General features: G+C 42.6%; 4 protein-coding genes across 4 annotated transcripts in view; 2 read left to right on the forward strand and 2 right to left on the reverse strand.

The window, feature by feature from the left end:
- Window positions 1-18,217: 18,217 nt before the first annotated feature.
- mvb12ba (multivesicular body subunit 12Ba) lies at window positions 18,218-56,003 on the reverse strand. The gene is made up of 10 exons (XM_083929827.1): window positions 55,823-56,003; window positions 39,540-39,662; window positions 35,056-35,163; window positions 34,801-34,897; window positions 34,386-34,515; window positions 33,953-34,099; window positions 33,026-33,120; window positions 25,563-25,618; window positions 24,656-24,715; window positions 18,218-23,470 (listed from the first exon to the last, which is right to left on the reverse strand). Exons 2-10 carry the CDS (start codon window positions 39,648-39,650, stop codon window positions 23,384-23,386), a joined length of 891 nt encoding a protein of 296 aa, XP_083785953.1. The 5' UTR covers window positions 39,651-39,662; window positions 55,823-56,003; the 3' UTR covers window positions 18,218-23,383.
- Window positions 56,004-63,066: 7,063 nt separating this feature from the next.
- mapkap1 (MAPK associated protein 1) lies at window positions 63,067-97,592 on the forward strand. The gene is made up of 12 exons (XM_083929586.1): window positions 63,067-63,185; window positions 68,028-68,520; window positions 75,888-75,977; window positions 76,683-76,831; window positions 78,680-78,852; window positions 78,933-79,109; window positions 79,733-79,842; window positions 84,876-84,983; window positions 85,441-85,581; window positions 87,808-87,945; window positions 91,163-91,260; window positions 92,445-97,592. The coding sequence occupies exons 2-12, from the start codon at window positions 68,238-68,240 to the stop codon at window positions 92,565-92,567; spliced, it is 1,590 nt and encodes a 529-aa protein (XP_083785712.1). The 5' UTR covers window positions 63,067-63,185; window positions 68,028-68,237; the 3' UTR covers window positions 92,568-97,592.
- A 9,584-nt stretch (window positions 97,593-107,176) lies between these two features.
- On the reverse strand, window positions 107,177-110,452 carry ajm1 (apical junction component 1 homolog; the record flags this gene model as incomplete). Its single annotated transcript, XM_083929828.1, has 1 exon — window positions 107,177-110,452. One exon carries the CDS (start codon window positions 110,450-110,452, stop codon window positions 107,177-107,179), a length of 3,276 nt encoding a protein of 1,091 aa, XP_083785954.1.
- A 33,122-nt stretch (window positions 110,453-143,574) lies between these two features.
- The window catches only part of minar2 (membrane integral NOTCH2 associated receptor 2), a gene marked incomplete at both ends in the record, with an annotated part of 9,974 nt that continues 9,369 nt past the window's right edge, over window positions 143,575-144,179 (forward strand). The window contains one exon of the mRNA XM_083929505.1: window positions 143,575-143,721. Coding sequence (XP_083785631.1) covers window positions 143,575-143,721 — 147 coding nt within the window. The remainder of the gene's footprint in view (window positions 143,722-144,179) is intronic.

Below are 144,179 nucleotides of genomic sequence, written 5' to 3' on the forward strand. Positions count from 1 at the left end.
AATCCCTGCACTACGACCTTTGGCCCTGCAGCAACCATTGGCTTTGCAGCAGCTCCTTTTTCTTCACTTTCCTCATCCCTATGTCTCTCCTTTCTTCCTGTCACTAGCCCTGTCTCATCATCCTTTCTTCCTATAAAACAGCACCTCTTTTGCTTTAGCTTTCTCTACACTTTCAAGTATCTGTCTTTTACTTTTTCTTTTTTTTTACAGCCTTCATCCAATACTCCGTATCCTCATACCCTTCTTGTTTCATTCACTTTATGGGATTCTTTTTGGTCTTTGTTTTTTTTTTAATTAATTGCATCTTGTAGTGCAGTTATTTTTCGTGTGTTCGGCCGGCCTTCAAATTTTTACTGTTTTATCCATTTATTTATTTAATTTTATCAGGATCCTGTTTTTCTATAAAATTCCAATCTTTAATTAACAGTTCATCTTTTAGTTCGATTTTGCTTCCCCCTTTTCCCATTTTTGAGATTTTGGTCCAGTCCTATTAACACATAGGGTGTTCTAAAAACTGGTTTTAGTCAGTAGGGTAGCGATTAAACTACCTTTTGTGGTAACTCTCACTTCAACTCTTTCGAGTGGAGAATTCTTGCCTTTGCATCCACAATAGGCTCGCTACTTGTAGTCCTACTGTTTTGCATGAGGTAAAATACCTAGTGGTATTTTGATCTCCAATTACACTCACAATCACACTTTCATTCACACAATTTTACCGGTTTTTTCTTCTGAACTTTTAAGACGTCTGGACCCCACTTGTCCTTTTACACAGAGCTTTCGGGTCTCTGTCTCCCAGTGGGTTTAGCATCACAGGACCCCGCCGTCCTTTACACGGAGTTTTTAATTTTCATTTATTATCATTTTTTATTTTATTTTTAGTTTTAAATATTTTTTTGCGGACCTCCGTTGCCTCTACGGGATTTAAGTGATCGCTTTTACCTGATAGTGTCTAGAATTGTCAGGGCTTTATACACGCAATGATCCTCAGTCATTCGTCATCTTTTTAAGTGAAACTTCACTCACCACTGTGGCACCACTGTTGTCTTTCCCCTTCACGGATTACCGTCAGCCGTCGGATCCCAGCGGGTGAGCTGATTTCCAGTCCTGGAAAAGGATCTTAAAAGACTCACTCTATGGAGTCTGCCGTGGCCACGGTCTTTCCTGGAGTCCCCCACACCCGCTGGAATCCTTCAGGCGTATTGGCATCCGGCTCGAAGGACCAAATAAATGTCAGGTTTAAGCAACCTAAAACACCCAAAACTTAACAAAAGAGAGAAAGACAAGAGTTATTTTACTTGCAAGGAGAACGGACAGAGATCTGCTCAGTTACAAATCTCCTACCGATCTGAGGTAATCTCTGCCGGACCCCTTCATTTTATTGGCTTTTGGTGGTTACAATGTATACAATGAATTACCATTCTTAAGGTGAGGGTCACCTACTGTAGCTGCAACTCAAGACATATCCTGTCCTTGATCAGTTGAGCAGGGTCTGTGTTTCCACAGACCCCCCTTTTGGTGACACATTAACAGTCAGGCTTATCTGATTTCCTTGACCTGCAAAGCACCTCTGCACAACTTGGCTATACACACACACCAAGTAATGTTAGTTAAAATGCAAAGGCAATTTGAGTAAATATGAGATTACTTTATGCACATTTATTCCAACAGAGGCTAAACTGCTGTCAGACGAACAGCAGATGAGTTCTGAGATTGCACTGGAAGACGTTGAATGACACCAAAGTTACCCTCAGGAGTAATCTAGTTTGGTTAACTAAAGCTACTTAGAAAAATTAACCATGTACCTGTGATACAAAAGTATAACAAAATTTAAAACGAGAGTCACATGCCAGACAAAAAAATGTCATTCAACTGTGTTTATTGCAAAAAGTGCCTACTTGTCCACAGGTCAGACCTTAACCCACAGCAACACACCAACAAAAGATCCTTCTGTCACAGGTAAATCCTGCAACAGTGACTGGATGTCTAAATAAGTTTATCAATCAATCAATCAATATGATATGAATATAAATCAAAATGTTTTTTTTAAATAAAATAAATAATACAATTTGTAAATATTGTTGTAAAGTCCATTGGGTAATGTCTGCATACTTGTTCATCAAATGAAGACTTTGGGTCTCTCTCTGTTTAGTGTTCAGCCCTTTTACTTTTTTGTTGGCCAAATAGGCTTGTCGCTGACAAGTGGCGTAAAATGAGCTTTGTTCATTGTTGAGAGGGTGAACGACACAAGCATTTAAGCATTGAAGTGCCATGGAAGCACAGAAAAAAGGGTTTATCAATTAGTCAAATGAAAAGTACAACATCTTGCTGCCATAAACTTATTTTAGCTTTCATCCTTTCTAAGGTTGGCTCGGGGCTATCTGTCTCTCTCTCACTGTGTGCGTTGTTCTCGATCTCTCCGTGCTAGATCAAATGAACGATTATATTTGATATGTTATTCGATAGCCTCATTTATATACAAGTAATATTAATAATAGTTTAGATAAACAATTTAAAAGTATTTGACATCTTTGAATTTAAAGCCTGTCCAAAAAACGAGTTCAGTGATTGAAGCCAATAAACACTGGCTATTAAATTAATTTGTATGGTACTCGCGTGAAGTAGAACAGCTGTCACTATGATTTAGAACAAGAATAATCCTAACTTGTGTACATAACATATGACAAAGTAAGGTTAAAGTTACTTCTGCTTTCTGTGGTGGTAGTCATGCAGCACCAGATGTATTGGTTGCTGTTGTTTACTCTGCTCTATAAAGCTCCTGTGGTGGCAGTGACAGGAGAAGCCACAAATTTACTGGAAAACTAATTGACTCATGTTTGTGAGTAAACCATTCAGAAAAAAAAGCACACACAGATGAAACACTACAGGCGTAATAAACCACCAACAGTGTGTTCAATTTCAAAGCAATGGAAGGCAACCGCACTGAAAGGCTTATGTTGGCTCGTATTATCTTAGGCTCACTGTGAACTGGGCTTTGAACCTAATGGAACACAGAAAAGTATGAAGACTTACTTAAGGCTCTTAAAATGCTGCAATTTTCATTACACCACCAGACAATTTTGTTGTTTTAAGACTATGTAGTAGTTTAATTTGTCCTTAGGGTGGTACTAGAGAAAAGGTCATAGGTCTTTCAACAAAAAGGTAATTAGCGATTTAAATGTGCTCAAATAGAGTACCTGATCATCAGTTTATCAGATGATAAAAATTTGATATCTTTCCCTGCAAATGGAGTATCAGAAATGGAAATGGATCCACAGGGGAACATAAAACATGAAAGCAATCCCTGATTGTATGCTAATGTTCTTGTACCACTGGATAATCACTTAGTGTAGATGTTTATGTCATAGCATAGGCATAACTTTGTGTATAGACGTGTCCCCACCAATGCCAAGGTGCTGCTTTCATGGTTTTCCTTTTGTTTGGAATTTGTTTCCTGTTTTATATTGAAAGTCACTCTCCCCATGTCTTGTTTTACTTTGTGTCCTTGTGTTACCACCTGTTTTCCAGCACGCCTGTGTTCTGTTAGTTATTTAGTTCCTTGCGTATTTAGTGTGTGTTCTCCCCTGTTCAATTTCGTATGGGCTGCGTCCTAAACAATGTATAATACCCGGAAAACTAACTCTGTTTTTATAGTCACAAGCTTTGAAGTTCATCCATCTGGTAGAATTTAAAACTGCACGCTGGCTCCTTGTTAAACACATTAGGAGTTCACTGGTGCACGGGACATACAGTATAAAGGGGCATATTTTACAGCTTGTTACATACATTCTTAAGTGTGGCCAGAGAGTGTCAATGCAACACTGATGCTTGCATTCTGTTAGGACAAGGTACGCCTATATACTGTATAAGGCCAAATGACCTTCACAATCTCAACAATTTCATCGTTTGCTATCTACTTGCTTCCTACATATATAGTATGCTGTCAAAGTTAACACCATAATAATAACTAAACACAAATTCCTCTTAACGCTGCATTTTTTTTGCACGTTCTGTGATTATGACCTTCGGCCCGCCCCGTAGTTTGGGAAATCAGGAAGCGATGCAGCAGTAACGCTGTGGAAAACAAGCAGAAACAAAGAAAGAGGCTCTTTTGAATGTCAAGCTGAGCTTCAAAGCCCTTTGGTTCTCCTGACAACACCAAAGTCCAGTGACTGTCCATGTGAAGGGGTTTACCACCGGAGCACGTCCAGCCTCAAATAGCACCTGCTGGACAACATCCAGCATATGCAGAGAGGCATTTGCATAAAGCAAACATATTTATCCACTCCCATGCTGATAAGGGAATTAAAAACTTAAAAATATCCCCTTGAGGTACATTTAGAACAGATAAAAAAAATGTGTTAACTATGGACAATCATGCGATTAATTGTGATTAAACAGATTGACGATCGATTTACAGCCCTACTATATAGGGATATTTATGTGATTTATTTATGTTATTAATTTGCATATTGTGTGCTGTTTATTTTATTAGTGATTATGTTCATTTATGTTCGAAATAAACTAAATGTTGGTGTGAAAAAGCCTTAACTTGCATTTGCAAAAAGGTCTGGCAAATCCTTTGGGTGGGAAATGAGCTCTTCAGAGGTACTACACTTCCCTCCTTCAGCGGCAGGAACACCCAGGTTATAATAAACCAGCTCAATATTCTCCTGTTAGCTTCCGCCCCCTGCTGGCGTGGACAGACATAACAGCACACAGATGGGACTTCACTCCTCTCTTCAGGTCTATAAACAGACTGAGCGCTTCATTTCAGTCAGTGGTTGAAACAACAGTCGAAGTAAAGGGCAGTGTTCAACAACAGCCGAGTCAGCGACAGCATGACCGTTTTAATGATAAAAGGTGTCGCATCTATCCAACCATAGAAATAGGTGGATTTATTTCTATGGATCAAACACAGTCATAATGTGATCAACTGTGGTGAAATCTAAAATCACTTCATATTAAATGTTTGCACTTGATGTACTTCTTCTCTCTCATCTTCATTGTGATTGTTCAAACCATGTGAGTACCAGCTTGGATTTCAACATTGATTTCTAGCTGAAAACTGGGCGATATTTGGTCTGAGCGTCCAAGGCCTCTTTTTAACGAGTAAGAGATTCGGAATTTATTACTGTGATAAACAAATAATCAGATTTTGTCAGTAATGTTATCTTTATCTTAAAGCTGTAAGTACATATTTATGTTATTTTTAAATCTTTATGCTGTCTTTTAAATTTCAGATTTTATATTTAATGGACTCATCTCATCTTCAACCGCTTATCTGGGGTCGGGTCGCGGGGGCAGCAGCTCTAGCAGGGGACCCCAAACTTCCCTTTCTCGGGCCACATTAACCAGCTCTAACTGGTGGATCCCGAGGCGTTCCTAGGCCAGTGTGGAGATATAAGCTCTCCACCTAGTCCTGGGTCTTCCCCGAGGCCTCCTCCCAGCTGGACGTGCCTGGAACACCTCCCTAGGGAGGCGCCCAGGGGGCATCCTTACTAGATGCCCGAACCACCTCAACTGGCTCCTTTCTACACAAAGGAGCAGCGGCTCTACTCCGAGTTCCTCACGAATGGCTGAACTTCTCACCCTATCTCTAAGGGAGACTCCAGCCACCCTCCTGAGAAAACCCATTTCGGCGATCCTCATTCTTTCGGACCTGACCCAGCAAAAGATTGACAGGTAGATCGAGAGCTTTGCCTTCTGGCTCAGCTCTCTTTTCGTCACAACGGTATGGTAGAGCGACTGCAACTTCCCCCCCTCGCTGTTCCGATCACAGACCGACAGTGCCATCAGGACCACGTCATCTGAAAAAAGCAGAGACGAGATCCTCAGCCCACCGAACCGCAACCCCTCCCCACCACGACTGCGCCTCGATATCCTGTCCATGAAAATCACTAACAGGATTGGTGACAAAGTGCACCCCTGGCGGAGGCCAACCCCCACCAGGAACGAATCCGACTTACTGCCGAGGATTCGGACACAGCTCTCGCTTTGGGTGTACAGAGATTGGATGGCCCACAGAAGTGACCCCCTTACCCCATACTCCCACAGCACCTCCCACAGTGTCTCCCGAGGGACCCGGTCATATGCCTTCTCCAGATCCACAAAGCACATGTAGACTGGATGGGCATACTCCCAGGCCCCCTCCAGGATCCTTACGAGAGTGAAGAGCTGGACCATTGTTCCACGTCCAGGACGGAATCCGCATTGCTCCTCTTCAATCTGAGGTTTGACTATAGGAGGAACCCTCCTTTCCAGCACCTTGGAGTAGACTTTACCGGGGAGGCTGAGTAGTGTGATACCCCTGTAATTGGCACAGACCCTCTGGTCCCCCTTTTTAAAAAGAGGAACCACCAACCCGGTCTGCCACTCCCTTGGCACCGTCCCAGACTTCCAGGCAATGTTGAAGAGACGTGTCAACCGGGAAAGCCCCTCCAAACCCAAAACTTTCAGCATTTCTGGACGAATCTCATCAATCCCTGGGGCTTTGCCACTGTGGATTTCATGGACTATAGGTTAATATTTCCTGGGTAACAAAGAAGCTATAAAGCGCTTCAATGGGGGATCAAGTCAGAGCAGACTGGTATCCCCCAGGTGAGTGTGTAAATGTTAAACCAGTAAATATTATTTTCTTTTGGTTGTGATTTCATTATATACTGGAAAGTTATTATTTATTGAGACTAGGCTTGTATCCCCCAGATTCCAAAGTGCTTATGAACAATAAATCCTCATGGATGAATCCACAGTGTCGCTGTCTGCGTGTCTTCAGTTGGAGTTAAAAGTTAACCAGGCCAGTGTCACGCAGTGAGCATTAAAGTTTCTCTTTTTGGTCTTTGGTCACGCACTCCCGCCACACACTGAAGTTTTCACACAGAAAAACAATTTATAAAATGCTGCAGCGCCCAAAATTTCTCTGGCTGGGAGAATGTCATTCTTATCTGTCACTATCATCAACACAGCGCACAGACTGTAGGCTTTCACTCGCTGATATAAACTGTGGGCATTATAAACTGTGTATTGTGTAGTGTACAGATGTTAGACTCCCATCTGTCCCATGGATGTGCAGCACCTGGCGGAACGAGAAGGGTGCAGCCTTGGACGGTTCTGTCCATAGACTTTAAAAAATGGACATAGCATACCAGTGTAATTTCTCTCAACTTGATCCAAACGTACTTGCCTACGGTAGTCGCCATCTTGTCAGACCAGTAGGCGTTCCTGGTAGCCTTTTTATAGACCAATCAGGAAAAGTACGAAGAAATACTTACCAATAACAGAAACAAATGTGCATGTGATGTTATCAGTCATACCTGACATTACATTATACAGTATAACTCCACACTACTTTTATGGTGCTGTAACAGACCGAAGGAGAGTGAGCACGGACTGAGAGATAAATTATTGATTACTCTATTTACTTCTTTCAGTAAGCACATTTTCTAGACCAATTTCCAAAAGTAAACACAGATGCTGACTGTCCAGCAGCTTTTGAAACCCAGAATTATTGGTCTTTTATATGATAGGTTGACTACTTGACTTGACCTACTTGGACTTGTAAATACTACAGCTAAATATATAAATAGTAAAATTAAAAAATGTATCCTTTAAATAAAATAGGAAATTGTAGACAATATTAAAACTGAATCTGGGTTATTTTCTGTACTTTTTACAGTATTACAAAGTATTACATCATCAATACCTTTCTGAGAACCATCACCTTATCGTGGTGGAGAGGTTTGTGTCTCCCTGTGAACCTGAGGGCTGTGTCTGGAGCCTGGTGCTCCTGGTAGGTTCTCCCATGGCAAAGTGGTCTCAGGCGAGGGGCTGGACTAAGGAGCCAGGCCCAGATGGAGGGCTCGCCGGCGGGCGCCTGGTGGTTTGCCACGGAGCCTGGCCCGGGCACAGCCCAAAACAGTGATGTGGCACCACCACACTCTCCATCCTGTGGGCCCACCACTCACAGGAGGAACCAATGGGGTCGGGTGCGGGGCCTCAACGGACCAGACACGGGCAGCAGAGGCTTGCTCTAGGGGCGTGGATCTGGCTGTTGTTTAAGCATATGCACCCAGTTCAGCTGGGAGACTTCAGTGCCCACGTGGGCAATGATGGTGACACCTGGAACGCCCCCCCCTGATCTAAATCCAAGTAGTCATCTGTTATTAGACTTCTGTGCTAGCCACAGATTGTCTTTAACAAACACCTTGTTCAAACATAAGTCTTAGGCGACTATAGATGGAACTGTGTAGTCGTCGAGAGGCTAAGCGAGGTAAACATTTGGGTTGCCGGACGCTCTGTCATGAACGGTGCACTGGCAAAAAGCTTTCCAGACCCGGGACGTGAACTGAGGACCCCGGTCCGAGACGATGTCCAGGGGGATCCCATGGAGTTGGAAAACCTGGTCCACCACGAGGGATGCCGTCTCCATGGCTGACGGCAGCTTTGGCAGGGGGACAAAAAGAGCCATCTTAGAGAAGCGGTCAACAATGGTCAAAATCATGTCGTTACCTTGTGAAACAGGTAGTCCGGTGACAAAGTCCAGTGTGATGTGAGACTATGGACGACCGGGCACAGGAAGAGGACGAAGAAAACCCGCTGGAGGACGATGAGTAGCATTGCTTCTAGTGCAGACGGTGCAGGCCTGGATAAACTCCTCGGTATTCTTAGACATGGTCCTCCACCAGAAGTAACGGTGAAGAAGAGAGAGAGTCCTGGTTACTCCGGGGTGGCAGGCAAGACGAGAGGAGTGTCCCCACTGGAGTACCTGGGAGCGAACACTGGCGGGAACACTGGCGAGTAGTAGGTGACGTCAAACTGGTCATCGGGGAAACCACCTGACTATAATTCCGGATAAACCGGTGATAGAAGTTGGCAAAACCCAAAAAACGCTGTAACTGCTTCCTGGATGAAGGCGACGGCCACTCCTTCACATCTTGTACCTTCACCGGATCTGCTCTCACTTGTCCACTCTCCACGATGTAGCCTAGGAAAGACACTGTCGAAACGTGAAACTCGCATTTCTCAGCCTTCACGAACAGCCTGTTCTCCTGTAATCGCTATAGAACTTGGCGGACGTGCTCGATGTGTTCTGACAAGTCCCTGGAAAAAATCATCACCAGAGGTCAGGTCAGCCAATGAACTGACAGTTTGGGGGTCCCTTGGAGAATTCACACCTGGGTGTGACCTGTGGGGAAGAGGCAGGCTTTTTCTGTGACCATGCACTCAGGGACAAATGCTCCCAGGCTTTCGGGCCTTGTCTTTTCCCTTTGTCTGAGCAGGCTGAGGCCTTCTCATAATCAAACTGAAAGTTCATGTTAATCCAGAAATGAACAATCATCTTTGGGATGCCGGTTGCACCCACATATCCCCCCGATGTCCTTGAGACTGCACCCGATGTGCGGTTTTAAGGGTATCTTTCACAGACCACAGAGTTCATTTGTCAGTTCATTTATTGTCTGCAACATTTTGGGCAGTTATTTCACCAACTGGGAATTGGCTAAACACTACTAATATCTAGGCTATGCAAGAATAAAAGTTACAAAACGAAATCTAAACATGACAATGGCACTATATGAAATACATAATAAACATTGTGTCTCAGCTACTCTTCAGGTTAGTGAGAACAGAAGTTTTAGTTATGTAAATGTCTTAGGGTGAGATACATATGAGATGCAGCTGTCAGTTGCATGAGGACAGGTGTATGACTGGTGTGTCAATCATGAGATGTGTCCTAAACTAGTGTTTGCTAGTTATTACAAAACACAAGGAGCTGATCCAAAAGTATTTGCAAAGTTTGTATGAGGTGTTAAGTCCAATTACAATTTGGGTCTTATTGAGTTTGCTGCGGCTGCTAACAAATCAAAGTTACCAATTTAACTGTTAGAAAGGTAAGGCTGCTGAGCTTGCATTAATCTTACTATCAGTACAGACGGACTGTTACCTACAGAACCGAGAGGAGTGGACTCTAGAGCTCTGTTGTTTGAAGTTCTTCTTCACTTGTGGCTCAGGGCTGTAACGCTGCCTGTAGCCGTGTACAGAAAGACACTCAGAGGCGCTGTCTCTGTCGGATTCTGAGCTGCGGTCAGAGATACTGTGGTCATCGTCTGAGCAGTGGTTTGGCAGGTCATTATGCTAGGCCAGAATATCAGAATATGGCCTTCTACAGCTCCTGCTGTTGGCATGACTATCCCGTGGCAGCTGGCGGACATGGCGTTTACGCTCTGTGTCCCTATGCTGTCTTTTGTCCCCTCCTTTCGATCTATTCTGAGGGTGGGGTTCTGAGACAGAAGGTCTGTGTGACTTCACGGTGTTTGAGCTGCTGGAATCAGATGTTGTTTCCCTTGCTTTGCAAGTGACAACAGTTTCCCAAGTCACCTGTGCTATTTTCCTAACCTTGTTTAGAGAGGTTATCTTTTCTTGTCTCAAGCCTAACGTGAGTACGTATACAAGGATGAAGATTCTGCAAGTACAGGGACTTAAAAGTTGGGTTCTCTTCTAAGCCTGGTGCATTCCTTCCCTGCAAGTATACGTGTCTCAAACGTCTATAATAGTCTCTGGGACTCTCTTGACGGGAATGTTTAATTTGACTAGCTGCAACCAAAGAAGTGATTTCGTCTGCAGTAGAAGAGAATTCTTCTGTCAGTGCATGACGGAGCTCATTGTAGTCATTTCTGATCCTGGCAGGTTGAGACTATAACTTTGTGGACAGCTTTTGACCTGGTTTTCCACAAGTTTAACTTTCTCTCTCTGTGTTGCATTGGGCAGGTCAATTAGATTTTGATCTAATTCCCTAAAATGGTCTTCAATGTTATGATCGCAGTTGTCTGGATCAAACACGGCCATATCTTTAGCTAGAAGCTCAAGCTCTTCAAGGCGGGGACATTGTGAGGTCACCGTTTGTGAAGGCAAGACTATGCTAGCTCTTTCATCACTCTCAAAGTGATGCAATGAAGAGGCTGAGCAGGACTGAATTTTCCTGGTCTTCTATGGAGAGGGAGTTAATCTCTCATTGAGGGAGAAATTTGAATCTGAAAAGCCAGAATCAGCGTGGCTGAATGACTTTGGTGGGACAAGAGTTTCTGATCTGAGCCCTAACAATTCCTTTTTGTTTGAGAAGAGCTCTGACTCTGCTGAGTGCAAATCTTCTAAATAACGCAAGACTTTATGATTTGCTATCTGAACTTCACTAATGAGACTAGCATTTAGAGCTTTAAGGGATTCGATCTCCTTTTCTAATGCTGTTTTGATCTGACAGACAATGTTAGTTTGCCGGTGAAAGTTCAGGAGCAAATATCTCAACACTGACCCTTTAGATGTGTCTCTGAGAAGACTGCACTCACTTAAGTTCATGTGTTAATGAACTCAGGGTAGCCAGGCTCGAGCCTCTGTGCTAGGGAAGAAATTAAATTCTCTACACGTGGGTTCTCTATTGTGTTAAAATGGGGTCCCTTGGAGAATTCACACCTGGGTGTAACCTGTGGGGGAGAGGCAGGCTTTTTCTGTGACCATGCACTCAGGGACAAAGGCTCCCAGGCTTTCGGGCCTAGTCTTTCCCCTTTGTCTGGGCAGGCTGAGGCCTTCTCATAATCAAACTGAAAGTTGATGTTGATCCAGAAATGATCATCTTTGGGATGCCGGTTGCACCTACAATACTAAAAAACAGACCGTGAAATAATCCCACAAAAATACTAAAAATCATCCAAAAACAGGGTAAATTAGCGTACAAAAGCGGTCAGCAAAATAGTCCTGTCCTGTCAGGCCTCTCCCTCTTCCATTTGTGTGAGTTTGTCTCCCTCTGTCTGTTTTTCCCTGCTTGTGTCTTTCCCATATGTTTGTCTGTCGGAGCTGGAAGGCGTGGTTTCACCCAGCTGTGGCTCAATACCTCATCAGCGCCTGCTAGATAAAAAGCTGGATGTCGCTCACATTCGGCGTGGTATTGTGTCTCTCTTGGTTGGCTCCCATTTATCTATGCTTGTTTTCTCGAACCATGTTTCTTTGTTCTTAGTTAATTGTTTCTTTGTTTCTTTTGTTTTAGTTTCCCGAGATCCTGCTTCCCTGTCTAAACCCTCGCCTGCTGGTCTACCACCCGTTGGTGTTTTTCCCCGGATCCCCGCCATGCTACTTCTTTAAATTCTTTAACAGTAACATTCTAACAAAGAGCAGTTAATGTGTTGTTGCCTTGGTTATGGAAGATGCTTTTCTTAAGCCGATTTGTTTTGATGTTTGTGCTGTCATTAAAGTGAATATAATCACATCAAGCCGACCCTCTATCATTTTACATTAAATTATCAATTTACATTGCCTCAAGGAGCGGTAACCCCCGAACACCGTGGTGGACACCGGTGGTCAGGGAACCTGTCCGACTGAAGACGGAGGCGGTTGCAAGGCACCGACATGCCAAAGGGCTGCAGCCTCTGCCATGTCAGAGGCAAAGCAGTGGGTGTGGGAGAAGTTCAGAGAAAGCATGGAGAAGGACTTGCAGGCGGCACCAAGGTGCTTCTGGAAAACTGCGTGGAAGTCTGGGACAGAAGGGGGACCAGACAGTATGTGCCAACTACAGGGGTATCACACTACTCAGCCTCCCTGGTAAAGTCTACCCCAAGGTGCTGGAAAGGATGGTTCGTCATATAGTCGAACCTCAGATTGAAGGCGAACGATGCAGATTCCGTCCTGGACGTGGAACAACGCACCAGCTCTTTACTCTCGCAAGGATCCTGGAGGGGGCCTGGGAGTAGGCCCATCTGGTCTACATATGCTTTGTGGATCTGGAGAAGGCATATGACCGGGTCCCCTGGGAGATACTGTGGGAGGTGCTGCAGGAGTAAGGGGGTCACATCTGAGGACCATCCAAGAGAGCTGTGTTCAGATCCTCTGCATTAAGTCAGAGTCGTTCCCGGTGAGGGTTGGCCTCTGCCAGGGTTGCGCTTTGTCACCAATCCTGTTTGTGATATTCATGGACAGGATATCGAGGCATAGTCATGGTGGAGAGGGATTGCAGTTCGGTGGTCATAGGATCTTATCTCTGCTTTTGTGGTCCTGATGGCATCGTCAGTCTGTGACCTTCAGCACTCACTGGATCGGTTCACACCCGAGTGTGAAGCAGCTGGGATGAGGATCAGCACCTCTAAATCTGAGGCCATGGCTCTCAGCAGGAAACCGGTGGATTGCTTACACCAGATAGGGAATGAGTTCTTACCCCAAGTGAAGGAGTCAAGTACCTCGGGATCTTGTTCATGAGTGAGGGGATGAAGGAGTGTGAGTTTGGCCAGAGAATCAGAGCAGGGGGGGCAGTATTGCAGTCGCTTAACTGCACCGACGAAAAGAGAGCTGAGCCAGAAGGCAAGCTATTAACGTATATAAACTATTAACGGAGATATCCCGGAGAGTCGCAAACAGTCTCTAACTACGGGTTGTGGCTAACATTGATTAGCTCAGGGCAGTACGGTGAAGGCATTAAAACATCTTTTTTACCCTTTAATACTGCTAAATATAACACCAAACCTCTACAGTCGCATAAGAGTTCCTACAAATAAAACGAAGCACCAGCAATGAAGTTAGTGAACCCAGAGTTTATTAAAAGAGTGTTTTAAAAGACTAACCAACTGGCCTCGGTACCAGCTGCTCTCATAGTGAAGTCCATTCAAGTCCATAATGTGTCATGACTATCACACTACGGGCAACTTAGAGTCCTCCATTAACCTAACACCTGCATATCTTTGGACTGTGGGAGGAAGCTGGAGAACCCGAGAGAACCCATGCAGACATGGGGAGAACATGAAAACAGACAGAAGGGCCAGGAACCGTCTTGCTGTGAGGCCACAGTGCTAACCACCACACCACCATTCTGCCCCATAAAATCTGTTCTTTTAGGGAAGATACATTTAATCTATTTGAATACCTTGAAAACATTTTTAATTCAGAATGATTAACAAAACAACAACTGACTCCTGCTCCAGCATCATTTAACCAAGCCCCCACCACAGCAATTTCCTGGTTGATCCAATAAGCAAGTGCCCGAAACTGCAGTTCTCTGAGTGTCCACTAGGAGTATTTTGCTCAATAGAGCAGTTTCTCATTGACTCCCATGTTAAACAGGTTGTTTTTTACAGCATAATTAAACCTATTTATGGTAGGAAATGAGGAGGAGTCAAAGTCTGACCAGAGGCGAATATGATTGGAGAAAAAGAGCCCCGGCGGAGAGGCTGTGTGCATTTTTTATACGGTCAATGGTTTTAACTGAACATATTCTACAAGATTACTGCTACTAAAAACAACTGAATATCTTTAACATTGAACAATCATCACTATGTAGCTTCTGCATTAACAGCATTATTTTGGTGGTTTTGTATCTAAACTGGCCTCAGATAATGAATACAATTATTCTATTGAGTAAAAAAAAATTTTTTAAAGCCCAATTAAGAACTAAGCTGAATCTAAATTTCCTAGGAAAAAAATACAATGCAAAGCCTAATTATTTGAATTACTGCAGGGATCCTACTAATATTTTCTTTTTTTCCCTCTTTATTTTGAGGAATCTGTGTTGATATTGTTGTATGAGGTCGATTTGTCTTGTCAATGTCACCATACTGTTATGTGGTGTGTGTGTGTGTGTGTGTGTGTGTGTGTGTATGTGTGTGTGTGTTATCTGCCGTGTACAATTAAAATAAAAAGAACAATATTACTATAGGAAGGTACTTTTAAATTAAAATACTACATTTTAATAGTAGGAGCATGTTCATACATTTTGAGTCTATCAAGGAGTTCTTACAACACTTTTCTCAACCATTTAGTATCATTGCACTAACTGAAACTTGGTTCAACATTCAAAAAGGTATACATTTCTGTCTTGAAGACTATTAACTAAAATATATGAATAGAGAAAAAAAATCAGGCGGTGGAGTAGCCTTATATATACACAAATCCCTCAAATATAATATCCTAACTAATATGACATTGGTAATTGATGGAGTAATGGAATGTTTGACCATAGAAATTTATAATGAGAGAAAGAAAAATGTTATTGTGAGTTGTGTGGTTAGAACACCTAGTTCAAGTATTTACCTTTTCAACGAATGAATGGATAATTTTTTCTCCAAGGTAAATCAAAAAAACATCTTTGTTTGTGGAGATTTTAACATAGACCTATTAAATCCCACCAAACAAAAACATATTGATGACTTTATTGATACAATGTATAGCTTGTCTCTGTTTCCAACCATAACCAAACCTAGCAGAATAACTTCACATAGCGCTACAATTATTGATAACGTCTTTACTAACATTATCGATAGCCAAATTATCAGTGGCTTATTTATCTGTGACATTACTGACCACCTACCTGTTTTTACTTTGTTTGACTGCGATATTAAGAGAACCAAAGAACACATAGAAAAAATCTATAAACGAAAAATAAATGAAAAAACAATAAATGATCTGAACAACAGTCTAGCAGACCAGGATTGGAATACAGTTTATAATGAACAAAATGTGGATGTTGCTTATAGTTACTTCCTCGACTTATTCCTCTCCTTGTACAACAAATACTGTCCTGTGGAACAACACTATATTAAGAAAAAACACAAACAAAGCCCTTGGCCTACAAAAGGAATTATAAATGCTTGTAAAAAGAAAAATAATCTCTATAAATCGTTCATCAAAGTAAAAAAAAAAGAGGCGGAACAAATATATAAGACTTACAGGAATAAATTAACTGACATCATAAGAGGTAGCAAACAGTTATATTATAAACAAAAAATATATGAAAATACAAACAATATAAGGGGGACATGGAACACACTGAATAGTTTAGTTAAACAAGGATTGTCAAAGACGTCATATCTTGATTACTTTACTGATGAAAATGGAGACAACTACAATATGAATGACATAGTTAACCAATTTAATACTTTTTTTGTTAATATAGGCCCTGAGTTAGCTGCTGGAATTCCAGATTATGGAACTGAGGAATATGTTTCAACAATTAAACAGAATCCATTGTAGCTTTTCCTATCTGCTACAAATGAGCTGGAAGTGACTAAAATTATATCAAAATGTAAAAGCAAGACATCTACTGACTGTCACAATATCAGCATGATGCTGGTTAAGAAGGTTGTTTTCAATATTGTAAAACCCCTAACTTATATCTGCAACTCATCCTTCCCGTCTGGTTGTTTTCCACAAAAAATTAAAATTGCAAAAGTAGTACCACTCTTCAAAAATGATAACAAACACAGTTACACAAAGTATAGACCAATCTCTTTAGTGCCTCAATTTTCAAAACTTCTTGAAAAACTTTTTAACTCTCGGCTTGAAAAGTTTCTTGAGAAACACCAGACAATACATGAAGGTCAATATGGTTTCAGAGCCAACAGAACCACATCAATGGCAATAATGGAAGCAATTGAAGAAATCACAAACGTATTTGATCAAAAAAAGTTTGCAGTGGGTATCTTTATAGATCTCAAAAAAGCCTTCGATACTATTTATCACTCGATTCTACTCATTAAGATGGGGAAATATGGAATTCGTGGGGTAGCTGGGGATTGGCTGAAAAGTTACTTGACTGGAAGGATACAGTATGTTCAAATGGGGCATTACATATCTGGAGAACTTGGCATTGCTTGTGGTGTGCCCCAGGGGTCCGTGCTAGGACCTAAATTATTTAATGTTTATATAAATGACATTTTCAATGTATCTCGAGTATTAAAACTTATTCTTTTTGCCGATGACACAAATATATTTTACTGTAGCAATAATTATGATGAACTGTTGAATACTGTGAACAAGGAACTAAATATAATTAAAAAATGGATGGACATGAACAAACTATCCCTCAATATAGAAAAAACAAAATCAATGATGTTCGGCAGTCTAAAATGTAATTCCGACACTCAAATTATTATCGAAGGTATCAAAATTGAAAATGTGAATGAAAATAAATTCTTGGGAATTATAATTGATAATAAATTGTCCTGGAAACCCCACGTTAGATACATAAAAACTAAAATCTCCAAAAGCCTCTTGATTTTAAATAAAGTAAAACCATACCTTGATCACAATTTACTCCGTACATTATACTGTACCTTGGTACTCCCATACTTTAACTATTGTGTTGAAGTGTGGGGAAACACGTACCAGAGTACTATTAACCCATTAGTCATATTGCAGAAACGAGCAGTGCGTATCATTCATAAGGTTGGGTTTCTAGATCACACTCATGAATTGTTTATCCAGTCCAAGTTACTAAAATGTAATGATCTTGAAAAATATAATACAACTATAAATCTATATAAAGCTTTTAACAAATTATTACCAATTCATCTCCAACACTTGTTTTCAATTCGGGAAAGAGCCCATAATCTGAAAGGATATGGAGACTTCACACTACCTAAAATTCGAACTACTCATAAAAGCTTTTGTGTATCTGTACGAGGTGTGAGGCTATGGAACAGTCTGGACGCACACCACAAGTAATGCCAAAATATTCACAGATTTAAACTTGTATACAAACATCTGGCCACAATATACAGAGAGAGGGTCCTAATTGTTCTGTACTTCTAGTGTTTATGTTATGTATTTGTCATTTCCTTACCATTGCTGGTATTGTCTCTTACCATTGCTGGTATTGTCTCTTACCATTATTGGTGTTACCATTGTTGGTACTGTTTAATCATTACCATTGTTGGTAATTGTTGTTACTGTGTAACTCTAATGTGTTACCTATGGTAACTCCAATATGTGAATACTCAAACTGTTACTATCTATGTTTAATATAGTGCACAACTTTGTATGAAGTTAGTCGAAAGTTGTTGATAGCCCTGTGTCACAGTGAAGCTGATTTTTTGTTTAATATGTATTATGGGGGTAGGATTAAATAAGTTTTCTTCTTCCTACTCCCTTTCAGGCAACTATTTTGGTTTGTTTATTTATTTTTTTCCTCTTATGAATGTTAGCAATATTTATTTATTTTTTGTTCGAAACTATGATGGACAAGAGGTGACTTGTGCCCAATGTTTAATGTGTGCCTGAAAAGAATAAATAAACAAACAAACAAACAAACAAACAGTACCCGCTTTAAAATCCCAGAACTGATCAGGCCTGAAGTTGAGTGACATCAGCAAACGAAAAATGAAGACCAACTTTAAGTCAAAGACTTGAGTTCATCATAGTTTAATAAAAGTTCCTTATAATACAAATTCAACTGATGCTGTTTTGTTTATTCTTTTGTGAATCATCTCTATTTAAGACAGAATCTGTGACTTTTGATCAATAACATACAAAAATAACTACTGAAACATGTGACACCTTTGTGTCACCATGCATGCAAACTAACAGACACATCAAAGCAGGATTGTTATTTGTTATTAATGCAGAGACCATATTTGTTAACTACTAACTGTTTTAGATAAACTGTGTGGACTCCACAGGTAAAAAATGATACAGAGCAGATACATTTAGCTCAAAAACACACATGAGCGGTTTATCTTCAAACATGTCAGCAGTTCAATTGACAATTTTAGATGTTATATTTGTGAAAACAACAGAGAGCCATGGTCACAATACTGAAATGACTAATAAATTAGACAAAAATATAAAATAAAATAAAAGGCGTTATTCCATGCATTTATAACTTGGGAATATTGCAGAGACACTTGAAACAAATGAAATAAGCAACCTAAACAGGGTGCTTCTCAAGACAATACTGCATTAACATACGGTGGTGTGAAAAAGGATTTGCCCTGTTCACTTTTTCCAAATTGTTGAATTATAGACTCAATTTAAAATCAATAAAATCCATCTTATACCTCATGAATCTGCACACAATACATCATGACAAAGCAAAAACATTCTTTAGAAAGTTTTAGCAAATGTATATAACAAAAAAAGCTGAAATATGTGTGCAATAGTTTATTAACTCTTTACTCAGTACTCTGTTGAAACACCTTTAGAAGGAATTCCTCTTGTGTATGAAGCAACAGGCTCTACACACATCACCACACCCTTTAGTTCTGATTTTCAGGGACCCTTAGAGATACTGAAACTCTCTGCATTTGAATGGATCTCTAAGAGAACTGAGGGCTGGACTAGATCCAGATGTAAATGACACTGGTACAGTATGGAGCAGGTGGTTGGATAAACAGCAGTAAGTGATCAAGGGTCTGATGTATCAAGTGAACCTCAAACCTCCACCCTGCTGCCAGATGTGCAGCAGAGGTGCATGGAGCACTTTTTCTTTTGACTAATTCTTACTTAGAGTTCAAGAGGCAGATCACTCCAGAGATTCAGCCATTAATTACTGGAATAACTTCCAAAGGTAATTCAACAGCATGCAGAGTAAAGGGTTCATGAACTTTCGCACGTGATGTTTCAGTTTCCCATCTTTTATAAATTAGCTAAATTGCTTTGTTATTATGATGTATTGTGTGTATATTCATGAGGTATAAGATGGATTTTATCAATTTTAAATTGAGTCCTTAATCCAACAAAGTTTGCACTGTGAAGGAAAAGTCATACTGAGTACACGGACTATTTTTAGAGTGAACTTAAAAGTAATGTCTTAACGAATGTAAGACCAGATTTCAAAAAAGTCTCTCACATGAAGGCCTACTAGGGATAGAAAGTGTTATGCCCTTTGAGCAACTGGTAGTCTTTTAATTTGAAACATCTGCAGGAAGTGTTGAGTCCCATTGACAACACTAACAGTGAGTAGCAAAGCAGCAGTGGTTTGACATGCAGGTAAACGTGGAAGAAGGTCTGGCATTACATTAACAAGAAATAAAAACATCTGAAAACAAATTAAGAAGGAAGACAAGAGTAAAACACGGTAAAACAAGGCCCTGGATAGCATTTTTAGCATATAGTATCAGCATGTAGGTAAAGTCAAAAGCACTCACCTGTGGATATTGGTATTAGTGTTAAAAATGCAGTACTGTTAGACTCTAATGGATCAAATCAAATCAACTCAGAGACTAAAACTGTAATTAAAGGTTGAATATGGAGAATGAGCAGAACACCGCCATCTAGTGTCTTAAGATCGTAGTCGCAACAAAAAAAATCACACCATAAAAACAAGGATTAGAGGAGTTTGACTGACAGTTAGCCATTAGCGTTAGCCGTTCCAGCTAAGTAAAGATGAAAGTGATGTTAGCGATCAAGGAGAATCGTAGCCATGTGGGCGTGCGTTTGACTGGTGTTTCTCTCCTTTCTCTCAGTCCATGGAGTGAATGCTCGGCCTATATTGACTCTGGTTTTTGCCCGTCTCTGCTCACTCAGCTGCTGGGACAAATAACGCCCCCTTCACTGAGGCTCCGAAGCAGCTGCAGGATTGGCAAACTCCATTTCACCCAGTGCCAGCCTACAGTAGCTGCACCCAACAACAGACAACCCCGGCAACCAGCAACGCTATTGGCTGCTACCATGGAAACACAACGGGACAGAAAGTCATTGTCAAACCCGTCAAAAATATTTTAAATTTTAAAATATTAATTCAGGCTTAATATATATTTTTATAGAAAAGCAATGCTTTCATTCTGTACCCCTCAAAACGCCCCGTGGGTTGTTTTTTTTTTTTTTAAATATAGCTTTTCATAAAGATTCTACATATTCAACCTTTTCAACCTAACACTAGGCCGAAATTCAAGATAAACCTTACAAGACACCATTTCATTTGTCACAAGACTTTCCACCGACGAGGAGAGTGTTGGAGCCGGATCCTGAACCAAGTCATCAGAAACAATACCCAAGTCCCATGAGACTCATTCTGAGTTGGAGTTTAAAAGGGAAGCAAGCTGAAATAAAGAGCTACCATTGTTACAGAGGGTAAATTTGCACTGTAGGCAAAATGTTTTTTCACATATAACCAGTGTACTAATAATAAAAACAAGAGCACTTTTGTTTGACACCTGTGCCTCTGTTCATGCATGATGAAAATTGGTAACATTTTCACTGTAACATCTTTCTGTTTGTTAAACATTGTACCATTTGTGTCTATGGCACAAAGTATCAAAAACTGGCAAGATAAGGATGATTGAAAAAAAAGAATCCAAACAAATCACAGCAAACAAAAAACAATAATATTGTTGTTCATTCAAAGATGTGTAACATTTCTGCATTAAAATGTCTAAAAATGACTCGTGCGTCGAGCTTTGAACACTGACTTTTCACATCAAACTGCTTCACTCAGTGTTTTGACTGTTTTTATAGCGGGTCCCTTTGTTATGGAGAGGAGACCTCTGTGGTACAAACCTCCTGAACAATGACCAATGAAGGAATCCAAACTGTGAGAAACGGAGTACTATGGTGGTGAAGACAACAGCTCCCATGATCCCACGCTATGTGGCCAAACTCTCCTCATCTTCTTTATTGTTTAGATCAGAAGACACCTAGGGCAGAAAACTAAATATTGAGCATTTAAAATGTGTGTTTGTGCTTAAACAATGTCCCATAAGCTCAAAATGGTGATAGTGTGGCCGCTTTGAAAATGAGATGGTTAATCTCAAGTAAGGGTTTCTGAATCTATTATCACTGTAGAAATACTTAACGCTGACAGTAAATGGTAAATTGTATTGTACGGTGAATGAGCCTGTGACAAACACTTATTGGGTGATAGACTGTATATAATGGACGGCTTATCCAGACTTTTTTGACTGGGGTGAAGATGTTCCTTGAAAGCTCCAGGTCTGTAGTTTGTGGTTGTAAAGTTTCATGAGGCCGTGATTATCCTAGGTCACAACAGACCATTTTATATTTAAAAAATGCTCTCACTACGATGAAATGGCTCCTATGAGGACTAACTGTAAATACTGTAAATTCCGTTGTACTGGTACAATGACAATAAAGACAATTCAATAACATCATCACACATGAAGACAACTGTGCTCAGTGAATCCAAAGCTTTTAGTCAGGCCCAGTTTATGACCTTCAGGACTTTTTATGTACTCTGGTATGGAGAAACATTCAAATACTCCATTTAAAATAGGCCAAAATAACATATTTGTACGGCAGCAGAAACACTTAATGATTTGCTCCAAACTGTCTGGATTATTACCCACAGAACTCATTTTAATTCAGGTCAGAGTTTAAGGGACACCTTTGAAAATGGAGAGGACAGTTTTTCCCTCCACAAAAATGACTGCGTTTGGAGCGTTATTTAGCCTCCTTCCCTACCAACTGACATGAGGTGGTTGGTAACAATGGATTTCATAGATCATTAAGAGTCTGCTCATACCAACATATGCACTCCAACCATAAGCTAGACCCTGCTATGGCCTCTTAAAAACGCCAACATGGGCCTCCGACTAGGTTGGCTCATCAGGCCAGGCCACCCCCTAGAAACGTCCCTGTCCTGTATCGGGATATTTTGGCTCTACTACAGTGGGAGGAGGTGGAGCTGCGTCATCCATCTTTAAAAACAGTCTATGGTCACACTGCAGCCTGAGTAACACTGCTGATAAAGAAAAAAAGGTTTCCCTTTTATAAAATTTTCATATTCATAGTAATTCCAACACACTACATTAGCGATGGTAAAAGCAAAAGTAAGAACGGCGGCTTGTGTGGTCGAACAGTGTAACCTGTGTCCTGGTTCAGTGTAAGCCAAGCTTTGGGCTCATGTACAGACAGTGGAGGAGTGGTTAACAGAAGACCTGTGGCAAACAGGAGGCACACTGAAATGCACCCAGTCACACCAGTGTATTACAGTTGTATCTAGAGAACAATGGAAATCATTCCCTCATCGAGATGAGCATTATGAGCTGGAAAACTAAATCCCATAACATTTCCTTCTTTGTCTCCAACACATGAGGATGACTTTCCCTCCTGGTGCAATGATTCCAGCCAATGACAGAGCAGCAGGTGAAATGCAAACATGAGGGCTGCTCTTAGACTCTTATTTTCTGAGAGCAAAGGCCCAACGGGTGTCCTCCATTAGAATAATCCATCCTTTAATCCCTTTATCTTGTTGTAACAAGTCCTTCAGGGTGGATGTGGTTATTTGATTACAGGCAACAACACTTCACAATTGTATTGGGAGACGAAATATATTTAAAATCCTATGAGTAGATTCCTTTCTGTTTCCTTGAGCAAGAATGGTCGGTTTGGTCCAACAATTCTGTCTCGTCTTAAAAGTCAGTTTATCAATGTTGTACGTAGTGGTTTCAGCCAGACCCAGAGTCCCTCAGTGCTCTGCTTCTGTCTCTCTCTCAGTGTTTTCACTTTCCTTTTTTACAATTCAACAGCACAACTAACACAGAGACCCATCCTCTTCCCAAGGGAGGAAATCCATCTGTTTTGTTGGTCGTTTCTTCTCAGGGACTGTTTGTGGTGGCAGGTCCTCAGTAGTTGTACAGGTCTCCGGGTGTCTGTAGGAGTGTGTTGTTGGGGAGGGGGACACTCAGGCCTCAGAGCTCAGGGAGGTCCTTGTTGGACTGGGAGGGAGGCGAGCTGCTGCACTGTGCTCTGTGCGGAAACTGTAATCATACTGACAGAGGGAGAGTCCAACTTTATTATTTATTATGAAGTGACTGAAGTTCAATTCATTTGCAAAACATCAGAGATTTACAATGAAACAGTGGATCAAACATTTCTATTTGCTGAAACTATATGTGGTAATGTGGATTCATTCATTCCAACAGCAGGCCTCACATCATCTGTGTTTGAAGTTTTTCATACTTCAAACGTTCTTCAAGGATAATTCCTGTTTATACCTACTTGGCTCTTTATAGCTACTGTACAGTATATCGTTACAACAAAGTCCAATGGGTAAAAAGGGAATCTTATCAATATTCCAAGTGGACTAAGTTTTTCAGTTTGGCCTTTAAATAAAGATGCTTAGATAATATGAATAACTGTTGGTTTGTGTCTGATCATCTGATTGCGGTGTTTCTACCAATCCCAATTGCCAGCAGTACAGACCTGTCTCCCATTGAAAATGTTTGGTGCATTATGAAGCACAAAATACAGCAATGGAGACCTAGGCATAGACGGGCAGAAATGTACGTTAAAATTTGGTAAAATGTGCGTTGCAAACGTTGGTATTCATCGAAAGATTATTTACGGAGAAGCGTGCGTATTCCTACAAATATCCACTGGTTCCAACAGAGGAATGCAGGAGAGCATCTGTGAACACACAACACCACCTACTTTCTAGCAGAGAGGGAACAGCAGCAGAAGACCACACTGACAGCACCAGGTATGCCTAATAAAGTGGCCGGTGAATATATATATATATATATATATATATATATATATATATATATATATATATATATATATATATATATAAATATATATAAAATATCTCCTCCTCCCCCGCAGGTGGTTGACCCTCTCTCTAAGCTCTGGTCCTCTACCAGAGGCCAGGGACCTTGAGGGTTCTGCGCAGTATCTTTGCTGTTCCAAGCACTGCACTTTTCTGGACCAAGATGGCCGAGGTTGTTCTTGAATCTGCTGTAACCTCCTCCAGCTTGGGGGTCACTGCCCGTAGTGCTCTGATCACCACAGGCACTACTGTCACCTTTACCTTCCAGGCTCTCTCTAGCTCCTCTCTGAGCCCTTGGTACTTTTCAAGTTTCACACACATATATATCTATCTCTCGTGGTGGTGGATTAAGGACAGAGGAATATATATATATAAGCGGAACTTTAGTTAACATTGTCTACTCACCTCTTTCTCAATCTCAGCTAGTGACTTGATTGTAATGCCCATCAGATCCACCTGCTGCAGCTGAACATGGAGAGCAGTGACAGTTAGTTCGTTAGGAGTTCCTCCACCTTTTTCAAAGTCAAGCTCAAGCACTTTTCAAGCATTTCAAAGTGCATTTTTATGTTTTTGCAGCACCTTACAGCAGTGGTAAACTACATATTTGTATACAGTACAATACTCCGTATTCAGTATAATTATTATTGTGCTTGTTCATCACATTAAATGAGCTGTTACTGTCCTATAAACAACCAATATGATCTTTTGAGACCGAAGGACGACGAATGAAAGGAAAACTAACTTGACTAACTTATGGACTGTAATATAATCACCAACTATTTTGTTCATCTGTTAATTTTTCATGCAAACATTTCAGAAAATGCTGCTTTCAATCTCTCAAATAGAGAGCTTATTTTATCTGGTTTACATTATATATGCCATTGAGTATTTCAAGCACTTTATTCAAATCCAAGCACTTTTCAAACCTTGAAAACACAACACTAAAATTAAAGTGTTTACAAGAGTTTCCGGCACCCGTACAAACACTAAAATTAGTTAGTTGGTTGTCCAGTTATAGAAGCAAGTTCTCAATAACTATTCTTTTTCTTTCCAGTTTTTTACTTCCAATCTATTACTCATATAGGTATTTCAAATGTGCTGTACTTTTACAAAATATCTACGGGTCACTCTGGAGGGCTGGCTGACAGGTCAATCCTTCTTTTACACTGGTTATATCCAACATCGGTGCAGGACTTGAGCAGAGGTGCTAAACACATGACTGGAAACCTTTGCTATAAAAGGATCAAATCTGTGAACCACTGTGACTTCAACCTGCCACAAAAGGGCTAAAGACTCAACTCAGGCAACTTACATCAGATGAGGCGCAGGCAAACTTCTCAGAAATCATGAAAGGCACTCCATCCATTGCTGAAAGAGACAGTTCAAATAAATGTGATTTTTAAAAAAGATTTTTTCGATGAACAGCAAAAAACATATATTTGATATTTGTTCATTCTTACAAAAAAACCCATAGCCTTCTAGATGTAGATTCAACTGGCTTCCGTCAGAGTGTACTTAGACCAACTCACTGTTTTAATCACACCCTCGACCTTGTTTTGGCTATCCACAGAATCATTTTTAATCAGATCATCACTTAATAACTGGCTCACTGTGAATGACACTCAACTCTTTTGCGTTAAAAAAGAAGATACTAAAACTACAAACTAAAGGCTTTATAGCAGAACTCGGGAAAACCTGCTGCTGCTTGTGCTGGTTGTTGCACCACCACAAAAATAAGGCTGTAACAGAAGTGGGGCTGGGCGATATGAGAAAAATCTTCTATCACTATATAGGTCATATCGCGCCTGGTAACAATATATATCACGATGTAGCAATTTTTTTTGTAAATCAAATTAATAAGTAGTTTATGTTAAATCACCACATAGAAAGGCTCGTTTCCTATTACATTAAGATTTATATACTTGGAAAAAAGATACTCATGTTAGATTTAGGGCTGGTCCCAATTATTCAAATATTCTTTTGTTTAAAAACGAGGCCTATCTAAATACCTGCCTATCTAAAATGAAAATCGATATATGGTTGTTGTTTTTTTGCTTAATGTATTTCTGATACAGAAATCTTATTAAAAGTATTGTTATAACATAAATGTGTTTTGTTGGTATCTTTCTTTGACAATAGCAGACGGTAAAATTAGGCACATCCGGATCTCATCTAAACAGTGACACACTGATGACAGAGGCCTTTGGGAGCCATTTGGGGTTAAGCATCTTTCCCACACTTCAGACAGTTTGACTGGAGGAGCACGAGACGAACTGTCCATCGTCTGGTTAGTGGATGACCAGTGACGGTCAATGCAGCAGGCTTAGGAGACTGAGGAATGGTGTTCCGGACCGATGTTGTTCAACATTTACACCCACGACATACCGGAGACAACATCACGGAAATATGGCTACGCTGACGACCTGGCCATTATGATGAGACGACCGACATGGGAGCAGATGCAGGCTGGCCTAAACCAGGACATGGACACCCTGGCAGCGTACCTGCATGAGTGGGGTTTACAGCTCAGCATTGGCAAGACAGTGCCGCTCACTCCCACTCCTGCTTCCAGGCTGCTGCCAGCCATGCCTCTGTAGACAGGTCCTGAGCAGCTCTCCCTTACCGCCATCATTGCTGCAACCGATTGCTACCCGATTATGCAGATAAATGTTGCACAACATCAGGAGGATATGCCCTATTCTGACCCAGAAGGCAGCACTGGTTCTGGCCCAGGCTCTTGTCATCTCACGCCTTGACTACTGAACTCCCTCCTGGCTGCTCTGCCGGCCTGTGGCATCTGACCTCTGCATCTCATCCTAATGGTTGAATGCACTTATTGGAAGTCGCTTTGGATAAAAGCAACATCTAAATTAAATGAAATCTAGAGAGACAGACTTTAAAGGGTAACATTTTCTCTGTTAATTTGTGAAAATTACAAGTAACACAAATGACAGGTGTATATTTTTGACCACGTAGGCCTTCAGTCAGTCCGCCATTGCCTAACAACCCTTTTCTGGTTGTTTGATAATGGTGGCCGTATTTCCTTTTTTAAAAATAATATGCTTCACCTCCTCATACATTTCCAGTAGGTCTTGCTGTTCTTAGTTCTTGCTGTTCAGATGCCCAGAAGAACGCTGAATGTGTCTTTTCCATGTCTGAATCAGTAAATCTTTGGTAAAAACATCTGAATAACTTACAGCTGGCTTTTCATAGCCGCCCTTCTCATCCTGGCTTGGTGTACATGCAACTAATGAAGCCAGGATCATCAGACCAGACCAGACTAAGACAAGATTTCCAGATTTCTGCTTTTGTGCAATAGCCCCCCAGTTAGAAAATTGAAACAATGCATCATCCTTGCATTGGTTTGATTCAGGAAGCGGGTCTTATGGTGGAAACCCGCCCTAAGGGCGCACTCACACTGTCCTTCTGCACCGGGCCAAAACCGTTTTTTTCTGCTCAAGCCTAGTGCGTTTGACCAGTGTGAGTGCACCCGCTCCGCGCATAACTGCGGCCAGCGGGCCGTCCACGGCCCGCCTGAGAGAGGTGGGCTTTTGTAGAGCGCGTTTGCACATGTACGAGCACGAGCATGAGGCCTACGACGGTTCTGACGTAATTTATGTGCGCCTGTTTGGACATAGGAAATAGAAGGACGGACCATGCACGGACATTTAACAACAACAACAATGGCGGCGAAAGGTTCACGTTGGTGTGATGCGGAGGTGGAGTGTTTACTGCAGATTTGGTCGATGAAAATATTAAAAAAACAGTTGGACAAGACGCACAAAAACTCTGAGGTCTATGGAAAGATTTGTAAACAAAGCGACAAATGGCGATGACGTCAATCAATGCGTGTGACGTGTTACCTAAAGCCCGGGGCGTGGTGCGGAAGGACAGTGTGAGTGCGCCCTAAGACAGACGCGTTTCGTGTTGTGGCTGATATGAGCACCATTAGTTTTGGAAGTATTGGAAACCTGAGGGGAACATGAATGTCTGTACCAAACTTCTCACCACATGGGTGAGAAATGGGGCATTTAAACATCTTCCTATCAAATGATAATACGAATAATAATGTGAGTCCTCTTTCTGGTTGGCTCTTCTCAAAATTGGCCAGCATTAAACCGTTTCCTTCACTTAAGGCCTATTTGTGTGACGTCCTGTTGTGTTCTTTAACCCCCTAATGTAGCACAAGTAGAGTTTATATTTCAGTTATTAAATTGTTTTCTGTCAGATCGTTGTTATTTCAACATTTCTGACTACACTTGAAGGCAGCTTCATTTCAAGGAGAAAAAGAAGAAAACAATCAGCTGTTAAACTCCTGGGCAGTTAGAGCCTACTCACACTGTCCTCCCGGACCGCGACACGGACTTTAGGGTACTTGTCCCCCCTCCCTCTCCCCCCCGCGCCCCAGCCCCATTTGTACTCACACTGCCAGGGCCGGCCAATGCTTCTTGCTGTCCATACGCCATCACGCCGTAACACGTCACACGCATTGATCGCGTGTGTGTGGCTTTGTTTACAAATCTTTCCATAGACCTCGTAGTTTTTGTGCGTCTTGTCGACTGTTTTTGAATATTTTCATCCGACCAAATCTGCAGTAAACACTCCACCTCCGCACCACACCAACGTGAACCTTTCACCGCCATTGTTGTTGTTGTTGTTAAATGTCCGCGCATGGTCCGTCCTTCTATTTACATGTCCGAACAGGCGGACATAACGATACTGCCGTAGGGCTCGTGCTCGTGCTCGTGCTCGTACATGTGCAAACGGCTCCGCTAAAGCCCACCTCTTTCAAGCAGGCCGTGGACGGTCCGCTGGCCGCAGTTGAGCGCGGAGCGGGTGCACTCACACTGCTTAAAGGTACTAGGCTTTAGCTGAAAAACCGGTTTTGGCCGCGGCCAAAAGGACAGTGTGAGTAGGCTCTTAGGCGATTGTGTTTAGTTTTTCTACCCTCTTTATTTTTTTTAAACATTCTTGTGTCAATGATAGAGACAGGAAGTTTACAGGTGACTGTACAGGACTCTCACATCGCCTCAAACAAGTCCAATACAAGTCTGATTGTATTGGACTTGGTAAATGGTAAATGGACTTATATAGTGCCTTTCTGGTCTTCTCCCTAGTCAAGGCACTTTCACACTACTTGTCACATTCACCTCCGCTCGTTTCAAGATGGCGGCGCGCACGGGTGCAGCGGCTCTTAGCTCTCCAACTTGGTGTTTTGTTTTATTACTTTTTTTGAATGTTCTGTTGGACTTTTGCCCTGCAGCCATCACATATAGTCGCCAGAACCTAATCGACCTGGGCCTAAGGCACACTTTGTCTGTAACTGGCGACTATCAGCAAAAACACAACTTCCCGGAGGACATCGTGAGACCACCGGGATCTCCGTGGATGGTCATCCCGCCCAGGAAGCGCAGGAGGCGGGGAAGAGAGAGGAAGCAGAAGCGAGGATGCCGGTCGGGCCCAGATGCTAGGCTACGTAAACAACCGCACAGGCCAGCATTACCAAGCCTCTTCAACTCCAACGCCAGATCCATCACCCATAAAATGGACGAACTGGAGCTACAGATGGCAACAACCAGTTTTGTGCGAAACTGCAGCGTTATTGTCATCACGGAGATGTGGCTTCACCCGCTGATTCCCGACGCTGCAGTTGAGCTAGCAGACCGCGCGCTACACCGGCAGAACAGAAACGGAGACTCGGGTAAGAGCAGAGGAGGGGGGCTTTGCGTTTACGTACATAACGAGTGGTGCTGTGACAGCAGAATCATTGACACACACTGTTCTCCTGATCTAGAGGTTCTGGCGGTCTCGTGCAGACCTTTTTATCTACCGAGGGAGTTCACTGTAGCCATTGTGATAGCTGTTTACATCCCACCGGATGCTAACGTTAGCACGGCCCTCAGCCTCCTGCTTGCTACCATAAACAAACAGCAGCTCGCCCACCCGGATGGGGTCTTTACTGTTGCCGGTGACTTCAATCAAGCGTGTTTAAGGACTGTGCTCCCAAAATTCGTACAATACGTGAATTTTGCCACCAGAGGGGAAAATACTTTGGACCATGTTTACTCCAACATCAAACATGCCTACAGAGCGACACCCCTCCCCCACATTGCTGGATCTGACCATCTCAGCATGTCCCTCACCCCCACCTACACCACCCTGCTGAGGAATACAAAGCCACTAACAAAGACAATAAAAACGTGGCCTGAGGGAGCCCTCTCTCAGCTGCAGGACTGTTTCTCAAGGACAGTATGGGATTTATTCTATAGCCATAACCTCTAGGAGCACACTGACACTGTGCTCTCCTACATCAAGAACTGTGTCGACAACGTCACCGTCGAAAAAAGGGTCAGGGTCTTTCCGAATCAGAAGCCCTGGATGAACAGTGAAGTCCAGTCCCTCCTAAAAAACCGCAACACCGCCTTCAAGTCAGGGAACATGGCCCTGTACAGTGCGGCCAGGTCAGACCTGAAAAGAGGCATCAGGGAGGCCAAGGCGGCTTTTAAGAGGAAGATTGAAGACCACTTCGCTGTGAATGACCCCAGAAAGATGTGGCAGGGAATAAATCACATAACCAATTACAGAAGCAACAACCAGGGGACTGCTAGGACTGACGCCTCGCTGCCAGAGGAGCTCAATCTCTTCTTTGCCCGCTTCGACACAGACAGGTCCTCAGCAGCCACACCACTCCCACCTCCCTCCAGCACCGCCACACTGTCATTTCAGGAACATGAAGTGGGACGAGTGCTGAGGACAGTGAACCCCAGGAAGGCGGCAGAGCGTGCGCTGACCAACTGACTGGAGTCTTCACAAGGATTTTTAACCAGTCCCTGGCACAGGCCACCATACCACCCTGCCTCAAAGCCTCCACAATCATCCCCGTCCCCAAGAAGACAGCAGTGGACAGCCCCAATGACTACAGACCCATTGCACTCACGCCTGTAGTCATGAAGTGCTTTGAAAGACTGGTCTCTCAGCACATCAGGGCCTGTCTGCCTCCCACTCTGGATCCCCATCAGTTTGCTTACAGGGCTAACAGATCCACCGAGGACGCCATCACCACAGCACTCCACACCGCGCTGAGCCACCTGGAGCACAGGGGGAGCTACATGAGGATGCTCTTCCTGGACTTCAGCTCAGCATTCAACCACATCATTCCAGAGATCCTGGTGCAGAAACTCTCTCACCTGGGCCTCTCCACCCCCATCTGCCACTGGATTAAAGATTTCCTGACAAACCGACCACAGTCTGTCAGACTTGGCCCTCACATCTCCACCGCGATCACCCTCAGCACAGGCTTTCCACAGGGATGTATTGAGTCCCCTTCTATTCACCCTATACACACACGACTGCTCCCCGACCCATCTCTCAAACACCTTCATCAAGTTTGCAGACGACACCACAGTGGTCGGGCTCATCTCAGGGGGAGACGAGTCCGACTACAGGGACGAGGTAATCAGACTGACGACGTGGTGTTCAGTAAACAACCTCCAACTGAACACCACAAAAACAAAAGAACTGGTACTGGACTTCAGAAAGGGCAGAGCGGACCCAGCCCCCCTTTACATCCACGGGGATTGTGTGGAAAGGGTCCACTCCATCAGGTTCCTGGGTGTGCAGATGGCCGATGACCTCTCCTGGACTGCAAACACCACGGCGGTGGTTAAGATAGCCCTGCAGCGTCTCCACTTCCTGAGGGTGCTAAGGAGAAATAACCTGGAGGAGAAGCTGCTGGTGATGTTCTACAGAGCCGCCATAGAGAGCATCCTGACGTACTGCATCACAGCGTGGTCTGCCCAGCCTGGAGGACATTGCCAGCTCTCGCTACCTCAGCAGAGCTGAAAACATTATCAAGGACTCCTTTCACCCCAGCAACCACCTGTTTGACCTGTTACCCTCAGGCCGACGCTACAGGTCACAAAAATCACGGACAAACAATCTCAGAGATAGCTTCTTTTCTAGAGCCAGCACTGCAGTCAATAACAAAAAATAAAACAACGAAACAAACTACCTCAATGTCACAAATATTGATCACATAGATCAGATTTAAAATTTAGAATCTAAATAACTTAACAAAGCCACTTTAAACTGAAAAAAGCCACTTTAAAAGTCTTGTGCAATAACATGCTCCACCCTAAATATACATATTTTATTTTAGTATAGTTTCTGTTCTCCACCCATCTGTTTATACTGTTCCCCATCTGTTTATACTGTTCCCCATCTGTTTATACCGTTCACATTATTATATTGTTTATACTATATTGTGTGTTTATTGCTTATATTATACTTTGCTTATTGTTTTATTATAGATTATTTTTCTAAAAATGTACCAAGAGTGGTAGCACTCCAATTTCGTTGTATGCAAATGCAATGACAATAAAGGCTATTCTATTCTATTCTATTCACACAGACATTCACACTGATGGCAGTGGACACCTACATACCATCTAATCTAACCATTCACACCACATTTACACACCCATGCGCAGCACAGGGGGCAATTCGAGGTTCAGTGTCTTGCCTAAGGACACTTCGACATGTGGACCGGGGGAGCTGGGGATCGAGCTATCGATCTCTCGAATGGAGGACGGCCCACTCTACCACTGAGTCACAGCCGCCCCTTATTGGCCACCGCAGAGTTGGGTTGCGTTGTCTCTCTCCACTTTTAACCCGCAGCTGGCTAGAATGTTTTTTTCAGAGAGTTGGATTGGCCTATTTTAAAAAGACATCTGTGATTTGGTGGAAATGATGATGAGAATAAGACAAAGTGCTGACCTGAGATAGCATACAGGTTGGAGTTCTGGTGCTCATAGTCCGGTCTGGTAGTGTTCTTCCCTCTGAAGCTGGCTGGGAGGGTCATGGAAATATGTCTTGAGACAAAAGGAGAAAAAAACAGCATCTGGTTAGTTCAATAAAGAGCCAACACTGAGTCTATGCATCTGTCCGCCCAATACTGGTGTTTAGTGATGTGTCTTCTGAAAGCCGTAATACTCAAAGAAGTAAAGTTCTTTGTTTTGCAGCTGAAAGCATAATCTTTCCTACCTTTTCTTTCCCTATCACCGTCTAAAAGGCCCCCGCCCTGCGGGGCACTGCTTCACAGAGCGAGATAAGAAGCTTTGTGACGACCATCACAGATACATTTCCATTTTATTAAGTCGAACGACTCACACCCGAGTTTTCTCCCGCTGTATATGTGTTAGAAACATATGAACCGTATCTACACTGACTGATCATATCAGTCTGTGTGTCACCTGCTGCATCACTTGCTGCACTGGGCAGAGAAATTAAGTCAATGAATCAGATAAACACTGTTAATTTCTTCCCATAGAGCCAACATGAAAACTATTTTGGTTTAGTAAATTTCTGCCGTCACTCAGGAGCTGCCGACAGACGGTCACATACGGAGGCTTCGGGTCCGTCAGATGCGACACTGAATATAAGCCTGAAGTTAAAGAAGCTGTGGGGCTCACATGTTACGGTGCTGGCGGCACCATCTTCTTACACATTGTTCCTGTCTTATCGGTCACTCTGTTGCTGTTTAGCCTCTTACACATTGATATGTGGAGATAAAAGGTCACACGGCTAGATATAAAAATAAGTCGCGCACACTCAAATTTTTGCGACCATTTGGTCGCAGTCTGGAGTCCTGAGGATAAGTGAGGATACATTGTGTGTGCAAACACATCATTAGAGTGGACATACTTGGGCATAGGAGCTGCTGGGACTGTAGCTGAGCTGGATGAGGAGTTCACATTCTGGATGTTGTTGGTGGTGGTCGGTGTATGTGTGGAGTCCTGAGCCCGAGGAACATTTCCCATGCGATACCAGATTCCCATGTTGTTGAGCTCTCTGGAAAAGTAAATAAAAATGAATAAGCAGAACCAAACGAAAAGAAAAGTTACAAGCTTAAATTAAAGCATCTCTACAAGTACTTCAGCTGCTCCAGACCCTCAAAATGTGAGTTCATGCATCTTTGTGAAAGACACTAAACTAAAGCCAGCAAACACGCTCAGTTAAAACTTAACTGAAAGTAAACTGATAATTCAAACTTATTCTAAACTTGCCTCTATGGACAGCTATTTGTCAAGTCTACAACCAAAACTGATAGTCCATCATGTGATCCCAAGCTGCTCACCCTATAAAGGTGTACTGAGGGGGGGCCTGCTTGGAGCGTCCCATGATACGGATGTCACAGATGGCTGCCTCTGTGGAGTCCCGTGGAATAAACTTGATGCAGAGACGTCTCTTCCTGAAGGCCTGCTCCTCTGTGGAACACACATTTGACAGACAGTTACTCCACTGAAAACAGTCATTAACTATACATTAATGCCAGAGAGTCTGAATCTGAATCCTTTTTAGAATTGTTTTACCTTGAATTCCTTAACATTGAATTTATGAACATTGAAAAAATAAAAAGTCAAAACATTCAGATAAATATTTTCCAATGCATAAATATTAAGTGCTAGAAATTCAATGTCTTTTAATTTCAAAGTCCGATGACACAGATTCACTTCCATATCAGTGCCTTTTAATTTGACTTGATAACTTACGCGTGTCAACAGTCTCCTGGATAGGGATGAAACCCACAGGCAGAGTATCCTTTATATCGATCAGCTTCATGTCCACGAGAACATTGCCTAAATGGCTCTTTAGAAGAAGAAACAAGAAAAATGGAAATAGAGCAGGGAGTGAATTTAACCAGATCCAAATCTTTAATGAACAAGTCATTCAAATGCTATATGTTTGACATAAAATTCTAATTTGACATATGACAAAAGACTGGTTGGTCAGGTAAGCAAACTTACATTTTCTTTAGAGAAGACCCTAGTGAAGCAGAGGTACCGGGTCACCTTGGATTTGAAAAGGCCATCTTTCCACAGGTCAGCATCCAGGCCGTCCGTTGTATTAGAGACCTGGAGGCAGATAAGTCATCAAACTTAGACAACTATTACAATATGTGGGTGTGACAAGATTCCTTTAATCTGTTCCAGACGTCAACCTTCCAAAGAAAAATGATCATTTGATTTCTTGCTACTTAACAGTAGCTTTTTATTAAGCTTAAAGTACAACATGATACTGGGGTAAAGATTTTGTTCCAAACAATTGCTCATTCTTATATGGAGCTGATCTATTCATTTTAATTCTTTATTTTAATATCATTATAGTTTCAATAATAAATTATTCACCAAATGTAAATCTATGATTTATTTTTTGTTACATACATAGACCAATGTGTGGTGCTGTGACACACAATCAACACTGGGCCCCACAAATTGATTCTGGGATTTTTGTTATTATTCAATGCACTTTTGAAATATTGTTCCATTTATTCATCTCCGCATAGCACTCTTCAACCCTGTCATTCATGTACACACACACAGATGCGCACCTCACTGCAGCCTGCTTGTGTGCTGACGGTCTGCAGTGTGTGTACGCACAGTTTCGCTCTAACTTATGGTTGGTGCTGAAATCTGAGCTAGGGATGCAACGATGCATCTTGAGACGGTTAAAATTAATTAAAATGTGTGAAATGGTTGAGATGAAAAAAGAATAGCATCGCGCTATCTACTTTTGACTTTGTTTGTGGACATGGTGCAAAGATGGGGGCGAGAGAGTGTGCGTGTGTGTGTGTGTGTGTGTGTGTGACAGAGAAAAGGAAATGTGCACTGTTTTGCAGTTCATACTTCAGAAATAGAAAAGAAAATAGAATAGCCTATATATTTGGTAGATTTTATCACTTTTTGTTTAAAACATCCTTTTGTGAACTCAGTATCGTGAATGGATAGTTGAGTTGAGTCAGTGTATTTTTCATATTCCAATTTTTTTTTTTAAAATATTCACTACTTTATTGTCATATACACTTCAGTGCACACAGCCAGGGTCTGTACCACACAGATGTCATCAGTTCTTAGATGAATATGCGCTATTCATTAAACTTCACAATAACTCTATAACAATGCAATAGATTTGGTCAGCTGGCATGAACCGGAGTCACTGCAGCATCTATGTTTCATCCTGACACTTATTCTTCTCTTACACTTTATTCTTGTTGTTAGGTTAAAATGTTTTGTATAGATGCACTGTCGTTATTTGCTGCTCTGTATGCCCTGAATTGCCCCCCGGGGACAAATAAAGTTTTTTGAATTGAATTGAATTGAATTTATGTCACACAGGACTCTATTAGCTCCAAAATCCTTTTACACACATCGCAAGGAAATAATCTCAGACTATTTAAGCATGTTATTTAACAGTTATTCACGTCCATTAGGCAAAGAATACCAGATCAAAGTAACACTCTCCATCACCATCTCCATCACCTTGCAAAAATACTATAGAAGTAGTAACTGCATGAATAGATACAGAACTACAGTGTGGGGCGGCACCATTTACTTACTTTGAGCTACAGGCAGGGTAGCCTACGTGTGACAAAATCATTTCCATAAATATTCATAGGGAATTTAAAATTCCTAATGCTCCTGGTAGGGTCTCCCATGGCAGAGTGGTCTCAGGCCAGGGGCCGGACTAAGAATGGTTCACAAAGACTCAATGGACTAACAAGGAAGAGAGACCCTGCCTGGGGGCCCCCGTCTGGAGCCAGGCCAAGATGGAGGGCTCGCCAGCGAGCGTCTGGTGGCCGGGTTTGCCACGGAGCCCGGCCGGACACAGCCCGAAAAAGTGACGTGGCACCTCCCTCCTCTCCATCCTGTGGGCCCACCACTCGCAGGAGGAACCACTTGGGTCGGGAGCGCTGCTCTGGGGACGTGGAATGTCACCTCTCTGTCGGGTAAGGAGCCGGAGCTTGTGTGGGAGGTGGAGCGCTACCAGTTAGATCTGGTGGGGCTTACCTCCACACACAGTCTCGGTTCTGGAACTGTACTCCTGGATAGGGGTTGGACCCAATACTTCACTGGAGTTGCCGAGGGTGTGAGGATACTCACAAACCCCCGGCTGAGCGCTGCAGTGTTGGAGTTCACCCCGGTGGACGAGAGGGTCGCCTCCTTACGCCTGCGGGTGGTAGGGGGGAAAACTCGAACTGTTCTTTGTGCATATGCACCGAACAGCAGTTCAGAGTATTCGGCCTTCTTGGAGACCCTGAATGGAGTCCTGCATGGGGCTCCAGTAGGGGACTCCATAGTTCTGCTGGGAAACTTCAACGCCCTACGTGGGCAATGATTGAGACACCTGGAGGGGTGTGATTGGAAGGAACGGCCTCCCTGATCTAAATCCGAGTGATCGCCAGTTATTAGACTTCTGTGCTAGTCACGGATTGTCTATAACTAACACCATGTTCGAACATAAGGATGCTCATAAGTGTACGTGGTACCAGAGCACCCTAGGCCAAAGGTCGACGATCGATTTTGTGATCGTATGTGAAGAAAGGGGCAGAGCTATCAACTGATCACCATCTGGTGATGAGTTGGGTCAGGGGATGGGGAAAGATTCTGGACAGACCAGGTAAGCCCAAACGAGTAGTGCAGGTGAACTGGGAACCTCTGGAGGAAGCCCCTGTCCGAGAGTTCTTTAACTCACACCTCCGCCGGAGCTTTCCTGGCATCCCTGTGGAGGTTGGGGACATTGAACCGGAGTGGGCAATGTTCAAAGCTTCCATTGCTGAGGCTGCAGCCCAGAGCTGTGGCCTCAAGTTCTTAGGTGCCTCAAGGGGCTGTAACCCTCGAACACCGTGGTGGACACCGGTGGTCAGGGAAGCTGTCCGACTGAAGAAGGAGGCCTTCCGGGATATGTTATCCCAGAAGACTTCGGAGGCAGTTGCAAGATACCGACAGGCCAGAATGGCTGCAGCCTCTGCTGTGTCAGAGGCAAAGCAGCGGGTGTGAGAGGAGTTCGGAGAAGTCATGGAGAAGGATTTCGGGCGGCACCAAGGTGCTTCTGGAAAACCATTCGACATCTCAGGAGGGGGAAACGGGGAACCGTCCAAGCTGTTTACAATAAGGACGGGACGCTGGTGACCTCAGCCGATGAGGTAATCGGGCGGGGGAAGGAGCACTTTGAGGAACTCCTTAATCTGACTAACACGCCCTCTTTTGGCAGAGCTGGACGCTGATGGGGAATCATTGTCAATATATCTTGCGGAAGTCACTGAGGTAGTCAAACAACTCCACAGTGGCAAAGCCCCAGGGATTGATGAGATTCGTCCAGATGCTGAAAGCTTTGTGTTTGGAGGGGCTGTCTTGGTTGACACGTCTCTTCAACAATGCATGGAAGTCTGGGACAGTGCCAAGAGAGTGGCAGACTGGGGTGGTGGTTCCTCTGTTTAAAAAGGGGGACCAGAGGGTGTGTGCCAATTACAGGGGTATCACACTACTCAGCCTCCCTGGTAAAGTCTACTCCAAGGTGCTAGAAAGGAGGGTTGTGTTTGCGTTGAAAGGAGCCAGTTGAGGTGGTTCGGGCATCTAGTAAGGATGCCCCCTGGGCGCCTCCCTAGGGGAGGTGTTCCAGGCACGTCCAGCTTGGAGGAGGCCTCGGGGAAGACCGAGGACTAGGTGGAGAGATTATATGTCCACACTGGCCTGGGAACGCCTCGGGATCCCCCAGTTAGAGCTGGTTAATGTGGCCCGGGAAAGGGAAATTTGGGGTCCACTGCTAAAGCTGCTGCCCCCGTGACCCGACCCAGGATAAGCGGTTAAAGATGAGATGAGATGAGACTACAGCTGACTAACAAGTGTTGTTATTTATGTTTGTATTGTTCTATCTTCATTTATCATATCTGCTAATTAATCTTTTTTTGTAATTTCCTCCTTGTGGTATCGGTATTGACTTTGAAATTCTAGTATCGTGACAACCCTATAACTGAGACACACATCAGGTCATCAAGGAAGAGCAATCGAGTGCAGATTCAAAGAACCCTGCCCGTAGATCATTTGACTAGCAAAGTGTTATGTATGCTTTGTCATTTTGGGCTTTCCTAACTTTGGTTCTGGATCTCACTGTAAAACATGACTAACGGGCACTTAAGACCTTTGCAGACCAAAGACCTCCTATGCAAGGTCCTAAAAATGCAGGACCAAATCCCCACTATATGCCATCCCCATCCACATCTATAAACCACCAAATCAGAATCAAACATGCAATTATCAGAATATACTGGCTGACACTGTCACAACTTAAATCAGCATAAACTTTACACATATACACAGAGATACCACCTTGTTTTTTTGAGGTTATGATTGCAGCTTCAAGAATGTTTTAAACTATATAATCAAATTTGATGATACTTTTGCACAGTCATTTTGAAATTCAGCTGTCTCTGTTTTTGTGTTGGGTAACTTACTACATCATATCCAGTGGGTGCCCTGTTCCTGGAGGCTACTACTCCGACTCCAGTGATTGGGTCCATGGGCATCTCTGGCAAAGCTTCAGAAAGTTCCCGAACCTCAGGCATCTTTGTCACAATCTGCAACAAAAGCACCATGACAGAATTACTTAAAGTAAAACAAGGGCGAATTTACCTACGTCAGAGTTCTGAAATGAAGGTGAGCTAATACCAAGCCCCCACCACAGCAACTTCCTGGTTCACTAGGAGTAGTTTGCACAATAGAGAACTTTCTCATTGACCCCCATGTTAAACAGGCCATTTTCACAGCATCATTAAACCTGTTTAAGGCCTGGCACAAAAAGCATTCTCGTCTGTACGTTTAAGTCATATCTCCATGACAACACTGAGGGGGTAGCATTTTTTTTTGTACCAGGCTAGTTTTTATTTTGATGGAGGTTAGAGTTTATGAATAATTAGGGCAGTGGTCTCTTGAGTGACAGCTAGCTGCTGGCCCTCATTTCTCCTAGAGGCTAGTTGTCAGGATTAGCATCATTAGCATGCTAACTCCGTCATCTCGACCTGGACTGCAGTCATTCGTGTGGTGGTGTTACCATAAGTGACAAAATGGTTTACTCTTTAATCAACTGTACAAACAGATGGTTTAGGAAAACAATATGTTAGCTCTGTATGCTAACTAAAAAGCACTTGAATCATGACTTGCAATACAGCCTACTATCGATGGCCCAAACACTAGATGCTAATCTGGAGCACCGGGAGGATTCTGGCCGTGTTTTACAGTCTATGAGCATGGTACCGAATATACTGAATATCAGTTTAAATCATAGATCATAAATGCTGCCTGCCCTGTTTTCCACTAGACTGACACAGGAGTGCCTCAACTTGACTCGTGCAGGCGGTGTAATCTCCGCTAGAGTGCCGTGTCAGTCTCTACCCTCTAAGAAATCCTATTCCTGTTACAAAATTTAAAAAATGACTCACGTTCCCTCCCGGTCCCAGAAAATAATCTCAACACTGACTCCCACTCCTGTTAATCTAGCAGCGTGTGCTGCTCCTGTTTTAACTCATTGTTGGATAAATAGGAACTTAAAAAAGACATTTAATTAGATGAACAATCTTACAGACTACATTTTTAAGTCCTGAGCCAACAGGTTAACATTCGCTGTTTATTTTCATGTCTCACGAGAAAGGCAAAGTGTTTCCACACCAATGACTTCAAGTAAGCAGGAGGATTTTACAGTTCTGTTCTTTCTCCGTCATCTCTGACTTCAGCAGTGGCCATGATGTATAGATGAATGCAAACCAGTAAGCTGCACCTTTAGCTGTAAGATAACGTTACACTGCGTCTTTTCTTCCGAATTTCTGCATATCATACCTTAACCTTACTTAACGTTTTTCCAGTTTTCTAAAGGGCTCCCAGTAATGACCAGTGTGACTTGACTTCACTGGGTCTAAACAGTGCGTTGCAGAGGATTCATTTCTGACTGAAAGTCGAACAATCCAGCCTTGTGGTATACTGCAACAAAGCATTTATCTTCAACCGCTTGTCCCTGTCGGGGTCGCAGGGGGCTGGAGCCCATCCCAGCTGACATCGGACGTGAGGCGGGGTACACCCTGGACAGGACGCCAGTCCATCGCAGGGCACATAGAGACGAACAGAGACAGACAACCATTCACACCTAAGGGCAATTTTAGAGGCATCAAGTAACCCAACACGTGCATGATTTTGGATGGTGGGAGGAAACCGGAGTACCCGGAGAAAACCCACGCAGACAAGGGGAGAACATGAAAACCTGGAACCTTCTCGCTGTGAGGCGACAGTGCTAACCACTACACCACCGTGTAGCCCTGCAACAAAGCAGCGGCATAATAATAAGAACTAAGCAGTGTGGGGTTTACACAGAGCAAGAAACACCCTTGAAGCTGCCTGGACAACAGTGGCCTCCTGCATAGCATCTCCTTGACTACCATAGTCATCTTTTCAGAGCTATGACACTACGAGAGAGAATAACACTCTGTAGAAAAAAAACTGACTGACTCAATATTGTTTCTTAGGTTAAAGAACAAACCCTTCAAATGACTTGTTTCGTCTAACACATCCAAAACACAAAGGTTTTTGTTTTAAGCGGATTTTCTGGCCCAGAGTTGAGCCTCTTGAGTAGCTCCCGGACCAATTGAACAGGGTAAGAATATAGCTTTTCATAGATAAATATCAAGGTTTACATACTGAACGCTTGAAAGCTGAGCGATAAGATCTGCAATCCAATATAAGGAAACAAAGTGCTGAATGACTTAGCCATGGTGGTAAAATAGCAGACTGGGTATTGTTGCATTGAGCTGCAATTTCAATTGCAATTGATAAATCACCTAGTGACTATTTTTCAGGGTTTCCCGCAGCACTTTACGGCTTAGGCGGCCGCCTACACAACACAGGCCTGCCGCCTTAACTAAACAACACCTGAACCAACGTCTTCCAAAAATATTTATACATTAAAAAAAAAAATCATATGAGCAACATTTGCCGTGTTACATGTGTCCTAATAGCACGCGAGCGTCAGCCTGTTGTGCCACATCGACGCTCTGTCCACACTTATTCAGAATGTGTGGAACAAGCTGTAAAATATGCCCCTGAAAAACAGGTGAATGTCCTGTGAACCAGCGGACTACTAGTGTGTTTAACAAGGAGCGATCCATGTCACTTCAAAGAGGCCGCCTGTCCAAACCACACACACACATACACACACTGTAGTGAGAGTTATTTCCTCCTTATTCGGCCTGTTCAAGTACAACAGCATATGCATTTAGGTTTTGTAGTGAGATGAGGACGTCTCATTTACATAATTCATAATTTGAACTTCATAATTAGCTGTTCTCTTCCAACGCAATGACAGGAATAAAATAGAAACCGGGCGTCATAACTGGCAGCATCCGCAGCATCCGCAGCATTGCTCGCTGCCAATTAGGACATACCAACAAGAAACAATGTAATCAAAGGAGATAGGTGTGATCCAGCATGGCGGCTACCGGCTGCTAGAAAAACAAACTTTCCACAATTGTTTCACAAAAATAAAACTTTGCAATCAATCTGGACTAACTCTTCTCTTCCTACTGGATTCAACTAAACTACTAAACTAAACACTAGATGATTTGCAGAACTTCATCAACGACTGCTTCATCAGACTGTGCGTCATGAGTAGGGCTGCAACTAACGACTATTTTAATAGTCGACTAGTCACCAACTATTGAAACGATTAGTCGACTAATCGGATAATTATTAATTTTTTCTTAAATTTAGCATGAGGTTGCTTTAATTATGTGGCAAATGATAATAACCACAAGAAAGGTGGGTACTTCAATGAAAAATGCATCTTTTATTCAACTTTGCTGCTGATAGGCCATAAATCCATAAATAAATAAACCTCTGTCCAAGGACAGGCAAATGTGTTTTATAAAAAATAAATAATAAATTAAAATCAAGTAAACATTTCTTTCCTGTAAACCAAGGGCACATTAGCAGCAGTAAAACAATAAATAAATTAAAATATAAAGTGCATTTTGTGAAGTGCATTCAGTTGTAAAATAACTTTACAGTTCTCAACAGTCTGAAATCTAATGGTTTTAACAACTGACATTTGTAGATACACAGCTGAAAAAGCATTCAGAGTTGTCCAAATTCAAGTTGAAAACCTGGACTGTGTGATACAATCTGGAAACAAACCTGTCATGGTGGACAGACCAGGTTTAAAATCAACATGAGGCTCAGGCTATGTCGTTCAGTTTATTCATACTAAAAAAAGTCAGCATATCCACATGGTCTCGTGTGAGGCTTGCTCTCTTTTGGGAGCAGATATTTCCTGCTGCTGAGAAGATTCGCTCTGCCGGGGTGGATGTTGCAGGAATGCACAGAAGAGATCTTGCTAGGTTTGACAGTGTGGGAAAACGCCCCTCATTTTCTCTCCACCAGCTGAGAGGGTCATTGTTTTTGGCTAGATTACTTGCAAGGTCTGCTTTGCAAACCTTGCAAGTAATCTTTTTATCTGCCGTATCCAGGTTAAAATGCTCCCAAACTTTGGAAGTTTTCGTGCGCGCCCTGCTGTGTTGGACGCTGTGTGCGTTACCGCTCGTCAGAGACGCTATTGCGCATGTGCGACTCGGCAGAGATTGTAATGAAGTGAGATGCCTCACTCTGTTGGAAAAACACGTCTAGCGACGATTGTCGACAATGGAATTCATTGTCGACAATTTCTATTATCGATTTTTGTCGACAACGTCGACGAAACGTTGCAGCCCTAGTCATGAGTCCACCACAGAAGCAACGGAGGCGAGACTGGTCCACCGAGACCGATGACAGGGGAACCACCACCGCTGAGGTCAGTGTACTCGAATCAATAGACAATGAACTATCAATCTTGGAACTTCTTCACGCAGACATAAAAGATCTCAAGGCAAGTCTTGAATACAGTCAATCGCAAATAGAATCACTTCTCCCCTCAGGTCAACAACATTTCATCAGAAAATAACCGTATGAAAGAAAACATCCTGAATATTCAGTGCCGCAGTATGCGTGAAAACCTCATATTCATGAGAATACCGGAGCCGCCACAAGAAGACACAGAAAACACAGTGAAAGATTTCATGCAATCTGCACTGAAACTAACACCTGAAACAATAAAAACATCCCTTTCCACCGAGTTCACCGTATCGGCAGGAAAAATAACACCTGCAGATCGAGAGCCATCATGGCAAAATTTGAGTATTACAAACAGAAAGATCTGGTAAAGAGCAGGGGAAAAGAACTCAAGCGAACAAATAACGGAAAAAAACGATCAAGATCCACAGGAGATTTAGGGAAGAAGGAAAAGTCTGTTACCAATCATGAAACAATACCCTGAAAAGGGGAGAAGAGTTGCACTGACAGTTGATAATCTCTATATTGATGGCCAACTCTTCTGCGACAGCAACATCACTACCTGGCTCTAATCAGCATACCAGATCATTCTCTCATGACCAACGCAGTATTAAAATGGACTAACTGAACTAACTGATATTGGACTTCCCCAAGGTAGAAAATAATTCTACTTGTACAACTGTTTGTCATCTGTGTTATCTGTTCACCTGCTGTCTGCCTGTCTGTCTGTCTAATTAACTATTTGCCTATTTATTTATTGTATCTGGCTACTTGTCTGCATGATTGTCTGTCTGCCTCTTTTCCTTTCTGTCAATGTGTCTGTTACCTGCTCGACATTCTATGGTCACTTTCTGTTCATACACAGGGCAGGGGTGTGTGGGAGTGGGTGGGCGATAGGTGGATGTGCGGGTGGGAGGATTAATGAATGTGTGTCTATATGAGTATGTATAAGTGCATGTGTATGTGGGTACGTGCATATATGTATATGTATTTACAGTATGTGTGCATATCAAACTACACTGACCGGTCACTTTATTAGGCATACCTGGTGCTTAATAAAGTGACTTTTGTGTGGTCTTTTGTTGCTGTTCCCTCTATGCTAGAAAGTAGGTGGTGGTGCATGTTCACAGATGCTCTCCTGCATTCCTCTGTTGGAACCAGAGGATATTTGAGTTACTGTTGCCTTTCTATCAGCTCGAACATGTGTGTCCATTTTCCTCTGACCTCTGGTATCAACAAGGCATTTGCACCATGCCACGTTCAAAGTCACTTCAATCACCTTTCTTCCCTGTTCTGATGCTCAGTTTGACCTGCAGCACATCCTCTTCACCCTGTCTATATGCCTGAATGCATTGAGTTGCTGCCATGTGATTGGCTGATTAGAAATTTGCGTTAACAAGCAGTTGGACAGGTGCACCTAATAAAGTGGCCGGTGAGTGTATATATTAGGGAGTGTCTTTATGCAGGATTAAAACATAGTGTAGGTGTGTGTGAGATAGAACGTGTGATCGTGTGTGCGTGTGTCTATAAGTAGGCATAATGCATGAACATGAGAACGCATGTACATCTCATTAAAACATTGCCTCGTTAAAATAGCAAACCTTCACCCAGTTGTCTGTATAATAAGACATATATTCCATTGACATGTATTTACTTTTTTGTTTGTTTTCTCTTTTCTTGTGCACAATGGCCTTGTTCCCAGGCTTTAATTGTTTTGTTATTTCTCTCTTTTCTTCTTCTTTTCTCTCTCTGTCTCTCATTTCTTCTTCTCCCTCCCTCATTTGCAACCCCAACAAACTCCATATATAGTGCAAACCCTTCCCAATTTTTAACCAAATGAACACTATGCCACCGACACTGAATATTACCTCTTGGAATATAAGAGGAATCAGCTCCCCTGCAAAAAGAACCAAAATATAACAAGAAACCCATCTCACAGAGGCAGAGTCTCAGAAATTGAGGGCCGGCTGGATTAGCCAGACTTTCCACGTGATCTGCAACTCCAAAAAACGAGGCTTAGCAAAAACAGACCATACTCCCATATTTCAATTGTAACTGACCCGGAAGGACGTTTCATCATAATTCATCAAATTCATCATAATTTCATCATAATGATAGCTAGTATCTAATTTCAAATTGAAACTACATTCACTACAACCCAATAAAATACTATCACAAATTTGTAAATTACTTTCTCACCATGACACCACCATCTCTGCACCAGCACATAAATGGACTTTAGACTTAAATAATAAATAATGAAATAGAACACAACGACATAGACTGGGAGACCCTATGCAACAATACATTCTCCATGTCACTCATTCAATAAAAATAAAAAAATAAAAAATCATACACCGGATACACATCACCACTCACACAACGCACTATATGGGTTTCACGGTTAGCAAGCCCTGCACATACTGCCCCACCACAATAAACAACCACATCCACGCATTCTGGCTCTGCCCACGTTTCAGCCGGTTTTGGTCGGAGGTCATAGGAAAGCTGTCAGAGCCCCTCAACCTCAGCATCCCTTTCTCTCCCTCCATCGCTCTTTTAGGTTCTCTCTCATCTCTCACTGTACCACAACATCCACCCGTCCCGGGGCGAAGCTAAAGGCCGAGCGAGCGGAGACTTGGAGGCGCTACAAGCCATCGATTCCCTCCGTAATCATGGGGAATGTGAACTTGCTGCCGAACAAGAGCGACGAGCTGTCCACATTGAACAACCAGCGGCTCTAACGTGAGAGCAAATTGTTAATCTTTACAGAGACATGGCTAAACCACCTCCTACTGGATGCTAACGTGGACCTGCCGGGATTTACTGAGAGCCGTCAGAGACACATCCAAGATGGCGGCGCGTGTAGACACAGAGACCTCTGGCTCTCCCTATCATGCAATGAGTTGTTCGTTTAAAGAATGTTTGTCTGAACGTTTTTCTTGTCAGTCTACGTCGGAGTACAAGTACAGTCGACAGACATCCGAAAAAGCAAGATCTGGGAAGTTTTGGAACCAACAATAGAGACGCTAAAAGAGCTAACAGAAACACTAAGAGCGTGCTCACACTGTCCTCCCGGACCGAGACCCGGACTTTAGGGTACTTGTCCCCCCTCCCTCTCCCCCCCGCGCCCCAGCCCCGTTTGTAACACGTCACACGCATTGATCGCGTGTGTATGGCTTTGTTTACAAATCTTTCCATAGACCTCGGAGTTTTTGTGCGTCTTGTCGACTGTTTTTGAATATTTTCATCCGACCAAATCTGCAGTAAACACTCCACCTCCGCACCACACCAACATGAACCTTTCACCGCCATTGTTGTTATTGTTAAATGTCCGTGCATGGTCCGTCCTTCTATTTACATGTCCGAACAGGCGGACATAACGCTACTGCCGTAGGGCTCGTGCTCGTGCTCGTACACGTGCGCACGCTCGTGCTCGTACATGTGTAAACGGCTCCGCTAAAGCCCACCTCTTTCAAGCGGGCCGTGGACGGTCCGCTGGCCGCAGTTGAGCGCGGAGCGGGTGCACTCACATGGCTTAAAGGTACTAGACTTTAGCTGAAAAACTGGTTTTGGCCGCGGCCAAAAGGACAGTGTGATCACGCTCTAAGAGCGTACTCACACTGTCCTCCTGGACCGAGACCCGGACTTTAGGGTACTTGTCCCCCCTCCCTCTCCCCCCCGCGCCCCAGCCCCGTTTGTACTCACACTGCCAGGGCCGGCCAATGCTTCTTGCTGTCCATACGCCATCACGCCGTAACACGTCACATGCATTGATCGCGTGTGTGTGGCTTTGTTTACAAATCTTTCCATAGACCTCTGAGTTTTTGTGCGTCTTGCCGACTGTTTTTGATATTTTCATCCGACCAAATCTGCAGTAAACACTCCACCTCCGCACCACACCAACGTGAACGTTTCACCGCCATTGTTGTTGTTGTTGTTAAATGTCCGCGCATGGTCCGTCCTTCTATTTACATGTCCGAACAGGCGGACATAACGATACTGCGGTAGGATTCTTGCTCGTGCTCGTACACGTGCGCACGCTCGTGCTCGTACATGTGCAAACGACTCCGCTAAGGCCCACCTCTTTCAAGCGGTCCGTGGACGGTCCGCTGGCCGCAGTTGAGCGCGGAGCGGGTGCACTCACATTGCTTAAAGGTACTAGGCTTTAGCTGAAAAAACGGTTTTGGCCGCGGCCAAAAGGACAGTGTGAGTAGGCTCTAAAAGAGCTCGGACTGCTCCGTAGGCCTGCTCTCACACTGGACTCGCCTACTACCCCTCCCCAAGAGAGGAGGCATTGAAAGCGGTGTGCAAGGAAGACAAAGAGGGGCAAGCGTGGAGGTATCAGAGTACTTGTACCCCCTCCCTCTCCCCCCGCGCCCCAGGCCAGTTTGTACTCACACTGCCTGGGCCTCGCGCAAATGCTTCTTGCTGTCCATACGTCATCACGCCGTAACACGTCACACGCATTGATTGACGTCACCGCGATGCGTCTCTTTGTTTACAAATCTTTCCATAGACCTCGGAGTTTTTGTGCGTCTTGTCCGACTGTTTTTGAATATTTTCATCTGACCAAATCTGCAGTAAACACTCCACCTCCGCATCACACCAACGTGAACCTTTCGCCGCCATTGTTGTTGTTGTAAATGTCCGCGCATGGTCCGTCCTTCTATTAACTATGTCCGAACAGGCGCACATAAATAACGTCAGAACCGCCGTAGGCTTGGTGCTCGTGCATGTGCGCGCGCTCCTGCTCGTACATGTGCGCGCGCTCGTGCATGTGCAAACGTGCTCTACAAAAGCCCACCTCTCTCAGGCAGGCCGTGGACGGCCCGCTGGCCGCAGTTATGTGCGGAGCGGGTGCACTCACACTGGTCAAACGCACTAGGCTTGAGCCGAAAAACCGGTTTTGGCCCGGTGCAGAAGGACAGTGTGAGTGCGCCCTCAGAGTGTGGCCAGAGGGAGCTTCCTCAGCTCTTCAACACTGCTTTGACACCACAGACTGGGAGATGTTCAAACAGGCAGCCACTTACACCAACAACACAGACATTGAGGAGTACACAAACACTGTGACCTCCTACATAGCCAAGTGCACTGATGATGTGACCCACACCAAGGACATCATCACTCGGGCAGACCAGAAGTCATGGTTGACAGGGGACGTCCACAGGCTGTTGAGGGCAAAAGCAAAACAGGATCACACACACAGAATAACATTCCACTTCAAAGACAAATGCACGGAGCCTATGGCAAGGCATTCAAGCTATCACAGACTATAAGCCCGCACCAAAGAGCTGCGTGAATGACACCTCTCTGCTCAACAACCTGAACAGCTTCTTTGCACGCTTCGATGCACAAAACAACACCTATTCAATTCAATTCAATTCAATTTTATTTATAGTGTCGAATCATAACAAAAGTTATCTCAGGACACTTTACAGAGTAGGTAAAGACCACACTCAATGACTTATTTATGATTTACATAGACCCAACAATTCCTCTGTAGAGTACGGTGGCAACGAAAACCTTCCCCTTAACAGGCAGGAACGTCAGACAGACCCAGCTCTGTGGAGGACGCACATCTGTCTTGACCGGTTGGGGAGGAAGAAAAGGAGAGAGAAAGAGAGAAAAGACACACAGATGGACAGAGAGAGACAGATAGACACACTTCCAGAGATGCAAGCAAAGCCTAACAGTAACTATAATAATATTTATAGTAATGTGAATATAATGTATGTGTTAAGACAGTTAATACAACAGAATAGTAGAAACAAGCACAGCTAAGGTGACAGAATATGAAAATGATAATAATTATGGTGGCAAACATGATCAATGATGAGTAGTGGCAATAGCAGCTACGATACAGCTACAAATTTTATAGTTTATTAAACTAGTGATAGTATATATGAGTAACAGTGAGAATAGCAGCAGGAATCGTCATGTAGGACCACAGCAGCAGGCACCACCACCATCAGCAGAGACCTGCGACCACCTACCCATGACCAGACTCTGTGCCTGTGTCTGCCGCCAGCGGAAAAGAGGACACTCTCTACCATCAACGCCCAGAAAGCAAAAGGTAGGAACAACAACCTCCTGCTAAATTTCAGCAAGACGAAGGTCAGAGAAGGTCACCACAGACCAGGTCAGAGGACAGCTGAGGAAGCTCCGGCCCAGGAAAGCAGAAGGCCGGAATAAAGTGTGTCCGAGACGGCTCTTCCTCAGCCCCCTCAGACGCCAAGTACAACACACCCAGGACCGCCTGCAGTTTGCGTACCAGCCAGATGTTCGTGTGGAGGATACCATCCTCTATATGCTGCAGTCTACACCCATCTGGATAAGGGAAGCGGTACAGCGGGGATTCTCTTCTTGGACTTCTCCGGTGCATTTAATACCATCCAGCCCCCAATACTTCAGGACAAACTGAACAGGATGGGAGTGGACTTTGATTTGTGATTTTGGGAGGTCCAGACCAAGACCGCGACCAGTCCTGCTAGAGGAAGCTGAGGTGGAGGCTGTGGAGTCATACAAATACCTTGGGCTGTGGCTTGACAATAAACTTGACTGGACACCACACACCAGCCACCTGTACAGGAAGACACAAAGCAAGTTGTACTTCCTGAGGAGACTGCGGCCCTTCAACTTCTGCAGCAAACTGCTGTGGATGTTCTACCAGTCTGTGGTCACCAGTGTCCTATTCTACACTGTGGTGTGCTGGGGGGGGCAGCATATCCAAGAAGGACACCTCCAGACTGGATAAACTGATCAGGCGGGCCGGCTCGGTGGTCGGCATTAAATTGGACTCGCTGGTGACGGTGGAAGAGAGGAGACACTGGACAAACTGCTGGACATTATGGACAATGGCAGCCACCCCCTGCACATCATTATCAGCAACCAGAGGAGCCTGTTCAGTGGAAGGCTGCTCCTGCCCAAGTGTAGGACCAACAGGCTCAAGAACTCCCTTGTCCCTCAGGCCATCAGACTCTACAACTCCTCACTTAGGGGGAGGAGGAAATAAAGAGGACAGAAGGGAAGGAGTGGGAGCCACTCACTGTGCAATTAACAATCTACTCTTACACCTGGACACTTATCTTCTTTTCTTTATGCAATAACTTTATCCACCACTTAAGTGCAATAATTTCATCTTACTGCTCATTTGTGTCATATACTGTCATACATATTTGATCTTATGCATTTACTCTACATTTAACTTATCTGATTTAATTTTCTGTGAATTTTATTATACCTGTATTCTATTCTTACATCTACCTCATATATATTTGACTAAGAGTTTATTGTTTACTGTTTATTGTTTTTTTTATACTTTCTGTATTTATTTAGCTAAGAGTTTATTGGTTATCCTATACTGTATTTTTTTTTTTATATCTCCCTTGTGTTTTTGAAAGCTGCTGGAAATTCAATTTCCTTGCGGGAGTTCATCCCTAAGGATCAATAAAGAGAAGTCTAAGGCCACAAGGGAACGCGGTTTTCTATAAACGCACATTTTTAATACCGGTTAGGCCGACAATCCATCTGGGCCAGCCACAAGGTCCCAGAGTGGGAATATTTGAGAACGCCCCCGTGGCGTTGCCGTCTGGACGGCGAAAACGCATACTTTGTTCACGATGCCGTCATCTCCACACCTGGGACCTCTAACCCCCACGGCGTCACATAACAGCGCTTTTGCTTGGAGAGAGACACGTACCCACAGACTGAACTGGATTCTGAGCCACATGCATGGGAATGAATTAGGCCAACCATATATTTCTCCCCGTTCCCCGGTGGTCTGAATAAGATGCTAAATTGGTCGCTAGTAGCTTTTTATAAATAAAGTTGCCAAAAAGGTCGCAAAAAGTAGCGAGACAGTGCCCGTCTGTGAGTGCTTTGGGACGGGGAAGGGTTCACAGCAGCACCCTCTGCTCGTTGAGATCAGTTACTGCAGAGTGATTCGTGCATCAGAGTCCAAAACACCACAAAATTCTTCATTAACACCAGAAACAGTGGACACACTTCTCTCCAGGATGGATGAGGATTTTGGAAGTCTCCAGATTTGGCAAGAAATTCTCCAGTGTTTGTATTATGATTCTACACAACAGCGTCTCTCCGTCTCTTCTTCTCCGTGTTGGTGTATTTTTGTGGCAGTTACAGCGCCACATCCAGGCCTGGCATGTGTATTACAACGTTTTCAGCTGGTTTCACTGGTTTCGTGTGGACGCAGACATTTCTTGAGCCCCCGGAGGCTATCTCCAAACTTTCGTTCTCATCGCTACTCACTGTAGCCAGGAAAAGCTTTTTACTCAACTGGAAAGACGGATCAAAACTCTCAAGCATTGGCTCAACCCATTAACCGACCATGCAAATCTGGAACAGCTTACATCATCAATAACAGACAATATGATGGCTTTCAATAAAACCTGGTCTCCCTTTCTGCAGTTCATCCGGAGTTGAAAGTAACTCAACTTCACTGTCAGTCCACACGAAGAAATCTGCCCGGCCTCGGTTTGCCATTGTTGTTTTTCCAGTATGATTTTTTCCAGCCTTGTGATTGGCTAAAATGGCCTTCCTGTGAGGAGTGCTATCGCCGCCTACTGCTTTGGAATGTGCATGACATTGTCTGAGGCGGATTTTGCGGTTTCATGTGGACGGAGATATTTTTTTATCACAGCGGTGGTGTGGATGGGAATTTCTTTTAACCAGGGGCCATAAAAGTTTGGTTTCAAAACTACCCGTGTTCGTGTGGACTAGGCCCTAATGGTCCACCTGTGAAAGAATTTAATTACAACAGGGCCCTTGGGTTGTTAGCCTGTAGCAATGCTACATTGCTGCTCTGCCATGAGGCTTTAAATAATTTTGTTTGGTTCCGGTTTTCGACCGACCACGTTCATTTACTGTGCCGACAGTAAAGGCAAGCCCACAGACACCACAAAGCCCCTTGACCAACAACCAATTCGGAAAAACATGTAGCTGACAGACATGTTGAAGTGTTCAAAGAATTCAGAAAGCTGCAGGTTAGAGATAGATAACATAAATATCCTCCGATGTAAAATTAAGTCAAGCGAATGTATATTTATTTAGTTTCATCTGTCCAAATCTGCTGGAAACACTCCACCTTTGCATCAAACCACCGCAAACTGTTCAGCGGCATATTTTTAAATGTCTGTCGCGGGAAACAGACAAACGTGTCATGCCTGGGCGCAGTACGGTTGTACTCACACTGGTCAAACGAACGACACTTTAGCCGTGTAGCGTGCTTGGGCACGCTACAGATGGACAGTGTGAGTGTGCCCTCACACGGACATTCATACTGATGGCAGTGGACATCTACATACCATCTAATCTAACCATTCACAGCAATTCAGTGTCTTGCTCAAGACATGCAGACCCAAGCGCCGATCTCTAGAATGGCGGACGACCCGCTCTACCTCTGAGCCACAGCCGCCCCTTCACAAGTTAAAAGATATCTGTTTTGTGGTGTCCAAAAATAACTGAATTCAAAGGGCTCGGAACAAATCGACAACAGCAATAAGCTACCAACATCCCATGAGGATGTTCAGTTCTAACATTAGCATCAGCCCTGGGTGATCAGGACATCTGTCCACACCGGGTAGCAGAACACCCTTTTCTTCTCACCACAGCGGGAGAACAGCTGTGAGTTAGATGGTAAATGATAAACCTTAGCCTCTATTGCAATGAAATTAGAATCTTTCTGGCTTAATCAATGCGTGGTTCCCTGACAGATTTCTATAATGTAAGAAAATTAAATAGGAAAACAGGGCAAAGTGACAGGTACAGAGGCTGTTCCAACCCTTCTTTCTCCCTTCACTGCTGCTGCTATTACCTGGTAACCAAGCTCTCACTGTACCAAACAACTTTCTGTCAATATGTCTAAAAGCTGTGATGCAAATGTTGGCATTTGAAAAGAGAAACAGTTTACCACTAAAAATATTGTTTGGTCTGAATTTCTTCAATTCTGACCTTCAAAGGTGGCAGTGATGTAGTGCGCACTTATTCAATCATATCAGCCACAGTAGATAGGAGATGTGGCCTGAAAATCATCAGTAAGATGTTTGTGAATCTGACAAGAGAGGCTGAGCACAGACTGTTGTCAAAGAAACACAACATAGGGAAACCAGTAGGACTATAACACTGGAACAATACTGTTCTGTCTCTCTATAGGCGCACTTCCATTGAGGTAAAATGTGTCTGCTGGGACAGTTTGAAGGCATGCCCTCTGAAATGTCCTCTCACTTGGCGTGTCTCCATTAAAGAAAAGGACCCCAGAGGGATTTACCAGACTCTGGAGGTGACGTTTCTCTCTGAATGGGTGGCATTTCTTTCTCCAAGTGAGAAAAGCAGAATATTTGCAGTTTGAATAATCTGGTTGATATTCAGACAGTTTTATGAGATCCGACCACTATTATAATGTATGACGTTCAAGAAAGACGATGAAAACAAAGAGTGTCGTCATCAATTTGACATTTAAGGCGTTTGATTCACAACATCAACTCATGCAGTTGTAAGTAACATGAAAGAAAACACTCCATCTTAAAATTTTTGGTTGCTGTCAAAAAGTGTGTGACAGTGACGTGGCGTTATAGTGTATCTCCATTCAGGAATAGCTCAGTATGTTGAGTATGTGTGTGCCGGAAAACATAGCTCTACACTACTGGATAAAAGTGTCTACTCTCTACTTCGCCGGATTTTAAAATTGGTGCATGTTGTTGTGGTTTGACATGGAGTACTACCTATGTCACATCCCACTTAAAGTTATATCCAATCAGCAACCAGGCTTTTTCAGTGGTGAAAAAAACAACAAAAGCCCTATCAAACAGCCTTGTGGCTCATATTCAAATCAGGGACTTTTTGGCGAGGGAGATCCGCATCCGTTTTTCTCTTAACATGCACTAGCATGCACACGGCTGAATCGCCACCAAAACAAACAACAGAGAAACTCCATTACAACAAACATAGAGGGAGATTGACTTTATTCTCTGCTCAGGACGCCATCACTCCACTATATCTTTACATAGAGAATATTTGTTTGCTGCTTTATTTATATTCTGAACGTTGAGTACAGCCCCTTTAAAAGGCTGCTTGCTTAAAGCTGTCTGGTTCAGTAGCAAACTAATAGCATACACTTAGCTGTATGATATATGTATTGTTTATTGAAAACACTGCTTTTATAAGCGGTCCGTGCTACTACTACTACCACTTGAATACAAAGGAGTAAAGAAAATACTGGAATAAGCGTTGCTTTGAGTGTATTGACTAGCTCACGTTATACCGAATTCACCACAACGCCCTGACCCTGATAATTTGGTAGCTAGTAAGTATCTTTGTTGAAAAAAACAATAATAATAGTGCCCTGATATCAAGTGAATGTGGCGTGTCCTCTTAATACTGGGCAAGGCACACCGCTTCTGTGGTAGAACACCAACGAGTAACGTTAAGGTTAGATAACTATGCTAAGCCAACTCACATAATTAGCATATCATTTTCAAAATAACATACTATTAAACGATACCCAGATTGCGTTGGTCACTTCTGTTATCCTAATACATCGGATACATTAACTTTAGCTATTCGACACTGCTAACAAGCTAGTCAGCTAGCGTTAGCACGCTAGTAACGTTAGTACCCAAACACTAGCTGCGACAAACGAGCAAAGCTGTCAGACGTAATGGGGGTGGGTGTTCCGGGCCTTTCCGGTGAGAAAATGTTATCGACCAGGCGACTGGAGAGTTCACCATACATATCAAAGTCTTTGTAGTAACGTTATCACCATTTAAGACAAAGGCAGCTTTACATCGAAGACACTGAATCTGCAGTGGCTGCTAATGTTAGCTAACTAACGTTAGCCGAGTAGTCCACTTACCCAGCGATGTTCACAGCGATAGTTCGACCGGTCTGCGTGTATTTTCTTCTGTGTTATCCTTTTCCCTTCTTTCGTACTTTTTCACAGTTTTGGGGAGTCTCGCATTTTTACGAAATTGTTATAATAAACGAACTAATCCAAGACACAAGCTGATTTGTATATGATTTTGGTTCTCTCCAGCAGGCGGTTTTCAGGAGGGTGCCATCGGTGGAGCTGCTAGAACCGGGGAGTGATTACTGAACCAACTGGAGCTGCCTTTTCCACACCCCGCCCCTGTGCCTACATCAGCAAATGTATGCTAATGATGCAGTAAGCTAGAGTGGAACTGTCCCTTTTTGATAATGGAATAAATATTAAAAGTCATAAATGTACCAATAAACATATACGGAATTACTTCTACACCAAAAGGAAAATCCCTCCACGGGGATAATTTGTTTGGAATTCTTATTTTTTCAATAGTCATTGGGAAAACTTATGGCTTCTATCGTATATGTTTGTTATCCCTGATAAATTGAAAGAATTGCATTACAAAATCATGCACAATATTTATCCCACTAACAAATTTGTTTCAAGATTTGCAGATGTGGACAACAAATGGGAATTTTGTAGGATTAATGAAGAAACTGTTATGCATTCAATATACTTACTAAACATCATGCTTTCCACCAACCACTTAGCTCTCATAAGTTGTGGATCGACTGTCACGACGAAGGAGTACACAGCCAAGTCCCCCGAGGATCTCTGCCACTTCTGACGTGTCTGAAGAGTAGGTAGGTAGTTGCGTGTGAAGTGGATTCAGAACTGCTCCACTAGATTCTGGCAGTGCACCACCTTCACCACCCCAGGGCTCTCGGCACATAGACAGCTTGAGGCAATGTTGCACCCCCCCCTTCATAGTTATATCCATTATATTATATCCATAGGAACAGTCTGGTTTCCCCCAAGGACTGCAACAATGGCGGCTTTGGTGAGCCAGGTGAACCCCTGGATGTTACATGTAGAACTCTGATGATGCTGACCGCTATCCCAACGCTGATTGGCTGTCGCGACACAGCTTCACGCGATGTTGCTTAAAAAGTTTTGAAATTTGTTTTGCTTCTGTTGACACACGCAATGAGGCAATGCCGCTTTCATTGCCTCCATCGCTTTTGGTGTGAATGCACGGTTAAAGTTCATAATCCCCTCCACTTTAACCAGGACCATTTGCAGGACATCTTCTGAGGCAGCCTCACAGCCTACAGCCACCTGCAGAGCGTTCTAAATCGAGCACCCTTCCCTTTCCCACATCCCACCAAAGTGGGAAGCATTAGGTGGATTGAACTTAAACTCGATTTGGTAGTCAGCCAGACTGGTCTTCAGTTTTGGCTCAAGAGCCTCAAAGGCCTCATATAGTTTTCACTCTGCACCACGAAAGTTGGTACCACAATCCGACAGTATCTCTTTCGGACGGCCTCCTCTCGCGATAAAGAGGCGTAGGGCAAGTTGGAAGACATAAGAGTCCATGGAGTTAAGGAGCTCAGTGTGGACTGCCCGGGTGGTCAAGCATTTGAATATCAAACCCCAACGCTTCTCATTCCTCCTACCAATCTTCACCAGATAAGGCCTGAAGCAGTCAACACCTGTGGAGTAGAATGGTGGGCAGAGGAGTCTGAGGCATGCTTAAGGTAGCTCTGCCATCTGGGGGACCTTCGGTTGAGCCCTCCATCACTGACATGCTGAGCAGTAAGCTGGTGATGCTTTACTACCTGGCGTCCTCGCAGAATCCAACAGTGTCTATGGATTTCTGCATACACTCATTCTGAGCCTGGGTGCAGCCAACTCTCATTAAACCTTTGAAGCTTGAAGGAACTTGATTGCTGGGTGTCGTGAGTCCGATTGGATGAATCTCTTCAGGCTTGGCATCTTGCAGTTTCCACAGCCTGCCACCAACTCAGATCAACCCTGTAGTAGGATCCCATTCTGGAGAAAGACTGGCCAAGTGACTATGAGGCGCTAACTGCCTATGTGCTTGGAGGGCAGTGACCTTGTCAGAGAAACTCTGGGCTTGGCAGGTTCTCAGCAGTATGAGCTCTGCTTCTCGAAAGTTGATCGTCTGCATGGAGAAGAGCAGCTATTGCGCTGAAGCCTCTGACAAATCGCCTGTAGAAGTTAGCAAACCCCAAGAACTGCTGAACCTTCTTGCGACTGTCAGGCGTAGGCCAATCGGCCACAGTGCTAACTTTAGCCGGGTCCATCTGTACCTTTCCAGGGGCTACAATGAAGCCCAGAAAAGATACGGTGTCGGCATGAAAAACACTTTTCTCGGCTTTGACATAAAGATGGTTATCCAGAAGTCACTTGAGTCACTTGGATAACATGGCTCTGGTGGGTGTCGTCGAGATACACGTAGACAGAGTGGTCAAGAAAGTCTCTAAGAGCGTGATCACACTGTCCTCCCGGACCACGACCCGGACTTTAGGGTACTTGTCCCCCCTCCCTCTCCCCCCCGCGCCCCAGCCCCGTTTGTACTCACACTACCAGGGCCTCGGCCAATGCTTCTTGCTGTCCATACGCCATCACGCCGTAACACGTCACACGCATTGATCGCGTGTGTGTGGCTTTATTTACAAATCTTTCCATAGACCTCGGAGTTTTTGTGCGTCTTGTCGACTGTTTTTGAATATTTTCATCCGACCAAATCTGCAGTAAACACAACGTGAACCTTTCACCGCCATTGTTGTTGTTGTTAAATATCCGCGCATGGTCCGTCCTTCTATTTACATGTCCGAACAGGCGGACATAGCGCTACTGCCGTAGGGCTCGTGCTCGTGCTCGTACACGTGCGCACGCTCGTGCTCGTACATGTGCAAACGGCTCCGCTAAAGCCCACCTATTTCAAGCGGGCCGTGGAGGGCCAGCTGGCCCCAGTTGAGCGCGGAGCGGGTGCACTCACACTACTTAAAGGTACTAGACTTTAGCTGAAAAAACAGTTTTGGCCGCGGCCAAAAGGACAGTGTGATCACGCTCTAAAGGCGTGATCACACTGTCCTCCCGGACCGAGACCCGGGCTTTAGGGTACTTGTCCCCCCTCCCTCTCCCCCCGCGCCCCAGCCCCGTTTGTACTCACACTACCTGGGCCTCGGCCAATGCTTCTTGCTGTCCATATGTCATCACGCCGTAACACGTCACACGCATTGATTGCGTGTGTGGCTTTCTTTACAAATCTTTCCATAGACCTCTGAGTTTTTGTGCGTCTTGTCGACTGTTTTTGAATATTTTCATCCGACCAAATCTGCAGTAAACACTCCACCTCCGCATCACACCAACATGAACCTTTCACCGCCATTGTTGTTGTTGTTAAATGTCCGTGCATGGTCCGTCCTTCTATTTACATGTCCGAACAGGCGGACATAACGCTACTGCCGTAGGGATCGTGCTCGTGCGCGTACACGTGCGCACGCTCGTGCTCGTACATGTGCAAACGGCTCCGCTAAAGCCCACCTATTTCAAGCGGGCCGTGGACGGTCCGCTGGCCCCAGTTGAGCGCGGAGCGGGTGCGCTCACACTACTAAGGGCGTGATCACACTATCCTTTTGGCCGCGGCCAAAACCGGTTTTTCAGCTAAAGTCTAGTACCTCTAAGTAGTGTGAGCGCACCCGCTCCGCGCTCAACTGGGGCCAGCCGGCCCTCCACGGCCCGCTTGAAATAGGTGGGCTTTAGCGGAGCCGTTTGCACATGTACGAGCACGAGCGTGCGCACGTGTACGCGCACGAGCACGAGCCCTACGGCAGTAGCGTTATGTCCGCCTGTTCGGACATGTAAATAGAAGGACGGACCATGCGCGGACATTTAACAACAACAACAATGGCGGTGAAAGGTTCATGTTGGTGTGATGCGGAGGTGGAGTGTTTACTGCAGAATTGGTCGGATGAAAATATTCAAAAACAGTAGACAAGACGCACAAAAACTCAGAGGTCTATGGAAAGATTTGTAAACAAAGCCACACACACGCGATCAATGCGTGTGACGTGTTACGGCTTGAAGGCGTATGGACAGCAAGAAGTATTGGCCGAGGCCCTGGTAGTGTGAGTACAAACGGGGCTGGGGCGCGGGGGGGAGAGGGAGGGGGGACAAGTACCCTAAAGTCCGGGTCGTGGTCCGGGAGGACAGTGTGATCACGCCCTTAAAGGTACTAGACTTTAGCTAAAAAAACGGTTTTGCCCGCGGCCAAAAGCACAGTGTGATCACGCTCCCAAATACTGTCCAGGGGAAGCCATCCTGCAACTTGCGCCCCTGGCTGGCGAGGTGGGTGCGGGGGTAGGGTTCACGGCCGGAGGAGGAGCTGTGGTCGCTGGTCGAGCAAGATGCCCCAGCAGGTCCTGTAGCTGTGAGGAAAGCTGTCCCATGTGATTAGCCGTGGCCGTCTGGAACTCCTCTTGCTGGACGAGGCGGGCCTCCTGAGTAAAATAAAAGCGCTCCACACAGGAGGAAAAAACAAAAGGTTAACAAATAAATCTCAAAATAAGAACACTCCGTACGGGAGGAATAAACAAATACAAAGTGAACAAAATAATTAATTAAACAAAGACGCTCCAACCTGGAGGAAAAAACAAAGTCACAAGTGAATTCAAAAAGGGAAAACTTACTTGGACAAAAATAAGGAATACAAAAACCTGAACGATGAAACAAAGATATCAAGAGCATTAACAAGACTGTGGAGCAAGACGCTGGATACATTCGACGCACGGTACAAAATAATCTGGCACAGAACAGGGGGGAAGACACAGACTTTATACACATGAGGGAAGGGGAGCCACCGGTGGAAAAAAATCGGGAATCAGGGAATGACGTCAGACCGGTGACACAAGAGGAAAGGCAAGTGACCTGGACCGAGAGGAGAGTTATCTTTCAAAATAAAACAGGAAATTCACAAGACAAAAACCCAAAGACAGGACAAACCTCACCGCGGCGTGACACCCTGTAGAGTACGGTGGCAACAAAAACCTTCCCTATTACAGACAGGAACGTCAGACAGACCCAGCTCTGTGGAGGACGGCCATCTGTCTTGACTGGTTGGGGAGGAAGAAAAGGAGAGAGAAAATACGGACAGATGGACAGAGAGAGACAAAGACAGACACAAAGACAGAGACAGACACACTTCCAGTAACTATAATAATATCTATAGTAATGTTAATATGACGAATATGTTATGGCAGTTAATACAGCAGAATAGTAGAAACAAGCACAGCTAAGGTGATAGATTATAATAGTAGCAGGAAGCGTCATGCAGGACCACGGCAGCAGGCACCACCACGATCAGCAGAGACCTGCGAGACGACGAAGCACAAACAACTCCGGGGAAGAAGTAATTTAGTAACATGCACTGATGAGACATGAATGATACAGACAGAGAGGAGAGAAGCTCAGAGTATCAGGAAAAGTATTATCCCCTGGCAGACTAGGCCTATAGCAGCATAATTAAGCAGAACAAAATCATTTAAAAAATAACAACATTGTTAAGGATTGTATTCCCTAGCTGTAAGCTTTATCAAAAAGGAAAGTTTTAAGTTTACTCTTAAATATGGGGACAGTGCCTGCTTCCCGAATAACACTTGGGAGTTGGTTCCACAGGAGAGGAGCTTCGTAGCTGAAGGCTCTGCCTCCCATTCTACTTTTGGAGACTCTAGGAACGACAAGTAGCCCTGCATTCTCAGAGCGCAGTGATCTAGTTGGGTGATACGGTACTATAAGCTCTTTAAGATACGACGGAGCCTGACCAATAAGAGCTTTGTAGGTAAGGAGAAGGATTTTAAATTCTATTCTAGATTTTACAGGTAGACAGTGCAAAGAGGCTAATACAGGAGAAATATGTTCTCTTCGATTTGTTTTAGTCAGTACACGAGCTGCAGCATTTTGGACCAACTGGAGACTCTTAACAGACTTATTGGAGCAGCCTGATAATAAGGAGTTGCAGTAGTGCAGCCTAGAAGTAACAAATGCATGGACTAGTTTTTCGGCATCTTTCTGAGACACAACGTTCCTAATATTCGCAATATTACGCAGGTGAAAATATGCAGTCCTTGTCGTTAGTTTTATGTGAGAATCGAAGGACATATCCTGATCAAAAATAACACCCAGATTCCTTACTGTGGTGCTGGAGGACAACACAACATCATCCAGAGTAACAATGTCTTTAGCTATTGAGGTTGGGAGGTATATAACATATAGCAATTACGTATATGGAAAACAAGCCTGTTTTTTATGACTTTGTACCCCTTTTGTTTGGCAAAAGGTTCACTTCTGGCCTCTTAAATGCCAATAGAGTACTTTTGAGGGAACATTCTTAAAAAGTGTACCTGTAAGTAAGTGTAGTAGGAAGGAGATTGTCGCTGCCAGGTGTGGGGGTGGGTTTCTTCTAGTTTAGTGGCATAGTTGGATTTGGCTCTTCTTATACCAGATCTCAGTTTGTATTTGGCAGCCATATTTTGTTCTTTGTTTCCTGCCAGCTGTGCTGAACTTGTCTCCTTTCTTATTTTTTAATGTCCTTGTTAAACCACATGTATTATTATTGTAGTCTTTGCTGATGGTAGATGGGGAGGTCTGATGACAGTTTGGTCTAGTTAAAGTCCCCAAGGACGATGACTGCTGTGTCCGGGTGTGAATTTTCCACTGAGGAAACGAGGTTGGCTAACTCGGCTATGATGGTGTTAGCGTTAGTCTCAGGTGGAATGTAAACACAGATCATAATTACTGATGCAAACTCCAGTGGGAGGAATGATGGTCTGCACTTGAATGACCTCAGTGAGGTATTCCAGGTGCGGGGAGCATACATGGGTGAGTTCAACTTGCATGGTCAGCCTGCTGCCTATGTAGCCAGCCTAATGACAGCATTTCTCTGATTAATAGAGACTTTTTATACACATGCATGATTATACAACGTTAGAAATAAGGTTAGGCTACATTTTGTTGATTTATAACTTGTTTTTTTGCAAAAGGCAGCAGGCTGACCATGCAAGTTGAACTCACCCATGTATGCTCCCCGTGCTAAATCGTATTTTATAAGTTGCGTTCTGTGGGGGAAAAAACAAATCGTATTTTATTAGTTTCTTTTTCGTGCAAAAAACTAAATGTATTTTATATGTTGCTTTTTTTGTGCAAAAACGAAATCGTATTTTATTCTGAAGAAATGGAACCGGAATTGAAACTGGGTTGTTAATATTCGGCTCAGCACAGGATTTCCAAAGAACACAACAGCAGTGTTTCCGTTGTGTCAGGACTTTGCTGTAGTGCGTTATTATTAATGGAAGGTTCGTTGTCACGACTGTGCACGGAGAACTCGAGCAATGTGGGCATTTCTTTCCCTTATCGGCTGTGACTTCTAAAGGTAGGACATACATGGTTAACAGCTGCTTCTCAGGGAGGCTAGGAGCAGCTAACCAAAATCGGCTAACCGAACTTACGAGCTACCTTGATAGAACCAATGTAATTTCTACTGACATTCGTGATAACATATGACAGTTTAAATACCAAGTATATACCTTCTAACAACTTTTTGGAGGTTCACGCTGACTTCTGTGTAACGTTGGGAGTTAAAATGTAGCGAGGTTTAGTATAGCTGGAAAACACAAGCTAACGCTACCATGAATCATCTGTAGTTAATCAGGTTTTTGGGTAGCAATGTTTAAGAGTATCTCTGGGCATTAGTACATATTTTAAAGCACTTATTATTTTAGAGTTACGGTCCATTAAACTGTCAGCGTGTACGTGAAGTGTTTGTCTCAAATGACAAAGCAAACCGGACAGATTTGACATCCGACCACAGCGTGGCTTTGCTGCAGTTAGCATCAGCTGGAGAAGCTCTTTGTAGTATCTGGCTCCTAAAAACACTAAATAAAGCGCTGCAAACAATTAAAATTGGCCTAGATATGATTGTTACAATGTGTTTCTGGACAGTCACAGTTATTTATGGGAGAGGCCATTTGTTTACTGGTCAATACAAATGTGCAGTGATGGTTTAAACCCAGTTTAAGGAGTCGTTGACAAAATGTCACTAAATGACACCATTGTTTTGACTGTTGAGTGGCTCCAAGCTAGTCCAAATAAGCAGCGTGACCCTAGCCAGTGATTATCTAGTTTGGTCTCTCAAATGGCTGATGAATTTTAAAGTAATTTAGGGCCCCGTCCACACGGAGACGTGTTTACCTGTAACACACAACTTTAGTCTGGTTTTGGCCGACCATCCACACACAGCCGGCGTTATCGGAGCCTGAAAACGGGATCTTTTGAAACAGGGTCCCAGAGTGGGAAGGTTTGAAAACGCCCCCCATGGCGTTGTGGTCTGGACGGTGAAACCGCATACTCTGTTAAACATTGGCGTCATCGCCCCACCTCCGACCTCTAACCCAGCGTCACATAACAACAGTGCTGCTACGTAAGAGGAGAGAGAGGGAGCCAAAGACTGCAGTGATACACTAATCTCACGATAAGATATATCAGGGCTCCAGACTGCGACCAAATGGTCGTGTTTTGCGTGACAAGCTCCAGAGCCGAGTGAGAGCAGAAATTTACTAAAGCAAAATAGTTTTCATGTAGGCTCCATGGGAAGAAATCAAGTGCAGCGAGTGAGGCAGCTGGCAGCAGTTGACACACAGACTGATCTGATCAGTCAGTGTAGATACGGTTCATATGTTTAAAACACATACACAGATTGATCTGATCGTTCAGTGTACGTAGATACGATTCATATGTTTAAACACATATACAGACTGATCTCCTCAGTCAGTGTACGTAGATACGATTCATATGTTTAAACACATATACACCAGGAGAAAACTCAGGTGCGAGTCAATCGACTTAATAAAGTGTAAACGTATCTGTTCTGTGAGATGAGTGAGTGACGGTCGTCACACCACTTCTTTTCTCGTTCTCTGCGGAGCAGTGCCATATGTTGACAGGCATGGGCCAGTGGACCGGGTGGAGCAGGGGGGTTATACTTTACCTCCGTGAGCACCACTACAGCTCTCTGCTAAAATCAGCCCACTATAAAGAAAATACTGACTCATTCTCGTTGACTCTCGTGGAATATGGTGTATCGTCTCATCACACCTCTTATTCTGAATGTATGGGGTTATTTTTTGATATTGTACTGTCATGACAGCGATTCTGTTTACCTTCTATTTTGCATCTTCAGAGGTGCACACTCAAAATGTGACACTGAATTTGAAACAGCACATTGTTATTTCTGCTTCTATTATTGTTTTACGGTGTGTGCGCCTAAAATTTCTGGTTGTGCTCCTAAAATTTTCAGTTGTGGGCGACAGTGCTCCTATTGAAAAAAATTAGTCTGAAGCCCTGTATATGCCACCAGCAATACGATTTGATACGATTCGTGACTTCCTTTCAGAGTAGAAAGAGACATTGATGTGGTGATTTAACCATGGATTTAACCAGACAGAAACTATTAAGAACAACAGAGCAGAGCTTAGCGAGCTGGTGCCAAGAGGATTCCGAAACCCACGATGAAGAGCGTTGTGGGAGCGTGCGTTGTGGCCGCACACCTACAGGGAGTGTGGAGCAAGTCTACCAGCGCGCCGGGATTTGACACGCTGAGACGGATACGAGAGTGAAAGCTTACGCTACGTTGCACCTCACAAACCAAACGCTAAACACGTGTCCCGAACCGTGACAAGCGTACCGAACGGGACAGATTTTTTCAATAAACCGTTCCACCCCTAATGATAACACAAAGCCCCAACTAATGATAGTTTATAATCTAGTGTAAATAAAGAAAGTCTGCTGCTCCCTTTACTGAACTTATCACAGACACACCAGAAACTCCAGGTCCTGCTCTCACTGGAGGATTTCAAGACATTTGATAATAACTAAGAGGCAGCACATATTCTGTATTATGTTTTCATGATTATGATTTGAATATATATTTGCTGTTTTAACTTGTTCTAATTTTATTGTATTATAGTCATGTATTTTGTATTGGCTGCTCATTGTTTTGTCAGAAACGCTGTCAGTCATGCTGCTGTCTGTCTCAGGACACTCTGAAAAAAGAGATGTTTAATGTCAGTAAGCTCTTCCTGTTAAATCAATACAAAATCCTGTGTAATGGTTAAAGCTAACAAGGCAGAAACATTAACGTTATGTGGTCAACAATAAACCTGTAATGTAAACTTGCCTTTAGCTGACATTCATAATTAACAAGTATTTCTTACATTTTAACGCTGTTAGCCAGTAGATGGAGGCAGCACCGGCAAGAAAACACTTTTCAAAAATATGGAATTAAATGAACGCCAATCTAAAAATGAATCTCTCACAAAGCTAACATTAGTAACAAGCTAACCTTAATAGTTTATGCAGCTGAGCTTAACACAGACGTTGCATTTTCTGATTATTTTGTTTCGGCTGTGCCTGAAGTTATTAAAGCCAAAAAATAGGAACAGGCTTTTTTTCTGGGCAAAATTTGGGCTGAGGCGGCAGGGGAGTGAAACTTTTGCAGTACATGCGTGTGCATGAGAGCCGAACTGTGCACGCTTGTAAAGTAACACGTGCATGAAGTGCCCAGCCACTGAATACTGAACTAACGTTATGTGCACAAAACCAGGTCCACCTGACCTTTCTCATTCATACAATTGTGTCACCCACAGCCCAAGAACCAACACATTTCCCTCCAAAATATCACTCACTGTTTACATATTAAACATTATTATTATTTCCACCCTTATTATTTGTGAGCAGTAAGTGTGCCAGGCTGACTGCAAAACCCAGAAGTTTGCGCTGGCCCTCCAGCCCTCCACCAGGTCTGGGTCATTTGTGTTGTACTTTATAACTAGTAGCTATTAACCTCAGCAGCCTTTACCAAAATATTTTTATTCTTACTTTTTTTTAAGTTTAAGTGTTTTAATTAATAAAAAGAAAGATCCACATGCTGTCATCTAATATTTTATTCCATTACTTTTGATGATGTTCTAGTTTTCAGCCGTGGAATCGTCGTTTCAGTACAGGTATCGAGATATTTTAGGCAGGTATCGTACCAAAGTCATAATTTTGGTATTGTGACAACACTAATGTAAAGACATACTTACAGCTGGCACCAAACTCACGCGAGGTGCTGGCCAACCATTGGAGCAAATTGGGGTACAGTTGCCCCAGTCTTGCCCAAGAACACTTGGACACATGGATAGGAAGAGTTGGGGGTCTAGCCTCTGTTATCTACATCCGTGTTTTCAAAGTGTCAAAATTTGTAGCCCCTTTAATAGAAAGGTTGTGCTCCTAACTGGTATGTAGTTTAAAGATGTGGACATTTACCATCCAAATTGTCTAACATGTTGTCTGACCAAACTGGATGGCGGATTGAAATGCTGTTCATAAAGAGGGGGGAGGTGCAGTATTGTTTAAATATGGGGTTTCTCTCCTGGAAGACATTCATATATATACACTATGCATATATTGGATTCTATTTATTTACATCTATTTACTATGTACAAAGTGTTTATTTTCTGACCCACTACTACAAAATAATTTCCCAGTCTGGGATCATTAAAGTAATTCTATTCTGTTATCCAATCAGCAACCAGTATTTTCGCCCCTTCCCAAAAGATCTCCAAACCAGAGTTCCCAGATGGATATGCTGAGCAAATGAGATTCAATCCTTCTGGCGGCGTTAGGTTACTATTTTAGTACTGTGCAGTGGATTATAGCCATTGTGATGTTATATTATGATGTGTTGTGTTGCTATGCAAGTACTGTGCGTGCCTCTGTGCTATACCATTGTGTTGTATTGTGTTGTGTTACAAGAGGATGGAGGGGTTCTTGGGATTGGCGTGTGGGTATATGAGGAAAAAAAAGTTGATGTTATATGTTGGACCCCCTTGAAAATGAGGTGCTGTTCACCTCAAGGGGCTATCCGTGATTAAATTTAAAGTGATTTAATTATTTGTTAAGAACAGCTGCTGGCCAACCATGGCATTAATGTTGGATTGTCAGAGGGTCACAGAAATGGTCTTTCCTTCAATATCAAAGTTATTGTTACATGAAAATGTCCCCACTAAATGTTTAGAACACGCCAATACACAAGTTGTGCCCCACCTTAAATGACTGAGTTTTAGACCCCATAGCCTGGGAAACGCGAAGACATTTATTAAAAAACAAACAAAAAAAGAGCTTAATTCACCATTTTCAGCTCACACCATGTTCTAACTGTTATTTCTCCAAACAGGTAGAGGCACCTTTTCTGCCTTGGAGCCGAAACAATAATCAAGGAAAGGAGATGGAAAAGACGACTGCTCTCCACTTGTCATCAGCTACTGCTACTTTAAAACTCTCAGAGCGAGACTGAAAGGAAGAGAAAGGGATCCTCTGGAATACAGGCAGGAGGGTGTGACCAAAAAACACCCAAATCCATCAGCCACTTTATAAAGCAGAGGAAATGGCTTTCTTGGACAACCCAGCCATTATTCTGGCCCACATCAGACAGTCTCATGTGACCAGTGATGATACAGGAATGTGTGAGATGGTACTAATTGACCAGGATGTGGATCTGGAGAAGTGCCAGCTGGCTATGGTGCCTGGCAGCAGCTGTGGGTCAACAGAGTCAGGCTCCCTGAGCGAGGGGGGCAACAGTGTGACAGACAACCATGCCTGTGACCTCTCCCAGTCCATGGACATCACCTCTAGCTGGGACTTTGGCATCCGTCGTCGCTCCAACACAGGTAGGCTCATGTCCAGGCTCTGGCTGGTTAGCAGGGCAGGCTTTCTGTCGGGCACACATCCCTGCTTTCATTAGGGCAGGGGCAACCAGAAAACCTGTCCTGCTGTTGTTTGGGGTTTGTGTGTCTAATCTGGGCCAGTGGTTTAGTGAGGCTCATGAGAAATTGTGTGCTATTGGAGGTTGTTGCCGCACAAGTCGAAAGCGTGGGGTTGGATTACAGTTCAGTGTGTAAATTTCCCTCTTGAATTCTAGTATACTTTGTAAATCAAGCAGTCAATATCAAGTAGATAGTCACCTAATTCATTTTAATTATATGGTTAATGATGCCAGAGCTACATACTTTTTTAACCTAGTATAAAATAGTTCAAATAGTTTACACAATCCCAAAATCTTGTTTGAGGCCATCAGAAACATTGTCACTCCTGCATAACCTGCTGTACTATACTGTATTTCTCTCTCTCTCTCTCTCTCTCGCTCTCTCTCGCTCTCTCTCTCTCTCTCTCTCTCGCTCTCTTCCTTCCAAATTTGTTGGTAAGGCAAATCAAATATGAGCAATACATCCACTACAAGAGCTCACAAATCTCTCCCTAAAGTCTAAAGTCCTTTGTACCCACTTCTTTGAAAAAATTGTCATTGGTTCTATTGGTCTTTACAATCAATAATTCTTTGACTGTTTTTAAACCACTTCTCAAAACAACTTTTTTTTATAGAGAAGGTCTTGTTTGCTAAGCAGCCTTCAGTTGTGTTAGATGAGCACAACATGTGGCAGTTTCAGGCTCTTCTGAAAGTCTCAGAAATCTCAGAAATCAGATATTCTTAAGGACATGTCATGCAATCATGCAAAAACTGAAATAATGAGGCAGCTTGCTTAGGGATTACTGTAACAATCTTAAATGAAAGTGAAGTGAGATTTTGAAACAGTAGGATACGCATTGCTGCATTTACGCGTTTATATATTTAGTTGGCAAAAAGGTAAACAGTTGTTTGCCTTCTAGGTAAGAATATAAACACTTATACATTATCAAAACTTAGAAAAAATGAAGAAAAATAGGTTTTCTTTCACTAAAATACGCACAAACAGCAATCATTGAACTGACTGAATAAAGGCTACATCAGGGTTATTCAATTATTTGGAATTGAGGCCGGTTGATGAAAATTATTCAAAATGAGGGGCCGGAAAAATATGAGCATCACATTAATGGATATTGTAAAACAATGCAGCACACAAGAGTACATACAGTATATTGTCTTTATTTAGTCCTGGGTCTTCCCGAGGCCTCCTCCCAGCTAGACGTGTCTGGAACACCGCCCTAGGGAGGCGCCCAGGGGGCATCCTTACTAGATGCCCGAGCCACCTCAACTGGCTCCTTTCAACGCAAAGGAGCAGCGGCTCTACTCCGAGATCCTCACGGATGGCTGAACCTCTCACCCTATCTCTAAGGGAGACTCCAGCCACCCTCCTGAGAAACCCATATCTGCCGCTTGTAACAGCGTCCTCGTTCTTTCGGTCATGACCCAGCTTTCATGACCATAGGTGAGGGTAGGAACGAAGATTGACTTCCGGCTCAGCTCTCTTTTCGTCACAACGGTGCGGTAGAGCGACTGCAACACCGCCCCCAAACTCATGCTCCATCGTCCCCTCACTCGTGAACATGATCCCGAGGTACTTGAACTCCTTCACTTGGGGTAAGGACTCATTCCCTACCTGGAGTAAGCAATACCTGGAGGTGCTGATCCTCATCCCAGCCATTTCACACTCAGCTGCGAACCAATCCAGTGAGTGCTGCAGGTCACTGACCGACGATGGCCTCAAAGTGCAACAAGCTTGTCAAAAACAATCCTTGTTAAATGAACAAACCTGTGAACCACAGGTTTTCACTCAATTATTGGACTAGAGTACAAGTTTGAGGCTCTTTTACTTGAGTATTTTATTGACATGCTACTTTATTCTTCTGCTCCACTACAAATCAGTGAAATATTCTACTTTTTACTCCACTACATTTATCTGATCACTTCAGTTACCAGTTACTTTAGCAGGCTGACAAACACATGTGAAACATTAGTTTATTCATCAAAAACTGGACTGACACAAATGAACGTAACATAAATGCAGAGTAGCATGATTTTTATCGACTTTTCCTCTTAACACACCGATATGGCTGCAGAGTAAACTCAGGCTTCTCAGAGACGGAAACAAAAACTTCTCTGTCCATTCTCTGGCGAGCTGGTGGTTTTCTGTGTCAACTTTTCTTTTTTTTAACCACAGATTTGACCAGACAGAAACGAACAAACAGAGCGGAGCTTAGCGAGCTGTTGCCAAGAGGATTCAAAAAACCTACGAAGAAGAGCGTAGCGGGAGCGTGCATAGCGTTGTGGCCAACCGCTGGGAGCAAGTCTCCCAGCGCCGGGATTTGATGCGCTGAGACGTAGCGCTGAGACAGTAGCGCTGAGACGTAGCGCTGAGACAGTAGCGCTGAGACGGATACGAGAGAGGACAGCGGACATGAAGGCTTGCACCTCATAAACTGAACGGTACACACGTGTCCCGAACCATGACATGCATACTGAATGGGACAGATTTTTTAAATAAACCGTTTCACCCCTAGCACTACTAGATATCATTGCTGCTTTTGATCCTGTGGACCACCGTATATTGGTTGTTAACTCAGGCTGTGGGTAGTTATCTCTGGATCAGCTTTGGAGAGGTTCTCTTCTTGCTTTTCAGATGCAACTTTCTAAGTTACTGTTCGTAACTATAGTTGTTTTCTTGTATAAACTCCAGACAATGTATGAAGAATCAGGTCCGGACATTGTCCAGATTTGCCCTTTCTCACATGTAGCAGTAGCACACAACAGCAGATTGTCCGTGTCAGATGTGTTCTCGCCATAGACCGTATGAAAAATGGACGTAGCATACCCGTCGAGGTCCGTTCTCTCAACTCAATCCAATCGTCCTCGCCTACGGGAGTCACCATGTTGTCAGACTTTGACTCCGCCTCATTTCCTCCTACCAAAAAAGGGCATGTATGTGACGTTGGGGGGAGGGAGATAATTTTCATCTGGCTGATGAGGAGAGGTGAGGGCCAGAGGCTAGCTGTCACTCAAGAGGCCACACCTCTAATTATTCATAAACTTTAACCTCCAATAAAATCCTCCCCCCCCCCCCAGTGTTGCCATGGATATATGACCCAAACATACAGACTAGAATGTTTTTTTGTACCAGGACTTAAACCGGTTTAATGATGCTGTGAAAAAGGCCTGTTTAACATTGGGATCTATGAGAAACTGCTCTGTTATGAAACATGCCCCTAGTGGACACCCAGAGAACTGCAGTTTTTGGCACTTCCTGATTGGATCAACCAGGAAGTCGCTGTGGTGGGGGCTTGGTTCTCACCTACTGAAAACACTGCTATAGGTGAGGGGCGGCAGCGGCGCCTGGGTGGGGCTTTTAGCAGGACATGACATGCAGTGTTTCCCCTACTATTATTTTAGGAACTGAGAATGGTGAATCGTAATTGAACTGTGAGGCACCCAAATAATTCCACCACTAGTTTCTATGGACCAGGCTTTTGAGCCTTGACAATTGTTTGTTTCTACCAGCTGAGGAACATTGCTAAACTCAGGCCCGTTGTGATCCTAGCTGAGATGGTGATGACTTTTCATGCTTTTTTTTCCTACCATCTTGACTACTGCAGTAGTTGAAAGTTGTACTCCGTAAGATTTTCATCTGTTTAATTGTCTGTTAAGCTCCTCTATCACAGAGTGAGGTGATAGACAACAATGGTGGTTGATCATGTGACCCACTAATGAAAGCACTTGTTGCCTCTTTGCTGAGTATTCTAATCTGTGTGTCTGTGGAGACATTCACTCTCTAAATGGAAATAATCCTCCATGTTAGTGACTCTGCTGACAGCGGTTGGTCTGTCGGCCCAGATCGCCACTAACAGTCATGATGGTGTTCACTTGTAATAAGAAATGGGAAACCTCAACTTCTGATTTAGGCTTGTAGTAAGAACAAAATGTAATAGGAACATGTGTGTGTGTGTGTGTGAGTGTAGTAAGGGTGTACAGATAACTAAAGTCACGGTTCGGTGCGTAGCTCAGTTTTGAAGTCACAGCACAGGACGGTACGGTTCATAGTTAAGGGGGAAAATGAAAAAACTGCTTTGTTGTCAGAACGAACATAAGTTTCATTATTAAACAATTAATCACAAAAGTTAAACAGGTTTAGCTGTCGGTATGAAACAAACAAATAAAGTGTAGAACAAATATAAAAAAATACTGCTGCAATTCTCCAATAAATTAAATATTTCTTAAATAATTGCAGCTGCAGCATTCACTTAAGTTATGGCATTTGCCCCTTCTGAATTCCCAGTTAGGGGTTGTAGAAATAGTGTCTGGAGCTGGATTTACACAGCTCGTTTTTTTTCTCACAGCAATAGTGATGGTAAAACATGGATGGTGCCTTTTTAGAAATGCATGCGTGTTCATAATTAACCAGGAATCCAAAGTTATCCCACACTTAGGATTTGAATGACAGGGGGACGTCTGCAAGCTCTGGTATCATGTTGTTTCGCACGCAGTCCGCCATCCATCCGTCCGTCCGTCCATCCGTCCGTCCATCCATCCAACCAACGCTATGTATGCTATATTTACGGACCGTGGTGACTGTTCGGTACGATATATAATAGTATTGTTACACCCTTAGTAGGGGTGGAACGGTTCATAAAATCCACTGTTCTGTTCATATCACGGTTTTGGGGTCACGGTTTTTGGTTCGGTTGTTTTTTTCTATTCCTTTTAGATTCTAAAAATACCATGTATCAGATCTATAGCCTAATAATTTGATTATTTTATTAATCAGATATTCTTAAGGACATGTCATGCAATCATGCAAAAGCTGAAATAATGAGGCAGCTTGCTTAGGGATTACTGTAACAATCTTAAGTTAAAGTGAAGCGAGATTTTGAAACGGTAGGAGAGACATTGCTGCATTTCCGCATTTATATATTTATTTGGCAAAAGGGTAAACACTTGTTTTTCTTCTAGGTAAGAATATAAACACTTATAAATGATCAAATCTTAAAAAAAATCAAGAAAAATATTTTTTCTTTCACTAAAATACGCACAAACAGCAATCACTGAACTGACTGAAATAGGCTATATCAAGGGCCGCTAAAAAACAAGATATCTCAATCCTTATGGAGTACAACTTTAAACCGACGCTGAGACAGTCTTTAACATTAAGACTCAGTCACCCAAGGTTCTTGTGTTTGCCCCATTAAAGTGAAATTCCGGTGTAAAATCATCCCAGGCTCTTTTTAGGTAATTACACTCATCAAATAAGCCATCGAGACAATTTTTTTTCGTGCACGAACAACTAACAGAGAAATCCGGGGCAGGCGCTAACAGGCGCTAACAGCTGAATGTGGCTAGCACGGATTAGCTTGGGGTGGCAAGTTGAACGCATTTAAACGTCTTTTTTAACCACTAATACTGCTCCAAAAACACCATTCCTCTGCAGTAGCATGAGAAGAGTCCCTACACAGAAAACAGTGACATTAGTTAGTGACAGTGTTTAAAGACTTACCAACTGGACCAGTACCAGCTCCTCTCATAGTAAAGTCCATTCAAGTCGATTACCAAATACAATCCAAAAGGAAGGAGCCCATTGATGATTTATTCCAGAAAAACACGTAATCGTTGTGGTTTGTGGCAATTTGGTGATGTATCTTTAACTCCAGTCTATTCATATTCAGTTGCGGCACTTGTAGAATGGCATTCTTCTTCAAGCACGCCTTCTTTGGGTCAGAAGCTCTCTAGGAATTATGAAGTCGTCCTCTTCCAAATGTTTGTTGCAGACACAGTAATCACTCTGCCTAAGCGTCTTGATCGGCGTCTCAGAGCACGGTCATCGTACCACAATGGCAGCCTATGAAAGTTTCTGGGTTGTAAGCTTTCATTATTGTTTCACAGCCAGGAAAGATATAAACACAAACCACACAAACCCCCTGACCTCTGCGTGACGTTTGGGTGCTGCAGGACAGATGCTGTGGGACTTTTCAAAACCTTATTCCATCTATTATTAACTTATATTCCACCAAACTGCCACAAACGACAAGGTTTACGTGTTTTGCTGGAATAAGTCATCAATGGGCTCCTTCCTTTTCGATTGGCCTTATGTAATCCACTTGAATGGACTTTACTATGAGAGGAGCTGGTACAGGAGCCAGTAGGTAAGTCTTTCAAACACTCTTTTAATAAACTCTGGATTCACTAACTATGGTGTTGGTGCTTTGTTTTCTGTGTAGGGACTCTTCTCGTGCTGCTGCAGAGATTTGGTGTTATTTTGAGCAGTATTAGTGGTTAAAAAAGACATTTAAATGCATTCAACTTGCCGCCCTGAGCTAATCAGTGTTAGCCGCATTTGGTTGCAAGCAACTGTTAGCGTCTATCCCGGATTTCTCTTTTGCATTAGTTGTTCAAAAAATTGTCTGATCGCTTATTTGATGAGTGTATTTACCTAAAAAGAGCCTGGGATGATTTTACACCGGAATTTCACTTTAATGTCAAGGGGTTGTCAGTCCATCTTTAAATGCTACAGTTTAAATTGGGATGTGGGGGTGTAATATGACATGTTGTAAAAAATAAGTATAGTGAGTTTGAATAAAAAAAACTATTGTGAATCTATTTTCAAGCTACATTCAGGGGTTTTAATTGGAAAAGTAAATATGCTTTTGGTGATGGAGGGAGTCCAAAGGTGGACAGCATGTCTCTTTTTGGCTCTCTTGAGTTTTGTGCTAAGTTTGGTGGAGTGCTGGTCTTTGTTCTGGGTTGTGGGTAGAAAGCTGCAATCCTCTAAGACTTTCAGACTTGAGATTGAGTACTGACCTGTGGTGGCTGTCTCATCAGGACTCCAACAAGACAGCCGCGAGAAACCTGGGGCTGCTGGTAAGATCAGAGGGATGAACAAAAAACGTTTGAATAAAGTATACAAATTTTATTTGATGGTAGTTCTCGTGTGTGTGTGCGTGCGTGTGTGTGCGTGTGTGTGTGTGCGTGCGTGCGTGCGTGCCTGCGTGCGTGCGTGCGTGCGTGCGTGCGTGCGTGCGTGCGTGCGTGCGTGCGTGCGTGCGTGCGTGTGTGCGTGCGTGTGTGTGTGTGTCCAAATATCACATGGAAGAGAGCGAGTGTGTGTTCCTGAAAATATACATCTTCTCATATTGCTCTCACAGGGCCAATGAAAGACATACGTTTGATATACTGCTCCGCGTACTGTTATTTTACTAGTGTTGTGTACAAAGATGTTATTTTAATTTCTTTCATCATGTTTTATGCAACGTCTTATCAAAAGTTCTTTATTTTCAGCCCAGAGACTTGAAAGGTTAAGGAAAGAACGTCAAAACCAAATCAAATGCAAGAACATCCAATGGAAAGAGAGGGCCTCCTCCCAATCAGGTAGTGTTTCTCATTATTCTTTTCAATAAATATGTTAAACTAAGTCAAATAGCAAAGCTGCACTCACTACACATTTGCGGCAAACTCTTAGCTTTCACTTATTAATGTTTCTGTGCATAGTCATTTTTAAGCAAATTAACTTTATTTTTAATAAAAATGCTGCTGAGAAATGTTAATGTTGAAATAGTTTTCCATGACATACTCTAAAATATAATACAACCACTGGATCAGTAGCTAATGGTAGTGGTTCCCACCCTGAGGTCAGGACCTCACCAAATGGTGTCAGAACAAATCTGAGGTGTTATGAGATAATTATGGCATACACACCCTCTGGGACAAGAAAGCAGAAAAAAACTATCTGGCTACAGCAATTTATTTTTATTTATTTTTTTAACCTTTCCTCTAATCTTTACTGTTCTTCCTGTGAATGTCTGGATATTTTTTTCTTCAAGAATTCAAGTATAACAAGGAATAAAGTCACCCTTAAGTTGAACTGGTGAAGAAAATTTTATTAATTTGCCTACATGTAATAAAATAAGCTCTACATTTCTCCAGTACTATAATAGTCTTAAACTAGTTTTGATCAGACTTGACATCTTTCCATTTAGTTGGATATGTTCCTGCAGTAAGAAGAAAGAAACTGTTATCAATGTACTTGAAAGTGTTTGCTACATATTGTTTATTGCTGTCACGCTTTCTGTCCAGTGGAGGATCTGGGGTCCCTGTTTGAAAAACGGGACTTTAAAGACAGGCCGCGGTCTACAGGTACCAAATCCACCCTTTCACTGCGGCTAGAGCAGTGTCCCCAGCAGCTCAACAACCCTTTCAATGAATACTCCAAATTTGACGGCAAGGTGAACTATTGCACATTTTCTTCCAGTTTATTTGTATCTTCTTTAAAGGAAACCATAACAGTTTATTTGAAAAGTTATAATGGTAAGAGAGTAATAATACGTTTTTCTGAATGTTGTCATTAAAGTGTCAGTCCGACGTGAAATCATACTAGGGTCTTCTTCTGCAAATACACTCATCAAATAAGCCATCGAGACTTTTTCCCGGCGAAATCCCAGAGATTCGCTAACAGCCGGCCGTGGCTAACACTGATTAGCTTAGGGCAGTATGGTGGAGGAATTCAAACGTCTTTTTTTAACCTTTTTTATCAGCGCCTATCATAGTAAAGTCTATTCAAGTTGATTACCAAAGTCAATCCAAAAGGAAGAAGCCCATGTTTTGATGAGGGATGGGTAATCCTCCATAGCAGTCACACAGTGTGTTGCACTATTCAATGATTCCAGTTCAAGGTAAAAAATGTCACTCTGTTGGCAGCATAAACATTCTTTTTCGGTGCCCATGGGCTCACAGTACCCACAGGCACACCAAAAAATGGCCCCACACTGAGACTGATGCTATGTCTGATGCTACCTCTACCTGTAGCTCCTTTCGGCAACATACGCCCCCATACCCTCACATGACATTTGGGTGCTGCAGGGAAATTTGCTGTCTGGGACTTTTCCAAACCTTTCACATCTATTATTAACTTATATTTCACCAAACTGCCACAAAGTTTACGTGTTTTGCTGGAATAAATCATCAATGGGCTTCTTCCTTTTGGATTGACTTTGGTAATCCACTTAAATGGACTTTACTATGAGAGGAGCTGGTACAGGGGCCAGTAGGTAAGTCTTTAAAACACTCTTTTAATAAACTCTGGGTTCACTAACTACGTTGTTGGTGTTTTGGTTTGTGTAGGGACTCTTCTCGTGCTACTGCAGAGGTTTGGTGTTATCTTGAGCAGTATTAGTGGTTAAAAAAGACGTTTTAATGCCTTCACTGTACTGCCCTGAGCTAATCACTGTTAGCCACGGCCGGCTGTTAGCGACTCTCCGGGATTTCTCATTTAATAGTTTATACACGAAAAAAAAACTTTCTTGATGGCTTATTTGATGTGTGCAAGTGTTGAAAAAGACATTGTTTGAGATGTCTCTGTTATAATAACTTGACTTTAACCTAGACAACATAACCCGTCATAAACATCCCCTGTCATAATAGGCCTAAATATCAAACTTTAAAAAAAACATTAAGCTTTATGTATTAACATTACATTAAACTGTTACGTGGTTGGTAAATACTCTGGAGCCCCACAATTTTTGTCTGTATGTTTAGGACATATCTCCATGACAACACTGAGGGGGGTGAGAGACATGAGCCTTAGTTAAATTTCCTTTGCAAAAAGAATGAATGCTCTAGATATTATTATTTTTTATTTTAAATCTCCTGCGGCCATTACGGCACTGTTGCAAGTTGTTAGTCCATTTTGCACCAGACGTCACATAACGTGATGACGTCAAGAGCGTACAAAATAATGACCTGAAAGATCTGAAAAAAGAAAAGGAATTAATGCCTTAGCTATTATGCTTTTTATTTTAGATCATTTTTAAATGTTCATGTGAACAACCACCACCTGCCACTCCATTTTTACAGGGTTAAATGATTTGTTGTAGTTTGTCTTACATTATCAATAAAAATGGAACCAAACAGAGCAGTGCAGAAGACAACTGCCTTATTTTTTATATAATGTATATATATATTTATATTAATAACTGTTCATTTACCCTGTAAGAAATGCTGTCACTTCATATTTCTCTGCTCTCTGTAATTGGGGTTTCTCTGCATGGAGTTCTCACTATGTCCTTACCTTTTAGGGCCACATTGGCACAACAGCTACAAAAAAGATAGACGTCTACCTCTCAATGCAGATGGCGCAGGAGAAATTACATCCAATGACAGTGGTAACCATTGCCAATGCCCGTGTCCACGACCTCATCGGCCTCATCTGTTGGCAGTACACAAGTGAGGGACGAGAACCCAAACTCAAGTGAGTACAAACACATTTCGGCACCAGTTTCACAGATTGGAAGCTTCTGTGGAACAATTGTGTGTCACATGTCTCCCCAGTGAGAATGTCAACGCTTACTGCCTCCACATCGCTGAGGATGATGGCGAGGTGGACACAGACTTTCCTCCACTGGACTCCAATGAGCCGATACACAAGTTTGGGTTCAGCACTCTGGCCTTGGTGGAGAAATACTCTTCACCTGGCCTCGCGTCCAGACAGTCACTGTTTGTCAGAATGTAAGTAATGGGAGTGAACATATGAATATTGTTGTTATCCAGGCCTGTGGTAACCTTAGAGCATGTTGCACACAAGCCCCCACCACAGCGACTTCCTGGTTGATCCAATACGTAAGTGGCAAAAACTGTAGTTCTCTGTGCGTCCACTAGGAGCAGGTTTCATTATAGAGCAGTTTCTCATTCTTGTTTTCACAGCATCATTAAACCTGTTTAAGGCCTGGTACTAAGAAACATTCTAGTCTGTATATTTAGGTCATATCTCCATGACAACACTGAGGGGGGTGAATATTTTTGTACCATGCTAGTATTTATAAAAGTTTATGAATAGTTAGAGGTGTGGCCTCTTGAGTGACAGCTAGCCTCTGGCCCTCACTTATCCTCAGAGGTAAACGTCAGCCAGATGGACATATGTCCCTCCCCCCATACATGCCCTTTTTTGGTAAGAGGAAATGAGGTGGAGTCAAAGTCTGACAAGAAGGAGACTGGGACAATTGGGTCAAGTTGAAAAGAACGTACCCCGACGAGTATGCTACGTCCATTTTTTATACAGTCTATAGTTGCACACCATCTGCGCTGTTGTGTTTGTAAGATATGTACTAGAAGTTGCCTTTTTTCCCTTTTAGAAATGCTGCTCATGGATTCTCTTTGATCCCTGTGGATAGTCTGAAGGTAACCATGAAGGAAATACTCCAGAAAGCACTCAAGAAGAGGAAAGGCTCACAGAAAGGCTCAGGTAATGACAATACCCTCCCCTTCTGGCTTCTGACCTGCGGCCCTTTGCTGCATGCTCTCTCTCTCTCTCTCTCTCTCTCTCTCTCTCATCAAGCTGCAACTATTCTATATTTCTCACTTGGAGGAAGAAGCGAACGAAGCGCCGCTGTATCACTGATCAGCTGATCACCGGCGATCTAAACCCATTCAGAGTGAAACGTCACCTCCGGAGTCACGGGGGCCTTTTTTATGCAATGGAAACCACGCGAGTGAACGGCCATTTGACAGGGCGTGGCCTGAAACTTTCCGAGCGGCCACATTTGACCCTAATGGAAACGCGCCTTTTGTGTTTGTCAGTCACACAAGGCCTAAGTGTTGATTGGCTATACGTCAAATGAGTAATAGCCAATCAGATAGTGTTGTGGGTGTACTTTTCTGGTGGACTTGTGAAACTTCATCAGTCACAGCCCAAGTCCTGTTCCAATTGAATAGTCTGCATCTCGCCAAGTACGTTCCAAATGCCCAGATGTGACTTGCTCCATCCATTTTGTCGAAAATGTATCGGAGGTGTCTTGTGTGGACTTCAGACAGCCAGTTAACCCAGAATGCATTGCACATTAACGGTCGTACTGCTTCCTCCCATCCTCCGGAGTCGAACTGGCCAAATCTGAACTTCTAAGCTCACAAGTCCTAACTTGGAATACTTGCTATTGAGAAAGGGCTAGTAGCTGTGTTCGAAATCATTCCATGTCATATAAGTTGTGCACTATATAGTGTGTACATCATTTTGTAGTGGTGTTCGAATTCTCCCTGGTTAATTTCATTCAATATATAGTCCACTATAAAACACCCACAATGCACAGCTAATTTGAGGGTAGTAAAACAGGTTTACAGCTGTACGATTTGTTAGAAATTGTAGTTTAGTGTCTGAAATCTGGTTTGGTCATTCCCTATATTGTGCACTATTTAATAAACATTATATAGGGGATAGTGAGTGAGTGAATGAATGAGGGAATGATTCCTAAGAGAGAGCACACACGCAGCTGCCTCAGAGCCAAAGTGAGAAACTTTCGAAAGAATTATTTAATTTACTACAAGAAATAGCAATGTACTTCAGAACAGAACTGGAGGCAATGTGTCTGGTTACTTCTCTGACAGAAGTTTGTCAAGATGTAATGTGTTTGTAACTCAAACTGTACTCAGCTGAAGTGCTTCATTACATTTATTTACTGTAAACTTGTTGTGTTGTCACATTAAACTGTAGTTCACTGGGGCGCCTAGGGGCTCAGTGGTTAGAGCAGTCGCCCTTCATACGTGCAGAGGACAAAGTCCTCAATGCATTTTCTCACTCACTCACTCACTCACTCACTCTCTCTCTCTCCCTCCCCCCCTGTGTCCTGTCACTCTTCAGATGTCCTGATAAATAAAAACCCCTGAAAAAAAGCTTTTACAATTCATGTTCCTCCCTTTACCTTTTAGCTGCTACTCTATTAGCACAAATATCAAGGAAAATGAGCAAATCAACCAGATCTGACAGGCTTTTGAAAAGCACTCGCAGTGATCTGTGTGAAGGACAGAACGAAACCCTGTCAATATTTTTTACACAGCTGAAAGGCATGCTGGGTACACCTCACTCTCCATTGCTCGGAAATTATGTTGAAATGTATGTTCCACTGTAGCAACTCAAACATTCAAAACTGTTTTTAAAGCAGGTGTTTAAAAACTTCTGCAGAGAGAGAGACTGAAGTACATTGCCTATTTTCCAGTAGTGCTGTCTGCTTCTCCCAACTGAGGGCATGCTGACCGTCATCTACCGTAGCTAACACAGTTACTATGGATAAGTACCTCATACAACCACACCACAAAAAAGCCAAACTACCTCTTTAACACTTGAAGTCATAGGAACAGAAGGACAGCTTTAATGTTGACATACATTTATTTCATCCTCTTTCCCTGAGGAGCAGAGTGCTTATCCCCGATGACTTTCTGCTCTGTCTCCCTAATCAGATGGTGGATTATGGATATTTGAAACACTTAAAAATGCTCAATAATAACAGGTAATAATTCGTAAATTCTGACACCATGACCATATAGTGCTGATTAAGTGTTGGGCTGTGGAAGAAACAGGGATGAAAGTACAGTAGTTGACCTGGCTGAGTAGAGCTGGCTTTGAAATATGATGTGCTGGAAGGCTGCAGTGGAATTTATCCCATGTGGCATGTACCAGTATATATGGGTGTATTGAATGGTGCTTGTGCACATTATCAGGCAGACTGGTGATATTTGGAGAAGTGGTAATGGCTAGCTCACATGATGGGCTGTTTGAACTGCAAATAGGCTACCAGAGCTCAGGGGATGTCGCTGTGAGTGCCTGATTTTTTTAACAACGTATTTAGGGTGCGAGCGCCGACAGCGTCAGCTAGTGTAAATTAAGGTATTTTATGGGTCTCATGCATGGGCGTGGCAAAATGCCTCAGTAGCGCCCCCCAAAAAGTTGCTAAAATTGAGCCCCTCGATAAGGTTTCACCTGGAGTTACGAAAATCAGTTGGCTCATAGAGAGTGAGGAGACTCAGGAAAAAGCCTCAACAAGCCATATCCAAAACCCAACAGGAAGTCAGCCATTTTGAGCCGAATATGAAACATAAGTCCATATTTGGCCTTTTGATAGTGCCGTACTTTAAAGAACTCATTCTAAAGCTTTAACTTGATCAACATCAAAATTGGCTCGTAACATCTCAAAACCCTTGTGATCAAAGTTACCTCATACCGTTCTGTTTTTTGTGCCTGTGGCATGGTGGCAAATATTAGCGTTTTTCCATGAAACAGAAAGTAGCTAATAACTTCAGCACAAATTGCCCAATCTGCTCCAAACTTCTGATGGTTGATGAGGGTCCGGCCCTGAACAGAACCCCATCTGTATATTCTCATATACTCATAGAGCGCCCCCTATTGGCAACAGGAAATATGTGGCTTTTTGATGGTGTCATACTTTAACAAACTCCTCCTAGAGATTGAATCCCATGACCTTCAAAATCAGCCTGTACCGTCCAAAGACGTTAGTGATTAAAGTTGCCTCATATCGTATCGTTTTTTCTGGAGGGTGTGGCCGTGGTGTGGCCATAAACATTGCCGTCTCATCAGAACAGAGTAAGCAACTATAACTTGAGCAATAATTGCGTAAATTTGCCCCAAATGTCTCATGCATGACAAGAGCCCCGCCCTGAACAAAGCTGCCATTTTCGATTTCATGGCCATTTTCCATCATTTGCACGTGTCATACTTTAACAAACTCCTCCTAGAGATTTAACCTGATTGACTTCAAAACTGGCCAGTATTGTGTGTGTGTGTGTGTGTGTGTGTGTGTGTGTGTGTGTGTGTGTGTGTGTGTGTGTGTGTGTGTGTGTGTGTGTGTGTGTGTGTGTGTGTGTGTGTGTGTGTGTGTGTGTGTGTGTGTGTGTGTGTGTGTGTGTGTGTGTGTGTGTGTGTGTGTGTGTGTGTGTGTGTGTGTGTGTGTGTGTGTGTGTGTGTGTGTGTGTGTGTGTGTGTGTGTGTGTGTGTGTGTGTGTGTGTGTGTGTGTGTGTGTGTGTGTGTGTGTGTGTGTGTGTGTGTGTGTGTGAAGTTACCTCATATCATTTAATTTTTCTGGAGCATGTGGTCGTGCTGTGTTGGTGAATATTGGTGTCACGTTATAAAACAGGAAGTTGCTGTAATTTGAGCATACATTGTCCAATCTTCACCAAATGGCTGATGAGAGTCCTGGCCTGAACAGAAGCCCATATCAATTCACTAATAGCCAGAGCGCCCCCTATTGGGGACAGGAAATATGTGGCTTTTTGATGGTATCATACTTTAATGTACTCCTCCTAGAGTTTGAATCCCATCACCTTCAAAATCAACCTGTACCGTCTAAAGACCTTAGTGATTACGTCATGTTGTTTAGTTTTACAGTCATGTTATGAAACAGAAAGTTGCTGTAACTTAAGCATACATTGTCGAATGTTTACCAGATTTCTTAAGATTGACAAGACTCTCAGCCTGAACACACCAACATCTCAATATTACCTCACAGCCACAGCGCCACCTGTTGGGAACAGGAAGTCAGCCTAATATGACAAACTTCATCCGATTCACTTCAAATTTTCAATGTGTGTTCTTCATTTGAGTTATAGCAAGGCAAAGCTTCTTTGGATAGGTGCTCTCTAGTGCCACACGGTGGACGCATTAAGTGGGGCAAAAGTTTCCATAAATTGCATGTTGACCCATGCCCTTCGTGCAGTGTTCAAAGCTAGCTGAGACACGCAAACTCACCGGCCAGAGTCCGGCCAGTTCCCCCGATGTGCACCGGGTGCGAGGGCCTGTTCATCACTGCTTGCAGCTTTAATTTCTGTTTAAACCTTTGCTAAACCTTTGCTATATAGAATATAAACTGCTGATGTGGGAAGTGGAATGGTATATAAAAATATATATGTACGTATTAACTATATGTAAAATTCTGTTCAGCCTTAGTATATTGAAAACATGAAAGCAAATGCTGACTGGAATGCTCACTCTGACACCCTCTGTTACAGCTCCTGTCTCTTTAAGACCCCTCCCCAAAATCCCAGTCTGCTCTGATTGGTCAGTGTTTCTGAGTCTTATACATCTCCACTCTGCTCTCGCTGTCTCTGTACCGTACAATCAACCAAACTAAAAGCTACTCAAGTGGACATGTTCCAGCAGGAATGTGATCCGAAACAGGGAAGAAATCAGCAACCAAGATTTGGACTGGACACGGACTGAGCCGAGAGTAGGAAACACTGTTGGAAACGTTCTGGACCTAATTATCTGACGGTTTAACCCCATTTAATATGAACATCCCACACTGTAACATTATATATATATATATATATATATATATATATATATATATATATATATATATATATATATATAAGGAAAAGCACAATAGATGAGGCTTTTGAGCTTCAGCAAGAGAGATGTCCACCACTTAATTCTAGAACTTTTAAAAAGCTAATGTTTGTTTTTGTCGTCTGACTCCATAATTGTACAACAGGGCCCATGTATCGTTTGGAGAAGCAGTCGGAGCCAAACGTTGCAGTAGACCTGGACTCTACACTGGAGAGCCAGAGCACTCTGGAGTTTTGCCTGGTCAGAGAAAACAGTAAGTAATCCCAGTAGGTTACCACCACAACTGCCTTATCCTCTCAATGAATGACTACCGATGTTGTTACACTCCTCACCTTGCCTCTTACACAGGAGTTTCGATGGTGATTCCACATCTTAGGATAATTTAGGCAATTTACCTTGCTTATTCTGTCTTCTTCTGTGTCATTTTCCCCACCTCGGTCAATCTACCGTCCTCATTTAGATAGCATCCATATTCATGAGCTATGTAGCATACGCCATTTATGGTAGATAGTGGGAGTAAAAGTGGGATGACACTGGGCGGAATTTATCGGTATCTATAAAGGAAAAATTGCGTGCAAATGTGCACCACACAGTTTTATAAATGAGGCCCCAGATATCCCTAAAACACAGCACAATCTTTTTTTGTGCAGCAATGCTCCTAAGTTATCCTTTTAGATTGTTTTTGTGATGGATTTTCCTTGTGTCCCCAGGCTCCAGGGGTGAGGAGAGCTCAGAGGAAGACCCTCCTATTGACATCACCACCGTCCAAGACATGTTGAGCAGTCATCATTATAAGTCCTTCAAGATTAGCATGATCCACAAGCTGCGCTTCACCACAGATGTCCAGCTAGGTACATACTGCTTACTACAGGCTGTTAAACTCAGACGTGTCATCAGTTTTCCCCACCTCCAAAAGTAACAGTTACAGTAACATTTGTTTGAAATATTTCACATAACTTTTTTCATGTATGCAGCAGTTTGTTCTTCGACTGATTTTATTTTTTTTGATGTTTTTGGCTGAGTCATTTTAAAGTGAAAACTCTGCAAATGAGATATGCATCCATATGGCTAACACCTGGGCTCGACTGTGGCTCCGGGGGTATAGTGGTTGTTCCCCATACCAAAGTTCAATTCAATTCAATTCAATTTTATTTATAGTGTCAAATCATAACAAAAGTTATCTCAGGACACTTTACAGAGTAGGTAAAGACCACACTCAATGACTTATTTATGATTTACATAGACCCAACAATTCCTCTGTAGAGTACAGTGGCAACGAAAACCTTCCCTATAACAGGCAGGAACGTCAGACAGACCCAGCTCTGTGGAGGACGGCCATCTGTCTTGAACGGTTGGGGAGGAAGAAAAGGAGAGAGAAAGAGAGAAAAGACACACAGATGGACAGAGAGAGACAGACAGACACACTTCCAGAGATGCAAGCAAAGCCTAACAGTAACTATAATATTTATAGTAATGTGAATATGACGTATATGTTAAGGCAGTTAATACAACAGAATAGTAGAAACAAGCACAGCTAAGGTGACAGAATATGAAAATGATAATAATTATGGTGGCAAACATGATCAATGATGAGTAGTGGCAATAGCAGCTACGATACAGCTACAAATTTTATAGTTTATTAAACTAGTGATAGTATATATGAGTAACAGTGACAATAGCAGCAGGAAGCGTCATGTAGGACCACGGCAGCAAGCACCACCACGATCAGCAGAGACCTGTTCAGCTGTTCTATCCCCAGCTCCTCTGGTCCACATGTTAAAGTGTCCTTGGGCAAGACACTGAACCCTCACCACTGAGCTCCCTGTGCTGTGCATGGGTTTGAATGGAAGTCGCTCTGGATAAAACCGTCAGCTTAATGTAATGTAATGTAAAAAGTCATTATCCTCCACAACTGATGATCCCTAGTGTTATAGTACAGTATAAATTGTAAAATCGACTCTAAATCAGTGTGTACTCCACCTGCCACCCACCCAAATTAATTATTTCCTCTGCTTTAAAGACCTGCACCTGCATGGACATTTCACTCCCCCGTACTAGTCCCTGTATGTGTTTCTGCTCCGTGCAATATAGCCAGTGAAGAAAGCCAAACATTGTTCATGTGAACACTCACCGTTCATTTGTTCATGCAAACGACCATCTGTTCATGTGAACATTAATCTGTTCACGTGACGTTCATCTGTTCACGTGAACGTTAATCTGTTCATGTGAACGTTCATCTGTTCATGTGAACGTTCATCTGTGCATGTGAACGTTCAATTCATCTGTTCATATGAACGTTCAGTTCATCTGTTCATGTGAACGCTCAGTTCACCTGTTCATGTGAACGCTCACAGTTCACCTGTTCATGTGAACGCTCACAGTTCACCTGTTCATGTGAACGCTCACAGTTCACCTGTTCATGTGAACGTTCATCTGTTCATGTGGACGTTCACCGTTCATCTGTTCATGTTAGCGTTCATCTGTTCATGTGAACATTAATCGGTTCATGTGAATTTTCATGTGAACATTCATGTGTTCATCTGTTCTTGTGACCGTTAATCTGTTCATGTGAACGCTCACAGTTCACCTGTTCATGTGAACGCTCACAGTTCACCTGTTCATGTGAACGCTCACAGTTCACCTGTTCATGTGAACGTAAAACGTTTGTCAACCGTTCCACCCCTAAGTGTTATAGTGTTATACATAGGGTTATGCTATTAATTAATAAATTTATTTATTTGACATATTGCCCAACTGACAATTTGGCCGTCAATAACTTCATCAGCCGAACAACTGAACCTGATGCTGGCTAACATAAACCTCAGTTGTGGGTCAGTTGTTCTGAAATTGCAGCACATGAAACATGCTGAGATTTTCCCTCACTGCCCCTCCAATAACAGACAAATGGTGACTCGAGACTAGTTCCAATGGTGAGACTGTGCTACATTCTGGATGACAAAACTGTAATCCTCTGCAAGACCTCCAGCCACAAACTTCATTTTTTTGTAACATCATGTCTGTATGTTTATGGAATATGTTTTCCATTCATAAACTGACATGATTTTTTCTTTCTTCAGGCGTTTCAGGAGAGAAAGTAGAGATCGATCCTGTCACCAATCAGAAGGCCAGTACCAAGTTCTGGATTCGACAGAAACCCATCTCGATTGACTCGGACCACCTCTGTGCCTGTGACCTTGTAGAGGAGAGAAGCCCCAGTGAGTGGACCACTTCTACGTCTCTTCATGCTATTAACAGTAGAAGCCACCTCTCTGACACAGTCCTATTTTCTTCCTTAATATATGTTTTCAGTTGCACACATCCAGATACATGCTCAGCCCATCATAGCTTTTCACTTAAGACTGTGTGCTAAAATTGAGTCCTCTTGAACCTTAATTTCCTCAGCTCAATGTCGATTTATTAGCTGCTCTGTAGCTTTCCATCATATTACATGATCTTCATGCAGCAGATAGAGATTGCTCATTTGCATTTCATTTAGATGATGCTTTTATCCAAAGAGACTTCCAATAAGTGTATTCAACCATTAGGGTACCAACCAGAAGAGCTAGAATTTAGTCAGTGTGTTAGCTTCAAATAAGCCAAACTAGAGAGTGCTACATACTATATATGTGCAATTTTTTTTTTCCGTTCAAAAAATCTCCTTAGCCAAGGTGCAGTCAAAAGGGATGCGTTTTCAGCCTGTGGTGGAAGATGTGTACACTTTCTGCTCTCCGAATGTCGATTGGGATCATATATATTCATTCCATCATTTGGGATTGAGGACAGCAAACAGTCATGACTTAGTCGAATGCGGAAAGGGTGGGGGCTACCACAGAGTTTTCAAGGGTGATGGTAAGGTTTTTTTTACAGCAAGGAATATCTGTCTTGTCTAGGTTGAGTTTCAGGTGGTGTGTGGATATCCATTGAGAAATGTCAGTCAGACAGCCAGAGATCAGATCTGCTACAAGCAACTTTGTAGCAGATCTTACTCTTACAACTTACCCTCTCTTTTCCTCAGTCCGACACACTCGCGTGTGTCGGACTGAGGAAAAGAGAGAGTAAGTTGGGTGTCATCTGCGCAGCTGTGAAGGGCAAACTATGTGGGTGAATAACAGAACTGAGAGTCGGTGTACGGAGAGAAGAGGAGGGGACCCAGGACTGAACCTTGAGGGACCCCAGTAGTAAGTGGACAGGGTTCTGACACAGAGCCTCTCCAAGTTACTCAGTATGTGCGTTTTTATAGGCGGGATGTGAGCAGGGAGAGTGCAGAGCCTGAGATACCTAATTCCTGAAAGGTGGAAACAAGGATCTGATGGTTAACTATGTCAAATGCTGCAGAAAGGTCCAAGAGGATGAGTGCAGACGAGAGAAAGGCTGCCCTATCCATGTGATGATGCTCAGTGACAGCAAGAAGGGCAGTTTCTGTTGAGTGGACAGCCTTAAAACCAGACTGGTGAGGATCAAGAAGTTTGTTCAGGTGAAGGTAGGAAGAGAGTGGTTAAAGACAGCACGCTCCAGTGTTTTGGAGAGAAATGGAAGAAGAGACACCGGTCTGTAGCTGGTAGGGGTAATTGACTGGAAAAGGTGAGAAGGGATGGGTCAAGGGGGCAGGTGGTTGGCGGGCCGAGGTTATTCAGGTAAGAACTTTATCAGGAGATAGGGGGGTGAAAGAGGATAGCAAAGGGGATGAAGATGAGATTGGTGGAAAGGTGAGATCAGGAGGTGGGGCGGAGAATGAAGAGCGTATGTCATCCACCATTTCTGTGAAGTATTTTACAAAGTTGCTTGGTAGAAGGGAGGATGGAGGAGGAGGATTGGGGCGTGAAGGAGGTTAGAGAAGATGGAGAAGAGTTTTCTGGGGTTTGAGGAGGATCGAATTTTAGTCTGAGAGAAAGACAGCAGAGATGGAGGCAGTGAAGGAGGAGAGAAGGGATTGATAGGTAAGCAGGTCATCAGGGTGTTTTGATTTCCACCATTTTCTTTCTGCTGTCCGTAGAGTGGCTTTCTCAGCACACACTGAGTCAGAAAATCACGGGGCTCGGAAGGACTTACGAACTCGCCGTGAAGTAAGGGGACAGAGTAGAGAGGAGAGTGTCTCTGGCAGAGTTGGGATGCATGAGTGAGAGAGTTAGTTGAAGGGAGGGCTGAAAGCACAGATTAGACCAAAGAGGAGGGAAAGAGGGATCAGATGTTGCGACGGACAGGTACTGTATCTGTTGATGGGTTGTCAGATGTGGAGAGTGGGAGAGAGTAGGATATGAAGAAGTGGTTGGAGACATGAAGTGGAGTTACAGTGAGGTTGGAGGTAGAGCAGTTCCTGGTAAATATGAGATCAAGGAGATTACCAGCTTTGTGAGTAGGTTGAGAGGGAGTGAGCGAAAGATAAAAAGAGGAAGATAATCCATATATTGCAAAAAAAAATCAGGATATTTACATATTTATGGCCCATTAAATATCAACATAAATGAAGCTGCTGGCTGCAGAACATTGATTTTGAAGCTAAAAGGATCTTCAAGATCAGTATGCCTTAAACGCTAAAAAAGTCTTATTGTGGTGTCAGTCAGGCCTTTGAGTCCATATTTTATTTCTTCTGACAGATATTGTACAATAACATGCTTACAACTGGGCCCTGCAAAGTATAACACAAACATGCATGGGGCCATGCAACTTGTGCTGCTTGTTGTGTCTGTAAATCATAAAGAAGTCAGTTGTGTCTAGACCGTCTCTATATTTAAAGTGTCTTGAGATAACTTTTGTTATGATTTGGCACTATAAATAAAATTGAATAGCGTTGAATTGAATGCTGGGGTAAGTAGTGTGTGCATTAGTTAAGTTATTTATGGCCATTATGATAGGCAAAACTCAGTGGAGAAAGGCTGGCAGTGCTACAGCAGCAATTGTTGTCAGTGTGCAGGGTGCAAGGTATGCGGCCCAGGTGCAAGCCATCAGACAAATGCAGTGCAGTAAAGTACAATACCTCCCAAATGCAGTGGAGTGCAAGCAGAAAGGAGCATGAAATGGAAACACTCAAGTGAAGCAGAAATACCTCAAAATTATACTTAATCACAGAGTTCTTGAGTGCATTTGTAGCTAGCCACATTCCACCACTGCTTTTTACAGGGACCCTTTACTATTGGCCGGTCCACTCTTGATGGTTCAGTGGTGTTACAAACTAACTACTCAGAGAATTCATGTAATGCTGATATAATTGCTGATGGGATTTGACGACAGTGATTTTTGTCATTTTAACTAGCGAACGTGCTGCGTGCGTGCGCGCCAAACATTTGACTTAATCTTATTAACAAATGTGTGTCCTATGACGAATCAGATGGCTTTTATATTTGGATCATTTACAGTGCTCTCTCTTTTTGTGTGATATGTGCATCTTTTCTGTTGTTTGTCCAATTAAACAAGTTTTTCCTCTGTGTCTCACAGGTCATGCAATATTTAAGCTTACTTATCTCAGTAACCATGACTACAAGCCGCTCTTCTTTGAGTCTGATGCTGCTACCGTCAATGAAATAGTGCTGAAGGTGAGTTTTGACCTCTGTGTTCTGCCATGTTTTTCTTTTCAAAGGTTTTCACAGTTTAGGTTTAGTCTGGGCATGTAACAAGGTCGCAGGTGCAAGTGGCCGAAATGGGTTTCTCAGGAGGTTGGCTGGAGCCTTCCTTAGAGATAGGGTGAGAAGTTCAGCCATCCGTGAGGAACTCAGAGTAGAGCCGCTGCTCCTTTGCGTTGAGAGGAGCCAGTTGAGGTGGTCCGGGCATCTAGTAAGGATGCCCCCTGGGCGCCTCCCTAGGGAGGTGTTCCAGGCATGTCCAGCTGTGAGGAGGCCTCGGGATCCCCCAGTTAGAGCTGGTTAATGTGGCCCAGGAAAGGGAAGTTTGGGGTCCCCTGCTAAAGCTGCTGCCCCCGCGACCCGACCCCGGATAAGGGGTTGAAGATGAGTGATGAGTGAGTGAGTGAGGGATGTAAGACTACAATTCAGGGTTGTCTTCATTGTTTCTTGTTCAAATACCATATAGGAGTAGGTAGCAGTAGGTGGAAGTAAAGCACAAGTATATCCCCAAAGTGCAGTTTAAATACCAACTCCGCCATACTGTACAAAAAAACTGAACACGTATTCTTTTTCTACACCTCCTGCTTGTAATCCTGCTACTGACTCACAGGCAACACCTGCTGGTGAAAGTCATACAGCACATCCACAGCATTTTAACATTAACTGCTTCAATAACACTGCAGTCTAGAAAACCCATTTCCATTAGCTAAAAGAAAAGATCAATAATGATACTCAGACTGTCGTGCACTGCAGTCATGTTTAGTCCTGGCTGTCAGTGAATTATAGTGTCAAATAATCCTGATCTCAATATGGACCAAAAAACACAGACAATATAACAGAATAAGCCACTATAAACATGAAATAAGTAAGTAACACCCAGTCATGGAAAAAAAAAAAAGAATACAAATGTTCTGCCCAGCACTACCCCTGGGGGACTTGGTGCCTTTGGCGCTCATCATCAGCTGAGTCACCAGTAAAAAACGTTGAGTCATGAAGAATGTCCTCACCAGCACCCATAGTTACTAGGATGAAGATAATTTTGATGATGTAATGTCTTTGTAATTCCATTGCGTTATGTTAAAGGCACGTGAAGTCAGATACAACACTGTATGTTTCATTTTAAAAGACATCCTGAATGAAACAATGTTTATTTTCAGGTGAACTATATCCTGGAGTCCCGGGCCAGCACCTCTCGGGCTGATTACTTTGCCCAGAAGCAACGGAAACTGAGCCGCCGGACCAGCTTCAGTTTCCAGAAGGAGAAGAAGACTGGCCAGTAGACAGACTGAAGCTACTCAGCCACCTGTCTGTCAGACGCAGAAACCATTCCTGACAGTCTCATCCACAGACAGCAATAGGCTAGAAGCAGAAGTGGAGACTGAAAGGAGAGCCAAGTCCCAGGAGACGGGCAGAAAACAGACCAGGAAGACGTGTCTGTGCTTCAGCTGAACAAGGTGGAAGCCTCTGGAAGTCAGTGGACGAAGAGAGTCCACAAGCAAAAACAAAGAAATCCTTTTTTTTTTTCTGAAAATGAAAAAGACTTTGAAGAGTTGTGGGACAGAGTTTTGCTGCCATGTCTCTGAATATAAACTCCCTCCTCCAGGATGGATTGTACAGCTTCAACAAGTTGAAAGCTACATGCTAAATATTGCCTCGGTCCTCCATCTTTAACAGATTTAACATAACAACATGAAAAGAAAACCTTCACATTTTTATGAACCTTACACAGACATTTTACATGCAAGAAATGAAATCATAATGATATATCAATGAAATATACCATTTAAAAAAAAAAAATACAGGTCTATACAGTTCTGCCTTGAGGTCAGATAGCTACACTGTGTGGCCAGTTTATTAGGTCCACCCAGCTAAAACGAATGTAGTCAAAAGCCCAGTTCAGAGCAAAGATTCGCAACGAGACGAGTTGAGATTTATAACTACTTCAAACGTTCAGGTCTGCAACATCCTGACACCTGCCAGTTCACACCAGTGAGACGATGTATCATCTCCATAACAACGTCTCTCTGTACTTCTGTTCTAACCTCTCTCTCTCTCTCTCTCTCTCTCTCTCTCTCTCTCTCTCTCTCTCTCTCTCTCGCAACGCACACACGTTGAGCCTCCGTTCAAAACGGCCTTTTTAACCAGCTGACAGTTTTTCAGTGACTTGACCAGCCGACTTTGCTCAGACTTGATTGGCTGTTGCAAATTATTATTCTGAACTGGGCTTAACACAACAAGACCTGAAACAAATCCTGTCTTCATAAAAGTTGTAATGTTTTAGAGGTGTCTATTCATTTTTTGTCAAATAATTAGATGTGTGGTGTTTCTCTTATTTAGCCTATGACATGCATGGACAAACTTATGCAACACAGTTCAACAGCAGCACCAACTTGAGCCTCCAACATGACAATACAGTTGAATCAACACATCCACAACTGAACATTAGAACCTTCATGGAGGGAGGGTCATTGCAGGACTGTTGTATCAGACTGCATTAGTTTTAGCTAGGTGGACCCAAGAAACAAACAGGCCAGTTCACAATAGGATTGCAGCCGCTAAACCTGCACAATATAGAACAAAATAATCTGTAATTCATAAAGCACCTGTAAATGGTGAAATGTACCCCTAACTGGGCTCTGCGTTCCTGTGTTAAATGAAGTAATATGCAGACATGTTCTGTCTCTGAGCCTCATTGCAAAAATGGTCCTTGACAGAGCAGTGCCAACAGTCATGCAGGTACAGTGAAATTATTAGCATCTTCAGGGAGTTGGTGGTAATGAAGTGCATTTATATGGCGTGTCCTCCGCTTCAATCATCTTTTACTGTCTGAACGTTTGAAAACACCAACAGCACTTCAATATCTGTCATGTTTAAATTCCTTTCTGAATGCCTGTGCACCTCGTCGCTCAGGGCCTGCTGCTGTCTGTCTGAACATTTCATTCTTCTGTTTCTCTCTGTTGTTATTCTGCCCACAAAGGCAACATTTATACTTTGCCACATAGATAACAATCAGATGAAAAAAAGGTCAAAACTTTAGGGGTTTGTTTGCACTGTAATATCAACCGCAATCCATTCTATGTGAATTGGCCCCTGAGAGCATTGACAGCGTTCAGTTTGAATTGGAAAGGTGTGACCATGGCATATTTTTAGGATTTTAAATAAAATGATGCTGCATATGAAAGTTTTGAAGTGACAGCCACAGTTAAAGGTTGAATATGGAGAATGAGCAGAACACCGCCAAAAAATTTGAGCAGTAGGGTTGCCAGGTTCGTTGCCTTGTGTCAAATGAGGAGACGGGAGACCGGAGTCTGTTTGAACCAAACCCCTCTGGCAAATCACACCATAAAAACAAGGATTAGAGGAGTTTGACTGACAGTTAGCGTTAGCCGTTCCAGCTAAGTAAAGATGTAAGTGATCAAGGAGAAGCGTAGCCATTTGGGCATGCCTTTTAATGGCGTTTCTCTCCTTTCTCTCAGTCCATGGAGTGAATGCTCGGCCTATATTGACTCTGGTTTTTGCCCGTCTCCACTCACTCAGCTGCTGGGACAAATAACGCTCCCTTCACTGAGGCTCCGAAGCAACTGCAGGATTGGCAAACTCCATTTCACCCAGTGCCAGCCTACAGTAGCTGCACCCAACAACAGACAACCCATGCAACCAGCAACGCCCAACGCTATTGGCTGCTACCATGGAAACATAACGGGACAGAAAGTCATTGTCAAACCCGTCAAAAATGTTTTTAAATAATAATTCAGACTAAATATATTTTTTTATGGAAAATAAATACTTTCATTCTGTACCTCTCAGGATGCCCCGTGGTTTATTAATTTAAAAAATATATAATACATATTTTAATAAAGATTCTACATATTCAACCTTTAAGAGAAATGGTTACTGTGAGGCTCTGGGTTTTCATTCACACACAATACTGCCATTTTGAAGGCAGAACATCCTCATTTATGCATTGTGACGGAGCATGGCTGAATGCGCACCAACACAGCCCCAGAACTGAAGTGTCCTAAAGCCAGGTACCTTGTGGAGACAGTGCTAAGTAGCTACGTTTAGATGAAGACACAGGTGGCACCATACATGTTCCTGCTGAGGGTGGGATTACACCAAGAAACCGCAATGCTCCAGCAAAAGGCATGGAAAAAACACTGCCAGCCTGTTTAACGCTAACAATGCAGGTTTGGAAATACTAAAAAAAAAAGTGAATGTGTGAATGAATGATATGCTTTCAACATGTTTTTGTTTTTTTTACAGGGCATTAACACGTACATATACACATAGAGTAGCTTGTCAGAGTCAATTAGACTGAACCTCTGTGACTTCTCAGAACGTGGTTCTGTTGATACTACATGAGTGTCTGCATAGACAGACATGTTTACATGTGCAGTAGGTGTGTATGGCTTGTGTATACAGTCCACACGGACTTTAGGGCAAACGGACGAAATTTACGTCATGTAAACCCCTTTCACTCTGACGGGAAAAGTATCATTCGGGATTTAGCAGTGGGTTTGTTGGATGTGTGTTGTCATGGCAACCCATACATGACAACCAGAATGGATCTCACCCACAGCAAGAAAATAGGAACAGAAATATGTAATTTCCTTTAAAAAAAATTTAAAAAAAAAGACTTCGAAGACGCTTTGGATAGTTCTGATAGATGGTTCTGTAGCAGTCCAACGTTCAGGTAATAATAAAGTTATGCCTCATACCCTAAAAAACAATGTATAAACTAACGCAAAAGTAATCCCTCTCAATCCTAATTTCTGACCCACTGGAAGAGTGTGGGGGTGTCTGTATCTGCAGAGACCCCGCCCTGTGCCTGGATTTCCTCTTTCCTTATTTTGCTGTGTGTGGGATATTTATAATAATCTTGGGACCCCATATGTTTGTGTGGCCCCCAACCAATAACAGCTTGCAGGGAGTGCAGCCCGTTCACATCGCAGTCACTGTGTGTTTGTGCTGCTGTGTGTCTTTTTTGCAGTAGAATCTGTGGTTTAGGGATGATCGTGTGTGGTATACTGTGTGGTAACTTGTGCATATATTTAAACTTAGAGACGTCTTTTTCCCCTCCAATGAAATGACCCAAAAACGTGATAAGGGATTCATAAGGATTTGGATTTGCAGATTCAGAACTGGATTCAGAAGACTTATTTCGCTGCAACTTAGAATGCGTTTTTGTAACGAATGAGGACTGTGGATTTTGTCCTTTGACATTTGCTTTGTAGTTGTAAGTATGGAGAGAAGGAATTATTACAGTGAGCAATACCTTTTTCAACATAAAATCTCAACCTGTACTTTAAGTTTTAATCTGTAAGATTTTCATCTATTTAGTTATCTTTTACGTTCCTATCTATCACAGAGGGAGTTACAACAATGGTGACTGATCATGTAAGCCACGTCACTGAGCAGTGGTTGGTCAGTTGAGGCTCATCACTGCTGACTATGCTGCGTTTCAATGTACTCGGAAATCAGGAACTTCCACCTTCTGACAAGTAAAAGCGCAATGAATTGGAAGTTCAAGTCTGAATTCCGAGTCAGGGTCACTCTTATGTGTTTGAACGGTGCAGTAACATTTCATTACTGCTGACTCACAATGAAGGCATCATGAGAGCTGTCAATCTGATGACGTCATACAGTCGACACTGTTCGGTTTCCAAAGCAACTCTGGGAGACGAGGTCCCAGAGGCTCGCCTGCAGTTACATCCTAACGCCAAAGTGGCCGCTAGAAACAACATATCTTAATTCTTATGGACTACGGTACTACTTTAATAATGATTCCCCTTCGAGATAGAGAAGCCAGATATTTCCTCATTCACTTCATTACATCCAGTTTCCTTGGAGACATCTAGTGTCCAGTGAGGGAAGTGCAGCTCAGGCACACAGGTGTCAGTCATTGCAATTTTCTTTTGTGAACTAAACAAATCAAAGCAACACACTGAACAAACGGGTTAATGATTGTACCCCTTTTTCCCTGCTTTACACACTGTCCGCATGTATGTGCTTCTCTGCTGTCTTGGCTAATGTATCTAGCTTAATGTAACTTGTATTTGAACCACTTATTACCGTGTGTCAACACAGCAACCAGCAGATGAAGAACAAAGAAAGCACAACAACAGACAGTAGAAATGACTGAGTGAACATGTGCAGCTGTTCTTTGGTTTTGAGTCACGGATCGGATCATTTTTTGGATCAACAACAGAAAAAGGCAATGATAAGACAAATGTAACTTTGCATTTATTTTCATACTGTATATCATTTCATATGTTATATGATTTTAAACATGAACATTCGAAAATAGCCTGTCTCCATGATAAAAGAAAATCTTAATAAAGTGGAAATTGGAAACCACCTTTCTGATCCTCGCAAGTGGGTGGTCCCTTAGTGCTGCTTCATTGATCACATGTGCCAAGCACCCAGTGTGGCCCCAGTCCAGCGTCATTCAGCCTTATTCGTGCATGAGGTGTTAACGTGTTCGTGGGACTTTCTAGTGTCACATTGCCGATACATTGTGACAGTTTTGTTCAGCACCCGTCTTCCATCATCGTGGTGTATATAAACTGTATATAAAAGAAATCAAGCATGCGGCGTTCACGTGAACACACAACCAGGTTTTTTTTCTTGCATCTACTGATCCGTAACCCCACTGCTGTACACAAATAGAGGCATATTTCCATGTGAGTGCAATGCCTTAATCAGAAATCCCATGACTTTCACATCTCATAATTATGCTCATGTACATCACAACAATGGAATAAAGCATCTTATCTTTAGGAATTCCTAATGATATGTTGGTAACACTCGATTTCAAATGATTTGTCCCTACATCGTAGAAACTAACTGAATATTAATTGTAATTTTTGAAGCAGGTTTTTATGTAGGACTACTTTAGTATGTGTGTGCAATTTGTTTTAGATTCAGGAAAAAATGCTTCATTTTCTATATTCTTTCTCTGAATCAAAAATGTATGAATTTATATTGAGAATTAGTTAATGTGTGAATAACTTAGAGTCTTTGTAGTCAGGTCAGCTAACACATTTAAGCATTACATTTATTTTAGTAACAAAAAACAACAACTCAAGGTTCACTTACTGGAGATCAACATTAGAGAACAAATCATTAATGATATATTTATTCTGAAATACTGTTATTTTTTATTGTTCATAATTTGATAGAATATCATTTGTGTCTAGGCCACTGCTGTACTAGCATGTTTTTTTAAATAACCAAGGAACTTCAACAAAAACCTTTATTTTGTTAGAACACAGTGAGCAAAATGAGAGAACAGTGTTCATTGTGTCAGAAGAGAAGATTGATGTTTTCTTCTGTAGGATTCAAAAATGAACAGGAAGTTTAGAGGCCACAGCTTTGAATGACTTCAGCACATCTGACTAACTGGAGTGGGTTTCTTACACATTACTTTGTTACAGAGGATTTTCCAGAAGTTCTCTATGGGGTTATTAAATGTATTGTAAGTATAGCAAATCATCTCATATTAATCCTTGTCTGCGTTGTGTATTGACATTTCTACAAAATTAACAAACAAAGAGTTGTAGAGCTATAAATGTGGTGTAAGCATGGCAAAACATGAAATCAGCTCTTGCCTTTGATGTGCAATTATGTGTCGATGGAAATATGAAGCGAAATATGTGATTGTTATGCCCCAGTCTAGGGGGCCTAGGACACAACATGAAAAAGCCCCATCTTCCCCAAGTCCCAAGTGGCCACAAACAATGATTTGGTTGAATACTAAGAAAAAGGTTTTATTTACAAAAATAGTTAAAGTGACAACAATATATAATGATATATATAAGCCGAGCTATAGGCTTCAGGGTGGACTAAGGCCAAAATAACAAACAAAAGGTTCCTGTGTAGGAAATAATAAACCTTAATAAACAAGATTTACCTCCCTAACTAAATAAACAAGAAAAAACAATGTTAACAAAAGTGACAGTCCACCCCTACTACTCAAAGAAACTGAACTACTCAAAAGGACTACAAAGCTGAACTGAAGTGTGGCCTGTTGGGAGATGAGGAGGATGAGGAATGCCTGCTGCCATCAGACGTCTGCCATCTTGGCTCTTTATAAACCAGGTAGTTTTCAGCATGCAGCCAATCAAGAGCCAGGGCCTGGAACCACTCCACCATTCACGGCACGGCTATGGCACACACCTATTTGCATAAATGATTGGACACAGAAAAAAACCACATGGCGCACACACAGCACATTGGCCAAAAAATGACTGCAGTTATAAAGGTGTTAGAATGTGACTATGCGCATGTATATAAATGTGAACATAAATCAGACCAACTAATTGATTAAGCTATTGATATCTCTCATCTCATCTTCAACCGCTTATCTGGGGTCGGGTCGCGGGGGCAGCAGCTCGAGCAGGGGACCCCAAACTTCCCTTTCCCTTTCCCTTTCCCGTTCCCAGGCCAGTGTGGAGATCTAATCTCTCCAACTAGTCCTGGGTCTTCCCCCGAGGCCTCTTCCCAGCTGGACGAGCCTGGAACACCTCCCTAGGGAGACGCCCAGGGTTCATCCTTACCAGATGCCCGAACCACCTCAACTGGCTCCTTTCAACTCAAAGGAGCAGCGGCTCTACTCCGAGTTCCTCACGGATGGCTGAACTTCTCACCCCATCTCTAAGGGAGACTCCAGCCACCCTCCTGAGGAAACACATTTCAGCCGCTTGTACCCGTGACCTCGTTCATTCAGTCATGACCCAGCTTTCATGACCATAGGTGAGGGTAGTCACTGACCGACGATGCCATCAGGACCACATCATCTGCAAAAAGCAGAGACGAGATCCTCAGCCCACCAAACTGCAACCCCTCCCCATCACAACTACGCCTCGATATCCTGTCCATGAAAATCATGAACAGGATTGGTGACAAAGCGCACCCCTGGCGGAGGCCAACCCCCACCGGGATCGAATCCGACTTGCTGCCGAGGATCCGGACACAGCTCTTGCTTTGGGTGTACAGAGATTGGATGGCCCACAAAAGTGACCCCCTCACCCCATACTCCCGCAGCACCTCCAACAGTATCTCCCGGGGAAACCGGTCATGTGCCTTCTCAAGATCCACAAAGCACATGTAGACTGGATCCAGGATCCTTGTGAGAGTGAAGAGCTGGTCCGTTGTTCCACGTCCAGGATGGAATCCGCATTGTTCCTCTTCAATTTGAGGTTCGACTTACTCTAGGGCGAACTCTCATTTTCAGCACCTTGGAGTAGACTTTATGAGGCTAAGCTATTCATAATAGAATAAAATATGTGTTCCTTCCAAGTGAACCCAACAACCTTGACAATCACTTACCGAGAGTACACCATAGGGAATTATCTCCACCCTGTATAATTGCATGTTTATGATTATATGTAAAGTACATGTCATGGTTATTGACCAGTTACTTATCTTCAACAATAATAAATTGAATCCGTGAAAACTTATAAATGATATCTGTCATTACAAAAACTGTTAGAAAACTGAGTTCATAACCTTACATGCCAATACTTGCACATTGAAAACAGTTCTTCAGCTCCACTAACGTTAGGCATTTTGATCTATTTTCATGAAAAGTTCCAAGCTCACAATGCACAACAATCGCAAGTGTGTCCTGGTTCTCTTTTGTTTTTTAGTGACCAATGTCCAACAGAGTCACAAAGTTCAGTTCACCAATGAGAACCAAACAAAGAGTCAGTGAGTTTGAATAAGATGATTGCTGGGTTGGAATTGGCTATGGAATTTGGTTTACAATTGTGTTTGGTGCCTACAAAGTTGCATCATACTCCATTCTCCTGTCTTCATTCTGTACTGGTTGGATCAGTGTCAGGGTCCGGTACAGTACTTTGATGGTTCCATTGACTTACGATTCCCCTAGTTACTTTTGCATAAATGCTGACTCGTCATGTAAACCTTGTTCATGAGGTATCTCAAATCTTTGGCACTGTAATTGTTTTTTATTCTGTTCTGCACATTGTTTAGAGCAGTTAGTTTGGGCTGAAGTGAACGAGGGCAGGTGCGTTCCATTTCATCCCTCGCCCCTATCCCCACCCAATTTCCCTCTGCTCTCCAAGTTTTCCAAGTTCCATTGCTCCTCCTATATGCCACAATTCGCCATATGCTCATAAATGTGATAATTTTATCTTATTTTGATACAATGACAATGGTGCCCTGTCTCGGAAAACCTTTTGTAAACAAAATGTTACACTGCCATCTGGTGGTCAGCACCAGTATGAAATTAAAATAAGTTCATTCATGTGCTCCTTGTCTTGAAAGGTTATTCATAGCTTATCCAGCAGTTTATTGTTAAGTATAATACAACTCTTTCTACACAGATTGGTTATAATGCTGATGTTCACCACTACAGTACCAGAGCTTAAACTCAAGGTCTACTTACATTACCACGGCCAAGAACTCATTCAATAAAAACCACTGTTGTATATAGAGCCATTTGGTTATGGCACACTCTTCCTTTATATATTAGGACAATATTCCAAGTAAAAAAGCTTTTAAGAAATATGTAATCTAACTTTTCAGACTTAAGAGTCAGTCTTTTATGTAACCATTTTGAGGACTTTGTTTTTGTTAAAGAAATGTATAAAATATTATCAGAAATGTTTGTTTCCATGCATGTAATCGAAAAAGTTATTTTCCCTCACTAGGTTGGTATGTGAACCAATTATGTTTGACCCATCTGGAGGAAGGGCTGATAAGACGTTCACTCCCTGTAAAAGAAAATGCTGAATGAGCAAAACCAACTGCGACCTTGTGAAGATAAGATATACTTTGTATGTAACTAGTTAATTATTATTCATGAGTGACTTATGATTATTCATGCAAACTTCAAATAAAAGGACACGGGGAAGAATGGAGAGTCAGAGAGAATTTGCAGAGGGACAAGCCAAACAGTGCTCGTTGACCTCCTCTCTCCCCGTGTCAGATACGTAAAAGATGTCTCTTGTTTCTGATCTGATGAATACTGTTTATTCTTTAAAAGAGTATCAGGAAGTCTCCATGTGTTGTTTCTGTCAAGGCAACTGGAAGATTTTGACATGTGTTGTTTTTGTCAAGGCAACAGAAATATTTTGACAGTTTTCTTTCCTTTTTTCCTTTCTTTTTATTGTAACTGGATCTGTGTATTGTTTTTGAAAAGGACCCCAGGAAGATGAGCCTGGCGTTTATCAGTCAGCCAATGGGGGATCCCCAATAAACAATAAACAATACGTGACATAATAAATTGGTGTATATGTATGTCTTTCTTCTTATGAGTGATGGGTATTGTAGGCCCTGTCTGTACATGAGAGTCAGATGCGGTGTGAGGGTGTAGGTATGTTAGATACGAGATATAATATTGCTTGTTTGGGCACAGGATTTATGTCATGTTATGTTTCTTATACTTTGAATGTTGAGTTCTTGAAAAAATAAAATAAAAGTTTGCACATTCCAGGACAACGTGTGAACTGTTTGACTTCATGTTTGAGCAGAGCCTCAGTTGGTCTCATCTCCTTTGTTCCTCTCAGGGTTCTAAGGCCTGGTTGTGCTGCTGTATAATGAAGCACAGTTGGAGGATTATGTAAATGAAGGGTTTATAATGAGGGACCACCAAGGATTCGTGATCATTAGCTCATTACCTAATTGCACTTTAAGAGCTGTAGAACTTTGTACTGGACTCACTCTAAAGAGGATCAACCCAGAGACACTGCACTGATCCTTTATTAGAGCTGACCACTGTGGGTGTCTTTGCAGCAGAGACGTTCCACATGGAGCTGGCAGAAAAGCTGGCATTCACACTGACAGGTTTTTAGAAGCACTGTCAAAAGATGGTTCAGTTTTTTTTTACGACTCCTCTCGTAGTTTTGTCCATCATCTCTATCAAGGATCGTAACACTGTATATAACAACGGTCAGTCAGGATCCCACAGGTTCTAACAGTCCTGCATCCCAAGGAATGAGTCATATCAGACAATTCATACCTCGCAAATGTGCCAAAGCAGAAGGTAGTGTGTTCTTTATGCATGCAGAGAGGAAAGCTGTGAAGGTCGGGTTGGTGGATGTGTGTGGAGCATGTTGACCAGAGTCGGTGTCCTGCCGTCACAGACCTGCAATTAATGTTCCCTTTTTTAAAGGCCATGACCATGATTATTCCCTAATCGTAACCATACACCAGCATATGCCATGCATAGGCAGGGTTCCCACATGTCCTGGAAACTTGGAAAACAGTTTAGCAATTTTCCAGTCATGAAATACATGGAAAATGAAAGAAAGGGTTAATGTCCTGTTCACTGATAATCATCCTATTTCAGTGTTCTGTCTGGTGGCAGGACTCACAGTGGACCCAGACTGTTAAATCCACTCCAGCTGGCCTAGAATATGAATGACCAGATTAAAAAGCAAAAAAATATCAACAATAACTTATTCTAAATGCAAAGTACTATAAAGTTGTAGTGCAGTTATGGGTCAGTGGTCACATGCTATATGCAAGTCTGTTCAATGTGTTGATGAGTTTTATAATATTATTTTATAATATTATTTTATGGTAATCCAATTCTGAGCTGTACAGGAAAAAAGAAGTCATAAATCAGTTATAGACTGTCAGAAAAAATAAAACCAGTACGCTTTCTCTTTATAACGCAGCTAGGTTTCTACTAGCAGTTTGTTGTAACAGTCTGTATATGTCTGTTGCCATCTAACGCTTCACAAAATACACAGCGGCTACAACCATTCCAATGTAAACTTTGGGTCAACTCAAACCCTCGTAGATTTCATGCCAACATCGGGTGAAGACATTAAACACTTACATTTCAGGTAAATGTGGACTTACCTTGGAGAGATGGACAAAAATGGCCTGGTCAGTGAATTCAGAAGTCTTTAGTCTTCAGAAAGGAGAATCCAAGACCAGCAGAATATTGCTTTCCGTTCTTAGTGTGCGATAGATCTGGGATGAGCTTTAGTGGAGCAGCTGTAAAGCCCCTGAGGATGTCATTGAGGACTGTTGGCACCTTATTATTTTGAAATAGCTATGGCCTATAGTTTCATGTATATAGGGCTGGCCTCGCTGTGCTGAATTTCTTTGCTCATTGTGTACCAAAGCAAATTTGGATTGGTTTCCTTTTAAAGTGAGTTAATATATTTTATTGTATAGCATATACATTATAAATCATACCAGGTATAGGATGTACTATTTATTGGGATTTTTTCCTAACCTGACTCCCTCAGATAGATTGATTCTCATTTTCTCTGCATATCCATCTGGGACCCTCATTTGGAGATCTTTTGGGAAGGGGCAAAAATACTGGTTGCTGATTGGATAAACCATCTGTCTATCACCAACATACGGGCCAAAACAACCAATCAGATCAATGAAGCAAAACTCAGAAAGTAAACATACATGTGGGTAAAGGATATTTTCCGTTTGTGTAAGGTGAATTTACAGATCAAACGCCCAATTTCAGGAGCCCGGTCCATATTCAACAGAAGGATCCAGAGAAAAAAGAGTTAGTGAGCGGCTGCTCCATAGCTGCTCATCTCATCCGTGGAAGCCGCCATGTTGTTTACACTCAACAGTTGTTCTTGTGGCTTGGGCAACCGTCTCCAGATTTTCTCTGCCGCATGTTACCAGACTGATCTGAGAGTAAAATACAATGGAGTTAAGAGATCAGGATTGGCTCACGAGGCTATTTTTTTTACCCACTAGTTTTCATTTTCCATCTAAAAAAAGGAGTTATATCAACATTTTATATCATCATGCTTACTAAGCTCTACCTATATCCCTTGTCACATTGTCCTGTATATAACCCTCACTCCAACAAATATGAAGGAGTCATATCTTGTCTCATATGCTCGGACAGACACAGTGTTTTCACCTCACCTAAAGAACAGGCAGACAGCAGCACCCAGTTCCCATTCCATTTATTAGATATGGTTTATAAATAGACACACTCAGACACATACGTTGAAAGTATAAAAAATACAAGATTACAGGATTTTTTTTAGACATTATAGTGAGGTCTCTTCTCCGTTGCCTTTGACTTGTTATTTTTTAACTTGAATGACTGACGGAAACGCAAAATGTAGCTATTTTTTCTTACACAGCATAGTAGGTTTCACTTTCACAAGTCCATTCATCGAGCAAATTACTATCATCAATGTCATGTTAAAATGAGATCAGAGCATAGAAAACAGTCACATGCAGCCAGCAACTTACACTGAATCTGTACAGCACGTCCTGTCAGTCAAACAAGTGGAACTCAGTGAAACAAATTTTTCAAATATATATGGACTTAAAGTTTCACTGTACTTTGTCTTACAAATTCTAAGGAAAGCTGATATCACAAGGGAAGAAGTTGAAATGGAGAACAATGATTAATGGCTGGGGAAACAAATGCTTATTCGACCCATACTAAGGACTGATTCCCCTTCACGTCTTCCAGTCATTTGACAAGTAGATTTAAACCATTTTGAAATAGTTAGGATATTAGCATACACCATGTTCCAGCTACGCTGTTAGGTTTTTAAAAACTCAACTGTAAGTTTCATCTCATCATCAGTGTGCTGGCAGGAATTGTGGGATTTAGAATGCTACAAAAACAAAATCAAGAAATGTACTGTATCTTGAGAGATGAGGCAACATGGCTAAGTTGCATTGATAAATGTTTCTAAAACGTCTGCAACCATTGAGCAATGAAAAGGTTCTGATTTGCTAAAACCAAAAAGGACAATATAATTCACACATGTAATAAACCTAGTGCGGCACAAATACACAACTAATGTCTTCTTTAAGCATGTACGTATGTACCGTATAGTTACTGTGCCAAATCTGGCTCACCTTGTTCTAAGAACAATATCTCCTGCTTCTAAATCATATTTTTTTTTATTTGTAAATATATCTAAAAATACAACTCGTCAACTTCAGTGTAATAGGAAATTGCATTATTTCTTGGTGTTATACCAAGTTTTGTTTTTGTAACTCTCACTATTCACAGTGTTTAAACTGAACAGTACAGGCCAACACCTACTGTGTGGCGGGTAACAGCACCATTTCAATATCCATTGAGGAGGTTTCCTTTCAAGTCCAGTAGTGCTGTGGAATTATAGAACTACTGAATTTAGCTTGAATTTCTCCAGAGTACGCCATTAAACAAAAAACGTTTACTTTCAGTACAGTACTTCTACTCAAGCAACAATAAGATCCATGCCTGTTTTTATAGATGTTTCAAGTAGCACAACTGTCTCTTTCTCAGCTTTCATTATTTTCTTGTGATTTATGCTGCTACAAAAACTTTCAACATTTTATCTCAATGTCAGCTAAACTTATTTTACAGATGTGTATAATATAATATAATATAATATAATATAATATAATATATAACAAAATCAACTCCTTCTACAAGACTGTGGTACTTAAGTCATGAAGCAACTTTGCATAGAAAGTATTTGTGTAGCTAAGAAAATAATGTTTAATATTTTCTCTGTTGTACTCACATACAGAAATGGACTATCCCATTTAAAGAGGCCTAATTACTAATAATAAAAACATACAGTTGTTTATAATAATAAGATAAAATCAAAATACCATAATGTCAGCTTAGGTAATCCCTTTCAAAGCTAATGTGTTTCAACAGTAAATGACCAGGATACATATAAATGACTTGTGGTGAATAAAAAGTATGTACTTTTAATAATTAAAATAAATAATGTACTCATTCTGCCCCTGACAGGAAATATTCTAAAAAGAATAATACCGACCAAGCAGACATGAATATATATTTTGATAATAAAATACTTATCTACAAATGTTTGTAATTGGATTGATATATAAACATGTATAATAATATATATGTATTTCTATACATATATATTTACAACAAAAGGTGCACTTAAATAATGTCATCAAGGAGATGCGGGGTGCCTACCCAGTCCAGCGTCCTGGGCTCAGAGGCTGCCATAATCATGCACATAAACTGTTTACCGGTCCTTTTATCAATAGGATAAATAGTTGTGGGTGTGAACCTTTTGTTACTTTCCACAAACTCACAGAGCTGCTGATATTCTTGTGGGTATTCATGGCGTAGGAAAACCCCTCGAATTCTTAACTCCCGTTGTATATTTATAAAACAGATTTCCCGGGCCTTCCTGCCTTCCTCTCCCTCTTTGTCAATATCTGCTGTTCCAGGGGGTGGAGTAAGGATCAATGTTTCCATGTCACTCTCTTTCTTGTGGACCTTTCGCTCAGGGCTAAAGGAAGCCAGTGCTACCTTTGCATATTTTCTGACAGTTGGAGCTAGATTTCTTGGTGATGGCCCGTCAGGCAACTGATCACCAACAGCAATGGATACATTCAAGATGAAACATTCGTTCGGGTCATACTCTTTGCCTGCTTCCTGAAGCTCCTTGCAGTACTCCCCCAGGTTGTCCTTGAAGCTTTCAAGCTCTCGGAGGGACAGGTATGTAGGAGACATAAGTAGACTATCCAGGCCATACTGCAAGAAGTCACTGGATGACGCAGGATTTGGAAAACCAAGGAACAGAACTCCTCTACCTCGAGAAAGGTAGCCAACTTTGGCAATACGGGAGAAGGCTTTGTGGACTTCAACAGTCTCCCGGCAGTGCTTGATGATGTGACGGCATATGCTGCCAATTCTTCCATACAGGCAGCTTTCTTTATGAATATCCCAATCCTCCCTGCGACAGTTACGAGAGCAGTAGTAAGTATAGCAGCTGTGGCAGGATTTAAAATATAGGCAAGCATTGAACAGGGTCTCTGTCCTGCGGCATTTGTTGTTAGAGCACATCATTGTATCATCCTCATCTGGGCTCTGATCTGGGGAGCACTCATCTGCACTCTTCATTGCGTCACTTGCACCGTCCATGTCTCGAAAAGCATCAGGATTCATTCTTATTGAGGTCGGCTGCTTGTCAAGAGGAGCTGGTTCCTCTTGACATGCCCTTGAGCTCTTTCTGGACAGAGATACTGCTTCTTCCTCATCAATCAACTTCTTTAGTTGATCAAGAATGTCCTCACTTGCCCTTCTACTGGGTGGCTTGTAATCAGTCACAAGATCTGCCAGAAGCTCATCAAGTTGTTCAAGGCTTTGCTGTAGTGAGGCATTGTCGTGTGTCTTCTCTTTGGTTGAGCTTTCAAAGTCATGCTGAGATAGTTCTGCACCCTCTGTGTATCTGGAGTCAAGAATGTCCCAACTGGCAGACCGTCCTTCAGCCTTATTAAGTTTCCCTGGTCGAATGTCATTATCAGTAATTGTTATCTCAGGAGTGACAAACCAGAGTTTACTTGTAGTGCTCTTTGATGTCTCAGTTGGGCTTTTGTCAATTAGTGAGTTATCAGACATTGATAAGGCTGCATAACGTCTTGGTGAACTGGAGAGATTGACTACCACAGGTTGTGGTTTGTCACCTGTGGCTGCTGCAGGCTTTCTGGAGTCAAGAAGATCATCATAGCTCTGACCCCGCTGTACAGGAAGTGGTTGTTCCCTCTCTACACGAGAGTTGAGGATATTGTCCCAGGACCTTGAGTAAGATTTTGAATCTGTGCCAATTCTTTGAGGTTCTACACATGGGTTGGCATACCAGGGTGTTAATACAGGCTCTTGACGGACCCTGGTAGGAGTGACTTGAGATACATAAGAGGCAGGATTGGTGGAATAACCAGATGCATCTGAGCCATACCAGTCTTCTGTTTGTGCCTGAATTACTCTAGCATGTCGTCGGCCCTCTGTGTAATATGCCCTTGCTGGGATATGATGCTCTGGTGGCATTGCATACATGTCACTTGAATAATAAAACCTTGGCGGAGCAGTCTGGACTTGAAAAGACCTTGGATCATCCCCATAAAATATTCTTGTTGGAGGTGTCTGTATGATGTATGGCCCTGGTTCATTTACTGCATAAGGTTTGGGATACCCTGTCTGCACTGAGTATGGATAAGGTTCCATCTCGGGATAATAGGGTCTTGTAGCTACAGCATGCACCATTCGAGTCCTTGGATCTTGCACATATTGCACTTTTGGAGTATATGTTTGTCCTGGTGTGTAGCGTTCATCGTGAAAGCAAGAACTTGGTTGAGGAGGAGCGGTAGTAACATATCTCCCTGGATCATCTGCATAAAAGAACTTGGTTGGCACATTAGGACTGGAATGAGCTCTGCGTTCCCTACCATAGTAATCACCTGATGAAGGCATTCTTTGCAAGGGAATCTCCATGGGTCTTAAGTAACTGTTTGGCATGCTGCGGGAATATTGATAAGCTTGCCTACTCTCTGTACCTAATGAATCAGTGGGAGTTGGTGTTCTTGAGTAGGAGAAATGGCGTGGCACAGTCAGACTCCTACTCCCCCCACTGTGGTGCCTCTGCCAGGGTATGTCCATTTGAGGTGTAGCCTGTTTCCGTCCTGAATGATGTAATGCTGCGTCATCAGGTTTGATGTCCACCCGACACCTGACATGAGGGCTAGTAGCTGGTTTATCCAGCTCTCCTTCCTCAGAATTATCAGCAGCATAGTTAGGTGAGTATCTACTGCTGTCACTCATTTGAGGCTGCAACTTAATGGGATGGACTTCATGCATATGAGCCCTTGTTGCTGCATGGGAGGACTCCCTGCGCGGTGATACTTCTGGCCTCCAGCGAGAGTCTTTTGAAGCCCTTTGAGACTCCCTGCCCTTCCTCCCTGAGGATGAGGACCCTTCAAAAGACACAGGGGTGAGACTGGTCTGGACCCGAGGGGCACTTTTGGACCTGGTCCTTCTTTTTTGTTCAGGGACCATGACTTCACTGGTCATATCTGCAGCCATTGGTTGAGTTAACCTATGACTGAAAATGTCCGGAGCAGAAAAGCGGTATCTTTGCTGGCGGCCTAAGGCATTCCAGGCAACATCTGGGTTGGCTGCATGCCTATCAGCCTTCTTGTATGGGGAATCCATTGAATATTTGTGTGATTTTGGGTACTCCAATGACTTATAGTCAAAGGTACGGCAGTGCCTCTTATTGACTTTGCTCTTACTGTCCTCCAGTGTGCTGTAATTTATAGAATCACATTGTTTGGAGGGTTGCAAGGACTTGTAGTGTGAAGAAATGGGGACAACTTTAATATCTCGATGCACAGTTGATACCAGTATGTCAGGAGGGTCTGTGCGTGTCATTTTAAAGGGACTCCTCTAGTTTTTTCCATCAAGTTGCTTTAATGTTGATGTTGCCTGGAGAGGAAGACAAAGAATTTGTAATTAGTGACTTTTATCAAGGCATTACAAATATGTTCCTCTCTAGACTGCTAGCAGAAATTTTAAATCAATCTCTTTGTCAACCAAACTGGGCACTTTACTGTAGACATGCTAGAGACTCTAATGACCTCATGGTGTGTGGAGGGTGTAGAAACAAGCATCACAATGGTCTCCTCTGAACTAGGAGGGCAATGACTAAATTGCCGATGAACTCGAACAAAAGTTGTGCTAATGACTGCACTTAAACTACATACATAAACATAAACTGCCCATTAAAAAGGACAATAGGATTACGCTTTGGGGGGGAGCAGTGACACAAGCTACTTGTGACAGAATGCACAGTTTTTATTCAGGTCTTGCAAAGCATGTTGTTTCTTAGATTTCAGAATTGCAATATGAATAAAGATTTTAGTACTTATTGTCAATGTGTTATTATTAACCTAGAACCACCTAATTGTGAGTGATTTGCATTTGCTTATATTATTGCAGAAATGAAGGCAAAATGAGTACTACTCTTTTCAGAAAAAAGTGTTTATTAAAAAAAAAATCAACATTTCCAAATAATAAGAAAAATGTTTTAGTATTAGCGTCTTTGCACTGGCTACCTGTAATATCTAAAATAGAATCTAAAATCCTTCTCCTTACCTAAAAAACTCTTATTGGTCAGGCTCCTTCGTATCTTAAAGAGCATGTAGTACCGTATTACCCGACTAGATCTCTACGCTCTGAGAATGCAGGGCTACTTGTTGTTCCTAGAGTCTCCAAAAGCAGAATGGGAGGCAGAGCCTTCAGCTACCAAGCTCCTCTCCTGTGGAACCAACTCAGTGTTGTTCGGGAGGTAGACACAGTCGCCATTTTTAAGAGTAAACTGCTTGCATCTCTCTGTCTTTGTCTCTCTCTGTCCATCTGTTCGTCTTTTCTCTCTTTCTCCCTTCTTTTCTATCTCCCCAACCAGTCAAGACAAATGTCCGTCCTCCATAGAGCTGGTTCTGTTTGACATTCCTGCCTGTTAATGGAAAGGTTTTTTCGTTGCCATTGTGTGCTCAAAGGGGGAATTGTTGGGTCTATGTAAATCATAAATAAGTCATAGAGTGTGGTCTATACCTACTCTGTAAAGCGCCCTGAGATAACTTTTGTTACGATTTGGCACTGTAAAGAAAAAAAGAAAGAAAACATGCACATCTATTTGCATAGATGGTAAACTGACGTGGTGTCCTCAGCACCCAATTGATCCGGTCGACCACCTGCTTTCGGTCCACGTTTGAGATCAAAGGAAATCACTGCTGCATACATTACGAACTTAGAACGATAGATTTCGAGGTAGCTGCGACTTCCCCCTCGGTCCATCCCAGTTTGGGGCGGTACACCAAACCCTATATTTCTCCTCGGGTGTCACCAATTGAAACAGCAAACACCCTTACCGATCGAAGTGACCCTGGTTCATATGGTTAACAGCTGCATGGTCCTCCAGATAAACCTCCCGTAATTCCAGGTCTGGATGGGTCCTTCGAAATGGAAAGTATGCTGATTGAGAATAGTTGCCACAAGCTGCTGTTGTGGATAAAGGCATGGAAGGTGTTGAGCAGCATCTCAGGGTTACTTCCAGTCCATGTGGCATGCTGGTCTTTATGTCCAAGTGCAGTCTCTCGATCTCTGCACTCTGCCTCTGTATAACGACATCCTGTCTCTGGATCTCCGCAGTCTGTCTTTGGATCTCCGCAGTCAGTCTCTGGACGTCTTCGCTGTGTGTCTCTGGTATTCACTGGTATAACATGTGCATGTCTTTGGATTGTGGAGTAATCAAAGCAACAATATTTTGATTATAACATGATTACAACCCCTAAATGTTTAACATTTCCTTTCTTTGTTCTTTTTGACAATGATCCCAAACAAACACACTGCAGGCAGTGTCAGAGACTGCATTGAACAGGAGAGAATCAACTGGGTTCGAACCCCTCCCTCCCTCCATCAACAAATCTCATTATCCCAGCAAATAAAAATACGCATTCTGATTTTATTCCGTGTCAAGGAACAAACGTTTGACTCTTCCATTTAATACTGTAGGTAACCTAATCTGAACCCTATTGAGCTGGTGTGGCATGCATTGAAGGACTTCATCTGACGTGAAGCCAAGCCACAAAACAGGGAGGAGCTCATTCAGGCAATACAGACTTTTGGAGTGACAAACTCACCACGGTGGCCTGGAACCATTACATCGACCACCTGGACAGAGTCATACTGCAGGTCATCAGATTAAACGGTGGTGCTACTGGGAGGTAAATATTAAAAAGCCTATTGTAAAAAAGGTTGTCTTGTCCTGCTATTTTGAGCTCAGCCTATTATGTTAAGATTGTTATATAACGGCTGTATGTATCCCACAAAAATATTAATAATAATAATCAAAAATAAAATGTAATAAATAATAATTCATAATCAATATAATAAAAATATAATATGATAATAAATAATAATGATATATATATAATAAATAAATGATACTAAATATATGATGGTAAATAATTATGATAAATATATAATATGATAATAAATAAATTTACCATAGTAAATAATAATGAATAATTGGGTTTAATTTTAGAGACCTGCTCGCTCTGAATGTATAATAAACCCCATGGCTATTATGCAAGTCACTTGACGTAATGACTCCGGCAGATAGTTTGATGAATTGCTGTGAATTATTCGCAGAATATTTTCATCTTGTTTCTCACATTGCCGGTCTGTAGCATAGACTGTATAAAAAATGGACGCAGCCTCTCTGCCGGGCTGTTCTCTCAACTTGATCCAATCATATTTGCCTAGCAATCCAATCATAGTCGCCATCTTGTCAGACTTTGACTCCTCCTTATTTCCTCTTACCAAAAAAGGGCATTGATGTGATGTTGGGGGGAGGGTGATACGTCTGTCTGGGTGACGTTCACAGAATAAGCCACATTAGCTCACATTAGCTCCACCGCCCGGGAGCTAGGCTAACAGCACTTGCTACAAGATAAATTGGAATGGGAGTCCCGTGTCTCTAATAGAGATTACACCGGCTCCAGGATTGAAGTGCTGCCAGCATTTATGATTTAAACTGATATTCAACACAGTCCCATGCTGTAAAACACCGACCCTCACGGCCCGAATCCTCCCGCTGCTCCAGATTTGCATCTAGTGTATGTGCCATAGATAGTGGGATGTACTGCAAGTGAGGGTGCCAGTGCAGCTATTTAATTAGCATAACAAAGCTAACATTAACATGGTGTGTTCCTAAATCATCTGTTTGTACAGTTGACCGAAGAGCAAACCATCTTTTCACATATAGAAACACCACCACACGAATGACCACAGTCCAGGTCGAGATGACGGAGTTAGCATGCTAATGATGCTAATCCTGACAACTAGCCTCTGAGGAGAAGAGAGGGCCAGAGGCTAACTGTCACATCAAGAGGACACGCCCCTAATTATTCATAAACTTTAACCTCCAATAAAATAAAAACTAGCCTGTTACAAAATAATTCACCCTTTCAGTGTTGTCATGGAGAACAGGTTTAATGATGCTGTGAAAACGGCCTGTTTAACATGGGGGTCAATGAGAAGCTGCTCTATTATGAAACCTGCCCCTAGTGGACACTCAGAGAACTGCAGTTTTGGCACTTCCTGATTGGATCAACCAGGAAGTCGCTGTGGTGGGGGCTTGGTCTGTACTCATCTGGGCTCCTCACATGTGACACCTGGTGGGCACTGCAGCTACTGCAGCCAGTAAAATAACACAGAGATAAATCATGTTTGAACTGATATCACACTGGCTTAAACAGCACTGTCAAACTCTGTCACTGTCAAAAGAAAGAAAAGACTGCAAATGTGCATGTTTTCCCTTCTCTCCAGATGTGTAACATTGAACCTTTTCAGTGCAGGTCCTTGTTCTTGTCATGGTTTTCTTATGTTTTATTCTTTGGTTACAGCCACGGTGGCTCTGCAGACCAGACAAACAGCTCTTTACATTCATAAACAGATAATCTGCCTCCCACCGGTGCTGAAAGCTCCTGTTTTCCATCTTTCTTTTGGCCGTTTTGGGGGAGGGGTGGATTAAGTTTGTCTGTAGAGACTGGTAGCATGGATGCTCATGTTTGTCAACAGAAAAGTAGTGGTGTATGTGCTTTATACTCACGGGCCAGCTCTCATAGAACCTTGATATGATCTTGGGGGCCAAATATAATTACACCGCGGGCCAGATTTGGCCCACGGGCCTGAGTTTGACACCCCTGGCCTAAAACAATTAGTGACATCCAGAGATGTCAATATTATTTCTTCACTGCGTGTTATGAACTATGCAGAAACATTAGTGAATTTTCACATAATCTCGTGAAATAGTATTTTTTATTAGTCAGCTACAGTCAAGTTCTAACAAACACATGGTACAATTTCACTTTAGGGGGGGAATCACTTAGTTTGCCAAGGTAGAAATGTAATATTCATAAATTATAATCTTAAGACTGATGAAAGTGGAATTTCAGTATTTTGGCCCTTATTTCCCCATGTATTTCTATGTAAGTGACTAATGGAAACAACTTTTTAAAAACGAGTCCAGTATTCAGGGTCAGTGCTGCAGCATGGCCACAGCTACAATTTAATGTGGTACCTGCACACTGACAATTTACTGCCATTAGATGTGTCTGACTGTATTAGTAAGTAAGTGTAGCTTTGTATAATTTAGAGGTGGTTGGTTTGGTTTGTTGTGGTTAGTTTTTGCACATTTTTCAATTGTACCAACAAAATGCGGAGCTACACTTCATACAGCTTTTATAGACTGACATTACATTTGAATGCAGACAGGCAGGCTAGTTGTGCTACAAATAAATCCTGACCACTCCAGATTGACTTTGACCAGGACACCAGAGAAAGAGGAGAAGACATCCTAACAAATCCCATTTTCATCAAGAAAAAGCAGAGGTAGGCTAATGCTATTAGCTCAAGTTACTATGTTGACCTGCATCAGTAGTTACACCATCAGACACTTCTGTTAACAATCTGAACCTGTCGGTGTACAAACTAATACCTTTGGTGGACGTATACTGTCGGTGTGCAGGTGCCCGGTTTGATCACATTGTTCACAGCGGCGAGGCTGCAGTGCTCAATACTAGGGCACCAGACGTCCCCAGTTTCTGGAAATGTTCCCAGTTTTCACTGTGATTTAAAGTTCAGAAAATGAAATATAGGTAAAAAGGAAAAAATTAACATGTTGACCAAACGACACATATACGTAGTTGCGCACCCTACTACTCACACCAGAACAAGCGCCGCTTGAATATTATATTCCCTTTGTGAGAAGCAGCTACAGGTGCGCAATTCTTTCATGAATTCATGGATCCATTCATCCAGCTGTAGTACACACAGCAGAAATATCACTGATTGCATAGGAGAACCAAAGGTGTTCTTGTAAGTGTTACAATTTTTGATGAATGTTATGTTATTTAACATTTGATTTATATGTGTATTTATTATATAGAATGCATGTGATAAAACAGATCTGTTTGTCTGACAGCCACAGCTATTGCTAACATTATTATAAACTATCATATTATTAACTGTTTAGCACTACTCTACGACACACAGTTTTATTATTATGACATTTCAGTGTCACTCAAGCTCCTTAGAGGGAGTTGGTAACTTGTCATTAAATAAAACTAATTATATCTATTCATCAAAAACTTGTGGCAGTCTGTCAGTGTCAGTGAGGACCAGTAATGCCACTAACACGTTAGCCTACTGTAATGCTACTCTAATCTGACTCCTTTGTTTCGGTAACCAGTAGGCTAGTCTAACGTATTTAAATCACTGTGTGTTACCGTGGTGACAGACCCACCTCTTCATTGTGTTTATTCTTGAGCTAAGTTGCTCTGACAAGACGTCTTCCTATAGTCACGTTAGCATGGTTCAAATGCTTAAAGCTAAACAATCTTTAGAATTATATTCCAATAGCAGCAGGATGAACCAGAAGTTTAAAAAGTCTTCTGTTCAAAATGGGTCGGCTACATACTTTATCCAGTTTAGTTTGAATCCGGTGAAGACAGGGAAACCTGAAAACAGATGAGCGACGCATGTCTTTGAACGACAGAATTCCATTCTGGCCTTCTGAACATTGTATTCTTCACAGGCTGTGGCAGGCCAGTGAAGACACATAGGCCTATATTTCAGGCCTTTCAGAAAATTTGAATTATTACATTTCTAAGTAGACTAACATGTTAGTGGCATCACTTGTCATCACTGACACTGACAGGTTTGTGATAAATAGTTTATAACAAGTTTTATTTAATGACAAGTTACCAACTCCCTCTAAGGAGCTCGAGTGACACTAAAATGTCATGATAATAAAACTGTGTGTGGTAGAGTAGTGCTAAACAGTTGTTAATAATATGTTAGTATATAATAATGTTAGCAATAGCTGTGGCTGACAGACAAACAGATTTGTTTTATCACATGCATTCTAGATAATAAATACACATATAACATATTACATAGTTGATAAACTGTAACACTTACAAGAACACCTTCGGTTCTCCTATCCAATCAGTGACATTTCACTGTGTTTGTGTGTGTGTGTGTGTGTGTGTGTGTGTGTGTGTGTGTGTGTGTGTGTGTGTGTGTGTGTGTGTGTACTATAGCTGGATAAATGGATGCATGAATTTCATGAAGAAACCTCATACCTGTAGCTGCCACTCACAAAGGGAAAACAATATTCTACCTCACAGCTATTCCACCAAGCAAAATACCAGAAATATTCAGGTCACTGAAGGGACTGTCCCCGGAAACTGGGGACGTCTGATCACCTTATCACATCCTTTGGAGTTTCACAGAAAATACGTCCTGAATCCTTTACACAGAAGTCAGTCCACAGGCTGTTACAGACAACTGTGAAAGTCTGTGAAGGTCTCAGCTTTTAAGTTACGTAACAGTCCGTTCACCCATTGGCAATAAAAGAAAATGTTACACACAGGACCTTTAATAGAACCCTTATCTAATAGTAAAAAACTACAAGCTGCTGCAACCTGTGTGAGACTCCCACAGGAGAAGGAGCTGACCCAGATTGAGCAACTGGTCGAGCAGACTCTCAGATCGGAGCAGATGGAGGATGTTTATGGTGTTGACGTGGCTGATGTCTTCCTAAAGTCCTGTGGCAACTGCACATTTGGAAATGTCCTTTTAGAATAGTCCAATTGTCAGAGCGCAGTAACAGTTCAGTGAAGGTCATGTTCAAATTTACTGTTCACAAAAACTACAAGTCTTGCTCCAGTCCACCGTACTGTAAATACTACCAACACACTTCTGCAAATGTAAGTCAATTTACCATTTACTTTTATGTAAATATAAAAATATTAAAAAAACATATAATATAAAATATTTCATCTAAATAACAATACATGGCAAGCCTGGAAAATATAGTATTGTGACTATGCTAAACACTTGTAAGTAAAAAAATATATATTTGAGGATGGCCTGTGATAGGTTGATGCCTTTCAGCCACAGATGTCTGCATGGAGAGAGTGCTACTCTGTTTTCACATGGTATCTGTCAGTTCTCCTGCAAGAGGACTGTGCACATGACATCACTGAAAGTAAGAATCCTAGTGCTGATACTAATATATATAATTTCCATATAATATCATATAAGGTGGCACGTTCCTCTAATCAGTAACACCTGCAATGGAAAAAATAAATAATATATAACAGAAACGTCTCAAACTGGTCCCTTGCACAAGAGAGTGAATGATTCTTCAGTGGAAGTGCAGTAGTGTTACTTCTGGTCAGTGGTCAAAGTGAGCACTGTTTTAGTGGTGCATTGTGGGTATTTTCTATGGAGCTGAACTCCTGTGCAACACCATTGGCACTAAACACTCTAGAAAATGTCTCTCCGGGCATAACCAATTCCTCCTCTCCAGACTTACCCTCCCCCTACATCAACATTCAACGATTCACCCCGAAAACCCCATATAATACTGATCCATTTACACCAACTTGAAGAGAGTACGTACTTGGGGAATTATGGAGAGGATGTTTTAATTCTCTATGCCCACCATGAAAATGGAGCGTGATGTGAGACCTAAAGGGAGATTTGCGATCAAAGCCTTTTACAGCTCTATTGAGCCATGTATTCCTATAGCCCTCAGTAGTAACAACTTCCTGACCTTCTTTAATGACAAAATCAACTCGCTTTGTCGTGATTAAATCAGGACAGCCATCCTCTCCTTTTTAGTCTCTGTTTTTGTCTCCCTCTGTCTGTGTTTTCCTGTATGTGCTCCCCTTTGTGTTTCCCTGTTGTGAGCTCGTTTTCCCGGCAGGTGGTTCTCGTTGGCACTGATCACCTGCCACTCTGTGTCCTGCTCAGCCAACACCTGATCCAGTCGGCGGCCGGTCGACACCTCTTCCAGTCGGCGGCCCAGTCGGCACCTCTTCCAGTCGGCACCTCTTTCAGTCCTCGGCCCGGTCTGCACCACTTCCAGTCGGCGGCCCGGTCGACACCTCTTCCAGTCGGCGGCCCGGTCGACACCTCTTCCAGACGGCGGCCCGGTCGGCACCACTTCCAGTCGGCGGCCCAGTCGGTACCTCTTCCAGTCGGCGGCCCGGTCGGCACCTCTTCCAAACGGCGGCCCGGTCGGCACCTCTTTCAGTCGGCCGCCCGGTCGGCACCACTTCCATTCCCGCCCGGTCGGCACCGGTTCCAGCCGGTGGGCTGGTCGAGTGATCCTTCTGTCTGGTGATTTTTAACACCTTTTAACACTGTTTCATTTATCCATGTGGGGATTGACCTTTAATACGAACCTGACCATTAAACAATGTAAACCTGTATCATTAATGTCTCATCAATGCATGTTATTAATTCAACTTCTTCCTGGAGTTGTTTGTGCTTTGTCGTCTCTCAGGTCTCTGCTGATCGTGGTGGTGCCTGCTGCCGTGGTCCTACATGACGCTTCCTGCTGCTAGTATTACTATTAGTCATATATACTATCATTAGTTTTATAAATTATAAAATTCACAGCCATAAAAACATAATCAGTCGTATTTCTTATAGTATCAAAGCTGGTATTACTACTACTCGTATAATTTGATTATATTTACCACCATAATTATCATTATTCATATTTCTATCACCTTAACTTTAGTTGTTTCTACTATTTTATATCACTCTGCTTTATTAACTGCCATGACGTGTTAGTCCTACTCACATTACTATAGATATTATCATAGTTACTGTTACTTTTGTGATTTCTTTCATCCCTCTGTCTGTCCGTCTTTGTATATGTCTGTCTTTCTCTCTCTCTTTCTCCCCAACCGATCAAGACAGATGTCCGTCCTCCATCGAGCTGGGTCTGTTCCACGTTCCTGCCTGTTAAAGGGAAGGTTTTCATCACCACTGTGTGCACAAGATTGCTGGATTAATACTGTTTACTTGTAAATGTTGTTGTAATTATTATTATTATTATTATTATTATTATTATTATTGATGACTTGTTGCTGCTCATGGAGGAATTGTTGGATCTCAGGAGAGCTGAGGAGGAGCGTCTGAAGATTAGGCTCTCCCCAACGGGAGTCGCTCTTGTCGCTCGATACAAAGAATTGGCTCTTAGAGCTGACTCGTTCACGAATGACACATTACTATAACGTTAACATTAAGGTGTATCAAAGAGGTGTAATGCCTGCAGTAAGGTGTAGAAAGTACAGATGGGCAAGAGTAATGTTTTCCCAGATCGAGTGATTGCATGAATTACTTGAGGGGGGATCGATTCCTTGTGAGGGAAATCTCATTTTAGAATGTGTCCTAAGAGCAGGCAATGCGGGGGAACATCAGCGACAAAAATCAATTTGATTGCAACGCAGCACGCTGCATAACTAGATATCAAGAATATCTAATGCTTGCAGTAAGGTGTAGCAATACGATGCACCGCTTGCAGTAAGGAGATATCAAGATGATACAACACTTCAAAAGGAGGTATTTAGACAAAATACTGTAATGCTTGTAGTGAGGTGTATGCTTGGAATGCTTACAGAAAGTTGTATTAAGATGAAGTATGCCAAAGAACACAAACACTGAGGTCAGAGAAAGGGAAAGAAAGACCATGTTTTCCACTCTGTTGCTCCTACCAAAAATTAGGTCATATGTCATTCTCCTGCTCTCCTGCTCATACCACTGGAACAGTGAGTCAACTAACTATACACCCTAAAGAAAGGCAGTGATACTTAGAAACATGCTAAGAATGGGTAGCAAGCTCTGTTATAATTCAGTCAGTGAGCAATGCTTTGTTAGTGTGCTGTCGCCCATAGCTCTGCAGATAAAGAAGCTGTTAGTTGAGGGTCAAATAATTAGGCCTTTCAAGCCTGAGAGGATATGAAATAGTTTTCAGGTCCATCCAACATTGGGTCAGAAGAATAAGTTTGCCTTAGTCTTGGGCCTGGGCCAAAAATCTTACCCATTACAGCACATACCAATGTGAAATATAGTGCAGCACAAAGACGGTCATTATCAAAACATACAAGTACATAACATTGAATATTAATAGAGGTTATTATGAGTCAGTGTGTCTGTGCGTGCGTGTTAAGCATGAACTTCACGGCCCGAGCTGAAGCCAATGGGAATGTGCCCCATAATTAATTTTGTCTTAATGCTACTAGAGGTTGGCCCTAAACTGTAGCAAAGTTTATCAAATTCTAATGGCGACTGTCTTGAAAATTGTTCCACTCTTTATTGACAGGTCTGCAAGAGGGCCCCCAGGCTAAAAAGTAAGCTGTGGGAACAACCGCACAACTGCATCCTACAAAGACAGAGTCTGTGTAGCAGGTTAAAAAAACCTGCTCCGTTGTGTCTGTGCCCAATGTATTTTGGCTCTAAGTCTACGTTTACATTACAGGGCTAAATTCATTCCAATCATTGTTTTGTACCTAATTATTTATGTTATTGGAGGTTAAAGTTTATGAATAATTAGGGGTGCGGCCTCTTGAGTGACAGCTAGCCTCTGGCCCTCTCTCCTCCTCGGAGGCTAGTTGTCAGGATTAGCATCATTAGCATGCTAACTCCGTCATCTCGACCTGGACTGCGGTCATTCGTGTGGTGATGTTACTATAAGTGACAAGATTGCTGGTTGGTTTGCTATTTGATCAACTGAAACAACAGATGGTTTAGGAACACACCGTGTTAACGTTAGCTGTGGTATGCTAATTAAATAGCCGCATTTGCACCATGACTTGCAATATAGCCCACTATCTATGAAACATACACTAGATGCTAATCTGTAACAGGGGGAGGATTCGGGCTGTGAGGGTCGGTATTTTACAGTCTATGAGCATGGTACTGTGTTGAATATCAGTTTAAATCATAGATCATAAACTATGCATAGATCTTGCCTGCACTAGAGACACGGGACTCCCACTCCTGTTTATCTAGAAACGTGTTCTGAAGCTAATGTGGCTAATTCTGTGTAATTCTCTCCCTCCCCCCAACGTCACATCAATGCCCTTTCTTGTGAAGAGGAAATGAGGCGGGGTCAAAGTTTGACAAGATGGCGACTCCCAGAGGCGAATATAATCGGATCAAGTTGAGAGAACAGGCTCCGGCAGAGAGGCAACGTCCATTTCTTATACAGTCTATGGCTGGACCTCAATTGTGGGTTGAAAATCTTCCTCTTCCAGGCCATCAGCTATCCTTTTAATCTGTTGTCCTAGGAACATGCTGATGATGAGCAGCGCCGTTGAGAGAGCTGCTGACAGAGAGTTAATCTAATATTCATTGACTATTGAAAGTGCTAAAATACATCTTTATAAAGTCTGTCGTGATTGAATACAGTGTGCAAATTGTTACTATTGATTCAATAGATTATTTACATTGCAAATCAATATTATATCGATATACACTGGAGATCAAAATTAGAGAACAAATTCTTTATACTTGATTTTTCTTAAATAGGACTATTTTTTATTGTTCAGAATTGGATAGAATATATGTGGCTATAGCACTGCTTTACTAGCATGTTTTTTTTGTTTTTTTTAAATAACCTTATCTTTATCATGGCCCAACTGAAAAGATAAAGATGAAGATGAGTAGCAAAACAAAACCACTGACTTCAAAATGTTCAATGTTCACTTCAGTTTTGTGAGCAGCACGCTAGACGCAAAGGTGTTTCTATACAGGAAGGAACACATGAAATGTGTCCAGATGAAGGCAAGGGTTTCTCATTCCTTTTAAGCACAGAGACAGAGATATTCATTAGGGTGGGGCGATAATTCAATATGATCGTATTGTGATGAAATTATTTATCGAGATATCATGATACACAATTACGACAAAATGGAAAATAACAAGCACGTGCTAATTCAAATTTCACATAATATTTGATGAGAAATACTTTGCGGAAATAGCATTTAAATATTGCACTCTTTTTTTTTAAGTCAATGTTCATTTTGCACTAAATTCCTTAATGAAATGTCAAAATACTCAGTACTTTTCATTTGTTAAGTATTAATTTCACACAGGAGTATACAAAAATAGGCTTTACCATGTGGTTATTTCATATAGACTATTTGTCTATTGAATTACCAGAAATTATATTAGAATGGAATATATTTTGTTATCTAGATATGAAATTACTTTTATCGGGATACAAGATTTTGGCTGTGTCGCCCAGACCAAGTTTGCATGCTCTTGATCTGCTTTTGACCCATGACCGTTAATTTCACTGCAGCCTTTGGTGTCAGGTGGCTCAGCCTCTTGACGCCATTACATGTGAACTGGCTAGCTGACTCTTCAGTTCTATAAATGCTGTTTGCTGCTCCCTTCCCTGAATCCATTTGCAGCATTGCCTCATGAGTGCAATGCTTCAAATGTAGGAAGCCCCACATTGGGGATAAATCTGTCACAGTAGTTCACTAGCCCATAGAAGCTTCATCCTTCAGCAGCATTTCCTGAGTGGACAGTGCTCTCTTTTATTTCGTTGCTTCAGTGCTGTGTAGCACAAAATGTAGCCCCTAACCATAACCTATAAGAATGAACAATTCTGTCGAGTGTCAACTGCCCTTTTTGTAATCACCATGCTGTGGCATTTTTCTCCCTCAACAATGATGTCAGGACAGATGTAGCAAAGTCCTGAAACACACTGTAACAGTGTCCAGTGATATGCTAAAACTCTCTGCTGCAGATAAGATTCACACATCAGTCATTTATAGCACCATAGATATGTGTGTCACAGCTGTGTAGCTCTATCTGAAGCTTGCTACAGATATTCTCTTTAATTTGGACTTCTATATCTCATAATTAGGACTTAGCATCTTATAATGAGATCTCATAATTAGGTCTGTTGTGGTGAAGGAATTTCCCCTCTGGTGATTTAGACTAGCTCAACAGCGTGACATGTGATATTAGCACATATCTACATACCGTATGGTATGCAGCTTGATGAACATCATATTGAATCAAATTTCACAGGCTTGAGTTCCGCCCTGAAACCATTGGCTGTCCGCCATTAGCTACAGGTGCTGAGGTTAGCACAGCAAGCTGATTGGTGTGCAAGTCAATCACACTATAGTGATTGCAAATGAAATGTCAGAGCTGGAAGACCCGTCAGTAGGTTCCTGGTCAACTACAACAGCATGGAGAAAGAGTTGTGTATGAGACGAGGACAAACCACAACATTTACATGTTTTGCTGGAATAAATCACCAATGGGCTCCTTCCTTTTGGATTGACTTTGGTAATCCACTTGAATGGACTTTACTATGAGAGGAGCTTGTACCGGGGCCAGTAGGTAAGTCTTTCAAACACTCTTTTTTTGTGTTATTTGGAGCAGTATGAGTGGTTAAAAAAAGACATTTTACTTGCATTCAACTTGCCGCCCCGAGCTAATCTCTGTTAGCCGCATTTGGCTGTTAGCGCCTGTTTAATTTGGATCTCCAGTGTATATATAACAGTGTAACATATTCTGGAACACCCTGTTAAAGCTATAGGTATCTGGTAGGCCTTTATGCTGCTTTGATGTGCGTCCAAAGTGATATGTTCGCAATTCTTGGTGGGCTTCATGACAAACAATATGGTGATAAAAGATATGAATTGGTATAGCTATAGAGAATAAGCGCCATGTTCTCATTATTCACTACTATTGATGAGACGAAGAACCAAAACTCTGCAGACAGGGTTTAAATGCAGTGTCGAGACTATAATCCCCAGCTCCTCATATGACTACCGTAATTTCCGGACTATAAGCCGCTACTTTTTTCCCTCGTTCTGGTCCCTGAGGCTTATACAACGGTGCGGCTTTTCTACGGCTTACGGTAACCAGGGGCGCGCACTTCCGAGGATGCGCGAGACCGAGGCAGACTTCTGGCGCTAGGTAACGAGAGCAAAACAAAGAGTAGGAGAGCTTCAGCGACAGTTTGCGCGAAGGAAGTGTTCATGCAAACACCCTCAACATGGAAAACAAACGGAGAAGTGCATATGATGCTGCTTTTAAGTTAAAGGCAATCGATCTGGCTGTCAAAGAAGGAAATAGAGCTGCTGCACGTACCCTTGACATCAATGAATGGCTGGTTATTTTGATAACGTAATCGGCCGCGGGACTTCTAGTGCCGTGTTACAGGCGGGCACTTTGTATTACTTTGCACCGTTGTATTATTTGTACTCTGCACGAATGCTGTTCGCCATGTCAAAGATGTGAAAGTTTGATTTAATGATTGAAAGATTTATTGTTAATAAATGGGACGCTTTGCGTTCCCAAACAGTCATCTCTGTCCCGACAATCCCCTCCGTGGTAGCAGGAACCCCTATATACTACGGTAATTACACATCAAAACGCCTGCGGTTTATAGTCGGGTGCGGCTTTTATATGGAGCAATCTGTATTTTCCCCTAAATTTAGCTGGTGCGGCTTATAGTCAGGTGCGCTTTATAGTCCGGAAATTACGGTACATAAATCCTCCTTGGACCGATTCTATTCACCTTATATATACTTCCCTTAGGAAATATTATAAGGAAGCACTCCATAAATTTTCATTGTTATGCTGATGATACACAATGATATTTGTCGATCAAACCAGGAAAAACCAATCAGTTAGCTAAACTTCAAATGTGCATTAAGGAAATAAAAAGCTGGATGACCTGCAATTTTCTGATGTTAAACTCAGATAAAACTGAAGTTATCGTACCTGGCCCTGAAGGCCTCCGAGACTCAATAGCTAAAGAGATTGTTAGTCTGGATGATGTTACTGGCACCACTGTAAGGAATCTAGGTGTTATTTTTGATCAAGATATGTCCTTCGATTCTCAAATAAACCAACAACAAGGACTGCATTTTTTCACCTGCATAATATTGTGAAAATTAGGAGCATTGTGTCTCAGAAAGATGCAGAAAAATTAGTCCATGCATTTGTTACTTCTAGGCTGGACAACAGCAACTCCTTATTATCAGGCTGCTCCAATAAGTCTGTTAAAAGTGTCCATCTCATCTCATCTCAACTTCAACCGTTTATCCGGGGTCAGGTCGAGGGGGCAGCAGCTTTAGCAGGGGACCCCAAACTTCCCTTTCTCGGGCCACATTAACCAGCTCTAACTAGGGGATCCCGAGGCGTTCCCAGGCCAGTGTGGAGATATAATCTCCCTACCTAGTCCTGGGTCTTCCCCGAGGCCTCCTCCCAGATGGACGTGCCTGGAACACCTCCCTACGGAGGCGCCCAATGGGGCATCCTTACTAGATGCCCGAACCACCTCAACTGGCTCCTTTCAACGCAAAGGAGCAGCTGCTCTACTCCGAATTCCTCACGGATGGCTGAACTTCTCACCCTATCTCTAAGGGAGACTCCAGCCACCCTTTCCTCACAACGGTGTGGTAGAGCGACTGCAACACCGCCCCCGCTGCTCCGATTCTCCGGTCATGCTCCATCATCCCCTCACTCGTAAACATGATAGCGAGGTACTTGACCTCCTTCACTTGGGGTAAGGACTCATTCCCTACTTGGAGTAAGCAATCCACCGGTTTCCTGCTGAGAGCCATGGCCTCAGATTTAGAGGTGCTGATCCTCAACTCCAGCCACCCTCCTGAGAAAACCCATTTGTTGGCGCTTGTACCTGCAACCTCGTTTTTTTCGGTCATGACCCAGCTTTCACGACCATAGGTGAGGGTAGGAACGAAGATTGACCGGTAGATCGAGAGCTTTGCCTTCCGGTGCGGTAGAGCGACTGCAACACTGCACCCGCTGTGCCATGGCCTCAGATTTAGAGGTGCTGATCCTCATTCCAGCCGTTTAACACTCTGCAGCGAACCAACCGTGAGTGCTGAAGGTCACTGACCGACGATGCCATCAGGACCACATCATCTGCAAAAAGCAGAGACGAGATCCTCAGCCCACCGAACTGGTACCCCTCCCCACCACGACTACGCCTCGATATCCTGTCCATGAAAATCACGAACAGGATTGGTGACAAAGCGCACCCCTGGAGGAGGCCAACCCCCACCGGGAACGAATCCGACTTACTGCCGAGGATCCGGACACAGCTCTCGCTTTGGGTGTACAGAGATTGGATGGCTCACAGAAGTGGCCATACTCATCCCATACTTCCGCAGCATCTCCCACAGTATCTCCCGAGGGACCCGGTCATATGCCTTCTCCAGATCCACAAAACACATGTAGACTGTATGGGCATACTCCCAGGCCCCCTCCAGGATCCTTGCGAGAGTGAAGAGCTGGTCCGTTGTTCCACATCCAGGATGGAATCCACATTGTTCCTCTTCAATCTGAGGTTCGACTATAGCACCAACCCTCCTTTCCAGCACCTTTAGAGTAGACTTTACCAGGGAGGCTGAGTAGTGTGATACCCCTGTAATTGGCACACACCCTCTGGTCCCCCTTTTTAAACAGAGGAACCACCACCCCAGTCTGCCACTCCCTTGGCACTATCCCAGACTTCCATGCAATGTTCAAGAGACGTGTCAACCAAGACAGCCCCTCCAAACCCAAAGCTCATCAATCCCTGGGGCTTTGCCACTGTGGAGTTGTTTGACTACCTCAGGGACTTCTGCCAGAGATATTGACATTGATTCCCCATCAGCCTCCAGCTCTGCCTCCACAAGAGAGGGCGTGTTAATCGGATTAAGGAGTTCCTCAAAGTGCTCCTTCCCCCGCCCGATTACCTCATCGGCTGAGGTCACTAGCGTCCCGTCCTTACTGTAAACAGCTTGGACGGTTCCCCGTTTCCCCCTCCTGAGATGTTGAATGGTTTTCCAGAAGCCCCTTGGTGCCGCCTGAAAGTCCTTCTCCATGACTTCTCCGAACTCCTCCTACACCCGCTGCTTTGCCTCTGATACAGCAGAGGCTGCAGCCCTTCTGGCCTGTCGGTACCTTGCAACTGCCTCCGAAGTCTTCTGGGATAACATATCCCGGAAGGGCTCCTTCTTCAGTAGGACAGCTTCCCTGACCAGCGGTGTCCACCACGGTGTTCGAGGGTTACCGCCCCTTGAGGCTCCTAAGACCTTGAGGCCACAGCTCACCACTGCAGCTTCAGCAATGGAAGCTTTGAACATTGCCCACTCCGGTTCAATGCCCCCAAACTTTCAGAGGGATGCCAGAAAAGCTCCGCCGGAGGTGTGAGTTGAAGATCTCTCGGACAGGGGCCTCCTCCAGACATTCCCAGTTCACCCGACTTACTCGTTTGGGCTTATCTGGTCTGTCCAGAATCTTCCCCCATCCTCTGACCCAACTCATCACCAGATGGTGATTAGTCTTCACTCGAGTGTCCTCAGATCAGATTATACGATCACAAAATCAATCATCGACCTTTGGCCTAGGGTTCTCTGAGAGTCAAAGAGTCTCCAGTTGGTCCAAAATGCTTCAGCTCGAGTACTAACTAAAACAAATCGAAGAGAACATATTTCTTCTGTATTAGCCTCTTTGCACTGGCTACCTGTAAAATCTAGAATTAAAATCCTTCTCCTTACCTACAAAGCTCTTATTGGTCAGGCTTAGTCGTATCTTAAAGAGCTCATAGTACCGTATTACCTGACCAGGACACTGCGCTCTGAGAATGCAGGGCTACTTGTCGTTCCTAGAGTCTCCAAAAGTAGAATGGGAGGCAGAGTCTTCAGCTAAGTGTTATTTTGGAGGCAGACACTGTCCCCATATTTAAGAGTAAACTTTCCTCTTTCCTTTCCTTAAAATTTCCTCTTTGATAAAGCTTACAGCTAGGGCTTACGAGCCCTCAGTAATGTTGTTATATTTAAGATGATTTTGTTCTGCTTAATTCTGCTGCTATAGGCCTTGTCTGCCGGGGATAATCCTGTTCCTGATAATCTGGGCTTCTCTCCTCTCCATCTGTAACATTCATGTCTCATCAATGCATGTTATTAATTCAACTTCTTTCCGGAGTTGTTTGTGTTTTGTCGTCTCTCAGGTCTCTGCTGATCGTGGTGGTGCCTGCTGCAGTGGTCCTGCATAACGCTTCCTGCTGCTAGTATTACTATTAATCATATATACTATCATTAGTTTTATAAATTATAAAATTCACAGCCATAAAAACATAATCAGTCGTATTTCTTATAGTATCAAAGCTGGTATTACTACTACTCGTATAATATTGATTATATTTACCACCATAATTATCATTATTCATATTTCTATCACCTTAACTTTAGTTGTTGCTATTATAACTATTAGTCATATAAACTATTACGATTCTTATAAACTATAAAAATCTGTAGCCATAAAACACCATCAGTGGTATGTCTCGCTGTATTGTAGCTGCTATTGCCACCACTCATCACCGATCATGTTTGCCACCACAATTATTATCATTGTCATATTCTATAACCTTAGCTGTGCTTGTTTCTACTATTCTGCTGTAATAACTGCCATAACATATAAGTCATATTCACATTACTATAGAAATTATCATAGTTACTGTTACTTTTCGGTTGCTTGCATCTCTGGAAGTGTGTCCATCTCTCTGTCTTTATGTATGTCTTTGTCTCTCTCTGTCCATCTGTCTGTCTCTTCTCTCTTTCTCTCTCCTTTTCTTCCTCCCCAACTGGTGCAGACAGATGTCTGTCCTCCATAGAACTGAGTCTGTCCGACATTCCTGCCTGTTAAAGGGAAGGTTTTCGTTGCCACCGTACTCTATATTTGGAATATTTGGGTCTATGTTAATCATAAATAAGTCATAGAGTGATGTCTTTACCTACTTGCAACGATGGCAAGCTTTAATGCCATAGACTCTAAAACTCTAGTGGAAACAGTGACCGATCTAAAGCCAACCACCTGCTGTCTTGATGCTTTACCTACCAACTTCTTTAAGAATGTTTTTGAATGCCTATCAACAGAGGTATTGCAAATAGTTTATTACTTTATTCAATCGGGCAATTTCCCAAAGGCCTTCAAAACTGCAGTCATTAAACCTCTTCTAAAAAAGCGGAGCCTAGATGCCTCTATTATCAACAACTACAGACCAATTTCAAATCTACCATTCATAAGTAAAATAATTGAGAAAGTTGTACTCCAACAACTAAATCACTTCTTGGCTTCTACTGGCTGCCACAACAACCTCCAGTCAGGATTTCGACCTTTTCATAGCACTGAGACGGCCCTTATTAAAGTTATAAATGACATCCGTCTTAACACAGACTCTGGCAAAACTTCAGTATTAATGCTATTGGACCTCAGTGCTGCATTTGACACTGTTGACCACTCAATACTTTTGGACAGGTTGGAAAACTGGGTGGGGCTCTCAGGCACAGTCTTAAACTGGTTCAAGTCATATCTACAAGATAGGAACTATTTTGTTTCCATTGGCGACTTTGTATCAGAACAAACCAACGTAACGTGTGGAGTCCCCCAAGGTTCAATCTTGGGGCCGACTTTATTTAACATCTATATGCTCCCACTAGGACAAATCATGCAAAATAATAACATTGACCACCATTGCTATGCCGATGACACCCAAATCTATGTAGCTCTATCACCAAATGACTATCGCCCCATAGATCTACTGTGCCAGTGCATTGAGCAAGTCAAACACTGGATGTGCCAAAATTTCCTTCAACTAAATGAGGATAAAACTGAGATAATTGTTTTTGGTGCTAAGAAAGAAAGGTTTAAAGTCATCCAACACCTTCAATCACTGTCCCTGAAAACCTCAAATGAGGTTTTCTGCTAAATCTTTGCACTTTTAACGTCCGCACTGTTTTTATTATTGTCTATGTTCTTATTCTTTTTGTCTCTCTGTAATGCATTTTAATTCATGACATGTTGTGTTGTGAAGCACTTTGAGTCTGCCTTGTGTATGAAAAGTGCTATACAAATAAAGCTGCCTTGCCTTGCCTTACTCTGTAAAGTGTCCTGAGATAATGGTTGTTATGATTTGGCACTATAAATAAAATTGAATTGAATCGAATTGAATAAATGACTGAGAATGTCAAGTGTGTGGAAGGCTCAAAGACACATCTGTGCAAATGGTAGACTGATCAGAAACTTTAAAAGGTTCAAATGAAGTCTACAGAGCTATAAATACCCAGGGTACTCAATGTTCCCTGTTTACATCTCAAATTTGATCAAAGACAGCAGTCAGAACATAGTATTCATGTAGGCCTACTTTGTTTGATCTATTTTCATACCAGTGCATTTTGGGTGGATGCTACTTCTGGAGCATTATCAGGTTTTTTTTCTGCATTATAAATTTTGAGGCAGCCGCTTGGCTGAAATTGTCTACCGCAACACCGGAGTCTTGATTGAAATCAGTATTCTAGCTCAGTGGCGATGTTTTCAACTCGGTTCAACTCGACCGCAGCAGAAGGGGTGCGTTTGATTTCACCTCTGGGCTGCAAAATGACATTGACGCGCTTGTTTATGCCTGTTTATGACCAAATACCGGAAAACATATGATATTCGGATCAGCTGCAACTGTAGCCTAGCCTACTTTGTGTTTAGTAGAATGTTAGCATGATAACACATGCTAAACTTGATGGTGAACATTAGGGATGTGAATTTCTAGGCACCTCACGATTCTATTTGATTACAATTCAGGGCCGCGATGCGATTATAAAACGATTATCAATGCGTCTCGATGCATCTTTTTTTCTATACAGAATGTCTTTTTTCACACTGTAACTACTTAGTACTTTTTTAGCAGATATTAGTAATGATCCACAATGAATTTACTTCCAATATCTTTTATTAATAAAAACAAATAGAAGTGATGTGGCAATTCAACTGGAAGGTTGCATTTGCTTGCATATGCATCGCAAAGAACTTACAGAAAAAGTGAAGTCTGCCTGTAGCAGCATACTTGTAGTTAATTAATACAGACTCCAGCATATTCTGAACTACATAAACAGCTATCCTTATTGACAAATAAATAATAGAGAATCCAAAACAGTTCAGTCATATTTGCAGCTGTGTGGCTCTCATTCATTGCAGTCATTATGAGCACATGAGACGCTAGCTGCCACTCATCTGTGATAAAATGTTCAGTTACAGTGACATAAGATTCTGTGACAAAGGGTGTCATTGTCCACGCATCATATCTTAAAGCTATCCTACCTGCTTTCTATAGTGATTCCATGACTTCGGTTTAGGTCTCATTGTAGAGTGTGGGGATCGCTGTGTCAGTAAAATATCTTTGAGTACCATTAGTCCATGCCGAGCCATGAGACAACGTTGAGATGCTAGTGTTGTGAAATTAGAAAACACTTAGCCATAATAAAACCTGAATGCAAGAACACTTGTCTCACTGTCACCAGTTAATTAAAAGAAACAGTTAATCCGACACACCGATCAGAAGCAACCCAGACACCGAAAGTGAACAAATCTCTTTGCTCTTCCAAAGATTGTGTTCATGCTTCCATGGTAGCGAGTAGAGAAGAGTGTATGATCCCAGGGTAACTGCAGTGCCTATAGGAGCGCTGTCTGTGCTAACGTTAGCTGCAGCATGTTCAGCGTTTTCTGTGCTAACGTTAGCTGCAGCATGTTCAGCTTTGTCTGTGCTAACGTTAGCTGCAGCATGTTCAGTTTTGTCAGTCCTAACATTAGCTGCAGCATGTTCAGTGTTGTCTCTGCTAATATTAGCTGCAGCATGTTCGGCGTTGTCTGTGCTAACGTTAGCTGCAGCATGTTCAGCGTTGTCTGTGCTAATGTTAGCTGCAGCATGTTCAGGGTTGTCTGTGCTAACGTTAGCTGCAGCATGTTCGGCGTTGTCTGTGCTAACGTTAGCTGCAGCATGTTCAGCGTTGTCTGTGCTAATGTTAGCTGCAGCATGTTCAGGGTTGTCTGTGCTAACGTTAGCTGCAGCATGTTCAGCACTGTCTGTGCTAACGTTAGCTGCAGCATGTTCAGCGTTATCTGTGCTAACGTAAGCTGCAGCATGTTGTTGGGGTTTTTTTTGGTTGTGTTATTTTTTCTGCAATTAATTAATCGTAATTAATGCGTTAAAGTCCAAGCCCTTGTTTTCTTTTCTAAATTTCTGAAAATTAATAAAAAATTAAAAACTAGAATAGAAGTGCTGGAAAAGTGATGAGTCCCCAGATGTAATCCTTTGTGGAGGCACCTTTTGCTTTAATTACAGCCATCAGTCTGTTTGGATCTGTCTCTACCAGCTTTGTGCACCTAGAGTGGAAATATTTCCCCATTCTTCCTGCAGAATTGTTGGAGTTCAGTCAGATTCTGTGGTGAGAGGTGATGGACTGCACTCTTCAAGTCCATCCACAGATGTTCTGAAGGATTCAGGTTAAACCTGAGAATGTTTATAATGGTTATTCTAAAGGGACTCATCACTTTTCCAACCCTAATATTCTAGTTTTTCATTTTTTATCAATTTTCAGAAATTCAAAAAAAAAATTAACTTGAATGTTGTAAGGCAAAATGTGTAAATCATGCTGGAAAAATATACATTTTCATGTATTATTATTTCAGACGAAAAAGTGTCTATTTCAAAAAGGAATCATGACTTTCTATAGGCACTGTATGTTCCCCATCTCACTATTATCTTAGAGTACGTCCACACGATTAAAAACAACCTTTTTTTTCTCCGTCGTTCTTAAAAAGTTTTCCGTCCACACGGACTCAGCTCAAGAAATATCTGCGTCCACACGAAACCAGTGAAATTGACTCCAAACGCTGTAGTGCACATGCCAGACCTGGATGTGGTGCTGTAACTGCATTTTTTACTTATTTTTTTATATAAACTGTATTTGTGCACAAGCATACAGTTTGAGCAGAAGGAGAATAAATGTGAATGCAAGAAGAAACTATTTGAGCACAAGAAGGATCTATTTGAGTGTGAGGGCAGAGGTTAGGGAAATAATGACAAATCAGAACGAAAAATCAGTAAATGATACGCTCAAACCAAGACCACGCTCTTGAATAAAGGTAGTAAAATAGCTCGATGTGTCTCAGCATAGAGGATTTTGGCCATATCACCCAGCCCTAATTATATGTAATATTGGTGTATGGTGTTCTTCTCCACAGATTGTTGGTCTTCTTTTAAACTTGTCCACTTCTGGTGATTGACTTTTTTTTCAAAACATTTTTTTATATATTTCAAAAGATGAGAAAATGAACAGTAGAAAATGGACAGGAATAGAAGTCAATCACTAGAAGTGAATAAGTCACTAACTGATAAGTTTGTTTGTGTGTTTGAGTTGGGTTTCTGCTGCAGTTTCCTTCCTCCATCACTATGTCCTCAGAAATATAACCATATTTGGCCACCCAGGTAAACTGCAGGCTGAAAGAGAGCTCCTGTCTAATCGTCTCACTGTGTTGAATGAATAATAAAAAGACAGTGCTGAAATGATGGGGCAAAAGTATCAAGCGAAATTCCTTTGTACTAAAAATACTAGCTTCCATGTGATGCTTTGCTGCTTTTGTAAATTTTATACCATTATAAACTGAACACTGTTATGTGATGATCATTGGTCAGCAGGTTTTGACACAGTATAGCTAAATGATTTAAGGGATAATGCAATCACACCTTCATTTAAGAACTTCTTAAAAGTGAAATTCTAGCGTAAAATCATCCCATTATCACACATCAAACAAGCCAATGAGACCCGGAGAGTTGCTAACAGTTGCTAACAGCCAGATGTGGTTAACACTGATGGGGTCATCCCCTATGTTCCCCGGTCGCGTAAGCCTCTGCCTTCGTGGATTTAATTTTGTATTTTCTTTGGATTAGAGGTTGCAGTTCATGTTATGGTGAGGGTCAGGGTTAGGGGGTAATGTTAGATGCTGGGGAATTTGGCACTGATTGTGGAAAAAACCTACAGACCGGGAAACAGCGGACCCCCAGTCACAAACAAAGCGGGGAACATAGGTACACTCCCACACTGATAAGCTCGGGGAATTAGCAGCGGCTGCTGGTCTTTCAAGGAGGGGAAGCTCATTTTTCTGGCCTACATCATAAATGTGTTTGTTTATTTATATGTAAATTCTACCCTCCGGTCCTTTTCAAGAAAATGATCTGTGACCTTATCGTAGCAGCTAGGTGGCTTTTCCAGGGACTTGACTGGTGTCCTCTCAATGGCAGCAGAGCTAGGCTGCTTAAACGGCCTTGGTCCAGCTGGAGCTGCTGCGCCAGGCTACAGTGAAGTGTGACCACCTGTGAGTGTGAGTGATCGTGACAGGGGGAGAAGTTCCACAGCTGCCGCTGCTCCTTGGGGAAAGAAACCGCAGGGTGACAGAACAGAGTCTCCATACACAACGCTAGTCGCACAAAGGCCAGGTCGCTGGGGATCGGTAAAGTCTCCGGATAATTTCAGAACAACAGAATGAAAAGCTTGGAAAATGCTCCGGTGGATGTTAATTCTTCAAGATCGCTGATTCACTCATTTAGCTGTCAATCAAAAAAGGATTCCGCCTCAGACAGCTCATCCAATCATCATGCAGAAGCCGAGCGTCTGGGCCAGCCCACTGTCCCAAAGACCCCCAGAGACGCTGAGCGTCTAATGGGCGGGACAAAGCCCAGCATTTTTCCAATGAGCGTCTGGTTTGGCTACAGTGGAAAAACCTGCTCCACGCTTACTCATTGAAGTCAGTAGAAGCTGAGCGTCCGACTGTGTAAAGCTCTGTGGAGCTGTGGGGATGAATGAGAAGGAAGTTGCTCCAGTTACCTGTGATAAGAAGCTGATTCTGAACAAAAGATGAAGGCTTTCTAGCGTGTATTTAGTCAATGAAATGTACACACAGCAGTACATATTTCAACACTTTTTTTTTGGGTGACATTTTAGGTGACCTTGCAGTCTTAGAGCAATCGCACTCCAGCCTTCAGTCACATAGATTTGAACTTAATTTTGACAAAACACACCTCCAAATGTTTTTTTTTTTTTTCCTGCGACCAATGGACTAATGAAATATTGCGGCTAATGATTTTTTGGTCGACCAGTGCTTGGTCAACTATTTGCGGGCAGCCACAATCCCTACACATAAAACGAAGCACCATCAACGTAGTTAGTGAACCCAGAGTTTATTCAAAGAGTGTTTTAAAGACTTACCTACTGGCCCCTGTACCAGCTCCTCTCATAGTAAAGTCCATTCAAGTGGATTACCAAAGTCAGTCCAAAACGAAGGAGCCCATTGGGGCTTTGTTTTCTGTGTAGGGGTTCTTCTCATGCCGCTGCAGAGGTTTGGTGTTATTTTGAGCAGTATTAGTGGTTAAAAAGGACGTTTTAACGCCTTCACCGTAAGTAGGCTATCCTACACCTCTTGACTCACAGATGTGGCAGCTAATTGTTTTGTAATGTTGTATGAGTAGCTAGTCTGACATTAGTAAATGGAATTTGCTCTCACCTGAAGTAGGCTAAATATAGAATGAAAGTCTTTTTAGGCCGTAGGTGAATAGATTTAACGTTTTTTTTAAATATATTTTACGTATAATGCTATTTAAATAAGCAACTGTTGTGAAATTATAAGATTTAAAACGTTAACATTATCTTCCTGGCCTGCAGGGAATTCCTGATGACAGTACATTTGTTTGGCTGCTCTATTGGGAATTCCTAATAGTACTTCTGTCATTTAAAATGTGAATTTCATTTACAGTATACATTTTATTTATGCAAATATGCTGCTGTTTACACTTCTGAGTTTATGTTTAAATAAAACATACTATACATATTTTAGTTTTCACTGTTTATTGTTGTTTATCGATGATTTCAAATAATAATTATCCAATGGCTTGTTAGTACAAACCATTGGCCCATAGGCTGTTATGAAAGTAACTACTTGAGTGCTAGTTAAAGCCCAAATTACACAAAAATAAGTTATTGAGTTGAAATGATATGCTGACAACTTGGTCTCCCCAGTTCAAAAATCTCATCTGCGCCCCTGTAGCCTACTGCCCCCAGCTACTCAGTATTAACCACGTCCGGCTGTTAGCGACTACCGGATTTCTCCGTTAATAGTTCATCATAGACTGTATAAAAAATGGACACAGCCGCTCCGCCGGGCCATTCTCTCAACTTGAGCCAATCATATTCGCCTCTGGGAGTCGCCATCTTGTCAGAATTTGACTCCTCCTCATTTCCTCTTACCAAAAAAAGGGTATTGATGTGACGTTGGGGGGAGGGAGATACATCTGTTTGGGTGAGCTTTAAGGGATTAGCCACATTAGCTCACATTAGCTCCACCGCCTGAAAGCTAGGCTAACTGCACATGCTACTAGATAAACGGGAGTGGGAGTCCCGTGTCTCCAGTGGAGATTACACCGGCTCCGGGAGTGAAGTGCAGGCAGTGTTAATGATTTATGATTTAAACTGATATTCAGTATATTTAGTACCATGCTAATATTACTGTACAACACCGACCCTCGCGGTCCGAATCCTCCCGCTGCTCCAGATTAGCCTCTAGTGTATGTGCCATAGATAGCAGGATGTACTGCAAGTCATGGTGCCAGTGCGGCTATGTAATTAGCATAACAAAGCTAATGTTAACATGGTGTGTTCCTAAACCATCTGTTGTTTCAGTTGATTGAAGTACAAACCATCTTGTCACTGATGGAAACACCAGCACACGAATGACCACAGTCCAGGTCGAGATGACGGAGTAAGCATGCTAATGATGCTAATCCTGACATTAGCCTAGGCTAGCTGTCACTCAAGAGGCCGCGCCCCTAATTATTCATAAACTTTAACCTCCAATAAAATAAAAAGTAGCCTGTTACAAAAAAAACACCCCCCCTCAGTCTTGTCATGGAGATATGACCTAAACATACAGACTAGAATGTTTTTTTTGTCCCAGGCCTTAAACAGGTTTAATGATGCTGTGAAAACGGCCTGTTTAACATGGGGGTCAATGAGAAACTGCTCTGTTAGGAAACCTGCCCCTAGTGGACACTCAGAGAACTGCAGTTTTTGCACTTCCTGATTGGATCAACCAGGAAGTCGCTGTGGAGGGGCTTGTAGTTCATACACTAAAATGGCTTATTTGATGAGTGTATTTGCCGAAAAAGACTCTGGGATGATTTTACGCCGGAATTTTTAATTAATTTAATGAGTCTAATTTAATTATTAATTAATGCAAGGTTTGTATTTTATTTACACAAAGTAGAAAGTTTAACTCACTGCTGTAGCTCTCTCTCTCTCTCTCTCTCTCTCTCTCTGCACATATATTGTGGCCTCTGTAAAACTCTGCAACATCTGGCTAGGCTGTTCTGCAGATCTTCTCGTGACAAATTGAGAACAACCCATGCAACCACTGTAGTTCTGCAACATTGCAGTGCTGAGGGCCTGTCTCCTTTGAAATTAAACGAACTTGGGTCGCAGAGCAATGCATCGAGTCTGAACAAACGTCGCATTCATGCGCTGAGCTAGCAAACACTGCGTAGTACACCCTGAGTGCTGTTGCTGCTGCATGAAGAGCTGCTGCCTAGGGCCACATTCTGATGAGGATGATGTCAGTGTTCGAGGATGGGAACACATTTGTCCAACATCAGCCAGCAGCAAAAGGACTGCGCCGGACAGCGAGGTGGTGCTCGAAACATGCGAGCACACACACAACGACGAATGGCTCGATGCAATTTTACATATGCACAAATGTGAACATAGATGCACAATCCATGTCGTGCTCCATGTCTATGATCATCGCGGCGGTGTCCAATGAAACAGAGAGCAGAGTAGTTGCAGTAAGTGGAGGTTAAACGCATCATCGGCTCTGTGTTTCCCTTCAAAAGCGACTACACGGCAGGCTACTGCAAACCAAATGCCCCATGTCTTACCGCATCCGTCCGGACTGCCATCCTCGGCTTATCCATTTTCTGTCAGGAATGATGATACGAGGCAGTGCAATAGTGGTTTCCCAATGACGACATCGAACATGTGCAAAAGGTAGAACTGCAATATCCGCCTTATTGGTCAGAGTCCCCGGATTTGTGCCTCTCCTCCTCCCTCACGTTCCATCGTTGGTTGATTTCTGCGCAGCCCCGCTGCACCATCCACATCCACGTAACCACTACCCTCTCTCTGTCTCTCTCTGCCTCTCTCTCTCTCTCTCTCTCTCTCTCTGTGTCTCTCTCTCTGTGTGTGTGTGTCTCTCTCTCTCTCTCTCTCTCTCTCTCTCTCTCTCTCTCTCTCTCTCTCTCTCTGTGTGTCTCTCTCTCTGTCTCTCTCACTCTGTGTGTGTCTCTCTCTCTCTGTCTCTGTCTCTCTCTCTCTCTCTCTCTCTCTGTGTCTCTCTCTCTCTGTCTCTCTCTCTCTCTGTCTCTCTCTCTCTCTCTCTCTCTCTCTCTCTCTCTCTCTCTCTCTCTCTCTCTCTCTGCCTCCATCACGCCTGCAGCACTCACGGTGTCACGCTTTGACCCTCCACGGAGGAGGCTGTGATTATTATCTGTTTGCATGTCACCAACATATTTCAACGAGGGAAATCTGTTGTGCACATTCATTCACTCTCTCAGGAAGTAGCTCTAGCTCCATGGTGGCAGTCCATGACCTTGCCCTCAGCACCACCACCAGGATAGTGTTTTGCATCTTATAGGATACAATGCACTGACAAAATGAATCAGCAATATGAAATCAATGCTGGTACTGTGTGTGTGTGTGTGGTTGTGTGTGTGGGTGTGTGTGTGTGTGTGTGTGTCATGCAAGATGTGATTCTGGAGACTGTATGCCCCCCCACCTCCTTAAAGAGTAATTCCTGAGTAAAATCATCATGGTCTTTTTCGACACTTGCACACATCAAATAAGCCATTGAGACAGTTTTTTTCTTCCACACGTGGCTAACACCAATTAGCTCGGGGCATTATGGTGAATTCAAATGTCTTTATTAACCACTAATACTGCTCAAATAACAGCAAACATCTGCAGCAGCATGACTGAGTCTAATACTCTGCTCTTTATCAAGCAGCTGGAGCTTGATAACGAGCAGAGCATTAGACTCAGTGTGTTAGAGCAGAAAGAAACCTAAACATGCAGGACAGTGGCTCTCTAGGAGCAGGATTGGACATCTCTGGTCTATCATGTACTACTACAGCCTTTTTTTTTTTAGTATTGCTACAACTACAAGTCAACTGATACCTTTACTTCTTTTGACCTTAGCATTGGGATGTGCACCAAGTATTAGAGCGTAAAAGTCAAGCCCACAGTTACAATTTGTCGGTGAATTTTCCCAGTTCCCAATTTTTCTGTTGAAATAAAAATGTGTTTGAGAAGCCTTCTGAGTTTGGTATAATTTAATGGGCAAAACACACTTTCTTTGTCATGTCTATAATATATGTCTATGACCTCATGAAAAATGTTCCGGCAAAAGTTACAAGATTATCAATCAGTATAGTACTACTGTAGATAGACTACTACTTTACTATAAAGTAACAAGGTCAATACAATAGTTTCAATAACTATAAAAATAATGGAAATGGCAATTAATTACATCGATAACTCTTCCATCAAAATGTCCTGTATCTAGAAGAGACCACAGTAAAAAAAAATGCTATGATTGATTAATAATCGAACTTCTCACATTTTTATTGAGTCTTTGCCTAAATGAATGCAATCATATTACACACTTTCATATTACAAATGTGCCTGTGTAATAAGGGTGTAGGCTGCCATGTTGAAGATTTTGTCCTTATTGCATTATTAACGGGTCAAACGTTTGACTCCTCCCCGGTCTGGGGGTCTGCTGTCAGGGGTACTTAGAAAACTCAGACACTGTTGGAGATTCACTGGGAACGAAACTAAAACTTATCAGAGATCCTTTATTGTTTAGTTTGAGAAGATAATTCGCTCCTACAAAAAACAACTAAAACAGAACTACACAGACTGAAATTATTTCTTTATTTTGTTGTGCTTGAAACCGAAAAGTGAATTTTGATTTAACTTTGGACTGTTTCTGTCGGAGAACATTATTTGGACCTTTTGAACAATTATTTAAAAGACATTTTGTGATGCTGAGTGTAGCTCAATGTGTGATACAATGATTTAAAGTGAAATGAGTATGATTGTGGCTCTGATTGTTGCTGGGGATTTTATGTTGAAGTGTGTTCATGAATGTGTTAACGCTGATTCACTTATCCATGTGGGGATTGACCTTTATTACGAACCTCATCATTAAATTGTCTGATTAGATAATGGCTGGCACGTCAGTAAAAGAACATTAACAACCTGCTACAGTGGAAACACATGTAAACCATGATTTCTTTAAAAAAAAATTGTCTTTAGACAAAAACGCTGTAGTACACATGCCAAGCCTGGGTGTGGCGCTGTAACTGCCACAGAAATACACCAACAACGGAGAAGAAGAGACAGGGAGACGCTGTGGAGAATACAAACACCCAGACTCACCAGTCTCAGACGGGGTTCTGGTGAGTCGTTCAGTGGGGGTACTGTCATTATGCCATCCTTCTTCTCTCCTCTTGTTTCTGTGTTTGTCTCCCTCTATTGGTGTTTTTCCTGTGTGCGTGTGTGTGTGCGTGCTTGTGTGCCTGTGTGTGTGTGCATGCATGTGTGTCTGCGTGTGTGTGTGTTGGGGGCGTGGATAGTCCTGGCAGGCTGCCCCAGGTGGATCCCATTGTCACTAATCACCCCCCCTCCTGTATAAGAAGACTGGCATGAGACATTTGTCACAACAGCGGTAGTGTGCTGTGGACCTACGTTTTGTGCTCAGTTTTGTTGTGTCATCGTGAATAGTTTGTAATTTCTTCAGGCTCCTGTTTCCTGCTTGCCTGCCTGCTCACCCGCATGTGCTTTCCCCTTGGCCTTCGCCTCCACCTCGTAAATTGTTTGCTACATGGAGGACGCCATTACCATGTGGAGAGACGACCCTTCTGGAAACTGAGATTCTTGACCGACACTGCTCTGGAGAGCAGTACACCACTCACATGCCCCCAATGCATGGTGCACTTTCTAAATAAATATTTCACCTATTTAAACTCTTCAACTTGACTCTGTGTTCGTGTCTGCATTTGGGTCCCAGTTTTCCCAGTACCTGTTCATGACATTTCTAATATATTTACGCGTTTGAGGCAGATTGCTAGCAGCAGCCATTTTAGGATTGTGACTTTGGGGTCCTCTTGAAAACTTCTAACTTCACAGATGTAAGAGCTGATTTTTAATTCTGTGTGAAACTTTTTTAACTAAAAATGTAGGAGTCCTAATATTAGGCCTGACAAACCCATTTTTTAAAGGTACTCCTAAATCTGCGAGTTAGGAGCCACTTTTAGCCGGAACATGTTCTGGCAATACAGACCCTCTATCAGCTGGTATACCTCCTGATAAGTGATCACAACACTTCTGTTTGCATGTTCTCCCCGTGTCTGCGTGGGTTTTCTCCGGGTTCTCTGGTTTCCTTCCACAATCCAAAGACATGCAGGTGTTAGGTTAATAGATGACTCTAAAAAAAAAATTGCCCGTAGGTGTGAATGGTTGTCTGTCTCTGTTCGTCTCTATGTGCCCTGCAATAGACTGGCGTCCTGTCCAGGGTTAGATCTGGACTCTGACACTTCCTCCTGCAAATTTAACTGACTTCTTTACACACTTTGGGTTCAGTCTTTTCCCAGTACGACAGTGAACATAATGTTTCCCATCAGACCCAAATAAACTGAACTTAAGCAATGTCATGTTTTCTGCAGCAGGAGTTGGGCCTCTTGTACAGCTACATGGTGTGGAAGAAAACATGACTGAGAAAGTGAATAACAGGATAGGGTCACAGTGTACTTGGGACATAGGCCTGATAAGCACACATTTTGTTTAGAGAATAATAGAACTATATTTGGGCATGATGACGTCTGGACACAAAGTAGACCCTACTGATGGTAAATGTATGAGTGTGTACTGGGAAGACCTGATGGGGCATGTAAACGTTGTCAGCACACAAACCTCAGTATAAGATGGGCAGCTCTGTTAAGAGACACTTGGAATTTAGGAATTTCGAATTTGGAATCTTGGAACTCTGTGATGAGTGTATCAAACCTTGATTCAATAAATTCCCCTTGATTGCTGTGAGACTTCTCTTCTGACTCCTTCTTGTAGACCTTTCTATTTGTATAATACATTGTTCTACCATAATGGCAGGGTGAATACAAATGTTTTTGTGAACCTCCTTCACCAACATGCAACACCTTCACTGCAACTGTCTCCCAATCAGCTGCAATTTTCATAAAAGACAGGCGTTTTCAAATCTTCCCACTCTGGGACCCAGTTTCAAAAGATCCGGTTTTTAGGCTCTGATAATGCTGTCTGCTGTGGATGGTCGACTAAACCAGACTGAAGTTGTGCGGTTACAGGAAAAAGCGTCTCAGTGTGGACGGGCCCTAAGGCACTGTGCCTCAACTAGGCTCTCTCTCTCTCTCTCTCTCTCTCTCTCTCTCTCTCTCTCTCTCTCTCTCTCTCTCTCTCTCTCTCTCTCTCTCTCTCTCTCTCTCTCCTGTCACTGTTGCTTCTCAGCATCAGGCTCTTAATGGTCAGGTTGGGTTACACACACCTGCAAGTGATACAGGCTCATAAATACTGCTCTTCATTAATTATTACAGAGCTTACCAGTTGTAGTGAGCATGTGAATCCAGCTAAGCTGCCATCAGGTGAAGCGGTCAGTGTAGATGGAGCAACACAGCCAAGATGGACATCTCTGTTCTGCCCAACAACAACCACCCAGAGAAGTTTCTCCAGCTGGATGTTGGGATGCTGCCGGCCTCACATGGCATGTTTCAGGTCGGGGCAGTCATGTCCAGTCAGAGACACTGGCAGAACAGAGTCTACTCCCAGGTATGGACTATGTCATAGCCGCTCTTCCATATGATCATCTCTCTGTATGCTTTGGGTCTTGTGTCATAGATGCATTTGGTTACTAAAAAAAATACACATTAAAACCCAACCCTGATGCATTATTTATTATGTGCATTCAATCAGCATGAATGATCTTCTAGTAGGGAGGAAGGTTGCCCTTAAAGTCAAATGAAGTCTATATAGTCCAAAATCAAATTTTCCCAAAACATTTTGTCCTCATTTCACAACATCTATCCTTATTTCAGTTTCAATTTTATTTACAGTGCCAAATCATAACAAAAGTAATCTCAGGACACTTTACAGAGTAGGTATAGACCACACTCTATGACTTATTTATAGTTTACATAGACCCAACAATTCCCCCATTGAGCAGCAACAACAACACAGTGGCAACGAAAACCTTCCCTTTAACAGGCAGGAACGTTGGACACAGCTCT

The sequence above is a fragment of the Echiichthys vipera genome (genome assembly GCF_963691815.1).
Source record: "Echiichthys vipera genome assembly, chromosome: 16".
Classification (NCBI taxonomy): Eukaryota; Metazoa; Chordata; class Actinopteri; order Perciformes; family Trachinidae; genus Echiichthys; species Echiichthys vipera.

Excerpts from the sequence above, each read along its gene's own strand:
- mvb12ba (XM_083929827.1), bottom strand. The coding sequence starts at position 39,650 with ATGCCTGAGGTTCGGGAACTTTCTGAAGCTTTGCCAGAGATGCCCATG. Across the intron at positions 35,164-39,539 it reads CACCCACTGGATATGATGTA|GTCTCTAATACAACGGACGG; the intron begins GTAAGTTACCCA and ends ATCTGCCTCCAG. Across the intron at positions 34,100-34,385 it reads CCTCAGTACACCTTTATAGG|AGAGCTCAACAACATGGGAA; the intron begins GTGAGCAGCTTG and ends TTACTTTTCCAG.
- mapkap1 (XM_083929586.1), top strand. The coding sequence starts at position 68,238 with ATGGCTTTCTTGGACAACCCAGCCATTATTCTGGCCCACATCAGACAG. Across the intron at positions 78,853-78,932 it reads GGACGAGAACCCAAACTCAA|TGAGAATGTCAACGCTTACT; the intron begins GTGAGTACAAAC and ends ATGTCTCCCCAG. Across the intron at positions 87,946-91,162 it reads TGTAGAGGAGAGAAGCCCCA|GTCATGCAATATTTAAGCTT; the intron begins GTGAGTGGACCA and ends TGTGTCTCACAG.